Consider the following 115,696-nt stretch of genomic DNA (forward strand, 5'->3'; position numbering starts at 1 on the left):
TTTTTTTTTTTTTGGTTTATAGACTCTTGAGCTTTCCTTTTACAGAGTTTTTCTTTTAGGGAAAAACTGAAGCTATTAGGAAATTCTAAATCTTGATGAAGAATTGGGCTTTCTATGATATAATTAATAAAAGGGATGTATGGTATTTATGGCTGGGTAGGACCAGAAATGCACTTTGTATTACAGAGTGTTAAGGCTGGTTGCTATAGTATGGAACAGAAACACCTCTCCTTGGTCTCCCTAGTAATGGTTCAAGTTCTCCCCAGGAAGTCTTGCATATTATAATTTTGTTCATTATCTTTCCCTTATAGCATCATTTTCCTTTTTGTAGAGTGGAAATCAGACTAGCTGCTAAACATATTAAGGGTAATCCTCCAGAAATGGACTGGGAGGCATTTTAGTCACAACAGCTTACTTACATTTGGCTTTGGAAGTTGTTAACAAAGCATAATCGATGTTTTTAAATCAAACACAATTTGTATCTTGGAACGTACATTTTGACATTTGAATAAAACAAAAAGACTAAATGAAAGCCAACGTGGTGGTGTGTCTATACTGCAATGGTGCAGGAGCACTCTGCATTGACAACAACAAGCACAGCCGAACAGTGCCATTTTTAAAAGGGCACAGATGTCATATGAGCTGCTTCATTCTAGGGATTGGTTAATCCTTGGCACTTCCATATCAGATAAATTCTAGCTGTAGATTCCACAGACAATGTTTGTTAAACATTTATCAAAAATCTTTACTTAAAAGTCCCGCATGGAACTTGACACTAGGGACACAGACCAAGCTTTTCAGGAATCTTACTAGTGTTGTAGGGGAAACAAATACAAACTAAAGTGTATTTTAATAGGGGAAGTGAGATAGGTACCAGGTGTGGTGACATAGAAAGTGATGGCCCAGTAAGTCTGGAAGAACAAGTAGAAATTTGCCAGAAAAGAATGATGAGAACTAAATCAAAATCTCAGAAGTGTAAAACAACAACTAGGAAGCTGTAGGAGGTAAGAAATAAGCAACAACTGTAACTTCTTGTTAATACTCTGAAATGACCATTTAATATTCTCCTCTCCATCTAGCTAAGGACCTTGCTTCACATTTCATTGAAAAACCATTGATGGAATTCATCATCCCACCATCTATAAATCTATCTACTCTATCATTCAACCTTTCTGTCTAGTTTCAACTGAAGTATCCCTCCTACAAGACTCAGTCACTCCACATATGCTCTGGGTCTCATCATTCCCTCTCATTTCTCAAGGCCTTTAATTCTTTTGATCATGTCTCTACTATAGTATCTGTGTCCTTCCTTCTGAATTATTCCCAGTGGCATCTAAACACTGCTTAGTATTTCCTGTCCTATAGCAAATCTCCCAAGCTTATTCACGTATCTTTCCAACTACACCATAAGTTCCACAAAGATGGTGACCCAGCCTGTTTTGTTAACTATAACCAGCACCTACCATAGTGCTACATACATCTGGTACTCCATACATTTTTAAATAAGTAATGGAATGGCCAGGCATGGTGGCTCATGCCTGTAATCCCAGCACTTTGGGAGGATGAGGCGGGTGGATCACCTGAGGTCAGGAGTTCGAGACCAGCCTGGCCAAACGTGGTGAAACCCAGTCTCTACTAAAAGTACAAAAATTAGCACGGCGTGGTGGGGGGGCAGCTGTAATCCTAGCTACTCAGGAAGCTGAGGACGGAGGATCACTTCAGTCTGGGAGGTGGAGGTTTCAGTGAGCTGAGATCGCGCCACTGCACTCCAGCCTGGGCGACAAGAGCGAGACTCCGTCTCAAAAAAAAACAAGAATGGAATGACTTGTATGCCAGGTTAAATTGTAAGTTTTTACAGAAGGTAGTGGGGGGTTATTGAAAGAGTTTTGGCAGGGGAGTTGAACATGATCAGATGTGCATTTTAAATTGTTGGGGGTAGGCTCAGGAAAATGAATGGAAGGAAACGTGACTGGAGGCCTACTTAAAAACATTTCTCGGCCGGGCGCGGTGGCTCACGCTTGTAATCCCAGCACTTTGGGAGGCTGAGGCGGGTGGATCACGAGGTCAGGAGATCGAGACCATGGTGAAACCCCGTCTCTACTAAAAATACAAAAAAATTAGCCGGGCGTGGTGGCGGGCGCCTGTAGTCCCAGCTACTAGGAGAGGCTGAGGCAGGAGAATGGCGTGAACCCGGGAGGCGGAGCTTGCAGTGAGCCGAGATTGCGCCATTGCACTCCAGCCTGGGTGACACAGCGAGACTCTGTCTCAAAAAAAAAAAAAAAAAAATTTCTCCAGCACTTGTCCTTCTATCTCCTAGTTCAACAATTTCCTCCACTTTTTCAGGTTAGTTCTCATCAGCATACAAACAAGACAACTTCCTTGAACCCACATCCTCTCCATCTGTTGCCCAGCTGCTTCTCTTCTGCAGCACAACTAAAAGTTGGTCTTGCATTTTTCCAATTCCCTTCCGGGATTTGACTCTTCTTTTTAAGAGATGGGGGGGGGGAGAATGCGGTCTCACTCTCGCCCAGGCTGGAGTGCAGTCGGCACTATCATGGATCACAGCATCCTCGAACTCCTGGGCTCAAGCCATCCTCCCACATTGGCCTCCCAAAGTGTTGAGATTACAGGCATGCGCCACCATACTTGGCTCCAGGCTTTGACTCTTAAATGAGAAGCTGTCAGAAGGTTTTGCACAAAGAAGTGATACTTGGTTACAGTGTGAGGGAACAGACTAAGAGGACAAGGAAAAGATGATGGCTTGGGCTAAAGGAGTGGAAGTGGAAGAAGTGAATGGGTAGGTATTTTTGCAAATCTGATTAAAAGTGTTATCCTGTGTTCAGTGGGGAAATTCATTATTATAAAAATGTCTATTATCCTTAAATTTATAAATTTAATAGTCCAATAGAATGCCAATGTTTTGTGTTATACACACACACACACACACACATATGTATGTATATATATATATATATATTTTTTTTTTTTTTTTTTTGAGATGGAGTCTTTCTCTGTCACCCAGGCTGGATTGCAGTGGCACGATCTCAGCTCACTGCAAGCTCCACCTCCTGGGTTCACGCCATTCTCCTGCCTCAGCCTCCTGAGTAGCTGGGACTACAGGCACCCGCCACCACGTCCATATAATTTTTTTTTTTTTTTTGTATTTTTTAGTAGAGATGGGGTTTCACCATGTTAGCTAGGATGGTCTCCATCTCCTGACCTCGTCATCCACCCGCCTCGGCCTCCCAAAGTGTTGGGATTACAGGCGTGAGCCGCCGCACCTGGCAAGTAATATATACTTTTTATAAATTATAAATAATAAAATTATAAATTATTTTATAAATAATATATATAAGACGCCAAAATTTTACCTTGAAGTCAGGCAAGCTGATTCTCATGTTCATATGGAAGAATGGTGAACAAGCAAAATGAAAAAGTACACTTACATAGTGCTTAATGCAACAACTCCGAGGTGGATACTACAATCAAGTCTTCTCATAGATAAAGAAACTGAAGCCCAGAGGGGTTAAGTAGCTTCCCCAAGCTCACACAAAGTGACAGAGCCAGGATTTAACCCCAGGTAGACCAGTTCCAGAATCCTACATGTAACAAGAATGAGGAGGGACTGCCTTTACTACCTTTTTAAAAAAAATTTAATTTATTTAATTTATACCGGGATACATATGCAGAATGTACAGGTTACATAGGTATACATGTGCCATGGTGGTTTGCTGCATCCATCATCTAGGTTTTAAGCCCTGCATGCATTAGGTATTTGTCCTAATGCTTTCCCTCTCATTGCCCCCTCTACTAGCTATATTTAAAATACAAAGCTTTATAACTAGGTGTGGTGACTCACGCCTGTAATCCCAGCAATTTGGGAGGCCGACGCAGGAGGACTGCTTGAGCCCAAGAGTTTGAGACCAGCCTGGGCAACATGGTGAGATCCTGTCTCTACAAAAAATTTAAAAAATTAGCCAGGCATGGTGGCATGCACCTGTAGTCCCAGCTACTTGGGAGGCTGAGGTGGGAGGACCCCTTGAGCCCAGAAGGCCACAGTGAGCTGGATCATACCACTGCACTCCAGCTTGGGCAACAGGGCTAGACCCTGTCTCAAAATGTGTGTGTGTGTGTGTGTTTTTGTTTTTTGTTGTTGTTGTTTTGAGACGGAGTTTTGCCCTTGTTGCCCAGGTTGGAGTGCAATGACCCGATCTCAGCTCACTGCAACCTCTGCCTGCGGGTTCAAGTGATTCTCCTGCCTCAGCCTTCCGAGTAGCTGGGATTACAGGCGTGGGCATACCCAGCTAATTTTTTTTAGTAAAGACGGGGTTTCTCCATGTTGGTCAGACTGGTTTCGCTCCTGACCTCAGGTGATCCACCTGCCTCAGCCTCCCAAAGGGCTAGGATTACAGGCGTGAGCCATCGCGTCTGGCCATGTGTGTGTATTTTTAAAGCTTTAAAGATTTAAATTTGTACCAGTGCATGAATGGACAAATAGAAAAGAATGGGCCAGGTGCAGTGGCTCATGCCTGTAACCCCAGCACTTTGGGAGGCTGAGGCAGGTGGATTGATTGAGCCCACGAGTTCCAGTTCAGCCTGGGCAACATGGCAAAACACCATCTCTATAAAAAATAAAAATTAGCCAGGTGTGGTGGCTCGCTCACACCTGTATTCCCAGCTACACGGAAGGCTGAGGTGACAGAATCACCTGAGCACAGGGAGGCTAAGTGATCGTGCCACTGCACTCCAGCCTGGGTGACAGAGTGAGACCCTATATATTCTCCTGAGGCAGGAGAATTGCTTGAACCCAGGAGGTGAAGGTTGCAGTGAACCTAGATCACACCACTGCACTCCAGCCTGGGAGATAAGGCAAGACTCTGTCTTAAAAAAATTTTTTTTGAGATAAAAATTAAAGCCTTTGGCCGGGCGCGGTGGCTCACGCCTGTAATCCCAGTACTTTGGGAGGCCAAGGTGGGTGGATCACAAGGTCAAGAGATCGAGACCATCCTGGCCAACATAGTGAAACCACATCTCTACTAAAAATACAAAAAAAAAATTAGCCGGGCGTGTGGCGGCGCGGAGGCAGAAGAATCGCTGGAACCCGGGAGGCGGAGGTTGCAGTGAGCCGAGATCGCGCCATTGCACTCCAGCCTGGGCGACAGAGCGAGACTCCATCTCAACAAAACACAAACAAAAAGCCTTTAAATATTATGTAGAGCCGGGCGTGGCAGCTCACGCCTGTAATCCCAGCACTTTGGGAGGCCGAGGTGGGCGCATCACTTGAGGTCGGGAGTTCCAGACCAGCTTGACCAACATGGAGAAACCCTGTCTCTACTAAAAATACAAAATTAGCCAGGCATGGTGGCGCATGCCTGTAATCCTAGCTACTCAGGGGGCTGAGGCAGGAGAATGGCTTGAACCCAGGAGGCAGAGGTTGCGGTAAGCCGAGATTATGCCATTGCATTCCAGCCTGGGCAACTAGAGCGAAACTGTCTCAAAAAATAAATAAATAAGTAAATAAAGATTATGTAGAATCACAGTAAGTTTCTGAGAAGTTTGATGGATCCCTTGGGGAGTGGGGCCAGGCTCTCTGGTTCTTCTTGGTATGACCCAAGAGGTCATCTTACTTGAAGATAAAGAAACAACTCACCTTGCCGTCTTCAGCTCCTGGTCATAGAAAATACTTAATAAATGACGAAAATATGAAATGGGGCATGTCCATCATCTAATTACTTTGCTCAGAGTAACAGTACTCAGAAAAATGAAGATCTAAGTGTGATGTTGCAGCAATTAGACATCCATAAGAAAAAAGAGCCTAACTGAAGATGGATCCTAAGCCAGGCATGGTGGCAAATGCCTGTAGTCCCGCCTACTTCAGAGGCTGAGGCAAGAAGATTCCTTGAGCCCAGGAATTCAAGTCCAGCCTGGGCAACGTAGTGAGACCTAGCCTTTAAAAAAAAAAAAAAATGGATGACAGACTTCAAAGTAAACCTACAAATGGCCTAGTGCGGTGGCATGTGCCTGTAATCCTAGCACTTTGGGAGGCCGAGGCAGGTGGATCACTTGAGGCCAGGAGTTCGAGACCTGCCTGACCAACATGGTGAAACCCTGTCTCTACTAAAAAATACAAAAATTAGCCAGGTGTGATGGTGCACGCCTATAATCCCAGTTAATCTACTCGGGAGGCTGAGGCCCGAGAATCTCTTGAGCCAGGGAGGCAGAGGCTGCAGTGAGCCAAGATGGCGCCTGGGCGAACAGAGCCAGACCCAGTCTTAAAAAGGCTGGGCACGGTGGTTCATGCCTGCAATCCCAGCACTTTGGGAGGCCGAGGCAGGCGGATCACCTGAGGTTGGGAGTTCGAGACCAGCCTGACCAATATGATGAAACCCCATCTCTACTAAAAATACAAAAATCAGCCGGGCATGGTGGCATGCGCATGTAATCCCAGCTACTTGGGAGGCTGAGACAGGAGAATCGCTTGAACCCAGGAGGCAGAGGTTGCAGTGAGCAGAGATCGCTCCATTGCACTCCAGCCTGGACAACAAGAGTGAAACTCTGTCTCAAAACAAAAAAAAAGTGGCCGGGCGCAGTGGCTCATGCCTGTAATCCCAGCACTTTGGGAGGCCGAGGTGTGTAGGTCATTTGAGGTCAGGAGTTGCAGACCAGCCTGGCCAACATGGTGAAACCCCACCTCTACTAAAAATACAAAAATTAGAGGCCAGGCGTGGTGGCTCACGCCTGTAATCCCAGCACTTTGGGAGGCCGAGGCAGGCGGATCACCTGTGGTCAGGAGTTCAAGACCAGCCTGACCGATATGGTGAAACCCCGTCTGTACTAAAAATACAAAAATTAGCCGGGTGTGGTGGAGGGCGCCTGTAGTCCCAGCTACTCAGGAGGCTGAGACAGGAGAATTGCTTGAACCCAGGAGGCAGAGGTTGCAGTGAGCCAAGATTGTGCCACTGCACTCCAGCCTGGGAGACAGAGCAAGACTCCGTCTCAAAAAAAGAAAAAAAAAAAAAGAAAGAAATTAGCCAGGCGTGGTGGCAGGTGCCTGTAGTCCCAGCTACTCGGGAGGCTAAGGCAGGAGAATCGCTTGAACCCGGGAGGTGAAGGTTGCAGTGAGTCAAGATCGCACCACTGCACTCCAGCCTGGGTGACAGAGCAAGACCGTCTCAAAAAAGAAAAAAAGTAAACCTACAAAACTTAGAAAAAAACACAGGAGAAAATCTTCAGGATCTAAGGATAAGCATCGAGTTCTTGGACTTGACAGCAAAAGCACAATCCAGAAAGGGAAAACTGATAAATTGGACTTCATCAAAATTAAGAACTTTTGCTATGGCAAAAGGAAAACCCTGGCCAGGTGCAGTAGCTCATGCCTGTATTCCTGGCCTTTGGGAGGCAAAGGTGGGAGAATAGCTTGAGGCCAGGAGTTTGAGATCAGCCTGGGCAAGACCCCATATCTCTACCAACATTTTTTTAAATTAGGGTATGGTGGTGTCTGCCTGCAGTCCTACCTACCCTGGAAGCTAAGGCGGGGGCCAGGCGCAGTGGCTCACACCTGTAATCCCAGCACTTTGTGAGGCCGAGGCAGGGGGATCACCTGAGGTCAGGAGTTGGAGACCAGCCTGATCAACACGGTAAAACCCCATCTCTACTAAAAATACAAAATTAGCCTGGCATGGTGGCGCATGCCTGTAATCCCAACTACTCAGGAGGCTAAGACAGGAGAATCACTTGAACCCAGGAGGCAGAGTTTGCAGTGAGCCAAGATCACACCACTGTACTCCAGCCTGGGTGACAAAGCAAGGCTCCATCTCCAAAAAAAAAAAAAAAAATTATAAAAGTAGAGGATAGATTCATGGTTAAGGAGAAGATGGGTTAAGGAAGAGAACTGAATGTGGCTATAAAAGGGCAAATGAGGAATACTGGTAGTGATGGACATGTTTTGTATCAATGTCAATATCTTGACTTTGATAATGTAATAGGACTGCCAGGTTTGTATGCCAGCTACACAGCAATAGACATCTGACATACACTGACATCTGGGTTTGTACTGGAGAGTTTAATTTTTTTCCTTTTTTAAAAATTAAAAATAATTTGCAACACACAACTTTGCTCATGTAGTAAAGAGTTTAATAATCTCAAGATGCCAAACAAGGAAGCAGGAGGAATTCTCAAGCTTGAAATCTGTTTCCTCAAAGGGTTCTGGGCAAGGATTTTTAAGGGGGTTGTGGAGGGTGAGGGACTAGAAAATTTGGGGTCATCGATTGGTTGAGTAAGGTGGATGATATGGTTTTGCTCTGTCTCCATCCAAATCTCATCTTGAATTATAATAGACCCCACATGTCAAGAGAGGAACCTGGTAAGAGGTGATTGGATCATGGGGGCAGTTTCCTGCATGCTGTTCTGGTAGTGAATTCTCCTGAGATTTGATGGTTTAAAAGTGTTTGGCAGTTCCCCCGCTTGCTCACCCTCTCTCCTGCCACCTTGTGAAGACGGTGCTTGCTTCTCTTTTGTCTTCTGCCATGATTATAAGTTTCCTGAGGCCTCCCCAGTCATGCAGAACTGTGAGTCAAACCTCTTTATAAGTTACCCAATCTCCAGTAGTTCTTTATAGCAGTGTGAAAATAACTAATAGGCCAGGGGCAGTGGTTCGTGCCTGTAATCCCAGCACTTTGGGAGGCCAAGGTGGGTGATCACCTGAGGTCAGGAGTTTGCAACCAGCCTGGCCAATATGGTGAAACCCCATCTCTACTAAAAATACAAAAATTAGTCGCACATGGTTGGCGGGCGCATGTAATTCCAGCTACTTGGGAGGCTGAGGCAGGAGAATTGCTTGAACCTGGGAGGCAGAGGTTGCAGTGAGCCAAGACTACACCATTGCACTGCAGCCTGGGCAACGAGAGTGAAACTCTGTCTCAAAAAAAAATAAAAAAGAAAATGAATTAATACAGGGGATAAAATCAGGATGTGGAAATTATTCTTTCGTTAGTCAGCTTTTTGCTGGGTCCTTCAGACTAGCTGGCATGGTAATTTTGTTGGTGTATAGAATCTAAAGGAGACGCTCAATGGAAAAATGTATCTAACAATGTCTTAGATTTTATCTATAGAAGAGGAAAAGAAAAAAGACTTTTGTGACAAGGGCTAGTTATCCTTGGGTAGTAAGAGTAGTGACCAACTACCAGGAACTGGGACAGAAGGCAAGCTGACTTAATGATTGTTGTTGATTGTGCTATAAGCCTACTTAGATTTTATTTTCCCTCCTATTGATTTTATAAAGCATTGCAGGTGAGCAGTGACTATCTGAGGCCAGTATCAGTGTGGGCAGTAAGAAGAATTTACCAAGACAGTTGTAGGTAAAGAAAGGCAGATTTATGAAAGAAAGTATGAAAATACGTTGCAAGAGTGCAAGGGGCTGGTTAGCAAGAGAGGAGCGGGCTGTGAGGAGACAAAGGCTTGCTGGGGATTTTATAGAATGGTGTTTGTGCTGTGTGCTGGAGGGCTTTGTGCAGTACTGATTACTGCAACCAAGGTTGCAGTTAGCTAACTTGCATTTTTCTATAAGCCAAGGGTCTGGTGATAGCTGGGCACAGGAAGATTGTAAGATATGAGCGCAGGAGGGCTATGTGTCTTGAACCACGAAGAAAGGCAGACTTGTAGCTTATCTGCCTTTCCTTTTTGCTCTCCCTCAGTCCTGCCAGCCCCACTCCTTTTCCCTAAACTCCACATAAGGTTTTTTTAGGGATGGTTTTATGACAGGAAAATATCTTGGGCCCCAAGATCACTAAGGAAAACTCAGGCTGGAAACTGCTTAGGGCAAACCTGCCTACATTCTATTCAAAGTCACTTATCTGCTCACTGAGATAGATGCACATCTGATTTGCCTCCTTTGGAAAGGCTAATCAGAAATTCAACAGAATGTAACCATTTGTGTATCACCTGTGACCTGGAAGCTGCCTCCCTGCTTCAAGTCTTCCTGTCTTTGCTTCAAGTAGTCCCACCTTTCCAGACTGAACCAATGTACTTACAAATACTGACTGATGTCTCATGTCTCCCTAAATGTATAAAACCAAGCTGTGCCCTGACCGCCTTGGGCACGTCATCAGGACTTCCTGAGGCTGTGTCACAGGTGCGTCCTCAACCTTTTTTTCTTTTCCTCCCTGAGAGGAGTCTTGCTCTGTTGCCCAGGCTGGAGTGCAGTGGTGTGATCTTGGCTCACTACAACATCCACCTCCCGGGTTCAAGCAATTTTCCTGCTTCAGCCTCCTGAGTAGCTGGGATTACAGGTGTATGCCACCACAGCCAGCTAATTTTTGTATTTTTTTTTTTAGTACAGACGAGGTTTCACCATGTTGGCCAGGGTGGTCTCAAACTCCTGACCTCATGATCCACCTGCCTCAGCCTCCCAAAGTGCTGGGATTACAGACATGAGCCACCACACCTGGCCAGCAAAATAAACTTTCTAAATTAACTGAGACCTGTCTCAAACTTGGGGGGTTTACAGTTTCAATATTGTTACTGGAAAGGGGTCCCAATCCAGATCCCAAGAGAGGGTGATATGATTTGGCTCTGTGTCCCCACCCAAATCTCATCTTGAATTGTACTCCCATAATTCCCATGTGTTGTGGGAGGGACCAAATGGGAGATAATTGAATCATGGGGGTGGTTCCCCCCATACTGTTCTCATGGTAGTGAATAAGTCTCATGAGATATGATGGTTTTATAAAGAGGAGTTTCCCTCCACAAGCTCTCTTTTTGCCTGCTGCCATCCATGTAAGATGTGACTTGCTCCTCCTTGCCTTCCGCCATGATTGTGAGGCCTCCTGAGCCATGTGGAACTGTAAGTCCATTAAACCACTTTCTTTTGTAAATTGCCCAGTCTTGAATATGTCTTTATCAGCAGTGTGGAAACAGACTAATACAGTAAATTGGTACCAGTAGAGTGGGGCACTGTTTAAAAGATACCCAAAAATGTGGAAGCAACTTTGAAACTGGGTAACAGGCAGAGGTTGGAACAGTTTAGAGGGCTCAGAAGAAGACAGGAAAATGTGGGAAAGTTTGGAACTCCCTAGAGACTTGTTGAACGGCTTTGACCAAAATGCTGATAATGATAAGGACAATGAAATCCAGGCTGAGGTGGTCTCAGATGGCGATGAGAAACTCATTAGGAACTGGTGCAAGGGGGACTCTTGTTATGTTTTAGCAAAGAGACTGGCAGCATTTTGCTTCTGCCCTAGAGATTTGTGGAACTTTGAACTTAGGAGAGATGATTTAGGGTATCTGGCAGAAGAAATTTTTAAGCAGCAAAGCATTCAAGAAGTGACTTGGATACTGTTAAAGGCATTAAGTTTTAAAAGGGAAATAGAACATAAAAGTTCAAAAAATGTGCAGCCTGACAATGCAATAGAAAACAAAATCCCATTTTCGGAGGAGAAATTCAAGCCAGCTGCAGAAATTTGCATAAGTAATGAGGAGTTGAATGTTAATCTCCAAGACAATGGGGAAAATGTCTCCAGGGCATGTCAGAGACCTTTGCGGCAGCCCCTCCCAACACAGGCCCAGAGGCCTAGGAGGAAAAAATGGTTTCATGAGCCAGGCCCAGGGTCCCACTGCTGTGTGCAGTCTAGGGACTTGGTGCCCTGTGTCCCAGCCACTCCAGTCATGACTAAAAGGGGCCAAGGTACAGCTTGGGCTGTGGCTTCAGAGGGTGCAAGCCCCAAGCCTTCACAGCTTCCACGTGGTGTTGAGCCTGCGGGTGCACAGAAGTCAAGAATTGAGGTCTGGGGCCGGGTGCACTGGCTCACGCCTGTAATCCCAGCATTCCAAATGATTGTGAGGCCTCCCTAGCCATGTGGAACTGTAAATCCATTAAACCTTTTTCCTGTATAAATTACCCAGTCTCAGGTATGTCCTTTTTTTTTTTTTTTTTTTTTTTTTTGATACGGAGTCTTGCTCTGTCACCCAGGCTGGAGTGCAGTGGCGTGATCGCAGCTCACTGCAAGCTCTGCCTCCCAGGTTCACACCATTCTCCTGCCTCAGCCTCTCCAAGTAGCTGGGACTACAGGTGCCCGCCACCACGCCCAGCTAATTTTTTGTATTTTTAGTAGAGACAGGGTTTCACCGTGGTCTCAAATCTCCCGACCTCGTGATCCACCTGCCTCGGCCTCCCAAAGTGCTGGGATTACAAGCGTAAGCCACCGTGCCCGGCCTCAGGTATGTCTTTATTAGCAGCATGAAAACAGACTAATACAGAGGGTCCTTGGATCTTGCGCAAGAAAGATTTCAGGGCAAGTCCACAGTGCAAAGCAAAAGCAAGTTTATTAAGAAAGTAAAGTGGTGAAAGAACATCTACTCCATAGACAGTAGGGCATTCCTGAAAGTAAGGAGGAATGTGTCCACCCTAGGTAGAATGCTTGCTTATATATAGGATAAAAAAAGATCATGGGGAGATGTGCTCTGCCACAAGGGTTTGTGATAAAGGATTAATTTTTTAAATTACTATATTTTACAAGAATCAATATTATTATCTTTAAAGCAAAATTAGGAATGTTTCTATTCTCAAAATATCAGGATATCAGGACACTCCTAAGTACGGGTCTGTTTAGTAAATGTTATTAGTCTGTTCCCTTAACCATAAACATCTAGAGGCTAGGAATACCTAACTTCCTGGGAATGCAGCCAAGCATGTCCCAGCTTCACTATTCCTAGCCCTCACTCAAGATGGAGTCACTCTGGTTCAAACGCCTCTGACAATATTCTACTACAGTTTTATAAGATGTTACCCTTAGGGGAAACTGAGTAAAGGGTACACAGAATCTCCCTGTATTACTACTTCTCATATTCCATATAAATCTACAATTGTCTCAAAATAGTTTAATTTTAAAAATCTAATCATGTGGCACAGCTTTCTCTTTACCTCTTGTTTAAAACCAATAGTTTCCCGCTGGTCACAGTGGCTCATGCCTGTAATCCCAGCACTTTGGGAGGCTGAGGCGGGTGGATCACCTGAGGTCAGGAGTTCGAGACCAGCCTAAACATGGAGAAACCCCATCTCTATTAAAAATACAAAATTAGTCGGGCATGGTGGTGTGTGCCTGTAATCCCAGCTACTCAGGAGGCTGAGGCAGGAGAATTGCTTGAACCTGGGAGGTGGAGGTTGCGGTGAGCTGAGATTGCGCCATTGCACTCCAGCCTGGGCAACAAGAGTGAGACTTGGTCTCAAAACAACAACAACAACAACAACAACAACAAAAATAGTTTCCAATTGTTCATAAGATATGAGACCTCAGATATTAGGACTTCACTTCCCCAGGATCATCAGACTCCTCTCAGAGCTCCATCCATAACTGACATTCTTTTTTTTTTTTTGGAGACAAGGTCTCGCTCTGTCGCCCAGACTGGAGTGCAGTGGTGTGATCTCGGCTTACTGCAACCTCCACGTCCTGGATTCAAGGACTTCTCCTGCCTCAGCCTCCCCAGTAGCTGGGATTACAGGCACGTACCACCACACCTGGCTAATTTTTGTGTTTTAGTAGAGACAGGGATTCACCATATTGCCCAGGCTGGCCTTGAACTCCTGAGCTCAGGCAATCCGCCCGCCTCGGCCTCCCAAAGTGCTGGGATTACAGGCCAAAACAGGCATTCTATCAGTCTTCCCACTAGACATAGTCCTGTAACCTAAGGCAGGTCCAGTTCCCTGCAGCTTGCAAATTCAAATAACAAGTAAGAGAGTGGTAAAAAGAAAGTGACTGCCACGGGCACGGTGGCTCACGCCTGTAATCCCAACATGATCCGAGGCAGGCGGATCATGAGGTCAGGAGATGGATACCATCCTGGCTAACACGGTGAAACCCTGCCTCTACTAAAAATACAAAAAAATTAGCCGGTCGTGGTGGTGGGTGCCTGTAATCCCAGCTACTCAGGAGGCTGAGGCAGGAGAATGGCATGAACCTGGGAGGCAGAGCTTACAATGCCCCAAGAACGTGCCACTGCACTCCAGCCTGGGTGACAGAGGGAGACTCCATCTCAAAAAAAAAAAAAAAGAAAAAGTGGCCAGGTGTGGTGGCTCACAGCTGTAACCCCAGCACTTTGGGAGGCCAAGGTGGACGGATCACCTGATGTAAGGAGTTTACGACCAGCCTAGCCAGCATTGTGAAACCCCATCTCTACTAAAAACACAAAAATTAGCCAGGCGTGGTGGTGTGCGCCTATAATCCCAGCTACTTGGAAGACTGAGGCAGGAGAATTGCTTGAACCCGGGAGGCAGAGGTTGCAGTGAGCTGAGATTGTGCCACTGCACTGCAGCCTGGACAGAGCAAAGCTCCATCTCAAGGTGGCCACCAACCAACTTTGGGAGGCCGAGGTGGGGGATCACAGGTCAGAGATTGAGACCAGGGAAACCCTCTCAACTAAAGGCTGAGGCAGGAGAATGGCGTGAACCCGGGAGGCAGAGCTTGCAGTGAGCCGAGATTGTGCCACTGCACTCCAGCCTGGGTGACAGAGCGAGACAACGTCTTAAAAAAAAAAAAAAAAAAGACTTTATTCCAGAGCTTAGCTGAGGAGAAGCAGTACAGTCTCCTGCCTTAAGGAAACTGCTTCAGCTTTCTCAACAGCAAGTGAAGGCTTAAAAGGGGACTTGGGGTTGGGGCCAGGTGCGGTGGCTCACACCTGTAATCCCAGCACTTTGAGGGGGCTGAGGCAGGTGGCTCACTTGAGGCCAAGAGTTCGAGACCAGCCTGGCCAACACTACGAAACCCCATCTCTACTAAAAGTACAAAACTACTAAAAATATAAAAATTAGCCAGGTGTGGCAGCGGGGGCCTGTAATCCCAGCAACTGACTAGGGAGGCTGAGGCACCGAGAATAACTTGAACCTGGGATGCAGTGAGTGGAGATCCCGTCACTGCACTCCAGCCTGGGTGACAGACGGACTCTGTCTCAAAAAAAGTGGCGGGGAGGGGTGCGGGATTTGGTTGACCTGGATGGCATGCAAGAGGTGGGGAGGGACCAAGGAGGTGCTGGGTCTATGGGACTTGCTCCTGTGTATCCATCAGTGATCTGGTTGGCGCCATGGAGGCTGGGGCAAAGGCGGAGGTGGGTGGGGGGGCTAGGCTGTAAATTGACAGGTGTCCCCAGGCAATCCCCTGGTATGGGAAAGTTCCAGAGGTCCCTGGTTTGTTTTAAGCTTCGGTCCTTGGAACTACTAAGCGAACACATAATTAGATAAGCTTACAGTGTAGAGAGTGTCTGGTGGAGAGAAGGTAAAGGTTAATTGGATTCTTTTTTTTTGTTTGACAGGTGTCACTCTGTCACCCAGGGTGGAGTGCAGTGGCGTTATCGTGGCTCATTGCAGTCTTTACCTCCCAGGGCTCAGGTGATCCTCCCCCCACCCCAGCCTCCTCAGTGGCTGGGACTACAGGCCGATCTTGCCTGCCTCGGCCTCCCAAAGTGCTGGGATTACAGACGTGAGCCACAGCGCCCACCCCTATAATTGCATTCCTAAAGAGCTAAGTAGGAGGTGGGGGTAAAGGAGAAAGGTACAAATAATTCATTTTTCTAAGAAAATGGGTAGTTGGTCACACTCCTATTTACTAGGGCCTTTGCATATGTTCCCATCTGCACTGTGCTTCCCTCTCTTTTTCTATTTAACTATTTATCTTCCAGATCTCAGCTGCAGCCGCAGTTTCTTAGGATAACCTTCTCCTACTTCTCGAAGATACTCATATGATTAATTGATTAGTGTGTTATACTAGGCAGGAGTTCCACGAAGAGAAGCTCTGTATCTCTCAGTCTCACTGTATGCGGAGTGGGTAGCTCTGCACCTAGGATGCTCAATAAGAACAGTATTTATGAACTGAACGACCGAAGGTTGAACGACTGCCCACTTATGCACTGAGCCTTCCAGAGGGACGAGTCTACAGGAGTCGCGCGTCGTAACGACGTCACTTCCGCCGGAAGGTTCTCATGAGGAACTACTCAGATTCCTGTCACTTCTCAAGGCATCTCCGTCGTGAACATGGCCCTGCCACCCTTCTTCGGCCAGGGTCGCCCAGGCCCACCGCCCCCGCAGCCGCCGCCTCCTGCTCCTTTCGGCTGTCCGCCACCGCCGCTGCCCTCCCCGGCTTTCCCGCCGCCTCTCCCCCAGAGGCCCGGCCCTTTTCCGGGGGCCTCCGCCCCCTTCCTTCAGCCTCCGCTGGCTCTGCAGCCCCGAGCCTCCGCGGAGGCCTCCCGCGGCGGAGGCGGCGCTGGCGCCTTCTACCCGGTGCCACCACCGCCGCTGCCTCCTCCGCCGCCCCAGTGTCGGCCCTTCCCGGGGACCGACGCCGGCGAGCGGCCGCGGCCACCGCCTCCCGGTCCGGGGCCGCCCTGGAACCCGCGGTGGCCTGAAGCGCCGCCGCCGGCCGACGTGCTCGGGGATGCGGCCCTCCAGCGCCTGCGCGACCGGCAGTGGCTGGAGGCGGTGTTCGGGACCCCGCGGCGGGCTGGCTGTCCGGTGCCCCAGCGCACGCATGCCGGGCCCAGCCTTGGCGAAGTGCGCGCGCGATTGCTCGGGGCTCTGCGCCTGGTGCGGCGGCTGCGCGGCCTGAGCCAGGCCCTGCGCGAGGCCGAAGCCGACGGCGCGGCCTGGGCCCTGCTATATTCCCAGGCCGCGCCGCTGCGCACGGAACTGGCCGAGCGGCTACAGCCGTTGACCCAGGCTGCCTATGTGGGCGAGGCGCGGAGGAGGCTGGAGAGGGTCCGGCGCCGCCGGCTGCGGCTTCGCGAGAGGGCCCGGGAACGCGAGGCCGAGCGGGAGGCAGAGGCCGCGCGGGCAGTGGAACGCGAGCAGGAGATTGATCGCTGGAGGGTGAAGTGTGTGCAGGAGGTGGAGGAGAAGAAGCGGGTGAGAGCAGCGGCCGCGCATGGGGGTAGGAGTGGTGGTGGTTGGAAGCTGGAGCAGCAGGAGGCTTTAAACTTCCATTTCCCAGGGCTAAGCCTCTCCTTACGCGCAAAATGAAGCGATAGCTAACCTTCCCAGCTCATACCACCATGTTAATTTTGTGTTAATGATGTATGGTACACAAAAGTTCCAGGTGCACTGTAAAGTCCCGTAAACACAAAGTATAGGATTACACGGTGGCATTGCACGAATGATAGGTCTCCCCTATCCTGCTCCAACATTGTCCACTTACTCTCAAAACCAGTAAGTGTCTAGTTCCTTGTATCTTGTACTGCCCTAGGTGATTTTAAGAATACAAAATATAGGCCGCGCGTGGTGGCCCACGCCTGTAATCCCAGCACTTTGGGAGGCCGAGGCGGGTGGATCACGAGGTCAGGAGTTGAAGACCAGCCTGCCCAAGATGGTGAAACCCCGTCTCTACTAAAAATACAAAAATTAGCCATGCGTGGTGGCGGGCGCCTGTAATCCCAGCTACTCGGGAGGCGGAGGTTGCAGTGAGCCGAGATCGCACCACTGCACTCCAGCCTGGGCGACAGAGCAAGACTCCGTCTCAAAAAAAAAAAAAAAAAATAGAGAACTTGGGGACCCTACCTTAAGGAATATATATACTGTAATTAGCTGATGGGGCAATAGTGATTTCCTTAGGATTCCTTTGTTTACAAGTTTTAAACCATGTATCCCCAGGTTCAGCAATGATGTTTCGGAGCATTTACTCTCTCTATGTATATATACATATATTATATATATGTATGTATGTGTGTATATATATATGTGTGTGTATATATATGTATGTGTGTGTGTGTATATATATATATAGAGGTGTGCTAAGGTCATTAAATATACCAGATCTTGAATCTTTGTAACAGCCTTGAGAAGTAGGAAGTATTATGCTAATTTTACAGGTTAGGAAGTTGCATACAGATGTTAACTTGCCAACAGTCACACAACCAGTTTGTGGCAGTTTCCCACATTTGATCCCAAGTTGTCTAATTCCAAAGCATATTGATCTCAGACTCTTTAAGCAGGGCCAGGGTAAAACTGGAAATTGTTCTCTAAGGCATTTTCTTTTTTTTCTTTCTTTTTTTTTTTTTTGGTGTGTGTGTGACGTAGTTTCGCTCTTGTTGCCTAGGCTGGAGTGCAGTGGCATGATCTTGGCTCACCACAACCTCCACCTCCCAGGTTCAAGCGATTCTCCTGCCTCAGCCTCCCGAGTAGCAGGGATTACAGGCATGCACCACTACACCCCAGCTAATTTTGTATTTTTAGTAGAGACAGGGTTTCACCATGTTGGCCAGGCTGGTCTCGAACTCCTGACCTCAAGTGATCCACCCGCCTCAGCCTCCCAAAGTGCTGGGATTACAGGCGTGAGCCACTGTACCTGGCCATCTAAGGCATTTTCATTACTTTTGAGTGCCTCTGGGGTTCCCTTTCCTCCTCATTATTTCTATTATTATTACATTGTAATACATAATGAAATAATTATACAACTCACCATAATGTAGAAACAGTGGGAGCCCTGAGCTTGTTTTCCTGCAACAAGACAGTCCCATCTGGGGGTGACAGGAGACAGTGACAAATCATCAGTCTTTAGATTCTCATAAGGAGTCCACAACCTAGATCCCTCCCATGCGCAGTTCACTTCTTTGTGCTCCTGTGAGAATCTAATGCTGCTGTTGCTGATCTGACAGGAGGCGGAGCTCAGGCGGTAATGCAAGCAATGGGGGAGTGGCTGTAAACAGAGATGAAGCTTCACTTGCTCGCCTGCCTCATCTTTTGCTGTGTGATCTGGTTCCTAACAGGCCATGGACTGGTTCCCATCCGTGGCCTGGGGTTTGTTGACCCCTGGCTTAGAGATCTGTGGGAGATCATGTCAGTATAGCGTGGTGTGTGTTAGGAATTCAACTGTAGGTGCTGTAAAAGCCCAAAGAAGGGACATCTAATTTACTGAGGGAATGCTTCCCAAATGATAGAATGACACATAAGCTGAGTCTTTTTTTTTTTTTTTTTTTGAGGCAGAGTCTCGCACTGTTGCCCGGACTGAAGTGCAGTGGTGCCGTCTTGGCTCGCTGCAACCTCCGCCTCCCAGGTTCAAGCGATTCTCCTGCCTCAGCCTCCGGAGTAGCTGGGATTACAAGTGCACACCACCACTCCTGGCTATAAGATGAGTCTTAAAGGAAAAGTCAGCCAGGTGAAGGTAATAGGTTCAGTTCCAGGGAAACAGATAATCTAAATGGAGAAGTGAAACAGCTTGGTGTTGGCTGTAGCTGTAGTGGTGGAATTACAGGCACTTATTTGGCAGATGGGGGAGAGCACTTTAGGCAAGAGGATTCTCTCCACCACCCACGGTGGATTTTTTATTTATTTTATTGTTTTAAGGAGACAGGGTTGGGGCCGGGTGCGGTGGCTCATGCCTGTAATCCCAACACTTTGGGAGGCCAAGGCGGGCGATTCACCTGAGGTCAGGAGTTGGGGACCAGCCTGGCCAACGTGGTGAAACCCCGTCTCTACTAAAAATACAAAAAATTAGCTGGGCATGGTGGCTGGCGCCTGCAAACCCAGCTAATTGGGAGGCTGAAGCAGGGAATCGAATCGCTTGAACCCAGGAGGCAGAGGTTGCAGTGAGCCAAGATCGCGCCATTGCCCTCCAGCCTGGACAACAGTGAGACTCCATCTCAAAAAAAAAAAAAAAAAAACAAAGTTTCACTCTGTTGTCCAGGCTGGAATGCAGTGGGTTTGTCATAGCTTGTAGGTTTGAACTCCTGGTCTTAAAGTGATCCTCTCACCTTAGCCTCCTGAGTAGGAATAGCTAGGGACACATGCCATTATGCCCAGCTTCCATGGTGAGGATATTGGTGACAGAGTCTTGTGAGGAGTGGCTTGAGGAACTGGGGTTATTTAGTCTATATGTGAACTAAGTTAAGAGTAGGACAGCAATCTTTGATATTTGAAAGGCTGTCACGTGGAAGAGATCCTTGGGACTTTAGAGCAGTGGCGCACAAACATAGGTTGTCACTAAGAGACCTTTGTAGAGGTCTCAGCCTTTCCAACCACATTCCTTATCTTTCCTGGGAATCTGAATCTTCAGGTCTAGGGAGTCTGCATTTTTAACAAGTCTCAGTTTAAGGTAAGTTGGACACCTGCTCTCTGCACTACACTTTGAGAAACACTGAGGAAGAAACAAAACCAGTGCTATGTGGAAGATACAGAGAGGAGAGGTTCTCCTTTAAGATAAAGGTTGTACCATCAGTGGAGGGGGATAACCTCTTAGCTAGAGGGGAGTTGTGCAAGGCCTAGGAAATTGGGATGGAGATTCAATAGAGTCTCTCTTAACCTGGAGACTGTCTGACCCTTTAAAATCTAACCACTGGACAGCTATTCTCTGCTGTAAGTTTGTTCCTAATGTGAGGTCTCATGGGCTTTGTTTCTCTTCCAGGAGCAGGAACTCAAAGCAGCCGCTGATGGTGTACTATCTGAAGTGAGGAAAAAACAAGCAGATACCAAAAGAATGGTGGACATTCTTCGGGCTTTGGAGAAATTGAGGAAACTGAGGAAAGAGGCTGCAGCGAGGAAAGGTAACTGTGGCTTTGCATTTCTTTCCTTGTTCCCTTCCCCTTCTTTACTCTAGCGCCTCCCACCCCAAATATTATTGAGAGAAAAATACTTGAAACTTCATGATTTTCACCTTGTAGGGTAACTGGGCTTGCCAGCAAGTAGGTCAGAACTTCTGAAGCAGGAAGCCTCAGAAGATGTTTAGCCTTTGGTAGCCCAGATTGAAAAGAGAGGCAACTGTGGGAACCCACTGCACTGTCTTCCCCTTGACTTACCATTTCTACCCTGGGCATTTCTGGCCACACTCTTCTGAGTGGGCTTGTCATGGCTAGTCAACTTTGCCTTGTGCCAAAGTGAAAGCTTTTCACCCTTACTTGGTGCTCCAGAAAGTGTTGAAAACTTGGCATGCTTCTTCAGATACATTTCAAACCTGAATTATTTCTATTTGAAGAGGTGTGAATGGTTGGACAGGGCAGGGATTGCAGACTGTGTGGATTTCCCCACCTTCCCTGCATGTCACTGGTCTCTTGCCTCTGGAGGAAGCACCAGACACTATAGCCAGGCAGTTCAAGCTTCTCCACAGAAATTTGTTCCAACCGTGCTGGCTTTCTAGAAGTTACCCAATTGTGCTTTCCATTTGCCTGTCTGGATCTTAGCTGTTGTCATTCTGTTCATCTGGAGGGCCCTCAGTCCCATCTTTGCCATTTTAAAATCTCACTATTCAAAACCAAATACACATGCAGCATCCTTCATCCTTCCCTGATCTGGGCTGAGGTAACCTCCTGTTGCTTCTCACTTGCACCTGCTTTGGACCACATGCTGATTTATTTAGTAGATTGTAGGCTTTTTGTATTCACCAGAGATATTTGAGAGTGTACAAATTAGCAGATGCCACTCTAACAAATGATTTCCCCTGTGTTGTTTAAAATGTAAATGAAAACTGGGATTCTTTTAGACCCTTAAGAAAGTTGTGTTGGAATATGACCATTTTGTATTCACCCAGGCTCATTTGCTAGCTAAGTGATTGGCTTCTGCACACCAGCCTTCAGAGTGGCTGATTCACATCCAGACCTCAGAAACAGATGTCTCCATTGTGATACTCTCAGGGCACTTGTAAATCAGAGGGAAGTTAGCATCTGCTTTGTCTACCCATCTCTCTTTTTCACCAGAAGGCAAAACCTGAGAGCTATTTAATATTTCCCCCACCTCACATCCTCTATGAGGTGAGTGCTCAGTAAACTTCTGCCAAGTGAATTTACCAGCATTTCCCAATATTAATCTTCCTCACTTTGGCCCAAAAGGAGGAGGAAATTTTAGGAAAATCACGATCTATAGAAATAAACAGACTTGGTGGCATTAACTGACTTGAATGTAAAATGATTTGGTAAGTAGGAGCTGGTTGCATGCATACTTAAAATGAGCAGCTAACTTCTCTCTTCAAGATGTGTGCACCTCCAACTAAGTGCCAAATGATGAGGCTCGATGTTTAAGCAGGACCACGTTGCAAATTGCCTTATGGGCTATGCTAGAATTCTCACTTATACTTAAAGCTTTGGGGAACCACTGAAAGTTTTTAAGTGAAATGATGGCAAAGATCAGTGCCAGTAGAGCAGAGAAAGTTTTGGAGCGTCCAGGAGAGAGAAGAGCAGAGAGACTGGTAAGGCTATTGGGCACGGATAGTATGGAAGCATAAGCTGAGTGACATCAGTGTGTAGGAGAATTGAGAGGTAGTGAGTAATTCAAGTGATAGTGAATAATTCAGTAATTCAGAATTATTAGTGAATAATTCTCAAGTCAAAGAATTGAGAGATAATAAAGGTATACGTGTATATACCCATGTTTGTATAAATAAATAACTTAGGGAACTCAGAGTACAGGAACTAAAGGGAAAAACAATGAAATGTCTTCCGGATTCTAGCCTCATCTACTGAATAAATGAAGATAGCTTTTTTTTTCCTTTTTTTTTTTTAAAGACAGGGTCTTGCACTGTCACCCAAGCTGAAGTGCAGTGGTGCAATCGTAATTCACTGCAGCGTTATACTCCCAGGCACTAGCGATCCTCCTACCTCAGCCTCCTGAGTAGTAGAGACTACAGGTGCATACCACCACACCTGGCTAATTTTTAAATTTTTTGTAGAGATAAGGTTTCACCATGTTGCCCAAGCTGGTCTCGAACTCCTGGGCTCAAGCGATTCTCCCACCTTGGCCTCCCAAAATTCTAGGATTATGGGTGTGAGTCACTGTGCCTGGCCAATACCATTCTAATTAAGAAGGAAAACAAGGGAGGAGGAACAGGTTTAGGGTTGACAAGTTCAGTTGGGGACCTGTCGAGTTTGAAGTGTGTGTGGTACATCCTGGATAAGAGTTCATTAGCATGTAGCCATGAGTCAGAATGACCTTAAGGAGATTGTACAGCATGAGATGAGGGCCAAAAAGACAAAATCATAGGGAATGTCAAAATCAAGGTAGAAGATGAAGAGAGCAAAAAAGAGACCAAGAGAGGTCAGAGAGATGGAAGGAAAAGATAGACTCCCTGCTTCCTTCTGGAAAGTGGCAAGTGCTTAGAGAGAGATTGTGTAGTCTTGGTGATATGGTTTGGCTGTGTCCCCACCCAAATCTCATCTTGAATTGTAGCTCCCATAATTCCCACATGTCGTCAGAGGGACCTGGTGGGAGGTAGTTGAATCATGGGGACAGGTCTTTCACATGCTGTTCTTGTGATCATAAGTCTCATGAGATCTGATGGATTTATAAAGGAGGGTTTCCTTGCACGCGCCCTCTTTACCTGTCACCATGTAAGATATGACTTTGCTCCTCCACCTTCCACCGTGATTGTGAAGCCTCCCCAGCCATGTGGAACTGTGAGTCAATTAAACCTCTTTTATAAATTACCCAGTTTCAGGTATATCTTTATTGGCAGTGTAAGAATGGACTAATACACTTGGACAGGTTACTTAAGCTTCTCTGAACCTTGGTTTCCTCATCTGCAGAAAGGGAGTAATGATAGTACCTACCCATGGGGTGTCGTGAGTATTAAATTAGTAAATATGTGTAAAGTACTTAAAACAGTCCTGGCACATAGTAAATACTATATACATGTTTCATATTATTATTCTTTTTATTATCAAGAAATAAGGAACATCCATGGGAATTAGTATCCAACCGGTCATTAGTGACCTATGCTAGGGGCATTTCAGTGGAGTAGTGGGGGTAGAAGCCAGACTACAGTTGGTTAGAGAATGAATATGATACAAGAAAAGCAAACAGAGAATTCAACTTATTAAAAGATTGCCTGTGAAGAAAAGGAAAGAGCAAGATCAGTATCTGGCAAGTTGTGTGGTAGTGGTGATGGTGAGGGGTGTTGTGTGTCTTCACGTCATGGGGAAAACTTACGCATGTTTAAAATTGCTGAGAGGAGTAAGTAGAAGGGGAAGGGTCAAAGAGAAGCAGAAGAATAGTTGATGGCTCAAGGTCCCATGGAAGGTAGGATGATTCAGATCCCAGGTGGAGGGATTAACTTAAGTGAAGAAGGACCCATCTTACACAAGCATGAAAATGAAGGAGGTGAAGATGGGTAGTGATGCACATGAGTGCAAGTGGGGACAGATATTTGAGGGATTTCCTGTCTGCTGGCCTGTTTTCTCTGGGAAACTGGGTAAATGGTTTGCTGAGTGCCAGTAGACAAGTGGGGCTTTAGGAAAGCATTGAAGGTTTGAAATAACTGCTGTGAAGAATGGGTGAGAACCAACAGAGACTTGTGGAAGATGGTTGCAGGGGGTGCTATGGGTCCAGCTGACATATATTGGCAATGGATCACACAATCAAATGACCTCTTCCAGTAGTACTGTAGCTGGCAGGTGAGCACAGAGCATGGGGCTGTTGGGGTTTTCCTTTGTGGGATGACCGTTAGTTTTGTGGCGAAGGAGTAGCAGAAGGATAGACTCTGATACATCAGGTCCGGAGGTTTTGATGAAGCTGCCAAATGCGTCTCTGGGGAGAAGGAAGTAAAAGTACTATAAGGGAGAAAGTTGTAGTTGGATAAGAGAATAATCAAGTTTAAGATTTAAGAGGCAGAAAGTTTTTTCCAAAGACTGAACAAGACTGCAAGCATGTGGCTAAAGGGGAATAGAGGCAAAGGCATTGGTGTCTAGGAGCTGCAGGACTAGGTGGGCAGTGAGTGGTAGAAGTGGAGGGAACCTAGATGGTGCCAGGAGGAAGACTGTGTGAGGAGTGCTGTTTCTTTTTCTTTTTCTTTCTTTCTTTCTTTTTTTTTTTGAGACAGAGTTTCACTCTTGTTGTCCCTGTTGGAGTGCAGTGATGCAATCTCGGCTCACTGCAACCTCCGCCTCCCAGGTTCAAGCGATTCTCCTGCCTCAGCCTCCAGAGTAGCTGAGATTACAGGTATGCACCACCACGCCCAGCTAATTTTTGTATTTTCTTTTAGTAGAGATGGGGTTTCACCATGTTGGTCAGGCTGGTCTCAAACTCCTGACCTCGGGTAATCTACCCGCCTTGGCCTCCCAAAGTGTTGGGATTACAGGCTTGAGCCACCACTCCCGGCCCAGGAGTGCCATTTCTGAGGGAATATGTTACGTTGACCAGGGAGTGATCAATGAGGGGCCGAGAGAGATGTGGTTTGGTGGCCCAGGCTCAGCAGCCTACATCTCTTCATGGGGTCTTTAGGCTAACATAGGATGATGGAGTATCTGTGTATTTCGCCATACACAGATTTTAGTAGTTGCAACAGAGACTGTGTGGCTAACAAAATCTAAAATATTTACTACCTGTAAAGGTAAAGAAATGAAACAAAGCCGTTAGATTATTATAAAACAGAATGACAGCTTAAATTTGTCACTGTATAAGAATTTTGTGTATACTTGACAAACACTGGCCTGGCAACTTAGTAGAAGATAATTTGAGTTGTAGCATTTCTGTAGTTGAGAATGAGTGAATGGAAACCTGTTGAAGCAAAGCAGTTATGAGAAAATCGTCTAGAGAAATGTTAGCCTTGAGAGTGAGTTCCACAACCACTTAGCTGTAGTGGTTGAAGGAGGAAAGAATCCTACCTTCAAATTACAACTTTACAAGAAACAGAACTACTAACCTTGAGAAACCATTATTTATGCCATTTATCAGCCCAAACTGAAAATTTAGTGCTCAAAGCTGGCACTATTGTATAACACAAGTTGCAGCATAAATTGTTAAAACCCTGTTGAAGGGCTGGGCATGGTGGCTCATGCCTGTAATCCCAGCACTTTGGGAGGCCGAGGTGGGAGGATCATGAGGTCAGGAGATCGAGACCATCCTGGCCAACATGGTGAAACCTTGTCTCTACTAAAAATACAAAAATTAGCTGGGCATGGTGGCGCATGCCTGTAATCCCAGCTACTCGGGAGGCTGAGGCAGGAGAATCGCTTGAACCCAGGAGTCAGAGGTTGCAGTGAGGCAAGATCACGCTACTGTACTCCAGCCTGGTGACAGAATGAGACTCCGTCTCAAAACAAAACAAACAAAAAAACCTTGTTGAAAATCATTCATTCATTGAAGAAGTATCTATTAATTACCTTCTCTGTGTCAAGTGTTTGGTAACTGAGCAAATGTATAGCTTTTTTAGGAAGCAGTTTAGAACACATTTTGTTAGTCTTGAAAGTATTCACAAACATTTCCATTCTTGAGAATTTTTCTTTCTTTTTTTTTTTTTTTTTGAGATGGAGTTTCACTCTTATTGCCCAGGCCGGAGTGCTGTGGTGCGATCTCGGCTCACTGCAAGCCCCGCTTTCCCATTTCAAGTGATTCTCCTGCCTCAGCCTCCTGAGTAGCTGGGATTACAGGTACCTGCCACCAGGCCCGGCTAATTTTTGTATTTTTAGTAGAGACAGGGTTTCACCATGTTGGCCAGGCTGGTCTCAAACTCCTGACCTCGTGATCCACCTGCCTCAGCCTCCCAAAGTGTTGGGATTACAGGCATGAGCCACCGTGCCCGGCCAAGAATTTTTCTTATAGAAATCCATAGGAAGGAAAAAAGTAACATGCCTAAGAATATTCATTGTATCACAATATAATAACAGGACATTTGGAATAGCTTAGGTGTCCAGGAGTAGGGAACTTGATAAGTATATTATAGTGCATTGATTTGATGAAATAGGATACAGCCATTAAATAATTATGAAGATCGGAGAAGAACGTACAGAATCAACAGGGAGAAGTGGAAATTACATGCATGTAACGTTGAACTATATGAAGTTGCTAATACATGGACAAAAAGACCTGAAGAGAATGTGGGAAAGTATGAAATGGTTGATTATGGTAATGGAATTAGGATTTTTTTTTCTTTTCTTGTATCTGGTATTCTTTTTTTTTTTTTTTTTAATTTATTTTTTTGGAGATAAGAATCTTGCTCTGTCACCCAGGCCAGAGTGCAGTGGCATGATCTTGGCTCACTGCAGCCTCCATCTCCTGGGTTCAAGCGATTCTCCTGGCTTAGCCTCCTGAGTAGTTGGAACTACAGGCGCACGCCACCATGTCCGGCTAATTTTTTGTATTTTTAGTGGGTACGGGGTTTCACCATGTTGGCCAGGCTGGTCTTGAACTCGAGCTCAGGCAATCCGTCTGCCTCAGTCTCCCAAAGTGCTAGGTTTACAGGTGTGAGCCACCACGCTTGGCCCTGTATCTGGTATTGCTAAAATGCTTGGGTAACATATTTTCCTTTAAAATCTTCAAGGACTGACAGGATAGATCACATCCACATCACTCTACATTGATTCACCTGGAAGCTTTTGTATTGCAGGGCCATTATGGTAGTGAGTGCACAATTGCAGTCCACTCATATTCATTAAGTTAAAATCTTTTTTCTTATGAAACTTTATGAAACATTTCACACATGCACAAAAATAGAATACATAAATACTTGTCAACTATGATACCATTGTCACACCAAAAAAATTAGCAGTAATTCTTTGATATCACCTAATAACCAGACTATTTTCCCCACTGTGTCTTTAGATATGCTGGCTATACTGTTAGCTGACCTCATAGTTAAATCAGGATAATAACCATCCCAGTTTTACTGGGACATGGGGCTTTCAGTGCTACATGCGGGCAAACCAAAACAGTTGGTTGGCCTACTGTCAGCAGCAGACTGCAAGGTCAGTGTGGTTGGTTTAAGTGTATCTTCCTCACCATCCAAGTGTGCACTCCCAAAATTTACACTCAGTCAGAGGAAGAATTGTTTATTGATTAGATCTGGGAGTTGATGCTGAGGAAATTTCACAAACAATGAAGTTAAGACAAGTTCCTCCCTTTAGTGAGCTCAGTGTTTCAAGTGGAGGATCAAGACCATTAGAAATAAACAAAGTCGAAGCCAGGTATGGTGGCTCACGCCTGTAATCCCAGCACTTTGGGAGGCCAAGGTGGGCGGATCACCTGAGGTCAGGAGTTCGAGACCAGCCTGACACCAACATGGAGAAACATCTACTAAGAATACAAAAATTAGCCGGGTGTGTTGGCGCATGCCTGTAATCCCAGCTACTCAGGAGGCCGAGGCAGGAGAATCGCTTGAACCCGGGATGCGTGGAGTTTGTGGTGAGCAGGGATTGCGCCAATGCACTCCAGCCTGGGCAACAAGAGTGAAACTCCATCTCAAAAAAAAAAAAAGAAAGAAAAAGAAACCAGAGGTTAAGTGGTGTGATCCAGAGGGAGGAAAGTCAGGGTAGGGTCAGAGTAATTGAATACTCAGAAACATCAAATTGAGCCTTAAAAGATTGGGTAAAATTTCCAATTTTTAACCGATACATACTATAGCTAGGACTTTAACTTGCTCATTATAACACAGATTTTGGGACAAGAAAACATGTGTAAAAGGCCATTTGGGCTGGATGCAGTGGCTCACTTTGGGAAGCCAAGCTGGTAGGATTGCTTGAGGCCAGGAGTTAGAGATTAGCCTGGGCAACATAGCAAGACCTCATACAAAAAAGTTTTGGTTTTTTTTTTTGGAGACAGAGTCTCACTCTGTCGCCCAGGCTGGAGTGCAGTGGTGTGATCTCTGCTCACTGCAAGCTCCACCTCCCAGGTTCACGCCATTCTCCTGCCTCAGCCTCCCGAGTAGCTGGGACTACAGGCACCCACCACCATGCCCGCCTAATTTTTTGTATTTTCAGTAGAGACAGGGTTCACCGTGTTAGCCAGGATGGTGTCAATCTCCTGACCTCGTGAGACCTCATACAAAAAATTTACAAATTAGTAGGTAGGGCCAGGCACAGTGGCTCATGCCTGTAATCCCAGCACTTTGGGAGGCCAAGGCAGGAGGCTTGCTTGGCCAGGAGTTTAAGACCAGCTTGAGAAATACAGGGATACCCTATCTCTACAAAAATAAAAAAAAAATTGGCTAGATGTGGTGGCACGTGCCTGTGGTCCCAGCTACTTGGGAGGCTGAGGTGGGAGGATCTCTTGGGTCCAGGAGGTCGAGGCTGCAGTGAGTCGTGATCATGCTGCTGCACTCCAGCCTGCACAACAGAGTGAGACCCTATCTCAAAAAAAAAAAAAAAAAAAAAAAAAGCCAGGCATGGTGGTGCACACTTGTAGTTGTAGCTACTTGGGAAGCCAATCGGTTGAGCCCAGGAGTTTGAAGTTGCAGTGAGCTGTGATCACACCACTGTACTCCAGCCTGGGTGACAGAGTGAGGCCTTGTCTCAAAAAATAAATAAATAAATAAAATGCCATTTTGTTCTTTCTGCCCAGGGGTCTGTCCTCCAGCCTCAGCAGATGAGACTTTTGAGCATCATCTTCAGCGACTGAGAAAACTCATTAAAAAGCGCTCTGAACTGTATGAAGCTGAAGAGAGAGCCCTCAGAGTTATGCTGGAAGGAGAACAAGAGGAAGAGAGGAAAAGAGAATTAGAGAAGAAACAAAGAAAAGAAAAAGAGAAATTTTTACTTCAGAAACGTGAAATTGAGTCCAAGTTGTTTGGGGATCCAGGTATGTTGCTCTATAACCAGTGAAGAAAATGAAAATACTAGATTGACAGCTCTTCTCATCACGGGTGATCTCAAGCTAAGAGGTGGTAGGCAACAAATGACACCTTCCAGATGCAATTCTGTGTCATAGAACTCATGGATACAGATGAAACACATTTGCTCATTCTGTCGTAATCATAGGCTCAGTCACCTTGCCTTGAGAAATACACTGCGGATATCAAGCATGATAATGTGGTATTGTGCTTTTCTCTTTCAGATGAGTTCCCACTTGCTCACCTCTTGGAGCCTTTCCGACAGTATTACCTCCAAGCCGAGCACTCCCTGCCAGCGCTCATCCAGATCAGGTCAGAGGGGCTGGCTCTCCATGTTGTCTTTCCCTTAGGTAGCAGGAATCACTTGAAGAAGTGCTTACATTGTTTAGCTCTATTACTGTCTTTTTTTTTTTTAAGTTCTATAAGGAACTTAAAAAAAATTATGGGTTTATAATGTTTCCATGTTTCAAGGATGCTGCATACATCTTGTTTAGTCCTCATTAATCCTTGAGAAGTTAATGTCCCTATTTTTATAGATGAAGAAACAAACTCAGGTTGTGACTTGCCCTTTGTATTATCCCGTGTTATAGATGTTATTGCTGTTATATTGATTTAAAGCATTGGTTTCCTTTTCCAAATTATCTTCTGATGCTAACCAGACCCAGGAAAAAGAAACCCTTCACTACGTACTTGCTTGTGGAGACGGTTTAAGACCCTGGCTGACATCTGAGCTCTTACAGGTCAAGCCCAGAAACTTAGGAACAAGGAGGCTTATCTGAATCTGCAGTTCTTAAGGAGCTAGGCAAAGTTTTCAGCTCTCTGGGTCTCTCTTTCCTCACCTATAGTTGACTAGACTGTGGTCTTCAAACTTGAGCAGCAGCACTCTTCCAAAATGCAGTCTTTTGAGGAGATAATATGTAAGATAAATGAAATGAATGGGTTCCCGAGGCAGTATAAATCTGTTGTTGCCTAGAAGCACTTTGTTGTTTCTAGACTCCCCTAAACATCTGCTTGGGGCCTAGGGGTCTTCAAAGTGTGATTTGAAAATCACTGAACTAAGTGATCTCTGATGTCCTTTCCAAAACCTCAGCTGTTTGTGATTCTCATGAAGGAATGCTCTTTAGCATATCAAGTTTATGTTCTGGGAAAAGTTTATTTTTTGCTAGTATACAAGTTTTAGCTTTTAAACATAAGTACAGTCGATTCTCATTATTCATGACAGCTATATTCTCTAAAGTCACTGCAAACACTGATTTCAGAATACTGAACATCACTCCTAAAGGAAACATAGGGTTAGGTAGATTCCTGTGAGCCTTGTGGTCACAGTGTTTTTGTCAGCTGATCAATACCTTGTTGTATGTGTGTTTCTGTTAAAGACACCTTATTTAATATACGTTGTCGATTTACTAACATTGAACTCATGACTAATAGCACTATACCTCATGCGTAAATGAAGCTTACCTGACACACTTTCTCCACAAAGCACATCACAGCCTTCTTGCCATTAGGAACACTACACTTAGGGCCATTTTAAACAGTAAAGTCATCAGTAAAAAGTGCAAAAGTATGGAAAATGTGGCACTAAATAGAGAAAGGAACCCATTTATATTAATAGTATGAGTTGAAAGCAAGAAGGCAGAGTAACTATTGCCTTCTTTAATCTCAACTGGGAACAGTTCATTTTCATGACTCAGATTTTTTTGCCACTCTGTGTGTACGAGTATCCATGAAAGAGCTACAAGTGATTATGTGGGGGCTACAAATAAATTTTAGTTAATAGGCACATATGCAAATACAGAATCTGTAAATAATGGGGATTGACTTTATTTATTATTTGGTTATCCATAAGGTTATAAGTTTTTCAGAGTTTTTCCTCCTTTTATGTGTACGTTTAAGAAATATTGTCATTTTCTTGATTCCTAGAAATCAAGTTCTGTAATAGATTAGTATATCAGTCATTTGAAAGCTAAGTCTTAGAAATAGAATATGTAGTTGCTGAACATCTTATTTGGAATAAAACAGAAATAAATAGTTGTTCTATAATGTTCTTATTAAGGCATGATTGGGATCAGTACCTGGTGCCATCCGATCATCCCAAAGGCAACTTCGTTCCCCAAGGATGGGTCCTTCCCCCGCTCCCCAGCAACGACATCTGGGCAACTGCTGTTAAGCTGCATTAGTAAAGATGCTCCAGGAGTGTGGTCCAGCCAACGCTCTTTCCAGCTGTAAATATTAGCGATGGTGCCATCTTTTGCTGTAGACTAAACTGCAACTTCTAAATTCCATGTGGCATTCCCCTACCCTGAAGTTATGCTTTCCTTCTGTGCTCTGTGCTGGCCAGAGGTGCCTCTTGAATCAGATTAATGTGGTTCTTCAGGAAAGGACTTAGGTGAACTGAGGTTTTTACCACAGGCAGTGAATGACCTTGGTTCACCAAATTTGCCTCTGTTTTGAGGGGCTTGGTCCAGAGTGACTTGTTAATTTACTCTAACTTCCTTGTGTGTTGATGGGTAAGTACACTCGAACACTGAATACAGGTGTGCAATGGGTAGATTTCACAGCTCTTCCACTGAGTGTGAAGGCAAGTTTGATGCAAAACCTCCTGCCCTTCCTACCTGAAGAGCCCTTTGACTTCTAGGAAGAAAGGTCAAAAATGTGTTATCTTCAGTTTTGTTAATCCCAGTTTTAGTGCAGTTTAGGAGGCTGCTAGTTAGGAAGATGGCAGTGGCTGTAGGCTGGGTTGCCAGAAAAGATGGTGGCCTAGTCTTATTATTCAGGTGGAGAACTTAGAAAACCTGAAGAGTACCCAAATTGGATTGTGTTTTAATGGACGATGGCTGTATTTTTTCCATGTTAGAAGGATCCTAATGAAAGCACCTGTTATTTTTAAGTTTCTAAGGGTCTAGTTGTTCAGAATCCCCAAGGATATTTCCCTAACCTCACTCAGTCACATTGTAGGAGCCAGTGTAGCTGTGGAATTATCTTTGGAACTCAAGCTTCTAAAACTATCCATGTAGTCAAATCTGGGGGAAAAAGCAAATAAAAATAGTAAAATTTGGCCGGGCGCGGTGGCTCACGCCTGTAATCCCAGCACTTTGGGAGGCCGAGGCGGGCGGATCACGAGGTCAGGAGATCAAGGCCATCCTGGCTAACACGGTGAAACCCTGTCTCTACTAAAAATACAAAAAAAATTAGCTGGGCATAGGTGGTGCATGCCTGTAGTCCCAGCTACTGGGGAGGCTGAGGCAGGAGAATGGTGTAAAACCCGGGAGGCAGAGCTTGCAGTGAGCCGAGATCGCACCACTGCACTCCAGCCTGGGAGACAGAGCGAGACTCCGTCTCAAAAAAAAATAGTAAAATTTATTTTTTATATTCATTAATAAATGCTGTTGTGCTTGGAGATGATCACTCATATAACATGTCATTTTTTTGGTTCTGTTTTGGTTTGGTTTTTGCCAATTATTTTGTTATATTTCCAAAAAACTAAATAAAAATCATTTTTATTTTTTAGTTTGTGCCTTTGCTGCCAATTTGTTGCCTTCCAAATCACTTAACACACACTTTCACATTGTTGAAACATATTTTCATTCAAAAATTCAAATTTATTAAGCAGGCATTTGTTACAGGAATGTGAATCTTAAATGCTAAACTTTATCTGCAAAATCCAAGTCTGGATTGGTAAGGATACCATCAATTTTGGAAATAATGTTATGTACTGTAGTTGGAAGCTTTTGGGTGCAAGATACTAATGCCTTTGTCCCTTTTCTGTTGTTTAATTTGCATTAATTTATACATTATATAGAGTCAACAGATAGGGAATGAGGGCCACATGTCTCCAAAATGTATGTCTACGCTTATAAATCTTAAAATCTGATATGATTACCCTCGTAGAACTCCACAATCCTGTGTGCCTTTTTGTTAGATAATCTCCACCATTTGCTCTCTGATGAGATGCAGGAAGAGTAGAAATAAGGTGAATTGTACGATGTGTGTTTGGTGTCTGGACAGCCTTGCCACTAAGATACCTGCTGTGAGGGCAGGGAATGTGCTGCAGGGACTGAGGAAAACTCGGACAGCAGAACCCAAGAAGGTGGCATTTAGCCACAGATGGAGAAAAAAAAAATCCCTTTTTCCTTTGGCCCTTGCAAGGTTTTAATAAAGTGAGCAGGCCGGGTGTGGTGGCTCATGCCTGTAATCCCAGCACTTTGGGAGACCGAGGTAGATGGATCACTTGAGGTCAGGAGTTCGAGACCTACCTGGCCAACATGGTGAAACCCCATCTATACTAAAAATACAAAAATTAGCCAGGCATGGTGGCAGGCGCCTGTAATCCCAGCTACTTGGGAGGCTGAGGCAGGAGAATCACTTGAAGCCAGGAGGCGGAGGTTGCAGTGAGCCGAGATCACACCATTGCACTCCAGCCTGGGCAACAGAGCAAGACTCTGTCTCAAAACAAAGAAAAAAAAAAAAAAAAGTGAGCATTACTCTTGTTCAGTTTTTATTTGTAGGATTTTCCTGGTTTATTACCTGTGTGTAGTGGTGGTGGCAGTAGCCACTGGTTCTTTCAGGTTTAGAGAGACTCATGGTAGTATCTTTAATGAATTGTACTTTCAAGAATATGAGCAGCGTTATTGTAATCTTATCCCACAGTCTTTTTTTTTTCTTTTTTTAACTTGGGGAAAATTTCAAATACATTCAAAAGTAAAGAGAACAGTACAATGATTTTTTTCCATGTACCCATCATCCAGCTTCAAATCATTATCAGCTTATGGCCAATCTTGTTTCATCTATACATCCTCCACTCACCCTGGATTATTTTGAAGCAAATCTCAGGCATCAAATTACTTCATCGGTAAATATTTCATTATGTAGCTTTAAGCGATTTAAAAAATCTAACTACAGGGCCATTATCACATCTAAATAAATGAGTAACAACTCCTTAATAGCACAAACCCAATCATTGTTCAAATTGCCCTTTCATAAATGTGTTTTATGTTTTGTTCAAATTAGGATCTGAATAGAATCCACACACTGTTGTTTGCATCCTTGTGATGCCATGTCCCTCTGTTCTCGTATATCCTATAATTTAGTAGTTAAACAGAGCTGCACTGTCCAATATAGTAGCCACATTCAGCTGTTGAGCACTTGAAATGTGATCTATTTGAGTTGAGATGTGCAATTACATATGTGGATCACATGTTTCAGTTAGATAGTGCTGATCTAGAGGCTTGATCACATTCAGATTGGAATTTTCTGGCAGGAATACTTCACAGACATGATGTGTACTTCCAGTCAGGAGGCACTAATGTCTTGGCTTTTTTTGTGATGTTAGCGGCCACTGATAAGACCTAGATTCATTCATTGATGGGGAGGGGACTCAAAAATAGTTTAATTCTGTCATTCTTCAATTATTAACTGGAATACTTTTAAAAAGAAAAACTGTACAAAAGCATTTGTTTTTAATAAATTCGGTAAATACAGAGAAGATTAGAAAGCTATGAGAGAAAGAGATTAGTTCTTAAATACTAAGGGTATTTAGCCCAAGTGGCTGAGTTTATGATGTCAAAGCATTTGCTGCTACAAGCCAACCAACTTAATCACTCTAAAACCATTCATGCTCCTATGCCCATGTGACATTTGTAACAAGAAGCTTAGGCTTATACCATCTGTTGTAGCTATTCATTTATACATGCTTTGTCTGCAGGGAAGTTCTCCTGGTAATTACAAGGTAAGTACAAAGTATATCTTATTCCATTTAAATAAGTATAATATGCAATATATGAAAGGAATGTGAACATTCTGAAATAGTAGTGATTTATGGAATAGTAATTAAATGAGACATTATCAACTAAATTTGTTTTTTGCCACCTATTTGTCCCAGATTTTTTGTAATGCTTAGAACCTATAAGCTATTTCCATATGATGAGCTCTTTACCTTTTTATGAATCCACATATTAGTTCCTGGCTTCCTGTATCTGGCCACACATGAAGAGTATGTTTCCATTGCAGAGTTCATTTGCCTTTTGGAATAAATTTGGTTTTTCATAGCCTCCGAAGCAAAGATTAAGGTCTCTGAGGCAAGTGGTGTTACAGTGCATAACTGTGTAGAACAGTGGACACTTTCCTCAGCTTTGTTAATTCATGCTGGCCACAGTCTGGATACCAGGATTTGAATTAATGTTCAACGGGAAATGATTTTTTATTTACCATTTTCCAGGTACTGTGGTTAGGTGCTAGGGATGTAAGAAGGGGTGAACAGACAGGATTCCTGACCTCCTGGAGTTTAGAGTGAAGAAGCTTAATGATTATAACAGATAGAGTCATTAGAGACAATTGTGATAAGTGCTACAAGGAAAAGTACTTATCAGCCAATTTATATATTTCATTCCAAATGTTTAAGTGCCTATTAAAGCTAAGCAAAATACCAAATACTCCCTAACCTCATACAGAATACAGGCAATGAGGAAGGTAGATATTAACCCAATAATCATAAAAAATATGCTGAGTGCTTTGAAAGAAAGACATGGTTCTGAGATTATGAATTAGGATTTCTCTTCAAAAGCGTTCTGTGACACATTTAGTTGAAATAATAGAAAATATATATCATATAGTAAGGGTAAGAATCATTATTCAGTTTACATATGTGTATGCTAGGAAATAAAAGTATATTATGGGTCACAGTTAAAAAAAAAAAAGGCCAAGCGCGGTGGCCCACGCCTGTAATCCCAGCACTTTGGGAGGCTGAGGCAGGTGGATCACAAGGTCAGGAGTTCAAGACCAGCCTGGCCAAGATGGTGAAACCCTATCTCTACTAAAAATACAAAAATTAGCCGGGCGTGGTGGCAGGTGCTTGTAATCCCAGCACTCGGGAGGCTGAGGCAGGAGAATCGATTGAACCTGGGAGGCAGAGATTGCAGTGAGCTGAGATTGCGCCACTGCACTCTAGCCTGGGCAACAGAGCAAGACTTCATCTCAAAAAAATAAAAAATAAAAAAATTCGTAAAGGCCACTGTGCTAGGTAGACCTAACCAAGTTTGAGAGTCAGGGCAAGCTTTTTTGAGGAAGTGATGTTTCAGCTGAGCTCTGAAAAATGAACAGCTTTTTATTTTCTTTTTATTCTTGAGACAGACTCTTGCTTTGTCGCCCAGGCTGGAGTGCAGTGGCGTGATCTCGGCTCACTGCAACCTTCGTCTCCCAGGTTCAAAGCAGTTCTCCCGTCTCAGTCTCCTGAGTAGCTGGAAATACAGGCGTGTGCCACTACACCAGGCTAATTTTTGTATTTTTAGTAAAGGGGGTTTTGCCATGTTGGCCAGGCAGGTCTCGAACTCCTGACCTCAAGTGATTCACCCACCTTGGCCTCCCAAAGTGCTGGGATTACAGGTATGAGCCACTGTGCCCGGCCTTTGAGCAGCTTTTAATTAATTGTGGGGAAGCGACAGGGAAGAACATAGCAAGTATCCAAAACAGGATATGCAAAGGTTCTGTGGGGGCTGAGAGACCATGGCAGTTGAAGGCTAGCATGACTGGAGTAAGATGGGAGGAGAGGAAACGGGTCAGACACCGCAAGCCTTCAGAAGTTTAATTTTTATTTTGAAAACAGCCAGGAACCATTGAAGAGTTTTAAGTAGGGGAGTGCCTTAGTTTTGTTTCGTTTTGTTTTCTAAAGAAGGGGTCTTGCTATGTTACCCAGGCTGGTCTTTAACTCCTGGGCTCCAGCAATCCTCCCACCTCTGCCTCCCAAAGTGTTGGGATTACAGGCATGAGCCACCGTGCCCAGCCAGGAGTGGCTTAGTTTTGGTTTTGAAATGGTCATTCTTGCCTCTGTGTGGAACAGAATTATAATAATAAAGCATGTGAGGATACATAGAGATGAGTTGTCCAGGTGAGAGAGAATGGGGACTTGGATTCCCATGGAAGCAGTGGAGGTAGCATGAAATGGCTGGATTCCAGAGATTTAGGAGATAAAAATTGACAGGGGATTTGAGATGGTGGTGGTAAAGGAGAGGAAAGTATCAGAGATGAGTACTCGTGCACTTGGCTCAATGTCACCATTCCTTGAGACAAGGAACCCCGGGGGCGAGGAGCAGTTTGGGGAAGGGAAAAATCAGTTCACTTTGATATGTTGAGTTTGAGAAGTCTTGAGACACTGTGTAGGCAGTTGTGTTTATGAGTTTGATCTCAGAAGAGAACTGGAGAATTTAATTTGTGAATCATTGGCAGGTAATTGAAGCTCTGGGCAAGAATAAAGTCTAATTTAGAGAGTATAGTGAAGACCTTTGAAAACAATACTGTCATTGCCTGGGCCCCACTTAGATCAATCGGTGCCACCTTCACCTATCCCATTCCCCATCCCCATCCCCAGGTCCAAGCACATGGGCACCACCTCATGGGCTTGTGTTTGAGAGGTCCTGGCTTACAGTTTGTCCAAGCATGCTCAGCCTGGCTTTTCTAACATCGCCACATCCCTACCCCATCCCACCACCTCAGGCCTCTTCCAGACTTTGCCCACTACCTGCTGAATGGAGTCAGCACTCAGCCTGAAGTTCAAAGTTCTCCCCAGCTCTACCCCAGTCTTCCCTTTCAATCTTGCTTCATACTGCTTCCCAGCACAGACCATCTGCTTAAGTCCAGCCTGCAGATTCCTCTGCTCTCTTGCTCACAGGCTGTTCTCTCACCTTCCAGGGTGAAGGTCAAGTCCCATCTACTTCCTGAAGCTTCTCCAATGCCCATAAGGACTAGACCACTCACCTTCCTTTGGAGAATATTATTACATAATGATCTGTACCTCTAATGTTGTACCTAGCGAGGTGACCCTCATTTTAGAATATTTTCTAACTAGATGATATCTTTACTTTTACTGTAGCCCTTGCCATTCTTTTTTTCTTTTTTTTGAGATGGAGTCTTGCTCTGTCGCCCAGGCTAGAGTGCAGTGGCGCAATCTCGGCTCACTGCAAGCTCCGCCTCCCAGGTTCACGCCATTCTCCTGCCTCAGCCTCTCCGAGTAGCTGGGACTATAGGCGCCCGCCACGGCGCCTGGCTAATTTTTTGGTATTTTTAGTAGAGACGCGGTTTCACCGTGGTCTCGATCTCCTGACCTCATGATCCGTCTGCCTCGGCCTCCCAAAGTGCTGGGATTACAAGTGTGAGCCACCGTGCCCGGCAGCCCTTGCCATTCTTAAGAGATATAGGGCCGGGCGCGGTGGCTCAAGCCTGTAATCCCAGCACTTTGGGAGGCCAAGGTGGGTGGATCACAAGGTGAGGAGATCGAAACCATCCTGGCTAACACAGTGAAACCCCGTCTCTACTAAAAATACAAAAAGTTAGCTGGGCGTGGTGGCAGGCGCCTGTAGGCCCAGCTACTCAGGAGGCTGAGGCAGGAGAATCGCTTGAACGTGGGGAACGGAGCTTGCAGTGAGCAGGAATCACGCCACTGCACTCCAACCTGGGCAATAGAGCAAGACTGTCTTAAGAAAAAAAAAAAAAGAGAGATACAGGCTGGGCATGGTGGCTCACACCTGCAATCTCAGCACTTTGGGAAGTCAAGTTGGGTGGATCACCTGAGGTCACCCCGCCTCTACTACAAATACAAAAATTAGGCCTGGCGCGGCACGCTTGTAATCCCAGCACTTTGGGAGGCCGAGGCGGGCGGATCACAAGGTCAGGAGATCAAGACCACCGTGAAACCCCGTCTCTACTAAAAATACAAAAAATTAGCCGGGCGTGGTGGCGGGCGCCTGTAGTCCCAGCTACTCGGAGAGGCTGAGGCAGGAGAATGGTGTGAACCCGGGAGGCGGAGCTTGCAGTGAGCCGAGATTGCGCCACTGCACTCCAGCCCGGGCAACAGAGTGAGACTCTGTCTCAAAAAATAATAATAATAATAATAAATAAATAAATAAATAAAAATTAGCCAGGTGTGGTGGTGGGCGCCTGTAATCCCAGCTACTCAGGAGGCTGAGACAGGAGAATCGCTTGAACCTGGGAGGCAGAGGTTGCAGTGAGCCTAGAAGATTGCATGCACTACTGCACTCCAGCCTGGGAGACAGAGCGAGAGTCCGTCTCAAAAAAGAAAAAAAAAGATATGTTCCCCAAATCCTCAGTATCCTAGAAGCAAGTGTAGGGCTGAGTAGAAAATACCTATTAGGATGCAGATGCTGGGTGGAAGATGGAGAGAAGGGTGCCCTATACCTGCTAAGTGGACAGACAGTCTCAATAGAACTGTGTCCCTTCCCCGGAGATAGCTCAAAATTCAGATACCTGAAAATGTGAATAATAAATCTGAGAATGCCAAAACTTGCTGAACTTTCCTGTGTCTCCTATAACACCCTTGTACCTCAAAGGTCCTCTGTAAGAACTGGCTGATGGGGCAGATAATTTACTGGTTACAGTGGGACCTTTCTGATTCTGTATTGAAGGCAGCATGGAGAGCCACCTCCTGCTGTGCAGGGAGATCAGCTCTAGGCATGGAGTGGAGAAACCTTTTGAGTCTTATATATAGCAAGACACTGACAAGAGTTGACAGATGGGGCAGGAGAGGAGGGAATTAAGGGATTTGCCTACCTGCTTTCATTTGACCTCTCTGCACTCAGATTATCCACCCTACCTCTCCACATGATGGGAAGGGGATGACTGTAGTGACCCCTAGCAGGGCAGAGCTTTGGGTCATCCTGGTAGGGATGACAGATTGTGTTGAGCCAGAGGCACTTCCTGCTGCAGACTCCCTGATAATCCCTGATTGTTTGCAAAAAGGCAGACTGCGGTCAAGGAGTGTAGATTCAAGTGTATTATTATAGGCAGTCGTGAGCTTAAATTCTGTGTGAATGAGTTTTTTCTTTTTTTCTTTTTTTTTTTTTTTTGAGACAGAGTCTCGCTCTGTCGCCCAGGCTGGAGTACAGTGGTGCCATCTTGGCTCACCTCAACCTCCACCTCCTGGGTTCAAGCGATTCTCCTGCCTCAGCCTCCAAAGTACTTGGGACTACAGGTGCGTGCCACCACGCCCAGCTATTTTTTTTTTTTTTTTTTTTTTTGTATTTTTAGTAGAGACGAGGTTTCACCATGTTGGCCAGGCTGGTCTTGAACTCCTGACCTCAGATGATCCACCCACCTCGGCCTCCCAAAGTGCTGGGATTAGAGGCATTAGCCACCACGCCCGGCCAAGTTTGTTTTTTTGTTTTGTTTTGTTTTGTTTTGTTTTTTGGAGACAGAGTCTCACTCTGTCACCAGGCTGGAGTGCAGTGGCACGATCTCAGCTCACTGCAATCTCCGCCTCCCTGGTTCAAGCGATTCTCCTGCCTCAGCTTCCCGAGTAGCTGGGACTACAGGCGTGCACCACTACGCCTAGCTAATTTTTGTGTTTTTCGTAGAGACGGGGTTTCACCATGTTGGCCAGGATGGTCTTGATCTCTTGACTTTGTGATCTGCCCGCCTCAGCCTCCCAAAGTGCTGGGATTACAGGTGTGAGCCACCGCGCCCGGCCGAGTTTGTTCTTTTTTAAAGGCAACAGACTCAATATTTAATGTAGTTTAAAATACATCAGAAATTAAATTCCTGGCTGTTGTGAGTATTACTAAATGAAGGACAGATACTAGTCTTGATCTAACCCAAAAGGCCAAGAAGTGATGTGTGAATGAGTTCTTAATTCTTGGCTTTCCGGTTTAGTAGATACCGTTGACTAATACTAAGTGACTTTCTGACCAACAGTGAATAAGACTTATAGATGTTCCACATCCTCATCAATGCTTGATATTGTGAAGCTTTTTAATTTTAACCTTAAATTAATGGTTGTATGTTTGTGTAGTGGTATCTCATTGTTTTATTTTGCATTCCCCTGATGACTAATGAAGTTAAACAACTTACCATATTGGCTGTTTGGATATCCTCTTTTGTAAAGTGTATATTAAAAATCTCTTGCCCATTTCTTTTTTTTTTTTTTTTTTTTGAGACGGAGTCTCGCTCTGTCACCCAGGCTGGAGTGCGGTGGCGCGATCTCGGCTCACTTCTCTTGCCCATTTCTTATTGTTTATAAAAGTTCTTTGTATATACTGGATATCAGTCCTTTGTCATATAGATGTGTTGCAAATATCGTCTCCCACTCTGTGATTTGTTTTTGTTTTTGTTTTAACTCTCTTAATGGTGTATTCTGATGAATGGAAGTTTTTTTTTTTTTTTTTTGAGACAGAGTCTCACTCTGTCACCTAGGCTGGAGTACAGTGGTGTGATCTTGGCTCACAGCAACCTCTGTCTCCCAGGTTCAAGCAATTCTCCTGCCTCAGCCTCCCTAGTAGCTGGGATCACAGACTTGTGTCACCATGCCTGGCTAATTTTTGTATTTTTAGTAGAAACAGGGTTTCACCGTGTTGGCCAGGCTGGTCTCGAACTCCCAACCTCAAGCGATCTGCCTGCCTTAGCCTCCCAAAGCACTGGGATTACAGGTGTGAGCCACTGCACCTGGCAGAAGTTTTTAACTTTAATGTAATCCAGTTTATCAGAATTTTCCTTCATGGTTAGTCTCTTTTGGAGTTTTTGTTGTTGTTGTGTTTATTTTATTTATTTATTTATTTATTTGAGACAGCGTCTCATTTTGTTGCCTAGGCTGGAGTGCAACTTGGGCTCACAGCTCACTCATCCTACTGCAGCCTTGTCCTCCCAGGCTTAAGCAATCCTCCTACTTCAGCCTCCCGAGTAGCTGGGGTTACAGGTGTGTGCCACCATACCTGGCTAGTTTTGTATTTTTTTATAGAGATAGGGGTCTTGCTTTGTTGCCCACGCTCATCTCAATCTCCTGGCCTCAACTGATCCTCCTGCTTGGGCCTCTCAAAGTGCTGGGATTATAGGCATAAGCCAATGTGCCTGGCCCGGTAGCCCTTTTGTAACTTAAGAAATGTTTTGACTATTGCGAGGCCATGAATATAGTCTTTCATTTTTATCTTTGAGCTTTATTATTTTACCTTTTACATTTAAATCTACAGTCCACCTGGAATTGATTTTTAGGTATGACATGAGGTAGAGGTCAATATTGTTTTTGTTTGTTTTTTCCCCCAGATGGATATCAAATTAATCCAGAACAATTTATTTAAAAGACTTTCCCTTTCCAACTGTTCTACAGAGCCAATTTTGTCATAAGTCAAAGATTCATGTGTGGATCTGTTTCTGGACTTTCTTTTTTGTCCTATTGGTCTCTTTGTAAGTCTTTAAGTCACTCTCTTCATTCCCATAACTTGAAGGTCTTGCTATCTGATAGTAAAAGTCTTCCACTGTGTTGCTTCTCCAAGAGTCTCTTGGCTTTTCCTGGTCCTTTGCATTTCATTTAATTTTAGAATTAGCTTGCCAATTTCTACCAAAAAAAAAAGGTGATGGAATTTTGATACATGGGATGAATAAATTAATTGGAGGAGAACTGCTATCTTTACAAGATTCAGTTTTACAATCCTTGAACGTGGTATGTTCCTCCATTTAACCAAATGTTTTATAGTTTTCCATGTAGAGGTCTCATACATCTTGTGTTCGATTTAGTCCTAGAGAACTATGCTAATATAAATGGTAACTTTTTAAATTTTCCTTTTTTTGTTGTTTTTTTTTTTTTGAGACAGCGTTTCCCTCTTGTTGCCCAGGCTGGAGTGCAATTGTGTGATCTTGGCTCACTGCAACCTCTGCCTCCGGGATTCAAGCGATTCTCCTGCCTCAGTCTCCCAAGTAGCTGGGATTACAGGCACCCACCACCATGCCCAGCTAATTTTTGTATTTTTAGTAGAGACGGGGTTTCACCATGTTGGCCAGGCTGGTCTCCAACTCCTGACCTCAGATGATCCTCCCACCTCGACCTCCCCAAATGCTGGGATTTGGGATTACAGGTGTGAGCCACTGCACCTGGCCTAAAATGTTCCATTTCTAATAAAAATTTTAGAAAAGTCCATTTACATGATTTACTATTTATATAGAGAGATGTAATTCCTTTTTTTCTTTTTCTTTTTCTTTCTTTTTCTTTTTTTTTGAGACAGCATCTTGCTCCGTTGTCAGGCTGGAGTGCAGTGGCATGATCTCAGCCACTGTGTGATGTGTTAGAGATACTCTTTATTAGTCAAGAAAATTCCCTTCTATTCCTAAGTTGCTGAAAGGGTATGAGTATTGATTTTGTCATGTTTTTTTCTGCATCTATGAAGCTATATAATTATATAATTTTTCATCTTTATTCTGTTGATATTTATCTTTATTCCCATTTATTGATTTGGGAATGTTAAGTCAATCTGTCTTTCCTGAAATAAACTTAACTTGACAGTGTTATATTATTCTACCCGTAATTATTTTTAAGATTTTTTTTGCATCTGTGTTCATGAGAGATTGGTTTCTAATCTTCTTATCAAGTTTGGTATCAAGGTTATGCTAAAAATCAGCCGGGTGCAGTGGCTTACGCCTGTAATCCCAGCATTTTGGGAGGCTGAGGCGGCCGGATCACCTGAGGCCGGGAATTTGAGACCAGCCTGGCCAATGCAGTGAAACCCCGTCCCTACTAAAAATACAAAAATTAGCTAGGTGTGGTGGCGCAAGCCTGTAATTCCAGCTACTTGGGAGGCTGAGGTAGGAGAATCACTTGAACCCAGGAGCTGGAGGTTGCAGTGAGGCAAGATCAGGCTACTGCACTCCAGCCTGGGTGACAGAGTGAGACTTTGTCCCAGAAAAAGTAAAAAAAAAAAAAAAAAAAAAAAAAAAGGTTATGCTAAAATCAAAATGAGTTAGAAAGTATTTCTTACTTTCTTCTTCCCTGGAAGAATTTATGTAAATTAATGCTGTTTGTTTCTTAAACATTTGGGTGACAATTGTTTTGATGAAATGCATTAGAACTAGTTTTGTGGACCACGTTTTGGAAAAAACAGTGGGCTAGAGCATGACTGAAATATGAAATAGTGAATTCCTGTCCGTGTGAATGCTCTTGTTTTTATTCATTTCCTTCCTTTATGCAGCACTGGCCCCCTCACCTTTTCCTTTCCAGCTGTTTGGGGCTCAGCTAAGTGACCACACAGGAGAGCAGTGAGGCCATTTGAGGCCTGAGCCTGGTCCTCAGAACTCGACTCTCTCTCCCTGCCATCAAGCAGCCTGCCCCAGCCCTGCCAGCCATTTCCACACTCCTCTGACAGAATGAATGCCCTCGATGGTGTTCCCTTCAAGTTGCCCAAGGGCTTTGTGATAGGCACAGAGCGTCTCCCTGGGCCAGAATTCAGCATCCCAGCCTGCGGGGAGGTTCTGCTGGGTTCTATGGTAAGTGTGTCTCTGTGTTTCTGTCTTCTGGGTCTGGGTCTGGGGCTGAGTCCATGGGGCCTTGTTCCTTGAATTTAAAGGACAGCTAGCCCTGGCCAACATGGTGAAACCCCGTATCTACTAACAATACAAAAAATTAGCTGGGTGTGGTGACGCGTGCCTGTAATCCCAGCTACTCGGGAGGTGGAGGCATGAGAATCGTTTGAACCCAGGAGGTGGAGGTTGCAGTGAACCGAGATCGTGCCACTGCATTTCAGCCTGGTGACAGAGTGAGACTCCATCTCAGAAACAAATTCAGCACTCTTTTTGGGCCACCGACCTTGTATCCAGCCCCACTGCTTGACCTGGGCACATCTACCAACTCCACCATTGTAATGTCGGAGTGGTACACACTATTTCTGTAAAGTGACATCTTTCAGATACTTAATGGCTTTTCGTATATGCATACCCTTGATGGCCTGGGCAGTTTCACGAGTGTTCTTAAAGTGAACACGAGGATTTGAACCTCTTGATTTGCATGATTTTGTGGGGTTCTCCAGGTCAAATGAATGGTGAACCATTTTGACAGATTACCTCAGGCCACTTAGGGAAAGAGCCGTTTTTGTTTTTTTCAGGGTCTCGCTCTGTCGCCCAGGCTAGATGGAGTGCAGTGGTGCAATCTCAGCTCATTGCAACCTCTTCTAGGGCTCAAGTGATCCTCCCACCTCAGCCTCCCAGGTAGCTAGGACTATAGGCACATGCCACTATGCTTGGCTAATTTTTTTATTTCTTTGTAGAGATGAGATTTCACACCATGTTGCCCGGGCTGGTTTTGAACTCCTGGGCTCTAGTGATCCTCCCACCTTGGCCACCGTAAGTGCTGCAATTACAAGCATGAGCCACTGTGCCTGACCTGCTTTTGTTTTTGTTTTGGGCCTCACTCTGTCGCCCAGGCTAGAGTGCAGTGGCATGAACATGGCTCACTGCAGCCTCAACCTCCTGGGCTCAAGGAAACCTCCCACCTCAGCATCCCAAGAAGCTGAGACTGCAGAAAAGTGTCACCATGCCTAATTTTCATTTTTTTTTTTTTAATTATTTGAGACAGAGTCTCGCTCTGTCACCAGGCTGGAGTGCGGTGGCGCAATCTCGGCTCACTGCAACCTCCGACTACTCGGTTCAAGTAATTCTCGTGCCATAGCCTCCCGAGTAGCTGGGATTACAGGCATGCACCACCAAACCCAGCTAATTTTTTGTATTTTTAGTAGAGACGGGGTTTCACTGTGTTGGCCAGGCTGGTCTTGATCTCCTGACCTTGTGATCCACCCGCCTCAGCCTCCCAAAGTGCTGGGATTACAGGCGTGAGCCACCACACCTGGCCATTTTCAAAATTTTTTGTAGAGGCAAAGTCTCACTATGTTGCCCAGGTGGACTTGAATTCCTGGGCTCAAGCAATCCTCCAGCCTCAGCCTCCCAGTGCTGGCATTACAGATGAGCCACTGTGCCCAGCCTAACACTATTTATTGACCAGAACTTTATCGTTCTCCTATTGCTTGAGATGCTACCCTTATTAGTTACTAAATCCCTATAATATATTAAGGTCTATTTCCGGATTTTCTATTATGTACCTTTAATCTGTCTGTGCCAGTACCATAGTTTTAATTATTGAACTTTTATATTTTAATAGATGGTAGGGCCAGTTCTCCTTATTTATGTTTTTGTCTCCAGAGTTTCTGGCTATACTTTTTCTTTTCTTTTCTTTTCTCTCTTTCTTTCCTTCCTTCCTTTCTTTTCTTTTTTTTTTTCCCTTCCCCTTCCCTTCCTTTCGACAGAGTCTCACTTTATCACCCAGGCTGGAGTGTGCAGTGGTGCAATCCTGGCACATTGCAACCTCCACCTGCCAGGTTCAAGCGATTCTCCTGCCTCAGCCCCCCAAGTAGTAGGGATTACAGTCACGTGCCACCATGCCCAGCTAATTTTTATAGTTTTAGTAGAGGTGGGGTTTTGCCATGCTGGCCAGGCTGGTCTCAAACTCCTGACCTCAGGTGATCCACCTGCCTCAGCCTCCCAAAGTGCTGGGATTACAGGCATGAGCCACTGGGCCTGGCCCTTATATGTTTTTATATGAAGTTTAGAATCATCTTGCTTAGTTCCAAAATCAAGTGTTGGCATTTTATTGGGTCTTGGTATTTTTTTTATCCCTCTGAGTGCTGCTGGCTATTTCTTAGCTTCTTTCTCTCCAAGTATGCCTCATTAGTTCTGAAGTCTTTTTCCCTTCTCTGTCCTTCACAACCTATCTATTTTACTCCAATCTCTAACCATTTATTCTGCACATACTTACAAATGTCCACTCTGGGCCAGGCCTGCCCTGGGCCCTGAAGATACAGAGAGGAACTCAGGGAGTCACACTGGAGCAGCTAACTTATGCTCCTCTCCCCAAGGTAGGGTCATGGGTGAGAGGGAGCGGTGCCTGTGATCTAAGTGTCTGAGTGTCTGTGCCTGTCTTTCTGCCTCACTCCCCCACCCCTAGCCTCTTTCTTCCTTAACTGGCCATGGTAGAACAAATTGCCTTTAAAACTTTTACATATTTTTGATGGAATCTTATGTTGGCTGTTCTTAATTTTAAAGGTAGGGAACAGGAATATTTCATTTTTGCCTCATTTTATAAACTCTAGAGTTAGATTATTTATGTGGACTCCAGATTGCTTTTTTAGGTGGTCTGAAACGAAGTGGAGAAAGCACTACAATCAGGTCCACGGACAGGAAAACCAGCTCAGCCACTCACCGCCAATCTAACTTCTAGCAAACTCAATGTTCTGAGCTCCATTTTCATAATATGGAAATAGGAATGACACTAGACCATACTAAGTAGAGTTCCACAGAGATTAGTGGTTATGACATTTCCAGGACCCCAAAGTAACCTCGGTGGCAGCAAAGGGGCTGCGGACAGGTATCACTCCATAGGGAGGTTTGTCTGCCTGGGCGGGCCTCCAAGGCGGACTACTCACTGGCAAACTGTGCTGGGCTCAGGTGAAAGCTTCTTTGCTAAGAATAAGCTTTACTGGAGAAAATTTTTAAGTAGTTTTTGCTCAACTACATACTGAATGGCAAAGGGATTTAGATGTTGGGTTTCATTACATTTCATTCGATTGACGAATTCATCACTTTGTCATTTATGCCAGTTTGCCATTAAACTGTTATTGGTATCCATCGACCACAGTGTTAGCTAAAACCCAGGGTAGAGTGGGCTGTGATGGAAGCCCGGGGCTCAGAATCTGACGCTGTCCAGGCTTAGAGAGTCTCTGGCTGAATAGGGTCCCCCAGGCCAGGGGTTAGTGTTGTGCCCCCGGGGTCCTGGTTTGCCCCGGGCTTTACATCGCTTTCTTTCCGCAGTACGACTTCAGCCTGGAGAGGACGGCACTCTTCTGGGTGGAGGCCGCCGGCCAGGGACCCAGCCCGTACCAGTGCGGTGACCCGGGGACAGCGTCAGCCCCTCCAGCCTGGCTCTTGCTAGTCAGCCCCGAACATGGGCTGGCGCCTGCGCCTACCACAATCAGAGACCCAGAGGCCGGACACCAGGAGAGGCCGGAGGAGGAGGGTGAGGACGAGGCAGAAGCCTCCTCTGGCAGCGAGGAAGAGCCGGCCCCCAGCAGCCTCCAACCGGGTTCCCCGGCGAGCCCCGGCCCCGGCCGTCGCCTGTGCTCGCTGGACGTGCTGCGCGGCGTGCGGTCGGAGCTGGCAGGAGCGCGGCGGCGGCTCTCCGAGGGGAAGCTGGTTGCCCGGCCCCGCGCCCTCCTGCACGGCCTCCGCGGCCACCGCGCGCTAAGCCTGTGCCCAAGCCCCGCGCCGTTCCCCAGGTCCACATCACCCCCGGGGCCCGCGCCCCAGCACCCCGCTGCCCCCGCGTCGCCCCCGCGGCCCTCCACGGCAGGCGCCATCCCCCCGCTGCGGAGCCACAAGCCCACGGTCGCGGTAAGGATTCTGCCCGCCCCTCCAAGGCCGCCAATCAGCAGCCCAGGCCCCATAATCTGGGTGTCCAGCCCGGCCCGCAGCCTCGGTCCCCTGCTCCGCGCGCTCCTGCATCCTCCCTTGACCTGCTCCCACCTGGGCCTGTACTGTGTTGTCCTCCGGCGGCCCTTTGACAAGAGTAGAGTAGTCCCTGCTCAGAAGCCCCCATTCCCCGCGTTTCCCACTGTGCCTGCCTTGCTTTTTTTTTTTTTTTAGAGCGCAGGTCATAGTGGTTTTAATTATCCAGGACCTGTCAGTCTCTTCTAACCGAGGTTGAGCTCTTTTAGGGCAGGGACTGGATCGCACTGATTTTTGTTTCCAGAGCACCCAGCTGCCGACTTGACCCATAGGGGGCGCTCAGTGGATGTCTGTTGAATTGATGAACGCAACGCAAATCTAGGGCTTCCCACTGGGTGAGGTTTGCTATAAGCTGGGGGAGCTGGAGGCTCAATCAAGGAATATCCAATGCACAGTTACTTCCTGCCAGACACTGGGTTTGGGAATGTCAAAACCACAGGACATGGAGAGTTGGCCAAGAGGGTGTGAGACCAGGCCCTGAACTGTATAGCGAGATCAGGTGTTGAGGGAGCATCAGGGCTGCAACAGGCTTCCAGAAGGCTTCAGGATGGAGGAAGTGAACCCTGAAGAGCAGGGAGAAGTGACCCTACAGTGAAACCACAGAAGCTTAAGCCTCAGTCTCCTCCCTTTGTCTCTTCCAAGGCCTTGTGCCCAATTTTGTATTCATAATTGTGTGTTCTTTTTCTGTGAGGTGCCTTCCAAATTATATAAGTATCAGACTCCACAAAACATGGGGTGGGTCAGGATTGGCAGCAGAAGGTGGCAGCGGGGCACAGCTTTCTGCCCCCCAGCAGCCCCACAGTCAGGCCAGGAGATGCTGCAGAATAAGGCCAAGGTAGAATTCAATCTGAAAGACAGAGACCTGAGGTCTGGTTTCTTACATGCACCGGCTTGTGACCTTAGGCAAGTCACTGAACCACCCCTTCTCTACCTGCACAGTGAGCCAGCAACCCTTCACACAGTTGTTGCATACATAGTAGAGAAGAGGCTCTGTAAGCGGGATGAGCCATGCCCACATCCAAGACCAGATGCCGATGCCAGGATGGCTCTTCCCTGGCCAAGATGAATTTAACTCTCACAACAACCCTGTGAGGGTGGGACAGTATTCTGTAGATGATGGAAATGAGGCACAGAGTGGCGAAGAATCTTTTTCAAAGACACAAGAGTAGACTCGTCTCCTAAACTTTGATGTTCTCCACCCTGGAGGTAATAAAGGGTAGACCCTAGGGTGAGGTCGTGGCAGGGAGAGCCCTGAGAAGATGCGTATGGGGGGAGAATTCATGTGTGTTACACATACACTCCAGCCCAGGAGCCAGGCAGCAGCTGTGTTTTCCTTGGGAGGAGGGGACAGGATGAAACGTTCAGGGCTGGCAGAGAGGTACTTCCTCATGGGAGAAGGTTCGGGGCGACGCTGGCCAAACCAATTGAAATGCCTTCAAGTCACCCTCCTTAATCCAGGGTCTGTTTCGGTTTCTCCAGCACCACAACCGAAGGGCTGGTGTGCCCAGTTCCTTCCCTGCTCCATGCCCTGCCAAACCCCAGCCCAACCAAACTCAAGAAGGAGGGCCTGGTTGAGAAGACCTAGCCCTGCTCCTCCCTCACCAAGGTGTGGGGCAAAAAACCTAAGTAGGGTTGAGGTACCAAGCGTGTGTTGCTTAATCTGGTCATTAACGTTTCTGAACCTTGATTTCAATGTCTATAAAATGGGATAGTAGAATGGACCTCATATTTCTTTCACTAGTCACTTTCCTGACATTGTTTTTTTTTTTTTTTTTTTGAGACAGAGTTTCGCTGTTATTGCCCAGGCTGGAGTGCGATGGTGCGATCTCTGCTCACTGCAACCTCTGCCTCCCGGGTTCAAGTGATTCTCCCGCCTCAGCCTCCCAAGTAGCTGGGATTACAGGCATGTGCCACCACGTCCAGCTAATTTTGTATTTTTTAATAGAGGCAGGGTTTCACCATGTTGGTTGGGCTGGTCTCGAACTCCTTACCTCAGGTGATCCACCTGCCTTGGCCTCCCAAAGTGTTGGGATTACAGCCGTGAGCCACCGCACCCAGCCCCTCACATTGTCTTATTTAAGTCTCCTAACAGTCCTATGAAGTAGCTTAGGGATTGCCCTCATTTTTCATATGAGTATACTGAGTAAGCATTAGAGAGCTGGGGTCTGCAGGACTCTAAGCCCTCCATAATATTAGCCCCTCCACACTGTACGGAAGATGGTACATAAAGGCATTTTTTTAAATGTCCAGCCCAACTGAGTGTCACTTCCTGTGGTAACTGACATGTCCAGTCTGTCTGTATTTCAGTCCCTCAGCCCGTACACCTGTCTGCCACCTCTTGGGGAGGCACCCCAGCCTCTCAACCCCCACAAGTCACACCCTGATACTGCGGCTGACCTGCTGTCCGCCCTGAGCCAGGAGGAGCAAGACCTCATTGGGCCAGTGGTCGCCCTGGGATATCCCCTGCGAAGGGCCATCATAGCTCTGCAGAAGACAGGGAGGCAGAGCCTGAGCCAGGTGAGTTGGGGGGCCCAGAGCTGATGAGCTGTGATGCTGGAGCCAGGTGAGTGGCCACACGATTTTCACCTTTTGAGCTGTGACATAGGTCCAACAACAGCATCAGCCAACCCCACAGCTCTGGAGCATCTATGGCCCCTCAGGGTTGTCCTAAGTGGAGCTGAGATGGTCAGGCCTTTATACCCCTGCCTCAGTCAGTCATTGCATGTCGGAAGGGGGTGACCTGAGGTAAGTGGATCTCTGCAGTTAAGGTAATCCCTGAAGGGGCAGACAACTGAAGAGTGTCTCCCAGCTCTCCCAGCATCTGGGGCAGTAAGTCCTGCAGTGAAAGGGTATGTGGATGGAACATCACAGAGTCTACCACACCCAGGTTCTACTCACCCATGTTCTATTCTTCTAATAGAGTTCACTCTATTGGAAGTATGGTGGAGACTCACGATGACACTTCAAGCACAGCACTCTGAGCCACGCTATTATTTGGAAGCAGGTCTTGACCCTTGATACAAGCCAAGAATGTAAGAGCACCTGCAGAGGAGTGAGGGCCCCCAAAGTGCCTAAAAAGAGGTGCTAGTGGCAAGATACCTGGGAGAAGAAGTGGTATGAGTGTTATAGGGGTGTTTCTGTCATCTCTTTCTGTGTAACAAACTACCCCGAAACTTAGTGGCTTGAGACAACCATTTATTTGCTTATGATTCTCTGGATTGGCAGTTTTAAGGTGGACTCAGCTAGGGGGTTCTTCTGCTCATCTCACCTGCAGTCTCATGTGGCTACAGTTTGGTGACTTACTTGGGGCTGAATGATCTAAGATGGCCTCATTCACTGGGTGGTGATACTTGTCAGCTGGGCCACATATTTCCAGCAAGCCACCCTACTGGGTTCCAAGAGTAAGGCCTCTTGAGGCCTCTTGAGGCCTTGGCTGAAATTGTACATAGTCACTTCCGCCTCATTCTATTGGTCAAAGCATGTTGTTGACCCCTCCAGACTTACACAGGGGAAAAATAGATTCCACCTCTTGGTGGGAGAGACTGGAAAAAATTTTATGATCATTCTCAATCTACCACAAGGAGGTTCCAGTGATCAAGAAAGGCTTCATGGAGATACCAAGCATTGAGCGGGACTTCAAGGATGGATAAGATCTGATGCTGAAGGAAGGAGAAGGGGTGATATTCCAGGAGGGAAGGACAGTGTGAATAAAGGAGTGGAGGTGGGAAGGAAGTGCTTGGGAGGCCCAGATCTGACCAGTCTTGTTGGAGGAGAGGGTGCATGAGGCAGGCTGGTAGGAGATGAGAAAAAGAGAATTGGGGATAGATTTAGGGGTCTTGAAGGCTGGCCTGAGAATTTGATAAATGACCCAATAGGTAAAAGGAGGCATGGAAGGATTGTAAGTAGGGTCAGGAGATGACACTGAATGCCATTGCCTACACCCCTATGTCCCCACCTGAAAGTAACATCCCTCGTTGTGTGGTTTTCTAAACATCAGGACTCTTCATGGTTTGATAGCTGGTCCCAGGGTAGCTGGCACTTTTCATTTTTCTCCCATTCCTGCCCCACCACCATCAGAAGGCTTGGACACCTCCATCATCACTGATGAGTACTGAATGTTGGGTCCCTGCGGTCCAGGGCTGCCTGCTCCTGCCAGGGGGAATGGCAGAAGGAAAGTGACTTTCTTTTTTTTTTTTTGAGACAGAGTTTCGCTCTGTCCCCCACCCAGGCTGGAGTGCAGTGGCGCAATCTCGGCTCACTGCAAGCTCTGCCTCCCGGGTTCATGCCATTCTCCTGCTTCAGCCTCTCCGAGTAGCTGGGACTACAGGCGCCCGCCACCACGCCTGGCTAATTTTTTGTATTTTTAGTAGAGACGGGGTTTCACCGTGGTCTTGATCTCCTGACCTCGTGATCCGCCCGCCTCGGCCTCCCAAAGTGCTGGGATTACAAGCGTGAGCCACCGCGCCCAGCCGGAAAGTGACTTTCAAACGGGAGCCAGGGTGGGGCTGGGCAAATGCACCTGGTCCCCTTGCCCACCCACTCCTGCTTCTACTCTACTCTGGGTTCATCAGTTCATACCCTGTCCTGGAGGAGAATTTCCAACATAGTGACCCCCATGTGGCTAAAATGGCAGGGAGGGGTGCTAACATTTATTGAACATTTTCTTGCATGAATCTCTCTCTCTGAGGGTATTCAGTTAGGTCTTCTCAATTCTGCAAGGTTGCTATTACATTATGACCACTTTGCAGATGAGGAAACTGAGGCCAGGGAAGTTCATACAGCCAGTCAATGGCAGCACTGGGGTTGAGGCCGGCTGGTCTGACTCTGCATCTTGGTTGCACAATGCCTTTTATCTCATTTTCTGTGTGAGAACCTCCTAGGACAGCACCACAGGTGGATCTGAGATTTAAGAGCAGATCTAAAGTCACGCCTACCTTCGGATGATACTGAAAAGCCAGAGTCCTGGCCAAAAAGCTGGCCAGGAGGGCTGTGAGGGGCCAGGTGCACAGTGGGGCTCTGACATGCCTCCCCAGTCCCTTCAGGCCCTGTGACAAGGCTGAAGTCTCAGGCCATCACTCTGGGGGTCTGAAGATGAGTCAGAGCCAGCCTGGGGCCCTGGCCTCCCAGTGGGTGAGCTGGAAGGATTTCACTGCATTGGGAACATTGTGTTTCCAGCTATAGACTGGCCACCTGCCTGGCCCCCTGGATCTCTGGGTGGCCTTCCCCAGTGGGCACTCAGGAGCCAGGCCCCAAGGGGTGGGTCTGAGGGCCCTTTGGATGACTTCATCTATCCTCCCCCACCAAGTTAGTATTTCTGTCTGTTCTGTGAAGTCCTGGTAACTGAACAAGCCCTTTGGGTTCAGATTCCTTCTCCCACTGAAAGCCGCATATTGCAGTAAATCCTTTTTGGCCAAGATAAATGACAGATGGCCCAGGAGGAAGGGCATCAGATGACAGAGACAGAGCAGCTAGAAGACTCAGGGAGAGAAGAAGATACAAAATAAATTGTGCAGCACTCCTTTCCTTCCACAAGGCTTGATGTGCCCACACTGCCTCCCTGCAGGACAGGCATGGGTGCCACATGAGGGTCCACAGGCCAGGCCCCCTCTTTTGCCTCAGTTTCCCAGTTCACAGGGTGGAGGAGGAATATGTGTTTGGAACCAGTGACTTCTGGGGGCCCCCTCCTGTGGCCTGAAGGTGACATCCTCACTCACCTGGGGGCCTGAGGCAAGCCTGATAGCTTCTACAGTCCTGCAGGCCCAAAAGCTAACCAAGCAGCAGAACCTTTGCAAATGAAGACTCTCAGGGCTTATCCTGAGATAAGTCACCCCAGTCAGTGGATCTGGGGTGGACCCAGGGGCCTTTAATTTTAGAAAATTTGCAGATGGGTCTGATATTCACTGTGGCATAGTATAGATCAAGGTCAGCTGTCCCCATTCACTGATTCTTAGTCTTGGGTGCACATTAGAATCACCTGGAGGGCTACAGGGAAAAAATTCCAATGCTCAGGCTACACCCCAGACCAATTATATCGTAACCTCTGAAGGTGAGGCCCAGACATCAGTAATGTTTAAAGTTCCCAAGGTGGTTGCAATAAGCACTGAGACTGAGAACCATTGCTATGGATGAGCCAAAAGGTGGAGGCAGCGTCCACCATCCATCCTTGCCCGCCCTCCTTCTGAAGGTGAAGCTTTCACCTTTGGAAACCCTGTCCTCCACCAAGACAGCTCAAAGCCCTTCCTCTAGCAGCTGATCCCTCTGATGGACAAGGCATTAAGTGACAGGTTACATAATTGGGGGCCTAGTCCTGGGACCCTGGACAAGGCAGCTGCCTTGCCTGAACATCAGTTTCCTCAACTGTGGAAGGAGGGCATGGGTGCATGGTTTTTAAAACGTGCTCAGAGCAGGTCTAGCTGTACTGGGCAGTACCTCAGGCAGGAGCACTCGACTCCGGGCCCCCATGCCCCTGGCCCTGGTTCTCTCAGAGCAGCTCTAATCTTAGCCTGTTACTGCTGAAGCCTCTTTGTGCTAAGACAAACAATTCAGGAGCCAAAAACAATTTGGAAACTGTTAGTCTAGATGATCTGCACTTTCATCCCAGCTCTGAAGGTCTACGGAAACCCCACTCTCCCTTCTCCACATATACTCATAATTCCTGTGGTCTGGAGCCTTCATTTGGCACCTACACCCTATAAATCCTGCTTTGATTTGCCTGGCACTGATGTGGTCCTGTATCTGGTTTATCTCCCCAACTAAGCTGTGAGTTCCTTGAAGGCAGGTCTTCATTCGTTTTATAAACACAGCACACATTTATTGAGCTCCTTCTGCCACCATGCTGGATGCTGGGGACACTGGTGAATGAGACTGACACAGCCCCTCCCTCATGGAGCAAAAACTTCGTGGATGAGAAAGATTGAGTGAAGCAATTACAAAGTTATATGTGCTGTAATAGGGAAGCACAGGGTGCTATGGGGGCATGAGGGACGGCACCCAGGAAGACAGAAGGGGCAGGAAGCTTCCCAGGGACAGGGAAGGAGGCCGGCCTTGGCTGAGGGAGCTGCATCTGCAGAGACCTGGAGGGTGAGGGAGGGGCCAAGGCTATAGACAGGGAGCAGACCTTTGAGCCCTGCCTGGTAAGGAGCCAGCATTTTATCCTGGGCCCCTGATGACATAACCGTGGGGTGACCTGAACAGTTTTTCCTACCTGTGGAATCCTCCTCTTTGCCTACCCCGTACCCCTTCTCCAGCACTGGTGCAGGAGTTGCATAGTAGTGGCTCAGGAGTCCTGGATGAGAGAGATGCGTCTGGGGGTACAGTAGGGGTGCACAGGTGTGGACGGATGAAGAGGCACCTTCACACGAATGGGTGCTCCCAGGCAGGGGTGGGTGGTGCATAAATGTTGAATTGTGTTGGGTGGTAGGTGGGATGTCTGTGTTTGAAGCCTGTCCTCCCCACCTAGGTTCTATGAGCACCCTAGCCCACCCTGACAGCCCTTTTCCTGGAGTCCAGCCCCCAACTTGGCATAGTTGGTGAAGACCCATTTTCCGCCTGTCCCCAGGCACTCAGAGAAAGCCTCTATCCCCCTTCTGTGGGTTCACGGGATCTCTGGGCCCACACTGCAGGTGGTGGCTTGCCCTGTTGCCTGGCCCTCAGCTCAGGCCCTTGGAGTGCCTCTCTGCCCTGTCTGCTGTCCCTGCTGCTCCTCTTACCCTCCCTCCCTCTCTGCCCCCTTCCGTCCCAGTTTCTCAGCTACCTCAGTGCCTGTGACCGCCTGTTACGTCAGGGATATGAGGAAGGCCTGGTGGACGAGGCCATGGAGATGTTCCAGTTCTCTGAGAGCCAGGTCAGCAGGGCTTCCTGCCAGGGATCCAGGGGATGGAAGGGATGGGGGTGTACCTAGGAGCCCGGTGTGCAGGGCCACACCAGTTCTCAGAGTCAGCCTGTGGGTCCAGCCTGTGGGTCCGTCAGAAGATTGCCTGACTCCTCAGCTCTGAGGAGGAGATGGCCCAGGGAGCTACAGCAGGGACAAAGGCGAGAGGCACAGAGGGAGATCAGGAAGAGATGGGACGGGGACAGGAGGCAGAGAGCAGCAGGGTCTTTTCTTTCTTAGACTCAGTCAACACAGCCTCTATAACTAAATGGCCACTCTTTGTTGGACACCCAGATAGGAGCCATGGGCAGCACAAAGATGCACGACCTCTCTACTTGGGGAGCGTGCCGCCTACCCCAAGTGCATGCAGCTGTAGGCCCAATAGTCACATCTTGTTTTTTGAGACTGAGTCTCACTCTATTGCCCAGGCTGGAGTGCAATGGCACGATCTTGGCTCACTGCAACCTCTGCCCCCAAGGTTCAAGCAATTCTCCCGCCTCAGCCTCCCAAGTAGCTGGGATTACAGGCGCCTGCCACCATGCCCCACTAATTTTTTTTTTTGTATTTTCAGTAGAGACGGAGTTTCACAATGTTGACCAGGCTGGTCTTGAACTCCTGACCTCAAGTGATCCGCCCGCCTCGGCCTCCCAAAATGCTGGGATTACAGGCGTGAGCCACCGCGCCCGGCCCCAATGTTCACTTCTAAGTGCCCCATGGCAGAGCAGCTCTTCACAGAGGCTGAAGGAGACAGGGGGTTGGGTGAGGCCCCGAGGAGAGAGTGAGCAGAGGTGGGGAAGTTTCAAGCCCCGGGATCGGAGGGGAAGGAAGGTGCAGGCTGCGCTGTGAGACCTCCACAGTGTTCAGGGCATGGGCAGGGACCTTGGGCTGTTTGTGCTCCAGGTGCCAGTGTACAGTCTGCCCCGCTCCTGCCCTAGCAGAAAGTTGACAGTGAGTGGGAGGAGTGGGAAGAGAGTCAGGACAGAGCCCGTGGCCAGGATGGGGCCTTCTTTCCTTGGCAGAGGAAGGGAGGTCAGAACCTACATCACCCTACAGGTACAGAAAAGTGGCAGGTGCGGCCCAGGATCAGGCTCACGTGGCCTGGGGGGAGCCACAGCTTTTTGGGACGAGGTGCAGTAGGCACTGGAGCTGGGGCTCCCCATGGCTGAGGCCAGGCCCAGCAGAGCCCCCAGCACCATCCCTGTCTCCTCTTCCTCAGGCAGGGGAGTTCCTGCACCTCTGGGAGCAGTTCAGTGACATGGGCTTCCAGCAGGACCGGATCAAAGAGGTGCTGCTGGTCCATGGCAACCGCCGAGAGCAAGCCCTGGAGGAGCTGGTGGCCTGTGCCCAGTGACCATGAGGCACTCCATGATGCCTGGGCATCCAGGCCCAGTGCCAGACCTGGTGACTCATCCTAACTGTATTATTAAAACCAAGTAAGAGTAACAAAGTGATGCATGCTTATTGTAAAAATACAAATAATACCAAGGGTGACAGTTAACAGCAGCAGAAACTGCTGAAAGAGTTGAAATAGTTGCCTCTGCAGAGGGGCAGATGGGAGAGCCAGACGGGGGGCTATGTTCTTCATGCATGCCTGTGAAACCACCTGATTTGACTCTTTACACTGTGTACATTAGTAACCTGGATTTTAAGAAAACTAAATAAATAATGGGCAGTTCTTTTGAGTCCTGTAGGCGCCTGGTCTTGGTGTGGAAAGAACATCAAACTGTAGGTCAGAAGACCTCATTTCTGATTTTAGGTCTGCTGATGTCTGGGTCAAGGCCTTGTTGGGCCTCAGTTTCCCTAGGAAAAGTAGAGAGATCTGACCAGGTCAAAAGCTTCCAGGCCTGGCGGCTATCCATAAGAATCCTTGGGGTGTTTATTCAAGAGTCCCAGGCCCCACCCTCGTATATTCTGATTCAGAAAGCCCAGCTTGGCAGCCCCCAGGAATCTGTTTTGTTTTATGTAAGAAGATCTCTGGGGATTCTTTACTACATAACAGGCCTATGGCCAGTGTGTGTGTCTTTCAGCCAGTCTGGGGCCCCTTCTGCTCTGACAATCTGTGATCGTATGACAGTCTTTCCTCATTTGCAGGGTGGGGAGGTTGCGACCAGAGTTGTCTCCAGTCACCCAAGGCCTATCGTTCAGAAGTCCCCAAGGATTGAGGGGACCAGTTGCTGGAGCAGCCCATAACTCAAGCAAGCAGAGGCCAGGGGCCAAGACTCTGGTGCCTCTGTCCTCCCCAGCCGGCCCTGCGCAAAGACCTGCAACAATTACCGCAGAATCAAAACATCTCAGCCCCCTCCACCCTGCAAACAGGGCTGGACCTGGAACTGAGAGGCCTATAAAAAAAAAACGAACAACTTCCACGTTTCTCAGGGCTTCAACCCCAGAGACTCATCTGAATGCGTAATGGGGACTTCTGCAGGCCTACACACAGCAAGCTTGGAACTAGAACCAGGTCTCCAGAGGCCCAATAGCCCCTCGGTGGTTTCCACTAAGTCTCAATGCCTGCCAACTTGAAATCACAATAAAAATATTCTTTGGCCTTAAAACTTGCCTTGAATAACTTTCAGGCAGCACAAAACTATTAGAGAAAATGGGCAAGATGTTGTAAAGTTGGAAATATGTCTGTCTGTTGCCAAAAGTAAAACTACACTTGAAAGAGACAGTAAAATTAAAGTTCAATTTCTAAGATGCAATGTTAGGTCCAAAGCTATTTATGTTCTGATTAAGGTAACCTGGCCTTGGTCCACCACTTTACTAAGTCCCCTTGATTAGAGGCGACCAATTGACAGGCCCATCCATTATTCCTATCTTTCTCCCACATGCCCCAAATCTGCCCATCCCTAGCAAACTGTTGCTTGATTAAAAATGTGACATCTGGCCAGGTGCGGTGACTCACCCGTGTAATCCCAGCACTTTGGGAGGCCGAGGTGGGCAGATCATTTGAGGCCAGGAGTTCGAGACCAGCCTGGCCAACATGGCAAAACCCCATCTTTACTAAAAATACAAAAATTGGCCAGGTGTGATGGTGCATACCTGTAATCCCAGCTACTCGGGAGGCTGAGACGGGAGGAGAGCTTACACCCGGGAGGTGAAGGTTGCAGTGAGCCAATATCATCCCACTGCACTCCAGCCTAGGCAATAGAGCGAGACCCTGTCTAGAAAAAAAAAAAAAAAAATTTGGGTGGCTGAGGCAGGTGAATCACCTGAGGTCAGGAGTTCGAGACCAGCCTGGCCAAGATGGTGAAATGCCATATCTACTAAAAATACAAAAAAAAATTAGCCTGGCATGCTGGTGGGTGCCTGTAGTCCCAGCTACTCAGGAGACTGAGGCAGGAGAATTGCTTGAACCTGGGAGGCAGAGGTTGCAGTGAGCTGAGATCAAACCATTGCACTCTATCCTGGGCGGCAGAGTGAGACTCTGTCTAAAAACAAAACAAAAAAACATTTAGCCAGGTGTGGTGGTGCATGCATGTAGTCCCAGCTACTTGGAAGACTGAAGTGGGAGGATCACCCAAGCCTGGGAGGTTGAGGCTGCAGTGAGTCAAGATTATGCTACCACACTCCAGCCTGGGCAACAGTTTGAGACTCTGTCTCAAAAAGAATAAAAATGGCCTTGCATGGTGGCTCATGCCTGTAATCCCAGCACTTTGAGAGGCCGAGGCAGGTGGATCACAAAGTCAAGAGTTCAAGACCATCCTAGCCAACATGGTGAAACCCCATCTCTACTAAAAATACAAAAGTCATCTGGGCTTGGTGGCACATGCTTGTAGTCCCAGCTACTCGGGAGGCTGAGGCAGGAGAATCGCTTGAACCCAGGAGGCAGAGGTTGCAGTGAGCCAAGATTGAGCCACTGCACTCCAGCCTGGCAACAGAACAAGACTCCGTCTCAAAAAAAAAAAAAAAAAAAAAAATTAGACATTAGAGACAGGAAGGTTGCTTGAGTTTGAGGTTATAGTGAACTACCACAGTGCCACTGCACTCCATAGTGAGATTCTGCCTCCAAAAAAAAAGGAGAGACATCAGTGGGCAAATTGTTCATTTAAAATATTTTTTAGGAGGTACAAGAGTGTGGTAGTTAGGGGCACGAACTCTGAAGTCAGATGTGGGCTGAAACTACAGCTTTAGCACTAACCAGCTATGTGACCTTTTGAACATCACATAGCCTCTCTGTGCCTCAGTGTCTTATCCATAAAATACAGATACTGAAACTTTCCAATTGTGATGATTGAGCAGGATAGTGTGTAGGAAGATTGTGCCATGGTATCCAGTAGCTACTTATTTATACATATTTATACCCTGCCTCATTCCATCATCATTACCTTTACTATGATCATCCTCCTCATCACTGTTATGGTTAACAAATCTCCAGCATTTATCATCAAACTCAGAAACCCTGGGAGAACCACTCTCTGCCTCTCAGGTCAGCAGGGTTAAAGAAGGTGCCTGGCTGGAGCAGAGGATTCTGGGATTGCCACCTGGGAGAAGGACAATCTTTACAGTTAATACTAAGGATCAGGTGGCTGCCTTGGTGCGTCCTTGAAACAGCAGCGGTTGACACACTCAAGCATGGTCTGGACAAGAGGACTGTTAGAGAGGAGGTCAGGAGGATGACAGGGTCCAGGTTCCAGGAGCAAGCCAAGGCCTGGCCTATGTAAGCAGAATGAAGCGAGTTCTGCCCTGGTTCTTGCTCTCCCTCCTGTCCCCTTATGCTTTGTCTCCTCTTCTGGGTCCCCACCGTGTTCCCGCAGAGGCCCAGTGGAGTAGGCTGAAGGTGGCCTTTTGACTCTGACAGGAGGGATGTCTCCTAACCCATTCGGGCTGAGATCTCAAGGCCTTTACGTGTTCCCTTCCTGGGGAAATGTGCACAGTGCCCTCTATCTGGTTGACTTTCTGCCTCCTTAGCAGGACCCTCATGATTCCACTGGGTCCACCCAGATAATCCAGAACAATCTCCCACTTCAAGATCCTTAATCATGGCCGGGTGCGGTGGCTCACACCTGTAATCCCAGCACTTTGGGAGGCCGAGGCAGGTGGATCAATTGAGGTCAGGAGTTCGAGACCAGCCTGGCCAACATGGTGAAACCCTGTTTCTACTAAAAATACAAAGATTAGCTGGGCATCGTGGCACATGCCTGTAATCCCAGCTACTTGGGAGGCTGAGGCAGGAGAATTGTGGAGGTTGCAGTGAGCTGAGATTGTAGTACCGCACTCTAACCTGGGTGACAGAGTGAGACTTCACCTCAAAAAAAAAAAAAATCCTTGGCCGGGCGCGGTGGCTCACACTTGTAATCCTAGCACTTCGGGAGGCCGAGGCGGGCGGATCACGAGGTCAAGAGATCGAGACCACGGTGAAACCCCGTCTCTACTAAAAATACAAAAAAATTAGCCGGGCGTGGTGGCGGGCGCCTGTAGTCCCAGCTACTTGGAGAGGCTGAGGCAGGAGAATGGCGTGAACCCAGGAGGCGGAGCTTGCAGTGAGCCGAGATCGCGCCACTGCACTCCAGCCTGGGTGACAGAGCGAGACTCCGTCTCAAAAAAAAAAAAAAAAAAAAAAAAAAAATCCTTAATCACACCTACAAAGTCCAGGTAACAGATTCACAGGTTCTAGGAATTAGGACGTGGATGTCTTTGGGGGGCCATTATTCGGCCTACCACAGAGAGGCACTGCTTAACCCAAAATAATACATGTGTAATGGTGGCATTTCAGACAATTGTATCGGGGGTTTCCTTGTGTCTTGTATTAGTATTATACAAGGCTGGGCCCCCAGGCAGGCTCCAGCACACACAGCTGCCGCCGATCCTCTCTCACCTCTGCTCTCTTGCTTCATCTCAAGTCAACCTTCCACAGCTGATGACATTCTTCTGGCATGGGAGCAGCGCCAGCTGTGGGGCTGCCAGCACCTCCTATCAGCCCTGACCCTTCCACTATGGGGGGAGGGAACACACTCTCGGGTCACTGTTGACCTCCAAGGATCAACTGAAGTCAGGAGCTGCTTCCCTCTTCTGGGACCCTCCTGCCCTCTCAGCCCTTTCCTTCCACTCTCCATCCCCCATGCTGCCCAGGCTGCCTCTAGCTGCTCTGTCCTCCTATCTGGAGATTAAATAATTCCTTTGTTGACCTCTGCAGGGAACACTCTTTGCCATTTAAGAGAGGATTTACGGGACAAGGCAGTGCTTATCTAAGGATAATGGCTCATAAATGATAGGGCTTTAGGTACAATGCAAGCTGTCAAATGGAAGGCGTGACCTTCTCATCTCTCCTCAAATGACCATCCATTCTGTGTCTATGCAAGATTCACCCTGAGAGGAACGTGGGGCTTTAGGAAGCTCAGGGAAGGATCTTTCCGAATGAGGGTCTGGGGAGGCTTCCAGAGTCCTTCCCTCAGTATGGGACCTCCTGGGGTACTCCTCTGCTCACCCTCAGATCCCAAGGGCCAGGTCTTTAATCCTAGTGATGCTGGGGTCAGAAAAGTGCAGACAATCAGGACTCTCCCAGAAACACACACATTCTGTCACACACACACACTTTGACCTCGGGGGAGTGAAAATCTTCCACCCTATCAGGAGGAAGTTGATGGTATGCGTGTCTTCACACTGGGGACAAAGGTGATCCTGGGCAGGGCAAAAACTGACTGCCCAGCCCTACCCACCTCCTCAGCCCCACGTTGGGCCCTCTGAGGAGAGAAGACGCTGCCCTGAGTTCCAGGTGCTATAGCCCAGGTGATAAGCCAAAACTCCCACCAGAGAACCCTTCATTTCCTAATTCTGTCACCCCACAAACCTTTACTGCACATCATGCCAGCTGGTGCTAGGCCTGCTGGGCCCAGGAGTGGGGGAAGGTGGGATGAAGGATGGGAAATGGCCCCTGCCCTGGAGGGAGGGGGTTCCCCGGGTGAGGCTGCCAGGTGGGTTTGCGTGGCAGCTGGCTGAGAGCAAGTCAGTGCCTGTGCTGGCAGTGACACAGTGAAGGCGGAGGGACGGGCAGGCTTTGGCCCACAAGGACCTCTGGCGCTTGTGTGCAGCCAAGTCCCTCTGTGGAGTCAGGTCCTGGCCAGGCACCCTGCTGGCTCCACACTCAGCCCAGTGGTGGGGCACCCACCCCTACCCCAGGCTCCTACTCTCCTGGTGGGTGGCCCTCCCTCCTGCCCATTCTCCTCCTGAACCTGTCCTTATAAGGCCACCCGCTCAGGAGACGTGCGTTCTGTGTCCTCTGGGCAGCTGCCCACACAACGTCATCTGCTGTTTTACTGCTCGAGATTTTTAACTTATGATTTTATTTTTTTGTCGTTAAGAAAATGTTTCCAGGTTGAGCAGAGACATTAACTGGGTGCCAGATGAGGGCAGAAGAATGAATGCCAGGGTGCTTGGGAGCCAGGGACCCAGGACTGACAGCCCCAGGGCGTGACTTAGCCACATATCCCAAATACCCCAGCAGCTGAACGATTCTAAGAACTCCAGCAGGCCCTGTGTGGACCATTTCCCCTTAAGTGACACCCACTGAAGGTGGGGGAGGTGACCCTCCCCCAGCTGTGGGCCATCTTCTTGTGTTGTTAGAGTGCCCTGTGGTCCTCTGTCTAGGGGGTGAGCGCATGGTGCCCACACAGGGCCAGCCCCACACCAGGCTGGAGCGCTGGAATCTTGAGTACACACGTTCTGGGGCAGCCTCAGTGGGACGGCGAGCAGCTCCGGATGCTGTGGACTGTCCATTTCCAGCCAGGTGCGCTGGCCTTCCCAGGGAGCACTGAGCTACCCAAAGTCCTTCCAGTAAGATCCTGTTCTCCTGAACTTAGCCAAAGGTTTCCCTGGCTGACAACCAAAGCACCCTGCTGGGTGCAAGAGAACATGAGTAAAAGCGGTGGCAGTCAAGTGGGGCAGAGAGTGTGTGCTGTCTCCCTGCGAACTTAGAGGAAGTTATGTTAAGCTGGATGAGGGAACCTTGGGCTGAGGCTGCCACCAGGAGGGACGCTATCTCCATCAGGGAACTCACCTTGTGGTCCTAACTGCTGCAGGGGCTGGCTGCCTCCTTCGCTCTACTGTGAGGCCCTGGGGGCAGGGGCTGAACCTGGCTTGTCTCTCTGCCCCTGCGCCTGGCACAGCTTCTGGTTAGAGGATGTGCACAGAGTGTTTGCTGAAAGAAGAATAAGAAAAAGAGTGGGGGGAGAGGGGGCCCAGGAGAGTCACCCAAGGAGTGGCCCATGCTGAAAGGGAGCTGCCTTCCAAAGGGTTGTCACCAAATTCCAGCTGAAAGACCCGCCAGAAGGGATTCAAGGAAGCTCTCGTACTTGGGATGACTACTAGTGAGGTGATTTCCGGGAAACAAGGCAGCCACCCCCTTTCCTCGGCGCCCAGACTTCAGAGCCTGGAAGGACTGCAGGGCTGGGGCTGAAGAAGGGATCCCTGTCGTTGCTGGGAGGGTCCTGGTGTTGATCTGCACAGGCCCCCTAGTGCTCATGGAAGGGAGTGAGGTTCCAGCTGGTTCACACCCCCTGTGCTGTGCTCCTTTGGAGACCACATGGCACCTTTTGTATGGCAGCAAGGCAAGCAGAGACAAGTGTGGGTTGCTGTCCTTGAGCAGGCCAGGAGCAGTGGCCACACTCAGCAGTGGAGCAGATCGAGCTCTGAGGACAGCAGTGGGTGCTGCTGGGCAAGGAAGCCACCATCCCGTGCCTGTGATGAGGAGCTTTGTTTTGTCACACCAACCCCAGGCCTGGTGGGGGCAGGTGGCCCATGAGACTGCCTAAAGGCAGTCCAGAGCTGTTTTAGGGGTTCAAGGTAGGAGGCTGAATCTAAGAGAAGCATCTTTAGCTCCCCAGGAGTGCAGGGACCTCAGTTACAGAGCTGGACCGCATGGGTCACAGGGATGCCACCTTCTTAGCATGTGGATCTTCAGTCAGACCCAGGGCTGGGGAGGCTGCCTGCACAGGCCAGGTGAGAGGACTCACACACTTGCCCATCCACCAAAGCACTGTCCTCCCTCCAACAGAGGGGGCACCAGCCTTTGTCCTTAGGGTCATATTCTGCAGACAATGCCCTAAGCAGGAGGAATGATGAGAGATCCTTTCAAGGCCAAAACTCTTTGGGGCTCCCAACTACGCCAAGCAGTCATTAATTTGCCTTCTCCATCTGAAGTCAGACTGACTGCTATTGCCGAGATACTCCACTGCCCATGCCTGAGGGCAGGGAGGTTTCTGGTTCACTGACACTGACAGCCAGGCTCTGCTCTACGCCCTGTCTGTGCTCTCTCTCATTTACTCTCCCAACAGCCCTTTCAGTTTAGGTTCTGCTGTCCTTACTGACAGATGCCCACCTGAGGCTCAGAGAGGTTAAGCAACTGCTCAAGATCACACAGTCAGAAAGTATTAGAACTGGATTAGAATCCAGGAAGTCTGAGCTGCAGCTGAAGCCTCCCTGCCACTACACTGGCTCCCTTCACAGTGAGCCTGCACACACGTTCCCCCACATGACCCCACAGCAAATGTATGCACCAGACACATCTCAACCACAGATACAAACTTGGGCTCAGAAAGGTGATGCAACCAGCCCCATGTCACCCAGTAAACGGGTGGCAGGGCTGGGCCTGAAGCAAGGATCCCCAGGGCTCCCTCTATGTACCTTGCAGGACCCCTTGGATAAATCTGGAAATGGTCCGGTCCAGCCAGGGTGGTGGAGGCCGGGGCTGCAGGCCTGCCTGGCCCCTCACTTGGGAGGGGGTGACAGAAGCTGTGCACTCTGGAGCTCATACCATCTGGTTCTGTTTCCACTCCCAGCCACTCCTCGGAGAGCTTCTAAAGGTCAATTTTTTCCCCCTCAAATTCAAGTGGCTTAGGAGGCAAGGCCCTGGCTTCCGGTCACGGAGGCACTGCCTCTGCCTGTAAGACATTCTTCTGGTTCCCATAACTGTGTGATCAGGCAGAGGCACTGAGATGGGCATTTTCCAGTATACTGTGCCCCAGCCAAGCCACTTGGTAACACAGCCCAGAGAGCTGAGGGTCAGAGGGGACAGGGCACATGTCCAGCAGGGTCTTGACAGGAAAGAGATGGCACACTCAGATCAGGTCACTAGAGGAGGGTTGAGGAAAGAGGCTGCTCACAAAGGGTGGAGAGCCCCTAAGGGATAGCACAAGGCTAGTGAGCTTGGGGCTTCACCACTCCTGCGCCTGGGCAGGAGGGAAGGGGGCAGCCACCTCAGCCTGGAGACAGAGGGCTGTAAGGAAAGGACCAGCTGACAGTGGTGGGGACTTGAGTCAGTGAAGGAAAAAGGTCAGTGCAAGATCACCCCGCAGGGAGGGAGCCAGGAACTAAGTTCCCTGACTCCACACCCCTCCCCACTTCCCACCTTCTGCTGCTGCTCTGTATTGGGAGCCAGTCAAGGGAGTCCAGTGATATCACCCAGACAGGACCACCTCTCGGGGTGCGGAGCAGGAGAAAGGAGCTGCTCTGGAGGGACAAGGAGCCGTCAGCCCAGGACTAGATGAGGGGCTTGCTATCTGAATACAAAAAGCAGCTATGTCGGTCACACTCACTGCCTCAAAAACTTACTGTGGCTCCCCACTTCCTACAGAATAAAGCCCAAGTTCTCCAGCCTGGCATTCAAGGCTCTTCACACTAAGACTCCAGCCTACTTCTCTGGCCCCACTACAGGTACTTCACATAATCAGCACAGAGATTCTATAACAGTCTCTCATCATCATCTCCATTTGCCCATCACACAGCTGGCAAGTGGAGCTGGAATATGGACCCAGGTCCCCTGGATGCCATCCTGCTGTGTCATGAGCTATAAGCACAGACTGCTGGAACACAGTCCATTCACCAAAACTGTGCTTTCCCCACAGTAAGGGAGTCAATAATGGGTGGAGGGGAAAGTGTGAAGAGGAACCAGGGGAAGGAACCTGGAAGGTGAGAATTGCATATGCTGGTCTAGAAGCTCTTATTTCACCCTCAGGACAACCCTCCTGGAATTATCTCCAGTTAGAGTTGAGACACCTTCATTCATTTCAGCAACTTTAAGGAATTTACCCATGGTCAAACAGAAGTCCCTGTCAGAGCCAGCATTTGACTGCAAAATCAGCTGGCAGGCAGGCAGCACTCTCCCTCTGCAGAGTGGCACCTACAAAGTCCTCAGTCCCTCGTTTCCACCACAACCCAGTGCTACCTCCCTCTCTGAGCACCTAAAATTCCCTTTGCTAATCAGGACTCTGTGGCTAAGCGTATTCTTGTAAGACTCCTGTTAGAATGAAAATATGTTACCTGGAAAGAGAAGCATGTTGGGCGAATGGTTTCTGACCTCCAATACAGTTGGCAAACGTGTGTGTGTGTGTGTGTGTGTGTGTACGCATGAGTGTGTGATCCGAAGGGCCCAGGTGCCCAAATACCATTAGAGACTAACTCTTTTGTCTCCATCTGCTGAATCTGCGTGCTGAATGGGGTGTATGTGTAGAGGAACTTTCCTAGAAAAAATAAGGATGGAAGCCTTGAATCAGGGAGGGCAGCCTGATGATAGGTCACCGTGGGGAAGCTCTTTCATGAGTGCCCTGGAAGGCAGCACAGGACATAACATGTTAGGATGGGAGGAGGATTCCAGAGAAGCAGGCTTTAGGTTGGGTGGTCCACTTGCATTGCTTTGTCTCCAGGAAAGTTGCTTGCCCCTAACCCGCGACCTGGCTTTCCCTTCCTGTGAAGAGAGGGGTGGAACTAGAGGCTTATACCCTGCTCCAAGACCCTGCAGCCCAACAAAAGGCCCATTTTCCCTTTGTTAGTTACTCGGATGCCAGAGAGAAGGGCTCCCTCTTTTCATGCTTCCCCAGTCCAGCTGGGGCAGAATCATGAGGGCTGCAGAGGACGCTGCTGGGACAAGACCTCCTCTAGGGGGGTCCTGTATCCCATGCCCATTACTGGCCTGCTGGGGGCAGCCTGTCTGCTGAGAGCTGTGTCTCCCACCAGCACAGTTAATTTCCTGCCGTTCCTGGAATGTGACAGCAACTTGAAGCAAAGCAATTAGGATGAAAAAGAGGCCCAGCTCCTTGAGGCCAAAGGAAAATAAACAGAGCAGCCCTGTGTGTATTCCGCCGCCAAGAGGAGCCATTCTTCAAGGGATGATTAGCATTTCTAATCCCAGCTTCCTCCCTTCCCTTGAAAGAAAAGTGACCGGTGAGCAGCTGCTCTTCTCAGATCCCACTCTTCCCAAGGTGGACTGCAAACTTGACAGCTCATCACCTCCACAGAAAAGTCTTCCCTGGCCACCTGCCACAGCCCTGCCAGAAATGATACTCCTGTCCTCTGAAATCTGAGAGCCTTTCTCTGTACCTCTCCTATGGAGTTTCCTTGATTGACTGATCAATTGATTAATGCATTCTTTCAACAAACATCCGTTGAGTGCCATTCATTCATTCAACAAATATTTCTTAAGTCCCTACTAAATAAATCATCTCTTAAGCTGCCTACTACGTTCTAGTCATTTTTCTGGGTCCTGATGAGAGGGCAGTGAACAAAACAGAAAAAAACCTCTGCCTTCGTGGAGCTCAAATTTTAGTAGGAGAAAACCAACAGCAAACAAGTGAAAAGACAGCATGGAAGATGATGCTAAAAGCTATGCAGAAAAATAAAACAGGAAAAGGAAGGAGAACATGTAGAGAAGGGGGAGGTAGATTTTAAGTAGGGAGGTTAGGAGAGCCTGTAGGATTGAAGTGACATCTGAGCCAAGACCTGCAGGAAGCGGGGTGGGGCTGAGGCAGTGCACAGGCAGAGGGACACCGGCCACACACCCTGAGCCGGGAGTGTGCCTGGTGCGTCTGAAGAGCAATGAGGACAGAAAGGAGTGGCAGGAGATGAAGTCAGGGTGGGAGAGTCGGAAAGGACTTTGCCTTTCAGAGGGGGTGCACCATGCTCTGACGCATTTTGTTGAACTAGGATGGCTCTGGCTGCCCTGTGAGCACACTGAAGGGAAGTCAGCAAGGAAGTGGGTCCTGGGTGGAGGACAGGGGTGGGGCAGCTTCCCTGCCTCTGCCAGGTGGGCTATATAAACCAGATAGGATGATTTCAGGGAGAGGAAGGCTTGGGGTGCAGAACATCTGGAGTCAGGGGCAAGGAGAACGTTTGTGGAAGACTGGCGTGAACTCCAGAGAGTCGGGCTGCAGGGCTGTCACCAGGTTCAGGAAAATGATCCCTGCAGCTTTAAGCTGTGTGAGTGTAGGCCTCTCAGAAAGGACGGACTTCTCAGAGCAAACCTCTGGGCTGGGACAAAGAGATTTCAAACCCAGCCCTCTGAGCTCAGTAACTCCTGTTTCTGTAATTTGCCCAGCTGCACCTGGTTTGTGCCCCCCACACCTTCATGCAATAGTCAAGCGGAGGTGCCGGGGAATGAGAGGCTGAGAATCCCAAGTCCTGAGTTCAAGTCCCTGCTCTTCCACTTAACTGCCTGTGTGACTCTGGGTGAGCCATTCTGGCTTTCTGCTGGTTTCCTCACAGGCACCCCAGGCACGGTCACCATCCCTGCTGAGGGTAGTGGGCAGTGGTGACACATGCTGACTGCGGGTGGAGCAAAGCCTTAACTGTGAGAACCCTTAGACAGAGAAGGTGGGCTGGGTTACAAAAGCTTCCCCACACTTCCCGAGACAACGGAGTATCAGTGAACGTGCAAATATTCCCCAGGGCCTAAACCAGTCATTATCTGGGCTGAACAGGGCTACTGGTCTCCCAGGTCTATCCTAAGGGAAGAGAACTAGTTAACTTTCCTATGGAAGAGGGAAGAGAAAGGGCTGAGTCCAAGGCAACAAACGAACTCCCAAAAGACGTGGGGATACACAGAGAAAGGCAAAACGGAGGGAGTGTTAAGGAGACCGTTGGAAACACCCTGTCCATCTCAGGATGTCAGCCAAGCAGACATGCAGCAAAGACAAGCCTATGGCCCTGGGTTCACAGCCAGGTTCTGCCACTTCGTAACAAGCCTCTTCTAATCACATGACCTTTGAGCTTTTTTCCCTCCATTAAGCTGTGGGAGTAGGGGTGTTGCCAAACTATCTACCACTTAAAATTCTCAAAAGCTCAAGTAAGTCAACTGTGGGAAAGCTCTCTGTGAACACTGTGTTATTATTGTGCACAAAAGGCATCTCAGAAAGGGCTGCCCTGGATGAAGGGAGGAACAACCAAATGCCAGGAGCCAGCAGGCTGGGGCTAAGCAGCCCCAAGTGCAGACAATGCTGTGGGATGAGAGAGACTATAAGCTGATGGATCATGACGTGGCAGGTCTCAGGTGTTCAGCACTGGTCAGGAGGAAGGAGGAAAATGCTCTCTACCGTTACGAAAAGTTTTCTGTAACTTGGAAGTAAGGCAAAAGGAGGATTATTTCCTTTCAATATTACTTTGGGACAATGTGAACAGAGAAGAGTTACTTAATTTTCAAGGGGAATGTACCTTTGCCTTACAATTTACTACAGATTAGAGCCCAGACTTTGTGAAGTTACATGCTAACTTGTAGGCATATGCACAAATATGTACATGCATGTATGTAAAGATGCAAAGGATTTTTGTTCAGTAGAGAACCAAAAAAATTATGCCTTTGTCCTGTAAGGCATATACCAGTTTTGTCTCTAACTTAGCAAACTTATTTTAGTATGTCTCTTCCAACTAAATATACAAATCTGTCTCTCAAATGCTCTTTTCAATCAGCTTTGCCATTCTTTTTGGTTCTCTTACAGGTGACTTAAATAAATCTTTGATGTGTGATAAAAATTACACTTTGAGGCCAGGTACAGTGGTTCATGCCTGTAATCCCAGAACTTTTGGAGGCCAAGCAGGAGGACTGCTTGAGCCCAGGAGTTCAAGGCCAGCCTGGGCACAGTGAGACTCCACCTCTACAAACAATTTTATAAAAATTGGCCGGGCGCGGTGGCTCATACCTGTAATCCCAGCACTTTGGGAGGCTGAGGTGGGCGGATCACCTGAGGTCGGGAGTTCGAGACCACCCTGACCCACATGGAGAAACCCCATCTCTACTATAAATACAAAATTAGCCAGGCTTGGTGGCGCATGCCTATAATCCCAGCTACTTGGGAAGGCTGAGGCAGGAGAATCGCTTGAACCTGGAAGGTGGAGGTTGCGGTGAGCTGAGATCGTGCCATTGCACTCCAGCTTGGGCAACTAGAGTAAAACTCTGTCTCAAAAAAAAAAAAATTTTTTTATAAAAATTAGCTAGGTGTGGTGGTGTGCACCTGTAGTCCCACCTACTCGGGAGGCTAAGGTAGGGAGGATCACCCGAGCCCAGGAGGTTAAGACTGCAGTAAGCCATGATTTTACCACTGTACTCCAGCCTGAGTGACAAAGCAAGACTCTGTGGGGAAAAAAAAAAAAAAAAAGAATGGATTACACTTTGATAGAACTACAAGTGAGGAACTCTTGTTATGCTGTGTGGCTTTGGGCCAGTGGGTCAGTTTCTGCCACAAGAAGAGGGTACCCAACTCCCAGGCCCAAGGTAGGTCTGGAGGGGGAAGACAGATGTGAAAGTACCTTGCACATCATTCACAAGATGCAAAAGTCAGGGTTTATTGTTGAGACTTATCAGGCTAGGCTACTCCAGGGCTGGAAGGTCCCAGGCTTCTGAGGGCAGCATTCTCCAGGCTTGGGACATAGGCCAGGAGAAAAGGCAGCTAGGTGTAGCCCTGGCGCGAGCCTCCATGCCCCGGAGGTGCCATGCCGACACTGCATTCTCCACTTCTGACAAGGCCAAGATTCCCCATGGGCCTCAGGTCCTGGGGGATGGAGACCAATCAGGGCCACCCAGAGAAGTCTTCCCAAGGCCATGGAGAGGCTGGAAAGGGCTGGGACAGGCATCTGCCCAGAAGCCAGAGCTGAGGATTTTGATGAAGTAACGAGAGTCCTCATCCAACAATAGAGGTCAGCACTAGGTTCCTAACTAGTGGCCTCTGTAGCCTGGGTTCTTTCAAGGCATCATCATTTTAATCACGGACAGGGAAGTCCCCCAGCTCACTTAACAGGATCTCTGCCCTTACAATCCGCACACGTGGTTGTGCACACACAATGATGTTACAGCCAGGGGTCCAATGAGCAATGCAGGCAGCCCAGGTCAGGAAAACGAAGAGCTGGGTGAGCCAATGCTGCACAGGGGATGGTAGGGCACTGACAGGGAGAGGAGGAGACTAGGCATTCCAGCCCGGGGAATGGCAAAGGGCAGAATAGGACAGGAAGAGAATAAACCTATAGAATGTGGAGGAGGGGCTACAACTGAGAAAGATGAGGCAGGATTTGGCTCATACCTCGAGTGACCTGAAGTCATGTGGGTTAACAGTCCACTGCCCCTGTGGCAATGGCAAAAACAGGGTGGGCAAGAGCTTACACTTGGGTGCTCCCCTAAGGGTCCCAAAAAAGGAACGTGAAGAATCCTCTAGCCCCCACAGGTCTCACTCCAGGCTCAGCTCCGTCACTATCTGCTATAAGTTGGCCCAGTCTCACCCCCTCTCTAGATGCCCCAACTACTGCTGCTCTGCTGGTATGGTTGGACTTGCAGACCCTCCCCATCTGCTCCAGCCTTCTCCAACCCTGCTTCTCTTCTGAGCTCTCAGCCTCCATGGTCTGAGCCTCCCCTTTCAGCAGCTAATGGTATCCTGCTCATCTCCTCCATAGAGTTTGCACACTCTCTTCTTTTCTGGAGTTATATTTTTTTCCTCTTCCTATTTTCCCTTTGCCCTGATTTCTTCAGCGCTTTATTTTATTGTATGTGGTTTTAAATTTTTTCGCATGTTGCCTTCAACTCTGTGGATCAAGTGTGTGTAAACCTTTTTGTTGTCCTGTAACTGTTAAGATTTTTTTCTGGGTTATCCTCTAAGCTTCCTGGATCCCTGTGTGGCAACTACAGCTCTCATTAGGCATAACACTGTATTGGGCATACAGTAGGTGCCTAATTCTTGCCTACTACTGGCAGTTTGATTAACATCATTTAAGTCACTCCCAGCGATGCTCAATCACTAGCCCATTACATACAAGCCTGGATTATTCAAATCCCAACTCCCCCTACCCTGTTCAACCGACATTGTGACCCACCAGCTCTCAGCAGAGCCCAAGTGATTTGAGGGCGTCATCGCTGCTCCCTGAGCTTCCTGAACATGTCCACATCACCAGAAGGCACCAGACCTGGGTGTCTCAGTAGAAAGAGGGAAGTTGCCAGCTACTTCTAAGGCCGGCCTCACACACTCAGCCATAGCTCAGGGAGAAGTCGCAGCGTCTCCTCCCTCCTAAAGACAACCCAGAGGTCACAGTTCTGACGTTGTCGAAGCCACAGGCCCAGGAGCGCCAGGAGGCAGCCTTAGGAGAAAGGTCTGCAAGGAGCCGGGCCGTGGGAAGCCGGCTTTCTCCCTGAGCAGCCGCCAGGTGCCGCCCTCGATGGCGTAGAGCAGCGTGAACATGCGGTTGACCGTATAGACGGTGTCGCCGCGCACCACGGCCGTGAAGAGCGCTCCCTTGCTGTTGACGAACTGGCCAGGCAGCGCCGTCCACTGGCCCGTGGCCAGGTTGAGACAGTCGATGGCGCAGTGCAGGAAGTCGTCGGAAGGTCCGTTGCGCACCACGTAGAGGCTGTCGCGGTGGGCCACCATGCAGTGGCCATAGCTCTGCGGCCGCCGCAGCTCGGCCACTGGCAGCCACGCGTCGGTCCGCATCGCGTACTCCACCACCGCGGTGGTGTCGGCCGGCCGCCACAGGCACACGAAGAGGCGGCCACACGCCTGGGCGCAGGGCACGCCGGCGGCCGGCTGCGGCAGGTCGGCCACGAAACTCCAGCAGCCCGCGTCCGGGTCGTAGCGCTCCACGGAGCTGATAGGCGTCCTCTGGAACTCGCCGCCGATGGCGTAAAGGCGGCCGTCGAAGCCGGCCAGCGCTGTGTCATAGCGCGGCTGGTGCGGGCTGGGGAACTCGCGCCACGTGCCGCCGTCGGGGTCGTAGCAGAAGCCCAGCTCTACCACCTCCTTGCTGGCGCCGCGCACGCCCCCCACGATGTAAAGCTTGTTGCCCAGCGTGGCCACCCCGGCCAGCAACGTGCTGGCCTCCAGGGGCAGCGCGGCCAGCGTGCGCCACGCGTCCTCTTCCTCGTCCAGGTAGCACAGCGTGCGCGACGCGTCCTCCAGGAAGCCGGGCGCGGGTGTGTGCGTGCTCACGGCCACGTAGCTGCTGGGCCTCAGCGCCGCCACGTAGGCGCGGGCCTCGGGCAGCGCCAGCTCGGCCGCCAGCTCGCGCTCGCCGTCGCGGATGAAGAGCGCGGCGCTGTGAAACACGTCGCGCAGGCCGAAGGCGGCAGCGGCGTCGCACAGCAATGCGCAGTTGTCCGACGTGAGGTTGTGCTCCAAAAACCGAGCCAGCGCCGGCGCCTGCAGGAAGGCGGCGCACTCCACGGCCTGCAGCAGCTCGTCCTCCGCCGCCAGCGTCGGCCGCTCGCCGCTCAGCACCTGCAGCGTGGCGCGGAAGCCGCCCGCGCTCAGAACGCCCAAGCGCACCTCTGCCGCGCGCGCCTCCCGCATGCCGGAGCGGAAGAGGCCGCGGAAGAAGCCGCAGTGCTCCACCAGCAGGGCGCGGTCGGCTTGGAAGAGCTGGCCGCCCACCCACACCTGCACTGGGGTGTCCGGACCCGGTGGCATGGCGAGCTGGCGGGGCGGAGGCCGCCGGTGGGGCCTTGGGTTCGCTGGCCACCGACTCTGGGGCTGCCCCGGAGCGAAAAACTTCCCTGGGGGCTATAAATATCTCTCCCTGGCTAAAGATAGTACGGCTCATGTGATGTGGTGGCCCGCAGGCTGTATGGCTGCGGGCCCGAAGGGCATCTGGAGACCTGTGTGGTCACTCATTTCCTTAGAAGAAATGGTAATAATGGTGACCATATACCGTGCACCCGCAGCATGCGGGCGCACTGAGGGCTGCTAGGGAGATACCCATTTCACCTGGATCTTTCCAGCTGTGTGCCCCCGTGCGAATGTCCTAACTATTCCTCATATTCCAAATGGGGCCAGTAGGCCAGGAACGGTGGCTCACTCCTGTAATCCCAGCACTTTAGGAGGCCGAGAATGGTGGATCACCTGAGGTCAGGAGTTCGAGACCAGCCTGGCCGACATGGGGAAACCCCGTCTCTATTAAAAATACAAAAAAATTAGCCAGGCGTGGTGGCACGTGCCTGTAATACCAGCTACTTATGAGGCTGAGGCACGAGAATAGCTTGAACTCGGGAGGCTGAAGTTGCAGTGAGCCGAGCTCGTGCCATTGCACTCCAGCCTGGGCAACAGAGTGAGGCTCTGTCTTAAAAAAATAATAATAATAATTAAAAAATAAAATGGGGCCAATAATAACACCTATTTCACAGTCTTGGGACAGTATCTGAAATATCCCGGTTGAGGCTGAGAGAGTTTAGGTAACTTGTTCAGGGTTAGGAGGAAGCTGAGACAGAATGAATACCCAGCTAGGAAGAAGCTGAGACAGAATGAATACCCAGCTCACCCCTTCAGCTCAGAGGAGTGGGACAGGCAGGTTGGAGAACAAGGCAGAAATGGAGCAAATACATTGGGCCAGGCTGGGGTCCAGGACCAGGGTTTTAATTTGGCTTGGGCTTCTGACTCTGACTCTGAGGCAGTCCAATCTCTTTTTGAGTCTCAGTTTTCTTCTCTGAAAAATGGGAAAGGTAGCAACCCTGCCTTGCAGATGAGCATCCCATAAAGCCCCTGACTTGGGATGGGAATGAGAATTCCACACTTGCTGTGAGGCTCCAGATCCTGGGAAAAGGAATTGGGGCTGCCTAGGGGATCATATGCCTGTGGATGGGAAGAAGGGCTTCCTGAAATAATAATAGCTAACACTTTAATTGCATTATGTGTCAGGCACTGTTGTAAGCACTTTATACTAACTCCTCACAACAATCCTAGGAGTGGATACTATTATTTCTCCCCCCCCCATGGATATTATCCATTTATTGCTTATAGCAACACTATGAATTAGAAATTATTAATGGCCTTATTTCATATATGAAGAGACTGAAGCACCGAGAGGTTTAGTTACATAGCCAGAGAGTGGCAGACCTAGGCCTGGAATGCAGCCAGCCTGATTCTAAAGCAGGGGTCCCCAACCCTGGGGCCACAGACCTTAGGAACCAGGCCACGCAGCCGGAGGTGAGCGGTGAGCAAGCAAAGCTTCATCTGTATTTACAGCCGCTCCCCATCCTCATTACTGCCTGAGCGCTGCCTCCTGTCAGATCAGTGGCAGCAGCATTCGATTCTCATTGGAGGGCGAACCCTATTGTGAACTGTGTGTGGGAGGGATCTAGGTTGCCTGCTCCTTATGAGAATCTAATGCCTGATGATCTGTCACTGTCTCCTGTCACCTCCAGATGGGACTGTTTGGTTGCAGGAGAACAAGCTCAGGACACCCATTGATTCTACATTATGGCAAGTTGTATAAGTATTTCATTATATGTTATAATAATAATAGAAATAAAATGCACAATAAATGTAATACGCTTGAATCATTCCAAAACCATCTCCCCTCCGCCGTCTGTGGAAAAACTGTCTTTTACAAAACCAATCCCTGGTGCCAAAAAGGTTGGGGACCGCTAGAGGGTATGCCCATACCACCTGTGTTTTTTTGTTGTTGGTTTTTGTTTGTTTGGTTCGTTGGTTTGAGGTTTTTTTGTTTGTGTGTCTTTGAGACAGAGTCTCACTCTATCACCCAGAGTGACAGAGTAACCCATATCCGGTTAATTTTTGTATATTTAGTAGAGACGGGGTTTCACCTTGTTGGCCAGGCTGGTCTTGAACTCTTGCCCTCAAGTGATCCACTCACCTCGGCCTCCCAAAGTGCTGGGCCATACCACTGTGCTCTGATGCCTCTCTGTGCTACAAATGCTGGGCAGTCACCTTGTGTCAGGAGGGCATAGTTGAAAGGCACCTCAGGCTCATATGGTTCAATCCTCTCACTTGCAGTGGAGGGAAATGCTCAGGGTCTTGTAACTTGAGGCAGACGGCCTCAGGCCTCCTGCTGCCCACTCCATAGCACTTTTCCCACTACACAGAAGTTTTCTGGGTGACCAGCTAAAACTATGGGTCCCAAAATGGAGCTTGGGATGGAATGGAGCTTAATAATTATCTCTTCCTGCCACCTTATTCTAAGGTGAGGAAACTGAGGCCCAGATGCGTAAAATGGTATCTGCCATTTAGATGTTTAGCTGCCCCATCCTTACCCGCAGGCCTTCTTAGGGAGGATGAGTGGCTCACAACGACCAAGTAGAAGGTGGGAAGAGGCAGGGGAACTTCTCTCCCCCTTAGGATACATATGCATAGATCCTCACGTATGAATCTGCAGAGCCAACACGAATGTGCCTCCCCTGCTAGGGAACTCCCATCCAGTTCACTCCATCAAAGCAGTGATGGGCTGGGGGGACCACTTGTGTGAGCCTGGGAAGCCAGAGGCCTGGAGGAGGCAGCCAGAAATATCTCTGACTCTCTGCCCCAGGGACCAGACAGGAAGAGGACGAGGAGATGGGGGGATGGGTGGGCAGGAGTCCCCACAAATACTATCCCAGGCCCTCTGCCAGCTTCTTTCTTTCCCCAAGGCCAGATATTGGCTGAATGGTCTCGGATGTCCAGGCAGCAGGCATGACAGTCCCAATCTTGGGGACCAGTGGGCTCTCAGTGCTGCGTCTTGACTGTGTCCTTGCTGGTGGCCTTAGTGGTAGGGAAAGAGTGTCTGACTATTCCCATTTCACAGATGAGGAAAGAAAGGCTTAGAAATGAGCTGGGCTTTTCCTTGGTTATGAATGGGGATGTGAGGCTGAATCGAACCCTGCCCACCGACCCCAGCTGTCACTCCTCACCTGCACTAGCCTTGTCTCAGGGCAGGGAAACAGTTGACTTCTGCTGGGGGCAGGGCTGGAGAAGAGCTGACTCCCAGGGGGCCACGGCTGCTGCATAGTCCCGGGACTACAGTGCCCTCCCAAATGGCCTGTTCTAGACACCCAGTAACCGGCAGACACAACCAGATGGAACCATTGCCAGGCCCTCTCCTGAGAGCAGGAGGAGGAGGGAGTGCAAACCCCTCCTGGCTGAAGTTTGCTCTTGGCTTGATTTTTTCCAAGTCCAGCCCTGCCTTGAGTGGGCTGGGGCTCGGGCACCCACCCAGTTTCCACCTCCAGCAGCCAGACAGTGGGGAGAGGGTCATCCAAGGTGGGGGGTCATGTTTTCCCGAGGCTTGGCTGAGGATCAGCCCTTTGGTCCCGTCCCCAAGGCCCCAGTGGGGTGTTGCCTGCAGCTGGGGAGAGTTTCCTCCTCCTGGACACTGAGTGTCCCTCTGGGATTTGGAGAAGACAAGGAACTATCCCGGCTGTGGGCAGCCCACAGAGTTCCCAGGCCCTGCTCGACCCCACACCAACCTCCCTCTCCACTCTGCATCCCCCACACTGTGTGAGGTTGGGGATGGGGACAAAGAAAGGAGAAAGGAGCCTGCCTCAGACTCTGAGCCTTTCTAGAGCGCAGACCCAGTGTTGTTCATGCCTGTATTCACAATGATGGGCACACGGTAGGCGTCTGTTAAGTAGACTCTCTGGGGCGCTAACCTGTGGGAGTCTCCAGTCTGATAGAGAAGATATAACCCTTGCCCTGGGAGACACCCCCACTCCGAAGTCTGATGGGAATGCCCTGGCCCTTGCCACTTATGCACATAGATGTTTCTGCACATAGGGTAGTGAGTGGCTTGTACTGCCTGCACCTGGAGGAGGAAGAGCACTGGACTGGGAGTCAGGATTCCTGCCTAGGCTCTGCTGCTGGTGCCACCACTGACTTACAAAAGCTACCCAAACTCTTCAGGCTACAGTGCTTCATCTGTAAAGTGGAATTTGAATCTGCCTTCAAGGTTCTGTTCCCCTTTGACATCTGAATTTATCATTCAACAACCACAGAAGTGGTTGTCATGTTGTGCCTCCAGAAGGGGCAACCACATCACGAAAGGGTACCAAAAGCTTAGCTTTATATGAAAGGGCTCCTGGGGGTTGGGTGGCAAGGGTAGGTCCTGCCATCAGAAAAACCTCACAGGCCCTACGTGTCTAGACCTATATTTGCTCCAGTCGTTCACTCCAGAGATAATCTATTAAGCACCTGCTGCATGCCCACTGCTGGGCCTGGTGCCACATCCTCTAGATTTTGAGTGCCCGGGGGCCTCCTATGAGACCCTTGATGGGGGTTGGGGGTAGAGGGTAAGGAGAGTTGGGTTACCTGCCCTAGCAGAATAACCTCTCTCTTGATCTGAAGTGTACAAACTTCTGGTCACTAAATGGTTATGACTTCTTTGTAGGTGGATGAGAAATGTGTGCTATTTATATCCAGAGGAGTAGACAGAACTAACCTCCACTTCCTTGGGCCATGGGCCAAGCTCTGGATAGGACACATGCTATCTAATATACTTATTGATATTGTCCCTGTTTTATTTTATTTTGAGACAAGGTCTCACTCTGTTGCCCAGGCAGGAGTGCAGTGGCACAAATACAGCTTAGTGCAGCCTCCACTTCCTGGGCTGAAGCTATCTTCCCACCTCGGCCTCCCATGTAGCCGGGACTATAGGTGCATGCCACCATGCCCAGCTAATTTTTTTTATATGCTTTTGTAGAGACAGGGTTTCACCATGTTGCCCAGGTTTGTCCCTATTTTAAAGATGAGGAACTGAGGCCCGGAAGGGCAAAGTAGCTTATTCCAGCATCTGACAGTAGCAGACCCTGGGTGAGGAAACTGGGGATGGAGAAAGGGACAGGTCGCAGCCATGAGGTGGGCACTGTTTTCCTCCCAAGCCTCAGAGAAGGGGCAGACTTTGAGCAATGAGCTGTCACAGTTGAGGGCGCCAGTAACCAGGTGGCCACCAGCTCAAATAATCTCTGAACTGGAAGAGAATTAAGGGTTATCTTACTGCAACATGCAAGTCATGAAGGAGTCTCCTCTATAACACTTCCTTGAAGTGGTCACCCCCTTGGTTGCTGCCAGTGTCAGGGGAGAGGGGTTGAGTTCCACCAAAGACAGTCCCTTCTAACTATGGACAGTCAGATGGTCACAGAGTTCACCCTCAGACTGAGCTAGAATCTTGCAGCTCCCATCTCCTGGTCGGTCAAGTTTTAAAGATGAGGAAACTGAGACCAGATAGAGGTCAAGTAACATCCCAGCATCACACAAGCTGAGAAGTAGCAGAGCTTAAGTTTTCACGCAGTTGGGCCCGTGCAGGCCCACAGTTAGCGCTGTCTCCAGCAGTTGTCCATTGAGATTGGTTCTATCCCCACAGGCCCCATCTGGAACCAGTCTGTCTTCACAGAACGGGGCCAGCCCAGGGATGTGACTGGAACTTGGCTCCCACTTTCTCAACTCCTACAACTCAAAGGAAAACCCTTGGCCATTAGCTGTGTGACTAATTCTGGCCTGAGAGTGTAATCTAAACAAATTCCACCCGCTACCTTAATAACACAGCTGGTTTACCATGCTCTCCACAAAACACAACTAGGCTGAGTCGATATTCATGTCCTGGCCAGGAAAATAATTGTTCTTCACTGAAGAGTCGTTATTACCGTCCAGCTCTGACCCTGGGCCCTGCCTGCACACCTGGTTTTCCGTGGTTCCTCTGTGGGTGGGTGGGTAGATGAGTTAACCATCTGGGGGAAGGGGAAGGAGAAGGGCTGCCGTGAGAGGTCTTTGAGGCCCCCATGCCTTTCCCCGCTCTAACCTGGAGTGTACTCCAGAAGAGATGCCTCGCAGGGTTCTAGAATGTACGCAGGCCTGGAGCCCAGGGCTGATTCTGTCACTCTCTATTTTGCCTCATTTTCCCCTTCCTTTAGTATTTATAGATGGGGACACCAAAGCCCAAAGAAGCAAGGTAACTTGCCCAAGATCACTCTAGGGCAGGAGCTAGCACTAGATCCTAAGTGTCCAGGTTCGTGGTGTGGGCCCTTTGCCCTGTCTTTGGTATGACCAGATTTACCCTGAGTCCCAAGGGGAATGACCAGGTGACCCCTGCCAGGCTCACCACCAATCCCAGAATTGCTGTAGGCAAGAGGCCGTGCCAGGTTTTAGAACAAACACTCCATTTACACAACAAGCCACAAACACATGCAACTCATTAGCTCCCATTAGGGAGAGACAGTAATTCAGAATGGATTAGGTTTCTTGAAGCTGAACCCATATTGGCCCTGAAATCTTAGTAAGGGGTTCTCTCCGCCCCGCCCCCTCTCTCAGAAGCCTGGGTTCTGAATGGGTTCTGCAGTGAGGCCTCTGGAGTCTCCACAGCAAAGGGCAGAATAATGTGACTGGGGATATAGAGTGCCAAGGCTGAGCTAAAGAAAGGGCAAGGCTTGGAACTGAACCCAAGAAGCTTCCTGGAGGAGGAGGCGGGGCTGGCTTGGTAGAACAAAGGGAGGAGTGGATGTTCTTGCTGGTGAAAAGAGATTGAGTGGGAGGTTCAGGGAAGAGTGCAAACATCCTTCCCCCTCTCCCCCTAGCCCTGGGGCTCCCTCTCTCTGCTCCTTCCCGGCCGGGTCTGGGGGCGCTCGGGAGGGTGACGGGCCGGGTCCTAGAGGCCCAGCCCGGCGGAGGGGGCGCGGCCGGCAGGAGCTCCCTCCCTGCTCCAGGAGCCGGCTGAGCGCGCCCCGCGGGGGGCTCCGCAGCCCTTACAAGGAGTTTGGTGGTGCTTGGGGCGGCCCCGCCCGCCAGGCTCCACCGGCCCCTCCTCCCCGCGGGGTGGCAGCCCGCTGGACGCGGGGCCGAGGGCGCGGACGCCGACGGGTCCGGGGCCGCGCGCTCCAGGGAAGCCTGCATCCCGCTCCCCTGGGCCCCGACGGGCGGGCGCATTGCGCGTGGCCCACCGGCCGCAGACCTGCGTGGCCGTCCAGGGCGTCGCCATGTCCTCGGTGTTTGGAAAACCCCGCGCGGGCAGCGGGCCTCAGAGCGCGCCCCTCGAGGTCAACCTGGCCATCTTGGGGCGCCGCGGGGCTGGCAAGTCTGGTGAGTGGCGCGGGGGGAACCTGAGCCGCCAGGTGCGGAGCTGGGCGTGGGTGGGGGGACAGTGCGCCGTGCTCTTGGGGGCAGGTTCTTCCACTGGCTTGGGGGAGCTTCCTTCACCCAGGAGGGTCGCACAAGACACCGTGATTTTCTTTGCCTCAGTTTCCCTGTTGCCGGGCTTTCTCTTCTCTCGGCTTTGTACTCAGCTCCACCATCTCTGTCTTCTGTTCCCTGCCTGCCTCTTCCCTTTGTGTCTTCCCACTGTCTCTGTCCTCCGTATCAGTGACCTCTGCTGTCTCTCCCCTCTCTCTTACTCTGTGTCTCGGAGTCCTTTACTGGTCGGTCTCCCCTGCCACCAACCTTCCAACCCCTACGCCTATGACCTACCCTGGGGCCAGCAGTCGGTCTTCGCGACTGGCTCCAAAGGGACCTGTTGGGCACTGATCCCCCCAACCCAAGGCGCCTCTTTGAGCTTAGTCGCAGCCTTGCTACTCCCTGATTAGGCTTGGGGGAAGACTTCCCGTCCAACTCCTCCCCCTCCACACCCCCTCCCCGTAGAAGGGAGCTGGTGAAGTCACTAGCTGTTGAGATTTTTCAGGGAAGGTCCACTCCCCCACTCCCACCCCGATTCCCTGGGATTCTGGGACAAGTTGTGCATTCTTATCAAATGTGTTTGTTTCAAGCCAGACCCCTCTCAACTTTCTGGAAACACATTGGGTTATGGTGCCAGGTGCATGGGATTGTCCTTGATGAGCCAAGATCTTGGGCTTCCATTAAGATAATTTGTGTCAACACTGAACTATGCCACTCCTGGCTGGCTGAAGGAGGGAGGGCAGAGGGGGTCCTCCACTGGCTGTTTTTCCAGTTTTAGCCATTAGTGATGGCCAACCCAAGCTCAGCTGGCTGTGGGTTTCCTCCCCAGAGTGTTCTGTGAGACTCACTGGGGGCCTACTCTCTGATTTTGAAGCCAGCCCCACCCCCAGAGAGGGGACTCTGAATCTGTTTTCCTACAGAAGGGATTACCCTCTTCCTTTGAAAGATTTGCCCTTTGAAAATCAGATTGTTATCCGTAGCTCTGTAACTGGTACCGTTTAGCCAGTGACTACATAAAAGAAAGAATTTAACTTTTAAAATATGTATTCCCTGGGTATTAGTTTGTAAACTGACACTGTTAGGAATCCTAGGAAAGAATTTTAAGGATTTTATTCACAATGTCACTTTTTTTTTTTTTAAGACAGTGTCTCTGTCACTCAGGCTGGAGTACAGTGGTGTGATCATGACTCACTATAGCCTCAAACTCCTAGGCTCAAGCGATCTTCCCTCTCAGCCTCCTGAGTAGCTAGGACTACAGGCATGCCAGCATGCCTGGTTAATTTTTCAATTTTTTTAGAGATACAGTCTCACTGCATTGCCCAGGCTGGTCTCAATCCCAAAGCACTGGAATTACAGGCATCACATTACTTTTCTTTCTTTCTTTCTCTTTGTTTCTTTCTCTTTTCTTCCTACCTTTTTCTCTCTTTTCCCTCCCTCCATCCCTCCCATCCCTCTCTTCCTCTTTCTTTTCTTTTTCTTTCTTTCTTCTTTCTCTCTCTTCTTTCTTTCTCTTTCTTTCTTTTCTTCTCTCTCTTCTCTACTCTCTTTTCTTTCTTTCCAAACAAGCAGTAGTGAACATTACTTTTTGAGGGTCCAGTATAGTAGTTGGCTGGTCCTTGCTTTATGTGGCTACACTCTGAACCAAAGAGAGCTTAATTCTTGAGTTTTACATTCTGCCGAGATACCCGTGATGAGTGTAGAGGCCCCAGAGAAAGCCAAGACTTGCGATGTGGGAGACCAGGACCAGGATGTGTTTCTTCGGGACACAGACCTCACCTGGACCTTAACTGGAAAGCCCAGGCGCTTGGGGATTTATACCCTTCCCAAAGATCAACCACTGCAATCAACTCTGCTTGTCCTGTGTTTTTGGCTTGTAGCCAAAGCCTGGAATAAATAGCCCCACACTTCAGAATCTCTGTGACTTGTCCGGGGTGGGCGACACCTCCCTTCAGTTGAGGTTTCACTAGGCTGACTCTAGGGTAATGGTGGCATGGGTCCTGACCCCTGAGTTCATACCTTCACAAACACCCCTTAGGCTTGCCACTCATTGCTTTCCTTGCCATTAAAAAAAATTCCCAGGGTGCAATTAGAGGCACTTGGCTCCCCATAGTTCTGGTTTCCTTCTGAGCCTCTCAAACCAATTCCTCAGTTCCCTAGCTTCGTTCTCTGAGAGAGCTGAGCTTGGTGTCAGCCGGGGATCACAGGGGTTAGATAAGGCCTCCCTAAAACGAGGGGCCAGCGGCTAGATTTGGCCGTGGAGATGGAGCCAACTTCTTTCTGCTTCTTGCAGCCCTGACCGTGAAGTTTCTGACCAAGAGGTTTATCAGTGAATATGACCCCAATTTGGGTAAGAAACTACTCCCCGTACCTTCTGCTGCCTGCTCCCCACCTGGAGTGCTCCCCTGGGACCTACCCCGTGGGTGGGCACTGACCAGGACTGCATGTCTGGGGACAGAAGAGAGAAGCTGCCAGGATGACCCAGCCCATGGGGGAAAATGTTTAAAGTGTCAGAAATACCCCTTCCACAGCCCATCCCAGACAACTGGGGGGTGGCCTAATTCACAGAACTAAGAGAGGCTGATTTACCCTAAAATATGAGGTGTGAAGAAACTTAAAAAAATAAAAAATAAACGTAGCAAGACATCCACATCCAAACAGGTATTATTCTTGGGCCAGGTGTGGTGGCTCATGCCGGTAATCTCAGCACTTTGGGAGGCCGAGGCGGGTGGATCACCTGAGGTCAGGAGTTAATGACCAGCCTGGCCAACATGGTGAAACTCCGTCTCTACTAAAAATACAAAAATTAGCTGGGCATAGTGGTGTGTGCCTGTAATCCCAGCTTCTAGGGAGGCTGAGGCAGGAGAACTGCTTGAACCCGGGAGGCAGAGGTTGCAGTGAGCCAAGATCGTGCGATCGTGCCACTGCACTGCAGCCTGGGCGACAGAGGGAGACTCTGTTTAAAAAAAAAAACAAACTCAAAAACAAATAGGTATTATTCTTCAAGATGGTCACTCAGTGTTCTCTTCCAGAAAAGCTGGGCAGGACATTCGAGAAATTCTCTAGTGGTGCTGGCTTCTGAACCAGTTTTTTAACCATATGAGAAAACAACTCTTGTTTTCATCGCTGCATCATGGTATATTGGAAAAAGGAACGTTTCGGTGTCAGTCAGAGCTAGGTTTGAATCCTACCTGGCTCTGCTCCTTATTGGCAACCTTGAGCCAGTCAGCTAACCTCTCTGAGCTACTGTTTCCTCATCTGTAAAATGGGCATTAAAAAATACTTAGAGAATTGCTGTGAGGATTAAAGAAATAACACATGTAAAAGATCCAGCCTCGTACTTGACCCACAGTAGGCACTCAGTGCATTTTTGCTTTTCCTTCCTCCTCAAATGGCTTCCCGTACACAGTGGCTTAGATTCCCTTCTAAAACAAATCAAAGCAGGATTTTATTAGTATAAATGTTGCTTAAAGCTCACATGTATAACATTTGTCTATTGTAAACTGTTCACTGAGAGCCATAAGCTGTCTGGATGATATTAGCCTTTAGAAAATGGGTGTTGCTGTTTTGGATTATTTTCCCCATTCATAAAAATCAAATAAAGCATTCATGGGGCCCCTGAGAGCCCTCCAAAGAAGCCTAAGGCTCTGTGACACAGTGGAAACCCCCTGCGCTCCCTGCAGCAGGCCCCTGATACCGTGCTCCTGCCGCATCTGGAGGGGAGAGCTCCTTACCCTAGTGGTGCCCAGCCCCTTAGTTCAGGCTGGAATCCAGCACCAAATCCCAGTGTTGCAGCAGGCAGAGACATCAGGACTATTTAGTCCCCTGGTTTAAAAAAGCTTTTCCTTAGGTAGCAGAATCCCTTCTTCCAAATTTTAAACAGAACCCCAGGGTGTCAAACAGAGAGAGCAAAGGGGTTCATTCACATGGGTAAGTCAGGGATGCAGGGCAGGTGACATGGTGACAGTCCCTAAGAGATTTGTTCCTCGAAGCTCTGCTTGACCCCCGGTGCCTTGGCACAGCCCTTCAGTGCTACAGTGGAGGAAACAGGCCCAAGGAACTAAGGATTCTGGGCCAAGGTCACCCAGATGAGGCCCTTTGATTAGCAGAGGTCAGCTCCAGAGAGAGGAGGACACAGGATGCAATGGTGTGCTGGCCGGCGAGGTGTTGGAAGAGGCCAGAGCGTGGAATAGAGATGGGGTGGAGAAACTGAGGACAGAGGTGAGGTGGGAGGACAGGAAGGAAAGGCACACAAGCAGACACGGTGTCTGGGAAAGGACAAGGGGAATTCCCAAGGACAGGGCCTCAAAAGACATATCCGGCCTAATTCAAGTATTGCATGGGTCATGCTTATACTAAAAATTATTCCTTTTTTGTTTGAAATTCAGATTTAACTGGGCATCTTGTATTTTTCCTGGCAACTCACCTCCAGTCTGTCTTCCTCCCTGCCTTCCAATCCATACTGTCACAGGGTCCCACCGGATGAGCCTATTAGGGTGGTGGTTTGAGCCTCCTGATTGAGTAATTTTGGAGTTCTGACCTGGTAGTGGAATGCGTGGGCAGACTGTCTGGGAAGTGGGCAGCCCCACAATGGTCAGTCCCCTCGGCCTGTGGCCTCTGACACTACACTGACAGCCCACGAGTCAGAGAGCCAACCAGACATTCTCCCTCAGACTCTCTGGGAGGCCAGTGCCACTCCTCGAAGGTTCTGCTGGGAAGGGCCTAAACATTCCGGCCACTGTCCCATTGTTGTTTCCAGCAGCAGCAGAGACTGAGATGAGAACCTTTCCTTCTGTGGATAAAGGTCTCCACATTCCAGTGGGGAGCTAGCCATCAGCAATGCTGGTAGAACAACTCTCTATGCCCTTCCTAGGTCTTCTGAGAGCCTGAGCTCATTTGGTGAGCCTTGAGGGTGGAGAGTCATTCCCGTTTCCAGCAGGTAGCACAGTACTAGCCTCAGTGTAGATGAGGGTTTAACTGGGCGGGGGGGGGGGAGGGGCGTAAATTTTGGTTTTAGGATTACCCTTTAAAGAAGAGCTCCTATCATGATCCTCATTTTATAGGTGGAGAAATGGGGGAAGAGAGGGCTCAGTGATTTGCCTTAAGATTATGGAGACCCTCAGGCACAAAGGAAGACGAGGCGTGGCTCCAGTTGCTCTCCGCTAGGAGCAGCCTCATGTCATAGAGGGCCTGGAGTCAGAGGTCTGTGTGGCACGGGGCCCTCTGAGCTGCGGTTTCCCCATCTGGAAGATGGGACCAATGGTCTGTGCTCTGGCTGTGTAAGAGTTGCACCGTGTTCTGGGGTGTGGCTGTTAGAGCTGGTAGGAGCTGAGAGATTCAGTGTCTGTGGAAGGGCTTTGCCTGTGCTGAGCCTCGCAAGAGGGGGCAGGCGTCTCCAGGAGAATATTCTCCTCTCCCAGAAGGGCTGAGGGTGCCTCATCTGGCTTAGCCAGGGAAGAATGTCAGCTTCTCACTCCTCTTGCCCTCCCTCCTCCTCCAGCGAGGACATAGGCACCATTTCTTTTTTCTTTTTTTTTTTTTTTTTTTTGGTCACCCAGGCTGGAGTGCAGTGGCGTGATCTCAGCTCACTGCAAGCTCCACCTCCTGGGTTCACACCATTCTCCTGCCTCAGCCTCCCGAGTAGCTGGGACTACAGGTGCCTGCCACCACACCCGGCTACTTTTTTTGTATTTTTAGTAGAGACGGTGTTTCACCATGTTCAGCAGGATGGTCTCGAACTCCTGACCTTGTGATCTGCCCACCTCAGCCTCCCAAAGTGCTGGGATTACAGGTGTGAGCCACCACACCCAGCCCGACATAGGCACCATTTCTGAGGCAGCACCCTATATACACTCTGACGTGAGCTTCTGTGGTGCCATTTAAAAAATTATTACCGTAAATGAGAGGAAACCATCGGCAAATTCAAAACTTTGGGAAATGACTCTTCTCTCCACCCAAAAGTCCACAGAATATTAATTACAACCAGGTGTTAGGAAACCCATATATTTAAGGACACCAGAGTACTCTGAGGCAGGGACTTGGTGATAGGAAGTCTGGACATTACTGTGACTGGGAAAGGAGCCCCTCACTCCTGCCCCAGCCCCTGAGGCCTGTCACCTCTTCTGTAAAGGGAGGCTGGACAGTATGAGCTCCAAGGCTTCTTCCAGCTCATGCAGGCATGTTCCACATCCCCGCCAGACTGGGTGACTCTGGTCTTCCCTTGTACTCTGCCCAGACAGAGCTGGAGGGTGGGCTGATTCACTGAGCAGTCACGGGGTGAGGGGGTCCCGCTGTGAACACAGCCCAGCCTAGAAGCCCTAAGTTCAATTTCCTTCTGCTGATTAGGTGCTGTGTGGCCTTGGGTGAGATCCCTTCTCTGGGCCTCACCTTGCCATCTCTCTACAATGGAGCTAACAGCAACCTTGAAAGGCTGTCATGCTGTGGGCAGGAGACCAAGGTTGGGCTAGCGCCTTTCATTGGGCTGGGCAGGACACTGCGCCCTTTGGGGGGAACCCCTAAAAGGGGGTGCATCTGACATCTTTGACTGGAAAATAAAGACAGATCTGAAAGAGATGTAAGCATCTAGGGGCAGCTCTTCTTGGACCAAATATAGTTAAACATTTGGAACATAGTTTCCATTAGATTTTTTTTTGTCTTTGCATAAGAGCAGCTATTTATCCAAGTCCCCAAAGCAGGCTGGGGACAAGAAGCTGTCTGTGATTCATGCTGGATGCTAGTGGACCTGGAGTGTGTCCAGGCCAGCTTGGCTGCCAGTGGCCCTCAGAGAGAAGTGTTTGACTAAATTCAGCCAGGGTTGGGGGCATGCCCTCTCACAGTGGATGCTGCCAGGAAGGCAGAGACCATCCCAATTCTGCCAAAAGGTGTCTTCTTTAGGGTCACTAGGGGCAGGGGACACCTAGGGAAAGGTGATAACCAAGTGCACTCACACATGTGGGCCAATGACACAGGCACAGATTGGGGGTGGGGAGAATGACTGCCAACATGGCTACAAGGTCCTGTGCTGCTTTCTCAGATTTGAGATCATGAGAACCATATATATATAAAAAGTAACAACTCGAGAAATTCAAATAAGGTCACTAGTTTGGTTCATAGTATGGTATCAGTGTAAATTTCTTTTTGATCATTGGGCTATGGTTGTGTAAGGTGATGACACTGGGGGAAGCTGGGTGAAGAGTACACAGGAACTCTGTACTATTTTACAACTTCTATGTCAGTCTAAAGTTATTTCAAAGTTAAATCACCTGGGAATGTGATCCTGCCCTATTAACTTTGGAACACCGTGGTTCCCACTGCCCTCACCAGGCATGTATGGTGAGCCAGGCCCCATGCCTGGGAGCCGGGGGGCATCCAGTTCTTACAGAGCCCTGGGAGATGGGACCGTTAAATGAGATAATATCAAGCAGTTAGCACAGCGCCTGGGACAAAGGAAAGGCTTGGAAACTGTTAGCAGTTATCATAGTGTTCCCATTTTAAAATGAGGAAACAGCCTCAGAGAGCTGAAGTGATTTGGCCAAGTCACAAAGCTAAAAAGCAGCTGACATTGGGTTTAATACCACATTCTCCAACTGAAAACTTCTGACTACACTAGACTCCCCTGCTGTCATGTTGACAAAGATTATTTGTAAAACCTTCTCGGAACTTCAAAGGGGGTCTGACTGCCATCCTTCCATCATATCGTGTACTTCTCTCTTCCCTTGTCTCTTCTCCCACTGGGGACAGGAGGATGGTCAGGGGGAAGAGAGTGGGAAAGCCTGGGGTTCTGGGATAGAGGGGCTAGCAGTGCTGCTCCTGAGCCAGCCTGTGCTGCTAACAGGATCTAGGGGCCACACACTCGACTCTATCCTGCTGGTTTTGTGTGTGGGTCCAGAACACAGACCCGCCCCCAAGGTGTGGTCTGTGAGTGACCACTGATGCTGAGCCCTGCAGGTGGAGCAGCATCTCCTTGCCTGTAGCCTCCATGTGGGTGAGAACCAAGGACTTTCCAGTGGTCCTAGCCCAAGAGCAGCTCCTAAGGTCCCCCAAGGCCACACAGTGGTCTAGCACAGAGGGAAGCTCAAACTTACACCCAAGGCACTGTGTCTGACCTGGCTAACCATCTGTGTTGTAGAGGACACCTACAGCTCCGAGGAGACTGTGGACCACCAGCCTGTCCACCTGAGGGTCATGGACACTGCAGACCTGGTAACATTACCTCCATTACCTATGCACTGCTGCGAGTCAGTGTAGCCTCCTGAGAAGTCCTGGCCCAGAGTGCGGGGCCTCAGATAGGCATTTAGATGCCTTTTAAGCTCAAGTTTGCTGTATAACCCTGAATGAGGCACTTGACCTCTCTGGGTCTGAATCCTTCCTTTGCCAAATGAGAAGGATGGGACGGGGCCTGGAGAGACATGATGGTTGCTGGCATCCACTCTGAGATCCTGTGCTGTGGGGTTCTGTGCCTGTGCACACAAGGAGACAGGTGCACACCTGTTTACACAGATGCTCCTGGTGAGAGCCCCTCAGCCCAGGTCTCTCCCACACACAAGTCTCCCCCCATGTCTTCACCACCCCCTGCCAAGGCTGGATGCCAGTTACTCTCAGAAGCCAAAGGGGCAGCATAAACTCAACCCAAAACCAGCGGTGCCCAGGGACAGCCAGGTCTCTGTAGGGACCATGCCAGAGTCTTTGGCTCTGGGCCCAAGGGGCCAAGGTCTCCAAGTCTCTGGCTGGGTGGTGGGAGGGAGGTTCATGAGACAATGTCTCCTTTCACACCAAGCCAAATCCACACTCAAGTGCCCCTTTGAAAGGGCTCTGCTGAGAAACAATATACAAAGACCGGGAGTGGGGAGGTGGGATTGGGCGGCTCAGGTGAAGGCCTTTACCTCAACCTCCTCTGCCCCCCGGCGGGGCTTCTCTCCTTCACCCCAGGACACCCCCAGGAACTGCGAGCGCTACCTGAACTGGGCCCATGCCTTCCTGGTGGTGTACAGCGTCGACAGCCGCCAGAGCTTTGATAGCAGCAGCAGCTACCTGGAGCTGCTTGCCTTGCACGCGAAGGAGACACAGCGCAGCGTCCCTGCCCTGCTGCTGGGCAACAAGCTGGACATGGCTCAGTACAGGTGAGCACGGCCTGCTTGGCCCTTGTCTCCAGAGCTCGCTTTCTTCACTTGTAAGGGCAGGTGGCATCTTCAGGGATTAGTGGGCTGCTAAGAACAGTCATCCCCTTGAATTGAGGTAGAAGGGATTATATGTTTGTTTGTTTGTTTGTGTGTTTGTTTTCTGAGACGGAGTCTCATTCTGTCACCCAGGCTGGAGTGCAATGGCACCATCTTGGCTCACTGCGACCTTCACCTCCTGGGTTCAAGTGATTCTCCTGCCTCAGCCTTCCCAGTAGCTGGGATTACAGGTGCCTGCCACTACGCCCGGCTAATTTTTGTGTTTTTAGTAGAGACGGGGTTTCGCCTTGTTGGCCAGGCTGGTCTTGAACTCCTGAACTCGTGATCCACCTGCCTCGGCCTCCCAAAGTGTGGGATTATAGGCGTGAGCCACCGCGCCCAGCCAAAGGGATTATTTTGTAAGGGTATGGTAGATGTTGGTCTTCCAGGCAGCCAAGGACTTGAAGGAAAAGGTTTCTGGGTCACACAGGGGCTGCACCCCGAAAGTCAGAAGAGTGGCCACTCCTTCCACCCTCTTGGGTCTCTGTGAATTCTCCTGGACTCACCCTTCTTGCCTGAGTCTATCTGACCTTCTTGTCCCACTCGCAGCAGCTGACTGGTCTAATGCCCAATTCCAATTCTAAGGAGAGAGGCTCTGATGGGCTCCTTGGTCAGGTGTCTGCTCTGGTCCAACCGGCTCTTGCCTCACCCAGACCCACCCTCCCACACTCACTCCCACAGTTGGCTGGGCTGAGGGCAGGTTCTCTTAGAAAGGGTTGGACTCGAATCAGAGGTCAGAGACTGGGCCAGAGGACGCATTACTGAAGAATACTGCAGCCATATTTTGCTTGGCTGGCATAGTGTCTTAAAAGACCTAGAACTGGAATGCTTCGAGGTGGGGCACGCTCTCTCCAGCCGACCCCAGGCCTCGCCACTCCCCGTAGTTTACCTCCACCCTCTCCATGCATTCAAGTTGCCTGCCTGGCCCTGAAGCATTTGACACTGTGATGCCTGAACTTGAGTAATGCCACTGGATTTCTCCAGCACTGACCTTTGTCCTCTGTGGCCAGTCTACCTGCAAGGGATAGCCCCTTCCACCAGCCACTCTTCCCTCCCTGTTCACGGTTGGTCAGTCCTGCTTCCCTAGGCCCCAAGGGCACATTGACTGGTGTTAACAAGGAGGGGACCCTTTGTTTAGCACGGGTCAGATGGGCAGTGGGAAAAAGAGAGGTGTGGGACCGTGAAGGGGGACTATGGTGAGAGGCCTTCAAAGGTGGCCAAGCCCTCAGACCTAGGCAAATTGTGTCTCAGGGAATGAGGGAAGTCATGTGACCTGAAAGCTGCTGAAGGTAGTCTTTGAGGAATCGCAGACCCTCTTAGGGGTCAGAAGACTGGATTGTGAGTAGGCCAGTTTTCAGTACAGGGAAAAAAAGCTACAGATCACTCTTTTGACCCCAATCTTTGCCAAAGGGATTGTCTAAAATGGTTTGGGAGCAAATAACAAAGAATACATGCTCAAATGAAGCTGCTCCCATCTGTTCCCTAAAAACAACTCAGGACAATGTATTCCTATTTCATTCTTCGATCAAGTCCCGAGTTTAGTAGATTAGGATTCTGGGAAGCACAGGAAGTCTAACTTTTAGCTGAGCATTGGCCGTTGTCTCCCACGACTGTCTCACTGTTGAAAGGGTAAAATGTGGGTTAGGTTGATGCTTCCCAAGCCACTGATGAAATTTTCCCTAGGATGCAACAAAATAAGAAAAAGGACAATGTTCTGTGCCTCTGTCACCCACTCACACACATGCACGCACACATGGGGTTTGTGTTTGTGAAAATTCATTATTCAAGCCCCCACAATGACAAAGTTGCAGATTCAAGCTCATCATAAAAGCAAATAATAGCAAGTGTTCTTTCCAAAAGGGTTCCTCAGGAAGTGGTGAGCTTACTGGCAGAACACCAGCCCTGGGTGTGGAATAGATTCGATGCCTCTGACTTTTTGTCCTAGTTACTCACTGTCTCTGAGACCGCCCCCCCACCATGGAGTGGCACTCTGGGCAGCTAGCCCACTCTCAGCCCCTGCTCCTGCCAGGTCAGCCTTGGGCTCAGAAACTTTTCCCACCATGGCCCACTCGAGTGCCTCCTCTCATCTAGTGGCTGTACCATTATCCTCGGGAATGGGCAGTGGGACAGCTCAGCAGTAGGTCAGGAAGATCCAGCCAGTGGAATCTCGGCCCCAAGACCTCAGGGACCCCCCATCTCTTCCTTCTTCTAGACATCCGACCTACGCAAGAGCCAGTCTTCTTTTTCTTCCCGCCTCGATTCCCGTGGCTTTCAGGTCAGAAGCCTCCAGGACCTTCCCAAGTTCCGGACATTCTATCCTCCCTTCACGGGAGGTGGTGTAGTACCAAGCCAGAATAGGTGTTGCCCCCTCTCTCCTTTTGCCCTCCTCACCATGAAATGTTGTCACCCCTGCCCTCTCCTGCCTCTGCCCTGGAGAGGCAGACAGAACACCCCAGGAGCCCTGAGAACTCTGCCAACCACAGGCTTCTGGAGTCACCTCTGTGGTCTAACCCTTCAGTCCAAATGACTGCTTCTCTCTAGAGCTGATCCCACAACCCAGAGCTGTGGGTGGCCCGTTTCCTGCCCCAGGGACCCATATTGGGGTAGAGAAGAGATGGGGCTGGGAATGGCCTGCTTCCTCCAGCCACAGGCAGGGTCTAGCATAGGGGATTTGAAGTAGCTTCTTACCCTCATCCTCATCCCCAAATTCTGGCTTGGGTGACATCAGCTACCATTTATTGAGCACTGACTGTGCCAGGTACTGTGCTAGGCACTTGAAACAAATTGTCTTTTGTAATCCTAACAACCCTGAGAGGCAGAGGTCAGTAACCCGTTGTACTGATGAGAACACTGAGACTCAGAGAGGTGAAGATGACCCCAGGCCACCCAGCTAGTCCATGGGGCGCTGGGTGTAGGAGCTGGTCTGCCTGACTTGGCACAGCCTGCTCCTAACTCCCTGCGTCACCCTGCTTCCTCACCAGGCAGGTCACCAAGGCAGAGGGTGTGGCTTTGGCAGGCAGGTTTGGGTGCCTGTTTTTCGAGGTCTCTGCCTGTCTGGACTTTGAGCACGTGCAGCATGTCTTCCATGAGGCAGTGCGAGAGGCACGGCGGAAGCTGGAGAAGAGCCCCCTGACCCGGCCCCTCTTCATCTCTGAGGAGAGGGCCCTGCCCCACCAGGCCCCGCTCACCGCCCGGCATGGGCTGGCCAGCTGCACCTTCAACACGCTCTCCACTGTCAGCCTGAAGGAGATGCCCACCGTGGCCCAGGCCAAGCTGGTCACCGTGAAGTCATCCCGGGCCCAGAGCAAGCGCAAGGCGCCTACCCTGACCCTCCTGAAGGGCTTCAAGATCTTCTGAGGGCCCCTCCCCAGGAAGCCTAGGCTTGGTGGCTGGACAGGACTGCAGCGGGACAGGGGCTGGCTTCTTACCACCGGCCTTTCCCTCTGATGGACAGCAGACCCCGCCTCCAGCACCAAGCAGTGTCCCTACACTCAGTTCACTGTGTGAGCTGGAGTGGCAGGCAGGGATACTGCTTCTGTTCCCTCCAGGCCTTGGTCTTCATGGTAACCACCGCGTCTGTGGCCCTGGAGGGAAACAGCCACTGTGACAACCCAGAGACCTGGGGTCAGCCTTAAGTAGGAAGAAATTGCAGTGTCTATCCTGCTGCCATCAGCCCTTCCTGCTCCAGCTACAGTTGGGCCAGCTGTGGCCTTAGTGGACGGTCTGGGTGGATAGCTCTGTCAATGTCAGGCCCGAGAACAGCCTGCAGAATGACAGCCCTGGGGTCCTTGTGCCACCTGGTGGATGGGAAAGGCAGGGCGGCTGCAGTTTCAGAGGCCAGAGCCTGGCCCTCCTGTCATCTGCTGACTTCACAGAAGGCCCAGGCTACAAATCCCACAGTTTATCCAAGGAAAATCTAGTTAAAATAATCCAATGGACAGAAGCCCCAGGAAGGGGTATTTCCAACACTTGGCATCTCAATGAGGATAAAAGGGAGGGACTGTGGGTTGTCCAATGTAAGGAGCCCCAGAGTTCTTTCACCAGCAGACAGATTTCCCCATGTGTTTTCCCACTGTTAAGGACTCTGTCCAAAGAACCTCAGCACCAGCTCTCTCAAGTGTAATGATCCAGGCTACAGAAGAAAGTTGTCACTCCAGCGAGTTACCCAGGGCTCCAGGGAGCCCCCAGCAGCATCAGACCCATCCAGGGGCTACAGGGCCTGCCCCCTTGCAGGTGGAAACACAGTATACCCGATTGTCGTCTGGTTTGGCAGGACCTAGGACCCTCAGAAATGAGTCTGAGTGTTCAAAGCCCACTTTAGAACCTAAAGCATTTTGGGTTAATAAAGCAAAATTTTGCATATGTTATTTGGTGGTGTCACCGCAGCTTATACCAGGACACCATGGCTCAGACATGGGATCAGGACATACCTTTGAGATCCCACCGTTAGCAAGAAAAGGCTCTCCGAGGCAGGCAGTGTGGTAGTTGTCTGATTTGTTTACCACATGCCAGGTCCCAGGGAAGTCTTGCACAGACTCTTAGCAGACAAGCAGGGAAAGGAGAGGGTCCTGGTGGGTGGAAGGATTGGGAAGGGGATTCTGGGCCTGGAAGCCTGCTCCTCCCCCTCTCAGCAGTCTCAGGACTACTGTTGGATTGCAAACAGCATCTCTGACCCAGTCTTCGGCCTCATTCTGTGAATGGAGGAGCTGAGGTCAGAGTGGGGCTGTGAACTACTCAAGACCACATGCTTGGAGTCCTAGCCAGGCTTCCCGACCCACAGGCCAGCTACGGATTTTGCACTTTTGCTCCAGGCCACTTGTGTGTGTATGTGTGTGTGTACCACTGCCATCTGAACAAACTATGCAATACCACCTGCTCACTTCCAGGAGCATTTTAATAAAAGATTTTTTTTAATAACAGAATTTTAGTTTGCTTGCAGTTCATTCATTGTATCTGCTAAGAAAAAAAGAAAAAAAGAAAAAAGCGGCTGCTTGGGAGAGACTGTAAAACCTGAGAGGTTTCAGGCCACTGAGCTGAGCCCAGATCACGTGCCTGGCTTAGGATGGGGCTTCTCTGAATCCTCACTAGCTCTCAGCTTCTGGTACCTCCGGAAGGAAAACTGACAGCACATCTCTCTCTTTTAACTCAAGTTCCACCTGGGCCAAGTTTGGCTTTTCTGAGAGCAAAGTCTCTCTTAGGTTGTTTAAGCTGTTGTGATCCTTGGCCTCATGCAAATGCAGGACTTCTGGAGTTTCTTTTTCTGGTGGCTGCATCTTTTCTTTTCTGGGGGGACAGGGAACAGTGTTAATCGGGGGGCTGAGTGGTTGGGGCAGGACTGGGTCTCCCAAATGGCTTAAAGAGTCTAAGGGGAAAATCCTATATGCAGTTTGGGAGCTACTGGAGGAGAAGCGGCAATGGTTGGATATTCCTTCAACAGAGAAATGGCTTACGCTTGCACGTGTGTCATCTCAAGGAATCCTTACTGTCACCTGTGAGCTCAAGTATCATTGCCACCCCTGCACCTTCCAAGTGAGGAAATGTGGTTCAAGGAGGCCAGGTGCAGTGGTTCACACCTGTAATCCCAGCACTTTGGGAGGCTGAGGCAGGTGGATCACTTGAGGCCAGGTGTTTGAGACCAGTCTGGCCAACATGGCAAAACTCCATCTCTACTAAAAACACAAAAATTAGCTGGGTGTGGTTGTGCCTGTAATTGCAGCTATTTGGGAGGCTGAAGCAGGAGAATCACTTGAACCTGGGAAGCAGAGGTTGCAGTGAGCCGAGATTGCGCCACTGCACTCCATCCTGGGCAAGAGAGACTGTCTCAAAAAAAAAAAAAAAAAAGCCAAGGATGCACATAGCTAGTGTGTGCACTTAAGCCTCCTGACTCTTGAGTCCTGTGTTCTTTTCACCTAACCACACTGTCTCTGACCTTGGACTGTCATCCTACTTAGCACAAGTCCTTGTCACCACACACCTCATCCCTCACACTACTGCAGGAAATTTCTAACTAATCTCTCTGCCTCTAGGTGTTTCCTTCTCCAAACCACCTAGGCACAACACCAGTCATGTTTCTAAAACCTCATCATGTACACATCACTCCCCTCCCCCAACCACCTTCATTGGCTCCCACTGCCCACTTCCTTAATAACTCCCACGCGTCTGTCCTCTCTGCAGATCGGTTTTATTTAAGGTACCCCTAGACTTCCTGGCCATAGTGGAGGGACCCAGCGGTGGTAAGCTGTCTGCCTAGAGATTCTGGCTGGGTCGTAGGGGGAACAGGTCTGCTGTACCCGTGGACAGCCACTCATCTCTGAGTTGACCTTGCTGAGGTGCATGTGTGCTGATAGGGTAAGAGGGGCAAGCTCCCCTTCTGAATGGCTACACTCCTCCAGGTCATGGCTGTTTCCTGTCCAGGGCCAGGGGGTGGTAATCAAGGACTGTTGCTGTTTGTTTGTTTGTTTGTTTAACAGCTTTGGGTTCTCGAAGGACACTGAAGGCTGAATTTTGCTGTCCCAAAGAGTGGACAGCAATGATCCCTAAGTGACCCCTCTCTAGATTTCCCTCTGGGAAGGCAGGGCCTCTACCCCTCAGAGACCACCCCATCCCCCCAGGACCAGCTCCTCACCTGCTTGCCTGGATGCTTCTTACCAGGAGGACCATGCTTATCATGACCACCACAGCTGCCAGGGCAAGGATGGAATGATTCCAGGGAGATGCTGGGGAAGGACACACAGGACAGAGCCCTGAGGAATGGCCAAGCACCTCTCAAGCCCACTAACAGCTGGGGCCTGGGCTCAGACCCAGCTTACAGCATCAACTGTCCTTTGCGTGGAGACCCTAATTAAAGATGAGCCCCTTGCCCTGGGGCACTCCCAGTCTAACAGGTGGGAGGGTGGAAGACACAGTCTCTACTCTGGAGAAGCCCTAATCTAATAGAGGAGACAGTACTGCAGTTAAATAATAGTGGGGCAACAGGGGTGAAGGGCAGAGGCCTGCGGAGGGCAGGAGACAGGTGGGCCAAGATAAACTTTACAATCTTCAGTTTTGCCAGGGGCTGGCCCTGCGGAGCACAAGGAAAAGAAAGAAGGCTGGGCTCAGTGGCTCACGCCTATAATCCCAGCACTTTGGGAAGCCCAGGCAGGTGGATCACATGAGGTCGGGAGTTCAAGACCAGCCTGGCCAACATGGTGAAACCCTGTCTCTACTAAAAATACAAAAATTAGCCAGGTGTGGTGGCATACACTGTAATCCCAGCTACTCGGGAGGCTGAGGCATGAGAATCACTTGAATCCAGGAGGCAGAGCTTGCAGTGAGCCAAGATTGCGCCACTGCACTCCAGCCTGGGCAACAGAGTGACCCTGCCTCAAAAAAAAAAGGCAAAAAAAAAAAAAAAAAGAAGAAGAAAGAAAAAAAGAAAAAAAAAGGAAAGAAAGAAGGCAGGAGGGTGGAAGGAATGGCAACTGCCCACAGATAATACATAGAGTGACTAAACTGAATGTGGATACTCAAGATTTGTCCATGCTGTACCCAGATGAAGCAGGGTCCAGCCTCAGAGCTCTTGCATTTGTTGTCCTCCCTCCAGGAATGTTCCTCCCCCAAATAATCTGCATAGCTAATTATTTCCTTAGTTTCCTGCAAGTCACCTTCCTGATGATAAAAATGTCACCTTTTTAGTGAGGCCTTCCTTGACCACATTACTGCCCTTGCTGCCTACTTCCTATTCTCTTTTTCTGTTTAATTTTTCTTTTTATTACTCATCACCAACGCTATGCGTTTTAGTTGTTTATTTTTAATCCCCACCAGAATGTACGTTCCATGAAGGCAGAGATTTTTGTGTTTTATTCACTATTGTCACCCCAGTGCTGAGAACAGTGTCTGGTACAGAGTAGGAGCTTAATAAATGTTGTGATGATTGGAGGGCTGCATAAATAAGTGACCACACCCTGAGAAAAGGAAGAGGCGGTCCAGCCAGACCCCTCTGGGTACTGAGACACCCCAGACTGATTCCCTGTCTTGGAGGAAATGTGCCGCCTGACCTGGAGGGGACGACAGTGTCAGGGCCTTCAGCCAAACTCTGTTCTGTGTTGAGGGGCACACCCCCACTCCTGCCATCAATCTCTCACCACTTACCATCTTCCACACGAAAAAACCAAAGCATCTCTTCCAGCAGCTCCTGGGGCACCACAGTACCGGCTGGGTCTCCGGGAGCCCCCTCACTGTGCTCCATGCCTCTGCTCCTGGTGGCGTGTGCCGCTGGCAACGAGGTCCTTAGACCCCTTAGCCCCAGCAGCCCTCCTGGCCTCCTCGGTTCTGGCCCCTGGGCAGAGAAGCCGTGAAGACCCCTGGAAACAAAGCAGAGAGCATGACTGGATATCCCACCCGCGTTTGATCTCCCTCCGTGCCCAAATCCAGATCTCCTCTAGCCCAAAGTTATGGGACCAAAACGACCCGAACGAACCCAGGAGCACGTGGAGCCTGGAAGGGCAGAGACTGTGGAAGTGGGAGTGACTCAAATATTTATTAAAAGCCATCGCATGTGTGGAGGAGCACTGTTCTGGGAGTGAGGAGGACTGAGCCACTGGCGGGTTCTGGGGCCCTTGCAAAGGACATCTCGGGTTTTCGCCTGTCCAGCGTCCCCACCCGGCTTCTACGAGCCCACAGCGCTCCCACGCTGTGTCCCTTGAGTGTCCTGCGGTAGCCAATCACAGGCCTGTGTTTCCCCACGTGTCAAAGGCTGGGCCTATCACGCCTCTCTCCTGGGGATTGACACGCCTACGACACGGAGCGGAGAAAAGGGAAAAGTGCCGGAGGGAAAGGCAGCCGCCGGCTCCTGATGCTGAGAGGGCACCCCCTGCCCCGACCCCGAGAGCTTTTTTTTTTTTGGGACAAGTTAGCAGAATTGGTTTCTGTTATTTGCAAGGGAAGAACCTGAATCCATGCTCTCTGGATAAATCCCTTACTTCATGTAGGCCTATTTCCATCCCAACTGTTAATAATAAACTGAACCTCAGTCAATCTCAAAACAGACATTTTGACGTCTTCTTGTACTAACTGCATTATTACTACTTAATATAAAATTTTCTAGCATCCATACTTTAAAAAACAAAAAGAAATAGGTAAAATTAATTTTGACAACATATATTATTCAGGCCAATATTAAAATTATTAAGTTATTTTGCTTTTTTGCTTTTTTTTTTTCTTTTTTTGAGACGGAGTCTCACTCTGTCGCCCAGGCTGGAGTGCAGTGGCACGATCTCTGCTCACTGCAACCTCCGCCTCCCGAGTTCAAGCGATTCTCCTGTCTCAGCCTCCTAAGTAGCTGGAATTATAGGCGTATGTCACTACTGCCCCGCTAATTTTTGTATTTTTAGTAGAGATGGGGATTCACCATGTCGGCCAGGCTGGTCTCGAACTCTTGACCTCAGGTGATCCACCCGCCTTGGCCTCCCAAAGTACTGGGATTACAGGAGTGAGCCACTGCGCCTGGCCCAATAACACATTTTTTTAAAAGGACACACATTAAACACATTAAGCTGTGTCTTGGGGAGGAGGAGGAAGGGAGTAGGAATGGAGATAAACGTAACTAAAATAAAACAAGAGAAGTGTTTTGAACAGATCAATTATAAAACATGCTATAGAGCACCAAGATAAAAAGTGTACAAGGAGGATCGAAGCATTCTCAGGTCCCTTCACACTCTGTCACTGCCTTAGGAGCTCAACAATCTCAGCCCCAAATAGCCTTTGGACGCTCAGCCAGGGGCATTCAAAAACAACTGGATGGCAAACAGCCAGACAGAAAATCGGAGTATCAACAAAAGGACTAGCTTTACATCAGTTTCCTCTAGCAGTAAATGCTCTGAGAAAACTAAAAAGGCATATCTACAAATTGCAAGGGAAAATATTTTGACACGAATGCAATACTGACTTAAGCTTTTCATATGTGAAGGATCGTTCATATGTCAAGGTGGAGATGGAAGTCAGGGAGAAAAAAAGACCTTTCTTAGACTTTTTTCTTTCTTCTTTTTTTTTTTTTGAGACAGAGTCTTGCTCTGTCGCCCAGGCTGGAGTGCAGTGACGTGATCTCAGCTCACTGCAACCTATGCCTCCCTGGGTTCAAGCGGTTCCGTTTGTGCCTCTGCCTCCCAAGTAGTGGGACTACAGGTGCATGCCACCACGCCCGGCTAATTTTTGTATTTTTAGTAATGATGGGGTTTCGTCATGTTTCCCAGCTGGTCTTGAACTCATGACATCAGGTAATCCATTCACCTCGGCCTCCCAAAATGCTAGGAACACAGGCCTGAGCCACCGTGCCTGGCCCTTTCTTAGACTTTCAAGAACTCACATGCACACTGCCTACTTACTCATTTGAGGGAGATTCTATCTATCTATCTATCTATCTATCTATCTATCTATCTATCTATCTATCTAATCTGTCCATCCATCTATCTATCATCTATCGATCTATCTGTCTATCTATCTATCTGCCTACCTACCCATCTAAAATCATGGAAAGACAAAGTTACAGGAATGGCCAACAGATGTGATCTTGTGTTCTAGCTCCAACTGACTGTCCAGAGCACTGTCCAAGAAGGATTTTGACATTCCATCCAGTCGCAGATGTAAGAGTGCCTGGATTGATTAGTAACATCAGCCACAGGCCCCTGTCCCATATGCAAACCACTGAACTCACAAAGACAAGTGTCGAAGTTGAGAAACCAAATACAGTCTTCTTCTAGGGTGTGGGATGAGATTTAGACACATGGGACATTCACGTTGACCACTTCTGTATTGTGTGTCTTCTTATGGGTATACACTGCTTTGATGAGAACAATACATGTAATTCCATTTTTAATGTGTATATATATTTATATGTATATTTTGTCTATTTGTATACTTTTTTTTTTTTTTGAGATGGAGTTTTGTTTTTGCTGCCCAGGCTGGAGTGCAATGGTGTGATCTCGGCTCACTGCAACCACTGCCTCCCAGGTTCAAGAAATTCTCTTGCCTCAGCCTCCTGAGTAGCTGGGACTACAGGCATGTGCCACCACACCCGGCTAATTTTTGTTTTTTTAGTAGAGATGGGATTTCACCATGTTTGCCAGGCTGGTCTCGAACTCTGGACCTCAGGTGATCCGCCCACCTCAGCCTCCCAAAGTGCTGGAATTAAATGTGTGAGCCACTGCACCCAGCCTTTGTATGCATTTTTAAATGTAGGTATTTATTGTACTTATACCTTTTGAGACAACAATTCCAGTTTTTGATATTTAATTAATGGAACTAATCAGATCAGTGTACAAAGACGCAGGTAAGCTATTGTCCACAGTGGAGTGGTGTTTTTTTGTTTTTCGTTTTTTGAGACAGAGTCTGGCTCTGTTGCCCAGGCTGGAGTGCAATGGCACCATCTCGGCTCACTGCAACCTCCATCTCCCGGGCACAAGCGATCCTCCCACCTCAGCCTCCTGAGCAGCTGGTACAACAGGCATGTGCCACCACGCCCGGCTAATTTTTGTATTTTTTGTAGAGACGGGGTTTCATCATGTTGCCCAGGCTGGCCTTGAACTTCTGAGTTCAAGCGACCTGCCCACCTTGTCCTCCCAAAATGCTGGGAATACAGGCATGAGCCACCGCGCCTGGCCAAAATATGTTTAAAATATGTTTAATATTGTTACAATAAACACATACCAACCAACAAAAAACCAAAATGACAAACTGGATACAAATCCAGAACTGCGAGTCAGCCCTCCTCAGCTATGTTAGATGCCACAGAAACAAACGACATATTTCTTTCTTTTTTTTGAGACAGTTTCACTCTTTTTGCCCAGGCTGGAGTGCAATGGCATGATCTCAGCTCACTGCAACCTCCACCTCCCAGGTTCGAGTGATTCTCCTGCCTCAGCCTCCCAAGTAGCTGTGATTATAGGCATCCGCCACCATGCCCGGCTAATTTTGTATTTATTTATTTAGAGACAGAGTTTCACTCTTGTTGCCCAGGGTGGAGTGCAATGGCACCATCTCAGCTCACTGCAACCTCCGCCTCCTGGGTTCAAGTGATTCTCCTGCCTCAGCTTCCTGAGTAGCTGGGATTATAGGTGCCCGCCACCACACCCAGCTAATTTTTGTATTATTAGTAGAGACGGGGTTTCAACACATTGGCCAGGCTAGTCTTGAACTCCTGACCTGAAGTGATCCATCCGCCTCAGCCTCCCAAAGTGCTGGGATTACAGGCATGAGCCACCGTACCCGGCCAATTTTGTATTTTTAGTAGAGATGAGGTTTCACCACGTTAGCCGGGGTGGTCTCGAACTCCTGACCTCAGGTGATCGGCCTGCCTCGGCCTCCAAAAGTGCTGGAATTACAGGCGTGAGCCACTGCGCCCGGCCAAAGACATATTTCTATCAAAGCACGTATCTGGTTTACTTCTAAAGTGAGCATCATGTTGTCATTTGCATGATTAAATTAAACTTTATGCCTTATTTGCATTTTATTAGTTTTGCCTTTAATGTTCTTTTCTTGTTCCAGGATCCCATTTAGGATGTCATACTGCATTTAGTTGTCTTGTCTCCTTAAGCCCCTTTGGGAGATCTCTGCATTTTAAACAAGGCTTAACCATCTGCCATTGGACTGTGACTTCTGCCAAAGACCTGGGCCACCCATCCCCAAGGCAAGATGAGGACACTCACCCTGGATCCTGAGTTCCTGAGGACTGCCTTGATCTGCTGTTGGGAGCAGCACTGATTTCTGTATCTTCCTTTTCCTCCTCTTTATGGGAGAACAGGATAGTCTTTGCACTTGAGCTCTCACAGGCAGTAACAGCTGTCACTTAGGGGACAGTGCCTGGAGAGCCTGTGGCAGCTGGACCCATCTGGTAGCTCTGGCCTTAGCACACGCCCAGGCCTGGAGCCTTCTCTATCACTCCGGGGTGACTGACCTCTTGAATGAGTGACTTAGAGTGCAAACAGGCTCCACCTGACTTTCACAATCCGAAAGCACCAGCAGCTCAGTGCTTTCTTTGTTATGTGTCGGCCTCAAGTAAAGAGAAAACATCCGGATCCTCTGGACAGGCAGGAGAATGGACTGCAGAGGACCTGTGGTCTGTGGGTTCCATCACTGCAGGGGGATTTGTAGTGTGCCCCCTCCAGGTCTCTATTGCCCAATATCATCAATATTTAACCATGGAGCAGGGAGCCAGGCTGGCCTTTTACAGCCTGTGCTTTCTCATAGTGAAGGTCATGGCATCATGTGAATTCCTCACAAGGAGCTGTAAAATATGACCTTTGGAGGTGGGGGTTGGGAAAGGCTGTGTGAGTACCAGTGACCTAGAGAGTAGGAAGCAGGCTAAGGCAAGCAACTTGGTGGAGAAGCAGGAATGAGGTGCTCCTCCCACCTGGCCAGTGCCATTCAACTCTGATAGTCTATGGACTTTTCCACCAACCGGCTCCGTGTATCTTAGGCAATCATTGTTGGTTTAGCAAGGAGTGGGCTTATGTGAAACAAGCCCACTCCTTTTTTTTTTTTTTTTTTTTTTTTTTTTGAGATGGAGTCTCACTCTGTCACCCAGGCTGGAGTGCAGTGGTGCAATCTTGGCTCACTGCAACCTCCGCCTCCCCAGTTCAAGCAATTCTCCTGCCTCAGCCTCCTGAGTAGCTGGGACTACAAGTATGTGCCATCACACCCAGCTAATTTTTTGTATTTTTAGTAGAGATGGTGTTTCACCGTGTTAGCCAGGATAGTCTCGATCTCCTGACCTCGTGATCTGCCCACCTCAGACTCCCAAAGTGCTGGGATTACAGGCATGAGCCACCACGCCCAACTGCCCACTCTTATTTCTTACTTCACAAGTGAAACAGAGGCTGAGTGAGGTCACATGTCAAGCCCAAACTCCTTTATGAGTTAAACATTAGTCAACAGTGTGTACTGTGTGTGCATGGGGCAGAGGAAAGAAGACCCAACAGGGAACCTAGGGGCTGCCTGGAACTGCAGCTCCTCCTCATTTTGTAATGCATTCATTTATTCATTTAATAAATGTTACGTGAGCATCTACTGTGTAGATACGTGGTAAATAAGACAGGTGAGGGCCCTCCTCTCTTGGAGCTCAAACTCCAGGGGAGATAGCCAACAAAAAAGTAAGCAAAAGCATAATTAAAAGATAGTTAGAGCAGTGATCATTTCTGTGAGTATCTTAAACAACATAATAAGATAGAAAGGGATGAGGTGGGGGAGCCATGATTACTATATTACTGCACTAAAAACTGAATGATGAGGGGTTAACCATGCAAAGACCTGAAAAAGCAGGTACAAAGGCCGGGCGTGGTGGCTCATGCCTGTAATCCCAGCACTTTGGGAGGCCAAGGTATATCACCAGAGGTCAGGAGTTCGAGACCAGCCTGACCAACAAGGTGAAATCCCGTCTCTACTAAAAATAAAAAAATTAGCCAGGTGTGGTGGCAGGTGCCTGTAGTCCCAGCTACTCAGGAGGCTGAGACAGGAGAACTGCTTGAACCCGGGAGGCAGAGGTTGCAGTGAGCTGAGATCACACCACTGCACTCCAGCCTGGGCAATGGAGCGAGACTTCATCTCAAAAAAAAAAAAAAAAAAAAAGAAAGCAGGTACAAAGACACTGAAGAAATAATGAGCTTAATGTGTCTGGGACAAAAAGGTGGCCAATATAGCTGAATCATAGTGATGAGGGGGAAGTGGCATGGAATAAAGTCGGAGGATAGACAGGAGTATCCACTCCTCATGGTGGGCCTTGTAAAACAGGGTAAGGAGTTTGTATTTTACCCTAAAAGTGATGAGAAGCCACTGGAGGGTTTAGGCAGGGAAGTGATGTGATCTGATTGACATTTGTCTAAGATCACTTGGCCTGCTGGGTGGAAAATGGATTGTAGGAGAGCAAGAGAGGAACAGGGAGACCATTGGGAGGCTGTTATATTCATCCAGGCAAAACATATTGGTAGTTTGGACCAGGCTGGTGGCAGTGGAGATGATGAGAAGTGGTCAGATGCAGGGTGCATTCTGGAGAGAAAGGTAGTTGATAGATTTCAAGAGAGAAACTCAACACTAACTCTCTTAAACACAAAAGGAATTTATTGGCTCATAAACTAGCAAGGGCAGGGTGGAGCTGACCTGAGGTATATGGGAACCAGGGATCTGACAACCCGTAGTGCTTTGTTTCTGTGGCTCTTTCCCTGCTTTTCTCTGGGTGCCAGGCTCATTAATTACCCCAGGCTGGCCACCTCCGGGAAGCTTGACCAGATGATAGGAAACCCAGGCTCATGCTCTTATAGCTGCAGAGGAAGTAGTTACTTTTCTTAGCTCTTGTTTAAAAATTCCTGGAAAGGACTCTAATTGTCCAGCCTGAGTCATGTACCCATGTCTTGGATCAATTGTTGTGGCTAGGGAGGGGTGTACCACAGATAGCCAACCCAGAGCTCATGCCTGTTGGGTAGCCAGGAGAGACAGGCTGTGAGCTGGACAGCCCACGCCATGTGGGTGCCTGAAGCAACCATTTGACCACAATCCCCCTTGTCTGCCTTTGAGGAGTGTTGTGGTGCTCTAATGGGATGGTGTCCCCTTAATAAGGAGCCTGCACAATCCCAGGTTTTCCAGTCTTCTGCTTCTGTGCCTTTTCTCTCCCTTCTCTTACCCTAGCTCTTTTTACTATGGCCTATCCAATAACTTGTTCCATGGTTGCCGTGTGCCAGGCATTATGCCAGTGATAAACAGTCGAAAGCATTGTCCGTGCCCTCATGGAGACTCCAGTCTAGCAGAACAGACAGACGGGTGTTCATCATGTCATCACAACTTCTGTGTGACAAGTGCCATGAAGGAAACATACACATGGAGATGAGAGCACATCACCAAGCCCTCCTTTCCTCACAGCATCAATATCATTCCTGGCCAATCAGTCCCACCTTGAAATCTCCTCTCCTGACTTCTCCAGTCTCTTATCTCCCTACCTAGAGGATGATAGACAGTCAGCAGTGTAGTGGAGTGGAAAGGGCTTTTGGCTTTCCTCTGCTATTCTGGTATCTGCCACCTGCTAACCCTTCAAGCCTCAGCTTAAATGTCATCTTCTTAGGGAGGCCTCCCATATCAGTTGAGAATTGTGTTTGGCTCTGGGTAACAAAGACCCCATGTCAGTGGTTTAAACCATAAGAGTTTATTTGCTCATAGAAGAAAGTCAGAAGTAGCCAGTTATTAATGTCATAAGACCAAGGAAATTAGGGCTGAGGTTTCTAAGACTCCCTCGTGGCCCCAAGATGGCCGATGCAGCTCTTGCCATTATATCCAAGTTCCAAGCAGAAAAAAAAGCAAAAGGGAAAAAGGACAAAAAAGTGTGACCATGCTCTATAGTAAACAAATAACCTATCTGAGAGTAAACTCAGGTAATACAGAGAACTAAGGTCAAGGGAGGTATTCCCAGAAAAGAGTAGCAAGGGCAGCCAGGTGGGCTAACCAAAGAACTTACTCTACTGCCAGGGTGGAGGTCTTCACAGGTCATGCCCAGCAGGATTTGATAACTGTCATGGGCCTGTGACTGCTGTGCAGACTGTAGCACAGCCTGCTAATTTCCCCCTAGATTACATTCTTCCCTTCTTCCTTTTAATAAGAGAATCCTCTAAATTTTAGAGGCATATGGCCACCCAACTGGAAACTGCAGTTCCCAGACCCGGCGCGGTGGTTCATGCCTATAATCCCAGCACTTTGGGAGGCTGAGGTGGTCGGATCACGAGGTCAGGAGTTCAAGACCAGCCTGGCCAACCTGGTGATACCCCATCTCTTCTAAAAATACAAATTAGCTAGGCATGGTGGCATGCACCTGTAATCCCAGCTACTCAGGAGCCTGAGGCAGGAGAATCCCTTGAACCTGGGAGGTGGCGTGAGCCGAGATCACGCCATTGTACCCCAGCCTGGGTGACAGAGCAAGACTCCATCTTAAAATAAATAAATTAATTAATTAATTTAAAAAAATTAATGAATCTGCATTTCCCAGATTCCTTGCAGTCATAAGTGGTCCTCTAAGTTTTGGCCGAAAGAGACCTGAGAAGTGATTGCAACTTCAGAATCACTTTTTTTTTTTTTGAAATTTATACAAACTTTTTTTTAATTGGAGTATACATACAGGAAAGTACACAAATGGTAAGCTTAGTGAATTTTCACATGTGGACACACTCATGCATGGGAACATATGCCATCCAGATCAACAAATAGAACAATAGCACCATTGCATACTGTACTCCAGCCTAAGCAACAGAGTAAGACCCTGTCTCTAAAAGAAAAAAAGAAAAAGAAATAGAACATTTCCAGATCTCAGAAGTCTTCTCTTGTCACTATCCCTTACAAAGGCAACCTGACTTTTAATACCATAGATTAATTTTGTCTGTTTTTATACTTTATATAAATGTAATCAATCAATATGCAATCTTTTGTGTCAGCTTCTTTTGCTCTACATTATACTTGTGAGATTCATCCGCGTTGTGTGTAGTTGTGGTTCATTCATTCTTGTTGTAGCATAGTATTCTATTGTGTGACTATGCTGCACTATTTCTACCTGTGGATCATGTTTTTATGAGAAAATTCAGCCCCTCCACTTCCTCATTCCTCTTTCTGGAACACAGATATGATGGTGGAAAGGATATCTCAGGACAGGGGTTGTTAACCTATGGGCCAAATATTTCTCTTTTTTTGAGATGGAGTCTCCCTCTGTTGCCAGGCTGGAGTGCAGTGGGGAGATCTTGGCTCACTACAACCTCCGCCTCCCGGGTTCAAGCGAGTCTCCTTCCTCAGCCTCCCGAGTGGTTGAGACTACAGGCACGTGCCACCACGCCCAGCTAATTTTTGTATTTTTAGTAGAGATGGGGTTTCACCATGTTGGCCAGGATGTTCTCGATCTCTTGACCTCATGATCCGCCCACCTTGGCCTCCCAAAGTGCTGGGATTACAGGCGTGAGCCACTGCATCTGGCCTATGGGCCAAATCTGACCTGCAGCCTGGTTTTGTTAAAAAAAAAAAAAAAAAAAAATCTTACCGGGACACGCCATGCTCATTTGTTTACATATTGTCTAGGGTTGCTTTGGCATTACATTAGCAGAATGGAGCAGTTGTGACGATTGGTTCACAAAGCCTAAAATATTTGCCATTTGGTCCTCATTTACCAAACAAAAAAAGTGCCAGCTGGGTGCAGTGACTCACGCCTGTAATCCCAGCACTTTAGTAGGCTGAGGCAGGTAGATCACCTGAGTTCAGGAGTTCGAGACCAGCCTGGGCAACATGGTGAAACCCTGTCTCTACTAAAAATACAAAATTAGCCAGGCTGTTGGCACATGCCTGTAGTCCCAGCTACTCGGGAGGCTGAGGCAGGAGGACCACTTGAATCTGGGAGGTGGAGGTTGCGGTGAGCTGAGATTGCACCACTGTACTCCAGCCTGGGCAACAGAATGAAAAAAAAAAAAAAAAAAAAAAAAAAAAGACAACCCAGACAACAAGATAGAAGGAATTGGAGCTCCTGATTAACCTCAGGTAGCTGAGCAGCCTACCTGCCCTGGACCACCTATCAGCTTCTGAAAGTGTTATGTACAGGAAAAGTTTGGGGATCTCCCTGTTACAGAAACTTACTCTGTACTGTAACTAATACATACATTCTGCATGTTTAAAAACGGTTTATTGGATAAGTAAATAACATGGCAGCAGAACTAACTTCTAGTCCTGTCCATCTTTGCTACTGACCAGCTGTGTGATCTTGAGCTAGTCACTGGGACCTCAAGTTTTTATCAAAACGCATTAAGGTTCTACAAGGAGTGAAAAAGCAAAGGATTTTAGAAACTATTATCAGAAGGAACCAATTGTGTAATGACAAAGTCCAGGCCCTTTAAACATGGGAGATTGCCACCTGGGGTCAACCAGTTGGCTTTTCCGCTAAATAAGGTAAAACACCAGTATGAAAGAGAACTTTTCCCCTAAATTGTGATGGATGCTAGAGGGTAGGGAATACCGGCTGAGCTGTCCAGAAACCTGACCCCTCAGCTGGATTGCAGAGGATGCTTTAACCTCAGCTCAGGGTTAAGTTCCAGGAGGCAGAGTCTTGCCCTGACCTTCAGGGCCTAAGGCTAAGCATCTTCCTGCGTCTCAGCCTCCTGTCTCCCCATGCTGAAGATGTGACGCCTGCTAGGCTGACAGCCAGCAAAGGTTTCAAAGTGGTGGAAACTGATCTGCATTTCCAGGGCAGGCTGTTCTGCTCCTTGGGGTGGGCCATCTATCATCAGCTGGCACCAGGAGGGGTGGACAGGCCCTTGGCTAGCCATTTGTTCTCACCCTCATTTTCACAAGCATCACTTACATGTAGAAGCCAGTTTAACAATTCAGTTTGAACAATAGTTCTTCCAAGTCCCTGACGACAGCACGTTATCTTCTCATTAAACTTCATGGAAAATAAAATGAAATCTGAAAGTGGTGATGTAAGGAAGTGATGACATATGGGAGCAGAGATGTATGTTCAAGAATGTTCACTGCAACATTATTTAAAATAGCAAAAAAAAAAAAAAAAAAGAGTGGGCATGGTGGCTTCTGTCTGTAATCCCAGCACTTTCGGAGGCTGAGGCAGGAGGCTCACTTGAACCCAGAGTCCAAGACCAACCTGGGCAACAAAATGAGACCCCATCTCAAAAAAAATATTAGCCAGGCATGGTGGCATGCATCTGTGGTCCCAGCTATTTGGGAGGCTAAGGCAGGAGGATTGCTTGAGCCCAGGAGGTTGAGGCTGCAGTGAGGCATGATCTGTCACTGTACTCCAGCCTGGGCGACAGAGTGAGATGCTGTCTCAAAATTTTTTTTTTTTTTTTGTTGGCCGGGCGCAGAGGCTCACGCCTGTAATCCCAGCACTTTGGGAAGCCAAGGTGGGCAGATCACCTGAGGTCAGGAGTTCAAGACCAGCCTGGCCAACATGGTGAAACCCCATCTCTACAAAAATACAAAAGAAATTAGCCGGGCATGATGGTGGGTGCCTGTAATCCCAGCTACTCAGGAGGCTGAGGCGGGAGAATCACTTGAACCCGAGAGGCAGAGGTTGCAGTGAGCCAAGATCGTGCCATTGCACTCCAGCCTGGGCAAGAGAGTGAGACTCTGACTCAGAAAAAAACCCCAAAAAAACAAAAACAAAAAAAAAAATTTTTTTTGAAACAAAAATACAAATATCGAGGATCAGAGGAGTGGTTAAATTATGGTACCAACGGAACCACATATTTCTTCTAGGGGCTAATTTTTATGTTAAGCCCAGAAGAGGAAAAAAAAACAAATAGTGGAATTAGTGAGGGACATTTTTGTAAAAGGTAGGGGAAGTAAGTCCAAAATTATTTCCAGTGAAGCACTGACTTGAGGCCTTCATCTGTAATAGGATGGTTGAGAGGAGTGACAGGTGTTCAAAGGGAAGTCATCTTTATACTAAAGTAAAAGGATGTCCATGATCAAAGTCTTTTTCATCAGACACGTTTTGTTGGAAGCATTTCAAGAATATTTGCAAAGTATAGGAAGTTTGGCAAAAACTGGTGTAAAACAGTAAAACCAAGTACAGTATGTACTTTCTCCAAGAAAAGACATTCTGCAGCCACCACCTTAATCCCTTTCATTTTATCGATAGCATTTGAGACTATCTATGTTGTTGACCCTTATTCATAATCCTTAATTATTTCTATGTCTTTGACCTCTTGCTCCTGGTTATAGTATAACCAAAAATTTTCTTCAGTCCCCTACTAAACCAGAGTCCAAGAGTAGAATAAAATCAAAGTCTATCAGCCTTTCTTTTAGCTACAGGAGGTGCTTAAAGTTTAATCATTCTCAGACACAGCACTATGAATAGTTCCATTTTGCGGACATATTGTTCAATAATGTGTTTGAGGAATGTCAAACAACTTGGTAAGTAAGAATTGTGTGTTAATTTGTCTCAATTTTGTCCCTCCCATTCACAGGCAAGTAAGCACTCTTTTTTTTTTTAATTTTTTTTTTAAGACAGGATCTGACTCTGTTGCCTAGGCTGGAATGGCATGATCATGGCTCATTGCAGCCTCAATCTCCTGGGCTCAAGTGATTCTCCCACCTCAGCCTCCCGAATAGCTAGGACCATAGGCGTGCACCACCACACTTGGCTAATTTTTAAAATTTTGTAGAGATAGGGTCTTGCCCAGGCTGCTGTCAAACTCCTGGCCTCCAGTTATCTTCTGTCTTGACCTCCCAAAGTGTTGGGATTATAGGTGTGAGCCACCATGCCTGGCTTGATTATTTGCAGGCATACTATAGTTAGAATAAGAAAAAAAAATTTTAAGGAAAATTTTGTTTTGCTAAGAGTAACCCATTTTACAACAAATTGCATTTTTTGGAGGCATCATCCTTAAATTTACCTGTATATTAATTTATCCATTTGGATTAAATTTTCCATTTAAGATTTTCTGGCCAGGCGTGGTGGCTTATGCCTGTAATCCCAGCACTTTGAGAAGCCAAGGCGGGTGGGTCACCTGAGGTCAGGAGTTCGAGACCAGCCTGGCCAACATGGAGAAACCCTGTCTCTACTAAAAATACAAAAATTAGCTGGGCATGGAGGCGGGTGCCTGTAATCCTAGCTACCCAGGAGGCTGAGGTGGGAGAATTGCTTGCTTGAACCCGGGAGGCGGAGGTTGCAGTGAGGCAAGATCATGCCACTGCACTCCAGCCTGGACGACAAGAGTTGAGACACTCTGCCAAAAAAAAAAAAAAAAAAAAAAGATTTTCTACAGTCTTGACCTCCTAGACAGAACCTTTAATACATCTTGGATTCTAAGGGGGTTTGGCAATGTGAGTAGGTATTCTGAGGCATTTAGTCTCTCATTTCTGAAAACTGGATGATCTAAAGTATACAATATTATTCATTTCATGAATTTTGAGGGGTCCTCTGAAATAATATAGCAACAAAGGGTAGGACTCACAAAGCTGATAATCAGGGAGATTTAGGGTAGTTCCTTTAAACTATGTGTGTTGAAAGTGCCTTTCAGTTTGAACATTTAAAGCCTGTTAAATTGAGAGTTAGAGATGGAACATAAAGGACTAAAGAGATGTTTTTCATATGTCTAGCAGAATATAGAACATAAAAAAAATACTGACAACATTTCAAAACACAATCTGAGTTTCATCATTGGTTTCATTCAGTTCTACATAATGAATTCTCCATAGGTGGATCCTGGGTCAGCAGTCCACATTTGCAGAATTATCTGCTTCTAGACAAAGGCATCCCATACATCCTGAGATGTAAGTACTCTGGTACGATGTGCCAGGCAGGTATCCATGTGCAGTGGCAAAGTCGGTTCACACAAAGAGGCCTGAACTCTTGAGTTTACTCCCTGCAGTATCAGTAGTTATATGATGGTACACTGTCACTCGCTGCTGGTGGGAATGTAAAATGGTGTAGCCACTTTGGAAAACAACTTGTCACTTCTAAGAATTATAGAGGCCAGGCGCGGTGGCTCACGCCTGTAATCCCAGCACTTTGGGAGGCTGAGGCAGGCGGATCACGAGGTCAGGAGATGGAGACCATCCTAGCTAACACGGTGAAACCCCGTCTCTACTAAAAATAGAAAAAAATTAGACGGGTGTGGTGGCAGGCACCTGTAGTGCCAGCTAATCGGGAGGCTGAGGCAGGAGAATGGCGTGAACCCGGGAGGCGGAGCTTGCAGTGAACCGAGATCACGCCACTGCACTCTGGCCTGGGCGACAGAGCAAGACTCCGTCCAAAAAAATAAAAAATAAAACATAGAGTGGGGCTCAGCAATTCCACTTTTAGGTGTATACCCAAGAGAATTGGAAACATATTTCTTTTTTTTTGAGACAGAGTCTCACTTGGTTGCCCAGGCTGAAGTGCAGTGGCTCGATCTTGGCTCACTTCAACCTCCACCTCCCGGGTACAAGCAATTCTCCTGCCTCAGCCTCCTGAGTAGCTGGGACTACAAGCATGTGCCACCACTCCCGATTTATTTTTGTGTTTTTAGTAGAGATGGGGTTTCACCATGTAGGCCAGGCTGGTCTTGAACTCCTGACCTCAAGTGATCCACCCGCCTCGGCCTCCCAAAGCTTTGGGATTACAGGTGTGAGCCACCGTGCCCAGCCTGGAAACATATTTCCACACAAAAGCTTGCACATGAATGTTCACAGTAGCATTATTCATAATAGCCAACAAGTGGGAACAATTCAAATGTTCAACTTGAGGCAAGATAGGTAGTCAAGGAAGTGACCACGTCCTCGGGATGCGGCAACCGTGGTGACCGTACAGTCAACACAATAAGCCCCAGCATTCGCACTGCAGTTGAGCTCATTCAAGCAAAGCTATCTACAGTAGGGAATTTCCCCTGTAAAGAGGATGTGCATTTTGGCCGGGCGCAGTGGTGCAGCCTGTAATCCCAGCATTTTGGGAGGCCAAAGCAGGAGGATTGCTTGAGCCCAGGAGCTCGAGACCAGCCTCGGCAACATGGCAAAACCCTGTCTCTACAAAAAAAAAAATCAGCTGGGCATGGTGGCGGGTGCCTGTAATTGGAAGGCTGAGGCAGGGGGATCACCTGAGCCTGGGAGGTCGAGGCTGCAGTGAACCGAGATCATGTCCCGGCACTTTACCCTGGGTGACAGAGCAAGACTCTGTCTCAAAAAAAAAAAAAAAAAAAAAAAAAAGTGCCTGGTACAGCCTCTTCAGCCCCTACC

General features: G+C 48.6%; 5 protein-coding genes and 1 long non-coding RNA gene across 9 annotated transcripts; 3 read left to right on the forward strand and 3 right to left on the reverse strand.

Moving 5' to 3' along the window:
• Nucleotides 1–15,958: 15,958 nt before the first annotated feature.
• On the forward strand, nt 15,959–44,600 carry PDCD7 (programmed cell death 7). Of its 3 annotated transcripts, none has more exons than XM_032174670.2 (6): nt 15,959–16,882; nt 20,373–20,511; nt 29,225–29,461; nt 29,717–29,804; nt 31,549–31,717; nt 44,476–44,600. In XM_032174670.2, the coding sequence occupies exons 1-5, from the start codon at nt 16,016–16,018 to the stop codon at nt 31,670–31,672; spliced, it is 1,455 nt and encodes a 484-aa protein (XP_032030561.1). In that variant the 5' UTR covers nt 15,959–16,015; the 3' UTR covers nt 31,673–31,717; nt 44,476–44,600. The 3 variants fall into 3 exon arrangements, with proteins under 3 accessions (XP_032030561.1, XP_032030562.1, XP_032030560.1); XM_032174671.2 differs by having other exon boundaries at nt 44,447–44,528; XM_032174669.2 differs by lacking the exon at nt 44,476–44,600 and having other exon boundaries at nt 31,549–33,002.
• Nucleotides 44,601–44,615: 15 nt separating this feature from the next.
• Nucleotides 44,616–59,745, forward strand: UBAP1L (ubiquitin associated protein 1 like). Of its 2 annotated transcripts, XR_004251629.2 has the most exons (6): nt 44,616–44,741; nt 48,111–48,689; nt 51,111–51,320; nt 56,545–56,646; nt 57,890–58,106; nt 58,765–59,745. XR_004251629.2 is itself a non-coding variant. In XM_032174672.2 (5 exons), the coding sequence occupies exons 1-5, from the start codon at nt 44,622–44,624 to the stop codon at nt 58,022–58,024; spliced, it is 1,146 nt and encodes a 381-aa protein (XP_032030563.1). In that variant the 5' UTR covers nt 44,616–44,621; the 3' UTR covers nt 58,025–58,355. The 2 variants fall into 2 exon arrangements, 1 of the variants encoding a protein (XP_032030563.1); XM_032174672.2 differs by lacking the exon at nt 58,765–59,745 and having other exon boundaries at nt 57,890–58,355.
• Nucleotides 59,746–63,986: 4,241 nt separating this feature from the next.
• Nucleotides 63,987–87,398, reverse strand: LOC131381127 (uncharacterized). Its single transcript, XR_009209610.1, has 3 exons — nt 87,196–87,398; nt 64,667–64,807; nt 63,987–64,505 (listed from the first exon to the last, which is right to left on the reverse strand). It is a non-coding gene; the product is annotated as an uncharacterized LOC131381127 (long non-coding RNA).
• KBTBD13 (kelch repeat and BTB domain containing 13) lies at nt 72,106–75,386 on the reverse strand. The gene has a single exon (XM_032175908.2). The coding sequence runs from the start codon at nt 75,315–75,317 to the stop codon at nt 73,941–73,943; it is 1,377 nt and encodes a 458-aa protein (XP_032031799.1). The 5' UTR covers nt 75,318–75,386; the 3' UTR covers nt 72,106–73,940.
• RASL12 (RAS like family 12) lies at nt 82,160–96,895 on the forward strand. The gene is made up of 5 exons (XM_032175292.2): nt 82,160–82,682; nt 85,063–85,119; nt 90,898–90,971; nt 91,698–91,888; nt 94,966–96,895. The coding sequence occupies exons 1-5, from the start codon at nt 82,580–82,582 to the stop codon at nt 95,339–95,341; spliced, it is 801 nt and encodes a 266-aa protein (XP_032031183.1). The 5' UTR covers nt 82,160–82,579; the 3' UTR covers nt 95,342–96,895.
• SLC51B (solute carrier family 51 subunit beta) lies at nt 96,846–104,860 on the reverse strand. The gene is made up of 4 exons (XM_032175293.2): nt 104,665–104,860; nt 100,115–100,326; nt 98,610–98,700; nt 96,846–97,267 (listed from the first exon to the last, which is right to left on the reverse strand). Exons 2-4 carry the CDS (start codon nt 100,209–100,211, stop codon nt 97,069–97,071), a joined length of 387 nt encoding a protein of 128 aa, XP_032031184.1. The 5' UTR covers nt 100,212–100,326; nt 104,665–104,860; the 3' UTR covers nt 96,846–97,068.
• Between the last annotated feature and the right edge of the window lie 10,836 nt (nt 104,861–115,696).

The sequence above is a fragment of the Hylobates moloch genome, unplaced genomic scaffold (genome assembly GCF_009828535.3).
Source record: "Hylobates moloch isolate HMO894 unplaced genomic scaffold, HMol_V3 SCAFFOLD_14, whole genome shotgun sequence".
NCBI lineage: Eukaryota > Metazoa > Chordata > Mammalia > Primates > Hylobatidae > Hylobates > Hylobates moloch.

Excerpts from the sequence above, each read along its gene's own strand:
- PDCD7 (XM_032174670.2), top strand. The coding sequence starts at position 16,016 with ATGGCCCTGCCACCCTTCTTCGGCCAGGGTCGCCCAGGCCCACCGCCC. Across the intron at positions 29,462-29,716 it reads CAAGTTGTTTGGGGATCCAG|ATGAGTTCCCACTTGCTCAC; the intron begins GTATGTTGCTCT and ends TTTCTCTTTCAG. Across the intron at positions 29,805-31,548 it reads CCAGCGCTCATCCAGATCAG|GCATGATTGGGATCAGTACC; the intron begins GTCAGAGGGGCT and ends GTTCTTATTAAG.
- UBAP1L (XM_032174672.2), top strand. The coding sequence starts at position 44,622 with ATGAATGCCCTCGATGGTGTTCCCTTCAAGTTGCCCAAGGGCTTTGTG. Across the intron at positions 48,690-51,110 it reads GCCACAAGCCCACGGTCGCG|TCCCTCAGCCCGTACACCTG; the intron begins GTAAGGATTCTG and ends TCTGTATTTCAG. Across the intron at positions 56,647-57,889 it reads TCCAGTTCTCTGAGAGCCAG|GCAGGGGAGTTCCTGCACCT; the intron begins GTCAGCAGGGCT and ends CCTCTTCCTCAG.
- KBTBD13 (XM_032175908.2), bottom strand. The coding sequence starts at position 75,317 with ATGCCACCGGGTCCGGACACCCCAGTGCAGGTGTGGGTGGGCGGCCAG.
- RASL12 (XM_032175292.2), top strand. The coding sequence starts at position 82,580 with ATGTCCTCGGTGTTTGGAAAACCCCGCGCGGGCAGCGGGCCTCAGAGC. Across the intron at positions 90,972-91,697 it reads TCATGGACACTGCAGACCTG|GACACCCCCAGGAACTGCGA; the intron begins GTAACATTACCT and ends CCTTCACCCCAG. Across the intron at positions 91,889-94,965 it reads CTGGACATGGCTCAGTACAG|GCAGGTCACCAAGGCAGAGG; the intron begins GTGAGCACGGCC and ends CTTCCTCACCAG.
- SLC51B (XM_032175293.2), bottom strand. The coding sequence starts at position 100,211 with ATGGAGCACAGTGAGGGGGCTCCCGGAGACCCAGCCGGTACTGTGGTG. Across the intron at positions 98,701-100,114 it reads GTTTTTTCGTGTGGAAGATG|CATCTCCCTGGAATCATTCC; the intron begins GTAAGTGGTGAG and ends GTCCTTCCCCAG. Across the intron at positions 97,268-98,609 it reads AGAAGCATCCAGGCAAGCAG|AAAAGAAAAGATGCAGCCAC; the intron begins GTGAGGAGCTGG and ends CTGTCCCCCCAG.